Below are 131703 nucleotides of genomic sequence, written 5' to 3'. Positions count from 1 at the left end.
TGAGGCTGCTTTTCTTCAGGCTAAAGAACATGCTTAAGAGCTGGTCCCTCAGCCCATTAGCCTTGTGCTCCAGACCCTCCCCCAGCTACACTGCCCTTTCCTGGACACTCCGGCACCTGAATGTCTGCTTTGTTGTGAAACTGAACACAGGATTCAAAATGACAGAATGTGGCCCATTGAACACAAACAGCAGTTGCCTTAGGACCCTTGGATCCTATCCAGTCCTGTAGACTTGTGTGTGTCTTAACTGGTGTAGCAGGTCACTGACTATTTCCCTTTGGATTGTGGGGGCTTCATTCTGCTCCCCATCCCTGTCTTCCAGCTTGGGGGGCTGGATATCTGAAGAACAACTGGCTTTACTATTCAACACTGAGGCAAAGAGGGCATTAAGTCCCTCAGCCTTTTCCTCATCCTTTGTCACTATGTTTATCCCTGCATCTTATAAAGGGTGGTAATTCTCCTTAGCCCTCCTTTTGTTGCTGATGTATTTAGGGAAACATTTTTAATTGTCTTCTATGGCAATAGCCAGATTCAGTTCTAGCTGGGCCCTGTTGCTTCTAATTTTCTCTCTATATAACCTCAACACATCTATGTAATCCTCCTTAGTTGCCTGCCCATTCTTCCAAAGGTCACAAACTTTTTTTTTCCTGAGTTTCAGCCAAAGCTCTGATCAGCCAGACCGGTCTTCTTCCCTGCCAGCTCATCTTTCAGCATAAGGGGATGGCTTGCTACTGCAACTTTAAGATTTCCTTCTGAAAGCATGTCCAGCTTTCTTGGACTTCTTTACCCTTCAAGACTGTCTCCCAAGTGGCTCTGTTAACCAGAGATTAATGTAATTTAATTTAATCTGTTATGTAACCACACTGAAGGGGCAGGAATTTCTAGCAGCAAAGTGTTTGCCTGAGTTGGTTTGCCTTTTATCATTCTTGTTTCTGAAAGTGGTACCATAAAATGATCATTACTTCAAGTGCTAGATTTAAGCAGGTTTTGAAATTTGGTGGGTTTTTGACTTATGCAAGGATCTTTAGTTCATCCTGTTAGCCTTGGAAGCCAGCAGTTTTCTTGCAAACTAGTGCTATTTGTCTAAAGGGGCTGTTCTGCTGGCTGTCAGTGTGGGCATTGGCTCTGGGATTCTTTTTGTTCCATGCCATTACTTCTGCACATCAAAATCTCTATAGTTTGGAAGATTTATAGCAGGTACATTTCTGGAAGAAAAGTAAGGTGCATAGCAAAAGGACAACAGAGCAACCAAACTAGTGAAAAAAGAATGTGAACAAAACCCTTTTCTAGACAGGGAATGGGAAATGCAGCCTATTTCCAGTTTGGTCACTTTTCTGTATTGGGAGTTCATTCCCATGAGTTCATCTCTGCAGTCTGTGAAAGACAAAAAGAAACTGCACCAACCAGCATGGATTCATTCTCCCTTCTGGTGCTGGCAGTTTTTCACTCAGTGGAAATGGAAGCAGTTTTGCTGAAGCAGAGTCTTTTTCCTGTAATGGAAACGTCTCAGTGCTCTCCTGATGGCAGCTATAGTCACTCCTTGGGGAGAAAAGGCACAAATACTTGGACTGTGCCTTTCAAATTACAACCATACAGATTCTTGATTGTGCTGATGGCACATCTTCCTTTTAAAGTAGTTTAAATGGGTCAGTTAGAGATGTTAGTCCTTAATGCTTTTTATTTCTTGTTGAAAGATGTAAAACATGTTTGCTTTAGTTTTTAAAGCAATTTGAAATTGAATTTGCTGTTAAATTGAATTTGAATTTGCTCTGTCCTAGCTAGGTGTCAGAATGGCTGCATTAAACACTGTTCACCTTCCTCTTCCTTCTGGCTTCTTAGCACACTTCAGACGGTCAGATAGGAAGGTGTTATAAAGAAGTTGACACTAAATAGTGAAAAGCTGAGGTTTTTCAGAGTTCGTATTAGGCTGAAAGGAGGAGTGCTGATCAATGTGAGGTGTTCTGGCATGGCTGGAAATTCCTGCCAGGCCAGGCACTGTTGGGGATTGTCCATTAGGGGTCAGTGAAGCTCTGTCAGTGGAGGAGTCTGTTCCCTGCCCTGTGGGATGAGCAGCTCCTTCTCACCGCTTCCTCCTGAACAAACGCCTCTTCTGCCAAAACTCCTGCCTTTTCCAAAGCAGCAACATAAAGCGGTGCTTAGCACTGAAAATATAGCCAAAGAAATGCACGAGTGTGTTGTTTTGGTACAAGGAAGGAAGTACGGAAGTATTAGAAAGACACTTTATATTCTGTATGCAAAACTGTGTTTTCTTAAGTATCGTTTCTGACAGAAAAGCTATTTGTAGCTAACTTCCAGTTAGCTAACTGTATGACCATCTGTTTAGTTGTACTTGATGATCCCCTTCAGTGACTTACTCAAAAATCAGTAAGTATCCAGATAGGCCTTCTTAATTTCCTAATAAATGAATCAAATGTAAAAAAAACAGAAAACCAGAAACACCACCCTCAGTGTGATTTATTACCTTGTTTTTGCTCAGGACTCATAACAATATTTTTTATTCTTAGAATTTCTTGTGGAATCTGTTTTCTGTACTTGATTAGATGGCCTGGAGTGAAACTATTTTTCCTTCCAACTCTGGCCAAAATATAGGTAAACTGTCTCTTGTCAAGGGTGTTTTCCTTAAAAATGTAAAGGTATGCTTTTTATTTTAATGCTACGTACTATGGAGTTCTGCTTCAATTAATTGTTCCTCAAGGATGTTGTGTCACAGAGGATTACAGGGTCAATATTTTTAAAACTAAATTTTATGTCAGTCTGGCCATGTGCTAGCCCTTGCAAAAGAATCCAGCTTCCTGTACATCCTAACAAATAGTTCTGAAATATTTAGTTTTACTTTAGTTAAAAGTTTTAATTTTTATTTCCTTTATTGAATATGATGTTGGCTCTTAGAAAAGAGGAATCCTGGTTGGTATTGGCTATGATTTTAGTTGGTATTGGCTATGATTTTAGTTGTGATGAGGGAATTAAGATGCTTGTTTCCATTAAAGTTGTTACACTTTCTTCTAACCCAGAGTTCCTTATCATGTTCTCTAAAGGTGCCTTATGTTGTATTTAAGGATTATAAAATCTACCATTTGTATCTCAGTGTGTTAGTACACACAATCCCACAGACACCTTCCCTAGCTGGCATAAGAGTTTGGGTCCCTAAAAGCTGCCCAGCACTGAAGAAAAAGGTCAGTTTTTTTTTCCTCAGGGATAGTGATGCAGATTCACAGTAGCCATGTAAACACAGGCTAAATTATGGAATTGTCCAGGCTTGCCTGGAAAGAGGGAAGGCAGTAGTGGAAGGCAGTAGAGGGAAGGAAGCCAAAATGTGTTAACTGCCAAATTATAGAATTACTTTATGCTCCGGGCTTCTGACTGTAGTCCTTCTTGCAGGATACTGCAGCTGCCCCTAATGGGGTGTTAGTGGCATGTCAGGGGGGAACGACAAAATCCAAAGAGCTCCATCAACCACTGGAAGGAAGAGGAGGCCAGAACATGCATTTGCAGCCAGAGATGACCTCTGGATAAAGGCATTGCTTTTTTTTGCTCCAGTGCAGTTTTGATTTTTAAGTACAGAGAAATGGAAGGGGCTGGTCAAGCCTCATTAACTTAATCCCCTCTGTTACAGATAAACATAAAATAGGCTTTTTCCCCACTGCAATCCTAAAATAGACAAGGATTTACAGAAAATAAAGTTTTTCCCCTGCTGGGCAGGAAGTCTTGATGGTAAACTGCTGTCCCTGAGCTGATGAATCATAATAGCAAAATGGATTTTTTTTCATCAAGAATTGGTCCAATTGCTTGCATTTTTTAAGACCCGTGTGGATTATTGATAGCTTCAATTTACTGTGGTGCTAAGTGCTACATCATAAAAATAGACTATGGGAAAAAAGAGCTTTTTTAATTTTATCATCTGCTAATTTGTTTCATCCCCCAGCATTCTCTTACAGGAAGAAACAGTTGAACAATTGTTTCCTTTCTACCATTTCTGTGGTAAAATAACTTCCCATAATTTTAAGATCTTTTATTAAGTGTTTCCATCAGTCATATCCTTTGCAGTCTTGGCAAGTCCTGTTATCTTCAGTTGTTCCTGTTATTGAAGGCGTTTCATACCTTTAAACATCCTTACAGCCCTCCTCTGTACAACTTTTATCATCCCTTTTCAAGAGGGCCAGAACTGCATTCAAATATGTGGTTTCAGCATCAGTTTACACAATACCTTCTTATCATTTAATCAGCAATTTATCCAGAAGAGGACTTTTTGTTCCATGGCATCTTAGTACCTCTAGGAGCCTTCAGCAAGAGATGTGTAGAAAGTCTTGTATAAATCCAGGTAAATAAAATCAAGCTGATTTAATCAGTCTATGATGGCTGGATATAACAGATATTCTTAGATCCCCAATATTATTTTTCTACATGACTTACATTCTTTGATTATAGTATCTTAACAACTATCCCAACTCAATGTCACTCCATTGTCCCTTAGACAATTCTCCTCAGTGGAATGTGTGAGGGAGGGAAGAAAAATGGCTGGTTTTTGTACATGTATAGTCACCACTCCAAAGAAAGCACAGGCAAGTTACACTATTTCTGTCACCTTATGTGTAGACTAAAAGCAGTTCAAAAGCTTTGAAAATCTCCACATTGACATATTTGAAAGTTTAAGCTTGGTTACATTTAATGTCCACTGGTGGGTACAAATCTATATAAAAATAACTCCCTTCTGCAGGTTTTCGTGAACTCTGTGCATCCAGACAAGGATTACTTAAACTGGCAACAAAACACATCTTAATTGAAATCAGTTTGTTATCCTCAAAGTCTTGTTAAAAGCAAAAATGGGAACATGCCTTATTTGAGAAGCCAAGAATTTAATGTTCATGTAACTGAAATTTCAGTAGACTTAAATAAAATGCAATAAATGGTTACTAAGATTTTATCCAGTTAATAAATTTCACAGTCCCTATTATCCAACTAAATTAATACTTCTCACTGTATGAAAATAATAAATTTAAACTGTTGCAGAGAAATGCACACAAGCACATGCAGACACACTGAGTGGGGTGGGGTGTTTATGGATGGGTTTCCTCCTCTTCCTTGCCAAGAGGAATGTGATGTTGGCAACTTCTTCCTCACTCTGGATTCCAACTGGGGCTATTTTCATGTTTGCTGATGCTTCAATGGACCTTGCTTTTTTTCACTGGTCTGCAAGTGCATCTCATCTGCATTTACAATATACAGTGCATTTTACGTGTGTTGGATAATGCTTTCTGCTCTCTTTTGCTCCTAACACTAGTTTTGCCTGGCTCCAAGTTGTGAGTATCTTTAATTTACCACTGATGAGTATTTGCATCCTTAGTGTGATTCCAAGCCCCCTCTTATCAACCCATGCCTGTACTTGTCTAGACCACATCCAGTATTCCCACTTTGAAGGCCTTACTGTTACTCCTATATAATTGCACTGGCTGCTGTATGTGTGAGTCCAAAATGCAAATTTTTATGTAGAATAACCAGCTGCCACCGTTGTCTCTACAAACACTATTACATCATGTGATTAAAATAAGCAGATGTACATAGAATGGGAGTAGCTGTCAGATCACTAGGAAAAAAAAAAAGTTGTTACAGCTAAGCAAGCTAAACAAAGGTTGCCACTCAGGCTGAGACAAGTTCAGCCAAAGAGGGGAGCCAGAAAACTACTGTAATAGACATCAGATTAAAGAGGCATCATTTACAACAAAAAGATTAGCAAAATAACTTGCTGTTTTCTATACATAGCTGTAGATCCAAATTAAAACAGAAGAAAGTTGTGTATGCTTATGTTATGAATGCTCTGTCAATCTTAGCAAGTAATATGATCCAAAATGAGCAGTTCTGCTGAAATGAGTTGGTGCTGGACCTTGCTGGGGAAGGGATTGCTCGGGGCTTGTTGTAGTCTGGCCTTGGGCAGCAGTTGCCAACAGCAGTTGGAATTTGTTACCTGTGCTCCTGAAGAACAGCTTCTGCTTTAGACTCCTTGAGTAGATATCCTCTTTGTGCTCTCCAGCACAGTTTTGTGACATGAACCAAAGTACAGCAAGAGGGAATGGTCCTGATCTGAATGAAAATACTCATGTAGGGTATGCCTTGTATGGGTTCAGAATCATGGTGAGTCAAGCTTTTTAAGTGGCATTTTTTACTTACTGAAGCATTGCCCAACAGTGAAGGAAGAAATTAAGAAATTAGGACTGGAACCAGGAAGCTAAATAAAACATGTGAAATGTGAGAGGGATATGAAGTTTCATGATAAATGCACTCAGGCAACCAGTAAGATAATTCTGCAAAGGTCATGGCGAGATATGAAATGTAGCTGCAAGAGACCAGGACCATCTACACATAGATCAAGCTGAAAAATGGAAAAGTGCTGTGTGCAAGCCTGGATACACTCATGCTTCAGTGGGAGGAAAAAAATGGAAAGTAACAATGTTGAAAGACAAGCACACTTCAAGTTGAATCTCATTCTGTTAGGCCAGTCCTTACTTGCAATGTCTTGATCTCTTTTGTGACAGCTGGGGCAGGAGACACTAGGCTATATAAAATGCTAGCCAGCATCTTGAATTACAAAAGGCAGGGAGAAAAGATCTGATTCTGTGATGAAACGATCCACCCAGAAAATGCTTTTCAATGCAAAAGTAATAACTGGATGCTATTAGCTGTAATCGTAAACCTAAGCTAATATAATGTTGTTTTTATTCCCACTGAGTGGTTTCCTATGAGTCTGGTCTTTTGCATCTTCTTAATCCCTTCACATGCTACTTCGTGCATTTTCCTTTCTAATGCTCTGCTTTTCTACCTGCTGTCTATGTGCCTCATGCAATTTTAGTGAGCATGCTGGATTATCTATTTAGCAGTAGCTAGCACTAGCTAGCATTTGCATGCTACCTCTTTTCAACTCAATTACTGACTGTGCACAGGGCAGTAATTGCAGTTTCAGAAAGCTAAGGTTAATGAGTAAATTGAGTTTTATGTCTTCCTGAGTCATAAGATAAAAATTATGGATAAAATGTATTTGTATAGGAGAGATTTAAATAGTGGCGGTTGTGCCAAACTGTGCTGGTAGCTCATAAGGAAAAGTCTGCTGCAATAGAAAATGTCATTGATAATGAAACTCAAAGGAGGATGGAAGAGAGCTATTCTAAACAGTTCAGCTTCTCTTTTCCCCCTTAATGGACACAGCATGCCATTTGGCCAGTGATAAAAGTGAACTTTTTATGCAATAAGACCAACTTTTACTATGTACTGCACAGCTCTAAGTAGGTATCATAAGTAAATATCAGTGTTTGAGAGACAAAAACAACAAAAAAGAGGGGTTTGTCCGATGAAGGGGTCTAAATTAAAATTTGACATTTGCCTCCAGGTGCCTGCCCATCTCTGGATAGGTCAAAAAGCAGTCCCTGCAGTACCTCAGTTATCAATTTGATCAATAGGCATCAGGGTTCTTTAATTGAATCAGTCATCCTGTTCTGTTCAGTTACCATTTAGAAACTGAATTCCTATTGAATTAATATGGAGCTCTTTTGTATGTTTCAGTTTTTAAAAAAACTTTAGCAAGTCAGTGGTTTCAGAGAAAATCCAGCTTGTCTGATCTCGAGAAGAGGAAGAGGTTAGGCTGCAGTAATGGCTTTCTGAAAGCAGTGTGCCTTTTAAGGTCCACATCTCCCTCTTATAGCAAAACATAAGAGTAATTAAGATGAGTAAGAGGTAGAATGCAAATGTGGGTAGGTGTGTGGGACAGCCAAACCTCATGTCTCAAGTGCTGCACACCAGGTAGTAACTCAGCTGGGAGTCAGATCTGTCCTCCCTTGCTTGGGCCACTCAGTGCCTTATGCCTTCCTTCTTTCCTTAGATCCCCTCACTCTCCTGTGAGGAGCTTAAGCAAGGGTGTGTCCTTCCTCCTCTGGCACACTACGATAGCACATCTGGACAGCCTCATCTTTAATCTCCCTTAAGAGCTCCTCAGTAGAAAGTGTCTTAGCCATGGCTAGCACCTTGACCTCTCTCCTCAGTGAGAGAGGGACACCCATTGTGTTCCCTTCTGTCTCATTTTACCCCATACAAAGCTGTGTTAGTGAGGGCTCAGGAGCTCAGTAACCACGTAGGGCTTCAACCACTCTGTGTGCCTAGCTACTGTTACTTTAGGGAAGAGAATTGCAGGAGTGTTTTTGGAGAAAATTAAAATGGATGGGAGTATGTCACAAGTAGATGGGAGAGTGAAAGTGGAAATGGAAGAGAAAAGGAAGAAGACATGAGCCTAGTCAAGCAAATATTGATGAGGAAACTGTCCTCCTTACTGTTAAACCTGTATTGTCAGGCTGTCAGATTTAATGGGAGAAGTGCCTGCCTTGTCAGCGCTAGCTGAGCCGAGCTGAGCTCCTGGTGTGCCCAGATGAGCCATCAAAGCAGCCTCTTGCCAGCCAGAAGGGAGGTGGCTGAGCACTGTGCAAGTGGCACACCAGGACCCCTCTGGCAGCCCCAGCAAGCAGGGCTCAGACCCCTGGATCAGGATCCAACGAGCTGTCACATGAAAGTCCCATGCACACATGGACCTCCAGGACAGGACTGCCAGGAGCCTTCAGAGCACTACTGCAGTGGGAGCAGAAGAATTAGAAAGAATAGAAAGAAGGAAGGAAGAAAGAAGCAGACAGGCTGAAATGGAAGAGAGAAACTGAAACAAATATTGATAATATTAAAAGCATAATCTAAATCTTGCCAACAAAATCATCAGCTTATGAATGGAAGCAACTAGATTTCAACTAGAAATGGTCTGTATGTACTTTGTTTCTGAAATATACAAGACATCAGGCTACATTTTTGGTGGACAGAAAACTTCAGCCCTCAGCTTTTGTTGAAACTATGTCAACTACAGCAGCAAAACCTCTTTTTCTAGCATTGCAATATTTGACATGACATTCCAAGTGATGTGCAAGACAGTAGAACCAAGGGGAGATACATTAATGGAGGTAAGTATTTCCTGAATTCTCTGTCCTGGTTTCAGCTGGGACAAAGATAATTTTCTTCCTAGTAACTGGTACAGCGCTCTGTTTTGGATTTAGTATGACAGTAACATTGAAAACACACTGCTGTTTCCCATTGTTGCTGAACAATTTACAGCACTTTTAGCTTCTTGTGCCCTGACAGTGAGAAGGCTGGAGAGGCATAAGCTGGGAGGGGACAAAGCTTGGACAGCTGACCCCAATTGACCCAAGGGATATCCCGTACCATATGGCATCATGCTCTGTATATGAACTGAGTGGGGAGCTGGCTGGGGGCCACCACTCATAGAAACTGACTGGTATCAGTTGGTGGTGAGCTGTCACATTGTGCAACACTTGATTTGTATATTCAAATTATTTTATATTATGATTATTATTTTCTTCATTTTCTGTCCCATGAAACTGTCTTTATCACAACCAATGAGTCTGAGTCTTCCTACTCTCTCCCCCACCCCACTGGTAGTGGGCAGTGGCTGAGGGGCTGTGTAGTGCTTAGTTGCCAGCTGGGGGTAAACCACAACAATTGGATGAACCTACTTAATGCCCATTGCATTATGCCCTTTTCCTCCTCCCCTGTGGATACACAAGCACCTAAGCATATGTCAGGTAGTCTGGAAATGTTGCTGGCATTGAGAAGGGCAGTGTCCTTGACTTCTCACCTCTGGCAGAGCTGTAACTTGGGAATCCCTCAAATTCTGAATTGGAGTCACGAGAGCATTTTCTCCCATTTGTTTATATTTTATGGTAATACAGCATAACAAAGGTATGTAGGTACATCCTGGTAGTTCTTTGCCTCCATACCCCTTTTTTGCTAATTTCCACATAATAGTGCCTATATTCCACAGTTTTTCTGGTCAGATGAGAGTGATCTCTCATAAGGACTAGTAGTTATTTTCTAGGGATTTCCAGAAACATATTTCCTAATATTTCCATAACCAAGATGGATGTTTCTAAGGGAATAACTACATGAGTGCTCGCAGCTGTGTTCAAAACATAGTGCAGCCAAAGTCTGTTGTGAGTGCATATTACACACCCAAAATTCAGTTCCAGACAGTGTTGGGGCTGCATTTTAAGAGATCATTTTAGTTCCTAGGCCTCTTAATGCTAATAAAAATTCTTGCTGTTGCAGGATTAGTCAATGGCAAAACCCATCTGAAAGATGATTTTTTTCTCCCACTGAAACTGTGGGTGGAGGTCTGGGTCTGCATCCCTACTCTCTTAACTATTCTTTATTCCTAGCCAAAGCAGAATTGGTTGGGATTGTGATCCTGAGCCTCTTTAAATAACCATTTAATAAGTGTTCTGTTTTTCTCATTATAGGAACAAATTTCAGATCTGAGATTTGGGTGTCTCTGTAGCTCTTTCCTAGGCTCTACATTATTATATTAGCTTGTGGCTCTAGTCCTGAAAAATAATGTAATTTCATCCTCACATTTCAAAAGGTTAATCTCTCCTCATTAACAATGAGGGGTCACATCATGTGGCTGAAAAAAAATAAAAGTAACATACATCTGAATTTCCTACCCATGTGAGCAGTGGAAAAATGAACAGGAGTGGGAAGGAGTCATCACATCATATACTAACTCATCTAAATCTGGATGCTTAAATTAGGTTCCTCCACCAAGTGGAATCAGAACAAGTCATCTCTGTCACTGTTAGGAAAGCCAAGAGAGATTAGGCTCCTAATTTATTTATCAAAATATTTGATTGTACTTTATTATGTGTTAAATATCTTATAAAGGTGCTCTGATTATCTTGCCTTCTTCCCAGCCTCTCAGCCTCTTAAACTGCTGACTTACTGATCCTGCTGACCTTACAGAAATACACCAGAAGCACTTCTCCTGAGCTCTAGAGCAACAGGAAACAGCAAAGAAATTTGAAGAAAGCCAAGACAAAAAAATGTTCAGAAAAAAACTTCCAGAGATGAAGAGGAGGAGCTGCAAATGTGTGTCACAGCCACAACAATAGCTGCTTCTCTCACCCCACATGGGCTGTGAGAACTTAATGAGCAAAATTGTCTAAGCACTTAATAAATACTTGAACTGAAGGACTGAAGGTCATATTTTAAATACCTAATTGCAGACAATTGATTGTGATGGGGCTAACAAGTTTTTTCTAGGAGGCAAAAGTGTGACTCCAGCAGAGCCATAGAGGCAGGAGCTGTCATGGGAAGGGCCCCAAGCTCTTGGTCCTCACAAGTGGATGTCCAGGGGCTGTAAGGACTTCACTGCTGCAACAGCCTTCCTGCCATTGGCTTCAGCAGCCTAAATGTTGCAGGAACCTTTAATCTGAATCTAGCTAGATGAAAGCAGCTACACGTGTAACTAGCAATGCCGTAATGGCAGCTTTGATTACAGTGTAGGTATCTTCAAAAATAGATGATCTTGGGAATCAAGGTCAGGATGTGATTATGAGAATTACAAGCTTTCCTAAAAGTGCTGAAGAAAACAAAAACGCAAACTGAGAAACTTATTGATTCTTCCATTTTAACCCTGATGACCAGCTACATCAAACTGATCTGCCGGGAGCCATCACAGACAAAGCCACAATAAAAGAAACACTGCGTGGATCAGCAGCAGACATCAGAAACCTTCCCAGAGGAGAGGTAAGGAATGTAGAGCTGCCCTTGTCGCTTCTCCTTTGGTAAATGACTACTCAAAAACCCTAATTAAGTTTCCATCTTTAAAATGTGATTTCCATTTGGTCCCTGAGGTTTAAAAATAGTGAAAAGATTTCAGCAATTGATGACACTCTCAGTTGTACTAAATTAGAGTGTAGAGGAATTAGGAGTTGCTACTGGTGTCACATAGTAATGGTATCTCCTTTTCTTCTTGCCCTTGCATCAGGTTGCTGTTCCCCACCACCACGCTCCCAGGCAGCAGCCACATACCAGAGAGGCAAATCACACAATGGTGCTTGGTGGTCAGAGTAAGTTTTTTATCCCTTTTGACTTCATCTAGCCCTTGAATCCCTTCATTCAGCCTTGCCCACAGGCATGCTCCTCCAATCTTTTCTCACATACTCAGGCTTGGGAAAAGAGGTAACAATTTTTCCTTTATGGGTGTTTTTGACAGCAGCTTAACTTTACTGACCACTATGGAAATGATCTAGATTTGCACTGCTATGAACTAAACTGGGCTCAGGGGATCCATGTGTGTGGGTTATAGACTCCTTAATTGCATGTGGGCAGCATTGTCCTCTGACTCAGAAATATCTCTGCCTTGGGAAAAAATAATATACTCCCAAAAAATTATTGTTGTTCTCCATTCACAGGCTTGATGTCTTTAACATTGCCCTGCATTTGTCTTCACAAAACTTATTGGATAAATGGCAAAAAAGGCTATTAGTTGTTTCCACTGAAATATGTGAGTGATAAACACATCTGTTATCTGAACAGATATGGGAATTCTTTACAGATATGAGAATTCTTTACAAATCCATTTCTCACACTGTTATATTCCTGTACAGTAACTGGGTATGTTTTTGATTGAACAGTCCCTGATTCAGAAGTATGTCACCCGCTCTTAATATGAAGGCAATAAAAACGTAGCTATGTGCTCTGTTTCTGGCACAGCTTCAGCTCTTCCATATTACTTAAATCGTGACCATATATTCCAGTTAGCTTAGGCTTCAGGCTTTAAAAGCTCAATGTGAGTAATGAAGGGAAAGCAATCTGATTAGCTGGTGGAGCTGACTAAAAGGCACCTTCATTACAAAGGAGCTTAAAAGAGGAGTAAAACTACATGAAATGGATTGAAGGTATAATAATAATGATAGTATCAAACAGCATAACAAAGAAAAATATCTGCATTCAACTAATATTAATATTTAATAGATGGCACAGGCATGTCCATGGCTTTATATTCTTCTGTTTTAATGATCTCTACCACAGCTTGAGGTCCTTTGTCTTGTCCCCTTCTACTGACATCAGATGGAGGAGACAAAGATTAAAACAAGGGTAATTCCCCCATGGTCGTTGCTTGGCACTATTTCTGCTTTGCTCAGCCATGAACTGAAGTTTAAAGGATGAAGTACTGTCACTCATGCTGATTCTCCCCTCCACCCCATCTTACCAGGGTTAACCACTCAGCCAGTCACCACGGAAACACGTGGCTCCTTTGCCACCCCACAGCCTCATATTGGGAATGGCACCATAATCTCATTAGGAGGTTGAATTTGCCATTGAAGCTTGAATTCCCATAACAGGAGGGGAGTGGACTAATGCAATTAAGCAAATTAGCGTTTTGAGCCACTGCATGATATGTGTCCAATACCATGAGCAAAGACTAGGTAGTTTTCTTCCACTCCTAAAAAAAAAAAAAATCAACAAAACCAATACTCCAACCCTCTCCCCACACATTATTCAGGAAAATACTGTAGTCTCCTCTCAGCTGTAAAGGTCTTTACAAATGGGAAGAAAATTTTTCACTTGACCTAAAACCAGAATTGTTTGCCTTTCTTTTTCCCAGTGCTTGGATCCCAGTGGTTCTGATTATTTTTATCAGTGTTTATGCTTCTAAAGGTAAAGTAAGTAAAACCAGAACATTTTGTTTTGCTCTTTTCTTATGGTATGTGACAGCGGTTACCAGATCAGAACAAAACTCCCGTTGATTTCTAATCTATTTTGATGTGAAGTGTTTCTTAAGTGCTATGAATAATTCTTTTAAAATACACTAGATTTTCAAGAGATAATTCCGGCATATTCAGTAATTCTCTAGAAACGCAGATTATTAAATGCCTAAAGCAGCGCTTTTCTGCCTTTTGTTGTGGGGTTTTGAGGCTAATCCAGTTCCCTCCTCCCTCCCTCACCCTGCCAAGTAAACAAAGCCGCAAAAGCGGACTGTAGCAAGAATCAGGAACCATAAATCTTTGAATAATATCCTGGCACACGAGTTTCAAAAGCAACATATTTCTCTGGGAGCCCAGGGGAGAGTGTGAGGGAGACAGGGAAGGAAGGGAGCAGTGGTACCCTCCTGAGGACAATTCTGCCGTTTCCATCACAACATTTCTTCCTGGGGAGGAAGAAGTTGGAATGGCCTGGGTAGGATCTAGGAGCCTCTTACGCATATCAATTACCAAGGAGGTTATGCCACTGGCTGCTCGCTGTCTTCATCTTTGAATGAGAAAGGCAGGAATAACAAGTGCATTTTAGTAGATGTTATTGTGCTACCACTCATCTCCTCACAAACAAATCCCAGTCTGCCACCAGGCACTGCAGTCAGAAGGAGTGCAAGCATGGGTTATTACTAAATAAGGGCATTGGCTATACACACAACTTTATATAATACATGGTTTCTACCCTAAGCTGCTTAAAAAATAGTTGTATATTATGTAGGCAGTATACATAGTCCCAAAGGATAGTGTAATCTTAGCATTTTTTCATGAAAATGCGAGGGACTTCAAGACTGAGTCAGTGCTGAGAATATCTGTCACAAGCTTGAAAATAGAACATAGTGTAGATAATGCTGCAGTTATTTGAAAAGCGTCACGAAGCTGAGTATTTCAGTGGCCACAAACTCCCAAAATGTCAGAGCTGAGCTGGTACTGAAGAGAGACACTGATATGTGCTAAAACAGCAAATACAGGACTGAGTTTCACAAACAAAATGAGCTCTGCACTGTGATGGCAATAGCCATACAGTTTGGATTAAAGTATTTTGATATTTTTGGCATCAGATCAGATAAGGACAAATTAAAAAAAAATTCATGTTTTTAAATATTGTTTTTCCTCCTTGTACCATTACAAAACAGAATCAGGGGTTGAATTACTTTCCTATGTGAGTTCTTATGTAACACTGTAAAGTAGTCCTGTTTTGCCTATTTGGTTTTTCCCTTTTATCATGTTTGGATTTAAATGTAGCCCTAATCCTGCATATCCTGCTTTAAAAAGCTTAGATCTGTAATGTATTGTATGGTATTCTTTAAAAGGCTTCGCTCTTTACTGTGTGGTAGCCCTGAGTTAACAATATAGATTTAAATTCTTAACCTTATATTTGATTGTTTTGCTTGGGTTGTATTCTTCATTTAATACAACGTAAAATTTCAAATATGCATATTAATTGGTACATACTCTTGAGAGTTCTTCAGGGATAAATACCATAAATGTGTCATTTTGGGGAGGCAAAAAAAAAAGATAAATTGAAGTCATATTTTGCATCCATCATGAAAGGCTGTGAATGCTGTTCCTGCAGTGGATGGGTGTTACTTGCTCTTGAGGGGGTGAGGCAGGAAAGCACTGCCAAATACCCAAGACTAGGTTTTCCTGATCACCTTTCATCCCATAGTGAGGTAATGAGTTCACTGAGCAGCTGTTATCCTTTCCCCTCTCCTTCCCTGTTCTCTTTTTGATGGTGTATTTACTGTGATTTTCCATCACACAAAGGTTTCAACAGGTAGTTTACACAGCTCACCTCTACTACAGATGAGACATAAAAAAAACACACCAAAATGCAGCTCTGCAGCTATATCTCTGCATTGACCTACTGCCAGACTTAAACATAATGGTTTCAAACTCTGCAAGCCTCTGCAAGCCTGATTATATTTTATGCTTGGAAAAAAGCATGAAGCATGGGTAGCCTCATGAAGATGGGAGGATAAGACCTTAAAAATTATGCTGCAGGCAACAAGTATTTGACGAGAGGAGTAATGTGGCCCAAAGGAAAAAGGGGATTTTAATACTCTGAATGGGCAGGAGTTAAAAGAGAAGAGAAAGCAGGAGATGGAGATAAACAAAGGCAGGGACATGCTTCAGGGAAAGTGTAGTAAAGGAAGAGAATCTAAATGCCAAAAGTGAACCTCCCTTTTATCCTCTTTTTGTGTTTCATACAGTCACATCAGCACAATAGGTATTCATCTAGACCACAGGATCCATTCATAACTTTTTCATCTCTTCAGGAGTGCATGGCTTTGTCTCCTGAGATATTGAACTCTTGTCTTGAATGAAAAAAGGATGGTGTACTGACCCCAAAATTAAAGCAACTAAAGGGAGCTTTAAAGTTACAAAATGTGATAAACTTAAAAATAATCAGCAACAATTGCCAATTTAATAGGTATTACAAATCCTTCTTGGCCTTCAGTGAAGAACCGGGGTTTTATAAAAACAGATAAACATCTCTGGAATGTGGAGAAAACAGATTTTTAGTACAAAAGTCCAAAAGAAATGAGAAAGCAACCTGTTGTGAGGCACTGCCACATCCAAATGAATTGCTGTTGATAGACAGCAAAAAGGATGAGTCAGATGTGTATTCTTCATTCAGGTGATGGCTGTCATACCATAATGTCTTACATTATTGTTCACTGTTTATTGCTAAAGGGAATTGTCCCAGTTTTAATATCAGCACTTTGCCCACATGCTTGTTTTTTGGGAAAAGTAATATTGATTCATGTAGGGCAGGTGACTAAGAGCAAAGCAAAATATCAGGGAAAAAATGTAAAAATAATGAATCCTTAGTGTTCCTTTGCAGGAAAGGCTCTAGTTATGATGCAAATGATACAAAATTAATGTATTCATGAATTAAAAATGAGAGGTGGCACAAACATAAACTCATTGTTGTTGAAATGGAATTGCACTGCCGTGATCCTCATGAATTGCCACGTTATGCTGAGACTCCTCAGGGCAAAGCTGATCCCCCTCGGAGGGGTGAAAGGCTTCTGCACGACTGAACACAGAAAACAGAGGGACATCCTCGTGCAAGAAAGGTCTGTGGTGTGTGGGGTGGATCTGTTAGAGGGAGGCACAGCCAGCAGGTGTTGTGCACAACCACAGTGTCTCATGGAGCCTCCACCAGTCCCTTCCTCCTCCCTACCCTCCATATTCTTTATCCACCTGGAAAGGGTGTGCGGCAAGTGGAAGAGAGGGAGATAGAAGTCATTGTCAGACTGCACTGGGATAGTTTTCCAAATATACTGTAACAGGAAGTCCTAGACCTATGACCTAGACCTATGGGTATTTGATTAATTATTGGAAGGTGATTTTATCTGTAACCTTACTTTTCTTTTTCTCCTCATCCATATTTTGTCTCCTTCTGCCCCAGATTTTCCACTTTGCTGTGTGATGATGATAAATTTGCAGAATTCTGGGTGTGCAATGTAACTTAAAATCTGATGCTAGTTATACGTAATGTGTGCCAAAACAGGCTCAGCACAGATCTTGATAAAATGATGAAAGGTTAATCCAGTTCTCATCTCTGAGTTGTTCTCAGCGCACACAGCTACAGTGCCTGCTGGCTGGGGCTTCAGATAATGCTGACCAACACATTTCTTACTTTTAACCCACAGAGTAAATCCTTTTCAAAGGAGACTAAAGTTATGTTTTTAACTACTGAAATATTTCATGACTGTCCTAATAAACAGAAAACATTAAAGATGCTCCTGTGATAACCAGCTGATCATTTTGGGTCTACAAACTCTCTGGGCTTCTCTACTGACCTTCTATCATTTTCCTTCAAAATAGGATTTTTCTCCCCCATTCCGTATTTACTCCTATTGTTATCCTAAACTTCATTTTATATTTGTTAGCTTAGTTTTTCTTATTGTTGATAAGCTATGATGCAGAGTATGTGTTTTTGCTTGTATTTTAAAAATCCTGTAGAGTTCCCTCTCGTAGAAAACTGGTGAAGAAAAGCTCATCCCTGTTCTGTGTTCTACTGCCACATTTTCCACTCTAATGTACATTTCTTTTTCACGTCACTCAATTCAGTGAATTCTAAACCTTTGGAAACCTCTCTTTATCATATTCACATAAATGTCTTCAGCATTTCTCAAACACATACAAAAGCTATATATGCTGAATGCATTTTAGAAAGAATTATTTGCTTGTCTCTAGTTCCCAGTCCTGCATAAGTCTAAATTTAGTTGGCCATAAAATTTTCTGTTATGTAATTTCATTAAGGTTTTCCTAGAGTCTGTCACAGTCTTGACCCACCAGAATAGTATTTTGCTATGAGCAAATCTAATGAATTAAGATCTTTCCTTTTTTTTCTACACTGCCAATACACAGGTTGAAGATGCCAATTGTATTGTGATATTCCTTGACAAGTTCAATGATTAACAGTTTTCCATTTCTTCCGGTTACTCTTACATACTTTCCACATTGCATAAAATTGTTAGCTTGTTACAAGATGAACCATCAAGAGCATCCAAAGTCAGATTTTATCAAAACTCTTCAGAAAAATTTTACCTAAATGGTTTATTGTGCACTTCATAAACTCTTAGTGCTTAGAAGACTCTTAGATTTACTGAGGAATGGCTTCATTTTATTATTTTTAATTAATGTCTATGTTGCATCCAGTGCTGAATCATCTTCCGCACTCACACTGAGCAGCAGCTGGCTTGTGATTTCACTTCTGTGCTGACATCCCCTTTTGGAAGGCATATCTTCCTACTCTTTTTTTTCCTCTGGGCTTAATCTAGTCTTACCCAAGCAGTCACAAGCTGTGCCACCATAGTCAGTGGAATTAGCTTTCTCCAGGGAAACAAGCAGCAGAGGCAGCATGTGCAGGGCTCCAGCCCACATTCCAAACCACGCAGCTCCCAGCTCCTCCCTGGGGATGGAGAACCTGAGTCCTTGGGACAGGGAGCCAAGCCCACAGCAGCACAGATGGGAGAAAGGGTGGAAAACGAAATCTGGGTCCTGTCTCGTCTCAGCACAGGGCTGAAGGGCTGGGGTCAGATGTGAGCAGCACTTCTGGGACACCCACTGCTGTGGCATCCCTCCAATGTGCTTGTTCTGAATAAGGGTCAGGATAAAATTAATTTAGGATGTTGCAGCATCAGTGTAAGGACAGCAGTATGAACTTGTAATCACTCCCAGACCAAGACACATATCCAATATGCTGAGGTTGTGGGTTATCTTTTCTTTAATGTAAAAAGATCTTCATATGACTATTGGACAAATTATTTCACAGGTGAGGCATTTAAATACATTTAACATCACAAGGCTGGTCAGTGTTAGCACCATGCTGTCACCTCACAATTTCAAATAAAGATTAGCAGAGCTGTAATTCCATCACCAGGTAAGAAGCTGACAAAGAGATATTTCTTCCCTCAGAAACTGGAGTACAGACTCTAAGCTTTTTTACAAGATAAGATAACTAGAAAGCTTTTCTTCTTCCTTGTTTTTCCTGCCCTGTCAAGAAACTTCAGCTCTATTCAGGGCTCGACTCTGCAACCTGAATTGCAGTATACCAATTAGTTATCAGATTGTATCTTATTCTTTATAAAACACTATAATTTCTAATACTAAATTATATAAAGAACTGCCTTCATCTAGCCTCAAAAAAGAAAACCCCTAAAGTGTTTTAAAGATACATGTCAAAGTTTTTAGCCTCTTTTGAAATTCTGATAATTCAGTGCTAAGGACACCTCTTTGATGTGCTATAAGTGTCTGCTGATCTAAAAATATTTTTCTGTGGATATTAACTCCCTGATTTAGTGAACATCTTCATTGTTGAACCTTCTGTTAGAGGTGAAGGGAAACACCATTCTCCATTCTGCTACTGATAAGAAACAAGCTGTAATACCCTACAAGACAAGAAAGTAAGCAAAGCTGCTTCTTTGACTTCTGAATAGGGGGTGCTAGCATATTTATTTAAGTTCAAAAATTATAGTCAATTATTTATATACTAAAAGAACATAGAACCCCGACCATAGCCCTAATACCATTCTTGGTGAGTTATATTGTGCTGAGATTGTAGGTATTGTGTTCTTCCATGTTTCCCACAATAGATGGTCCATCTTCCAAACATTCCTCCAGTGAATGGAAATCAGTCTTACTTGTTAATACTTCTCTCTATGTCAGAATAATGTGTTCCTGCTCATTGGCTCTGCTTCTTCTGAGCCTTTAATTTTGGTCCTTAAACACTGTTTGCATGTTCCTTAAAAATCCCTGATTCCTCAACTCATTGTAGAGCCTTCTCAGCTGAGTCTAAACTGCAGGAGCTAACTGTGTGCTTGCCTCAAAGGTGCTGCATAACTGAGAGCTTGCCTGTGTGTCACATGGGGAAGCAGTGACATGCCCCAAATTTGAATGGGAGCATTGGAGAGGAAATTCCATGTGGAAACACGGGAATTGTGAAGCAGACTTTAGCAATCAGCTTTTCTGAACCCTAACAGAATAGCAGATGCACTGAGGACAAAGAATTCCTAAACCATCACAGGCAAAGTATTTGTAAGAAGCAATTGTTTGGCATTTTCAGAGGCAGGAAAAAAACTAAGGAGCAACTGTCTCAAAAAACAGTCTTAAATCAAAATGGCTATAGCTTTGAAGGGAACTGGCACTAAAGCCAGAGGTCCTAAATGTTTGGGATGAAATGGAGGTAGATTTATAGAAATTACTGAAAAGGGGTAAACCAAAAAATACCATATGTCTGCCCATGCATCTTAAGAGGAATTTAAGTGTGAATGAATGAAAATTTGGGGGTATTTTCTTCTGGGAACAGCCTCCTTAGTTATGGTCAGAAAAAAACTGTTGAAGAGGTGCTATGGGTAGGAAATAATACAGTGGGAATGAAGCACTGTGGAAAAATACTGACTCTAATTGCTAAATTTGGCACAGATATATCTAGGAAGTTGATCCTACTGAATGTTTGCTATATTGGGGTATTGGTTACTTATCAGAGGTATGTGTGTGTGCAGAATTAGATTTTCTGTAGCTTTCTTCAGCCAACTGTACCATTAGAAATGGATAATTTGTAATATTCTAAGACTGATGTTTTGCTCAGTGTAAGGTAACACTTTCCTTGCAGGATATACAAACTAATCATACTACCAACCAACAGGCATCTTATTAGTCTGGTTCCTCAGCTTTTAAAATGTCTCATAATTCTGTGAAATATTTCTGGTGTTGAGATTATATTAAACTGGATCTTACAAACGGTGTATCCACTAATGCATATCAATTTCAATAACCAGAAACTGTGAAAAGCATCCATCTTCAGTAAGTAACAAGTATATGACCCATCTTTCTTTTTCCTCATTGAATACCTGATAAATTAATGCTACCTTTTTGTCCCAAGTGCACTCTGTCTATGGAGAAAGACCCAAAATGAGCTGTTCCTCTTCTGGTGCCTGTGATTAGACACAACTTTTGATTCTCAATGGTTCTTGACTTATTTGGTCTCTCCTTGTTGCATCTCATCAGACATAAGTGATCCTTTGGAAGTTAGGGAGCTGGAAAATGAGTGGCACACGGCGGTGTGCTGCAGACAATAGTAGATCCCAAGTACTTGTGCCCACAATGGGAAGCAGATGATAAATTTTTAAGCATGCGTGTGGATGTTTATTGACATCACAGGTGGTTTGTAAGAAGAAAAAGTACAAATTTATTAATACTGGAAACAACACTTCCTTTGTTTAGTTCTAAAAGAGGCAATAATTCTAAAAGCAGGGTATATACTCCTTGCTACAATAGCATGATATATAATTTTGGAGGTTATTTTCCCACTAGAAATGACAGTTGGCTGTACTCTGTGGAGTTACCATGGGTAACAGACCAAGTCAGTCCTCAGCATGAACTTTTGTGACTCTCAAGCAGGCCAGACTGGAAAAACTCTGCCTTTGTGGTGCTGAACATAAAGGACTTTACATTCTGGCTCTTTGACATTTCCTTGGATATTGAAAGAGGAACAGTGCACACTTGGGAACACCCACCTGTAACAGAGTTGTAGATTTCAGCCTGGGTAGCAGTGACTAACCCAAAGGTGGAGGAACTGGGAGAGGAGGTAGCTCCATGTTTGGGAAGAGTAAGGATGGCTTCACTGATGGGAACCACCTGCTGCTTGCAGAGGGAGGCACAAGCTCCTCCCCAGCAAGGGTGCAAGAGCCATATTTGTTTCCCAACCTTATCCTGATCCCAGGAGGTTTCTCACATGCACACACAAAGGCTCAGCACCAGCAGGAATTACTGATAGCAGCCAGTAAGCCCCATCAGCCCCTTGGTGTTTAAGGGTTTGGTCTTTAATCCCTGCAGTCTGAGGAAGCTTCAAAGTCAGACTTCTCACTTGCTGCCCTGACACATGGCCACCTCTGCAAGAGGTGAGGTGCTGCTGTTCTCTCATCCAAGCTGATTGCCTCTGTGTTTTGTGTGAACCCCAAAAATCCCTTTAGAAAGCATTGGTGGTAACTGCACAATGCCCAGGTGCTCCATTGCCAGCTCTGAATGAGCAGGCATGGACAAGGAAAAAGCTCTGGTCATCCATGGAGTTTTATGGCCAAAATGAAGTTTACCAATGGAGTTAGGAGACTGTGAGGTTGGCTGAATGGATTTTGGTGGATCACAGTTTTGGATGAATGTGCCTAACATCTCCTCATGCTCTTCTTCTACAGCTAAAGTCCCTTACAGGAGGTAGTCATGCAATTATTTCCATTCCCTGCCTAAGTTATGGCAATTAGTAATATCATTACTGTAGGACAGAAGCTCCATGAAGAACTGTGACCTCTAATAACCAGGTTTTGTACAAATACAGAGCAAGAAGTGACAATCTAGATTTAACTCCTGGGACCAGGAATAAAGCTTTAAAAAAAGGTCTTTGGGGCTTTGAATCAACCCCTCAGGGAGAGAGAGCAGTTGAGGGAGAGCTTGCAAAAAAAAAAAAAAAAAAAAAAAGTATTTGTGAATTTGTGAACTTGAAAATGTCATGCATTTTTCTGTTGAAGCTATGCCTCATTGCTGTTGTTAACGTGTCACTGTAACACCTGCTGGCCCTGATTAGGATTCCTCTGGGATGGTATAATCACAGAGCACAATGTGGCCACAAAGAAATTACAGCTCATGATCTGCAACATATAAAGGGGGAATAATAATAGACTCAACCAGATTTATGCTGGGTTATCCATACATATGGCCTGTATGGATGCATTTGTGTCTTCATTTACTATTTTGATTTAGCTCTGTAAACATCGGTGCTCCCTCATAACTCTGAGTCTGACCATTAGAAGTTGGCTGGTCTTGTGGTGTCATTGAAGATCTCAAATAGGGAATTGAAATGGGAGAAAATAACAGCTTAGACTTAGGCTACAGTAAGCTGGGCTGGCTAAGGGGCAAATTTACATTTAGATTGAGCCTCTTCATATCTTCGCTAAGTAATTATAAACTCTCTCGTGCCTCAGCCCAAGAAAAGAATTTAAGCAGTCCTGCACTGCCAAAAACTGTCTTATGCTTTGTAAGATGTGTGATAGCTAATCTAAGTAGCCAGGCTTAGCATCTACTTTTCATAATTATTTGTGCAAATACAGCTCAGTTATCAAATGTCAGCATTAATCAGACAAAGGATATCAGCATTTCCAAAATAAACATGTTGTAAAAATGTTGTGTCTGATTATTTGTATTATTCAACCAACACCCAGATGTCCTATTATGTTAAGAGCTACACAAGCCTATAAGAAACCTTTCCACCAGGAGGGAGTGCATGACTAATTTACGATAAGAGAAAACAATTGGACATTACAAGCAAATAAAAAAAAGAGAGAGGAGAATTAGTGGCTCATGGTAGCCTGTGACTGTGTTTTCCTATAAGACCCAATAATGAGTTTTATGTAAAGGAAAAAAAGTGTTTTGATATAAATAAATAAGTAATATGATACCAGTAATTTTTACCAGGCATTTGCCTAGCCCAGTGGAGATTTCTGTGGTATGTACTTAGCTTTCATATTAGGGTCTTATCCTCATTCACGCCATGCCTGTTTACACCATTCTCATAGGGGTCTCCAGTAGGCATTGCACGACAGCAGAGGACAGAGGAACACAGCCAAAATCCTACAGCTGGCCTCATACCACACAAATCTGCCATCTGCACCCAGCCAGGCACATGCCCAGGGAGGGCTACAGGGGCTGCATTTCTTTGTTATTAAATGCCTTATGCTGCCAGCACAGCATAAAGGGATCTTGATGTGACTGATCATTCATCTCCCTCTAATGTGTTCTGCTTGCAGCACATTTTCAGTGCCACAGCCCGACTTTGTTTGAGCATTAATGCAAATAAATCACTTTATTAAGGCGCCTGGTTGAATTGTTGCTGTCTGGGACAGCGAACATTACTGTATGTTTCAATGAGAAGAAGGTGCACACAACACAAAGATACACAGAGTTTACAGAGGTATCAACTCTCCAGTCTCCTTTCCGATCTGAGGTCACCCTGCCTTGTCATGGGCTTTTCATTATTCTCAGTCTCTATTTGTCAAGGGCACCTCCTCAGAAGTCAGGATGAGTTTTAGTCCTCTTTGCCTGCAGGAGCTTGTGGTCAGTGATGCACAGCGATACAAAGGACAATTTTAAACGTAAAACATTTATCAGTTGAAACAAAGTATTTAGTGGGCTAGAAAAAGATAAGATAGAAAAAAAATATATATATTCGTGTTTTTGCAATGTAAAATTTACAAGGTAACCACAGGAAACTGGGCTCTGTCAGGCACTTAAGTGTCTCAGATTAATTCTACCAGACAATTCCCAGCCTTTTGTGAATGTACTCCTTTTTTCACATCCCTAATTCTTTTCCCCTCCAGTGCAAAGAAGCCTGGCAGTGTCCCTCAGCTATTGTTTGTAGAAAAGTGGCTTATCTTGAGCCATACTTTTCCTTTCATTTTCCTTTTGAATTGAACCATTCTGTTCAGGGGGCAAAGTCAAAACAGGCTACTCATAAATTATCACAGAGCAGTTCCTCTTTCATCACAGGCATAAACACTTTGCAAATCTAGTAGGTGAAGCTGGAATTCCCATCTATTCTTGGAATTTATAGCCAAAACCAAGTGAGAGTGGTGACACAGTACAGAAAAACAACCTTTCTGATATCTCCCGTGTAGAGCAACATCTCTAATATTTAGTGTTTCCATAATAATTACTATTTCTCATTATGAAATACAGCATTTGCCATCTCTTTCACTCTGTTTCACATTCCCATAAAGGAAAATTCCTTGAACTGCTCAGCAGTGTACTGACAAAAAAAAAAAAATCATAATTTAAAAAAAAATCCAAAACCATAACTAGGAGCACAACAGCTCCGTAGGGAACACTGATAATATGTAGTGGCCTGATAGAAATGCTATGCCATTAAAATGTAACAGTAGTTTGTATTTTATAAGCCATTTTTCTAGATCAACTGAGCCACTTCATATTGCTTCTATAGAAGCGATAGACAGTGATTGTCTCACCCAAACAAGTAAATTACTGATGTTTTACATGGAGGGAGAATAAGGGGACTTATACCTGCGAGCGGGTTTGTTGTGTTTGACTCTCCTCAAAGTGTTTTCTATATTTTTTAAAGGACTTGGCCCCACGAAGTCCTGCCGGTAGCTGTAGTAGATGTACATACGGGCAGCAGCCAGTGCCATCTTTGCCACAATAGGTACTTTGCCGTGTGACCTGGAAGGCACATTTGGATGCGGAAACATAGCCGTGTGGCAGCGAGGCCAACGGGTGGAAAATAAAGAGCACTAACAGAAGTGGAATTTTCAAGAGATTAAAAAAAACACCCAACACAGCATGGCATCACCGCTGGTTGCCCCGGAGCAGAGCTTTCATCGTCTGCCCACTCGCGGAAGGACCACACCGCCCTGTCGAGGAGATCCGTCCTCCGGGGACGGGGAGGGACCTGACCTCCTCCTCCCCCTCCGCTGCCGCTCCAAGCCCCGGCTTTCTCCCGGGGCTGGAGCCGCCCTCGCCCCCTGCCCCGCCGGCATCCCGCCCATCACCGCTCTCCCGGCTGGCGCTGCCCACACCGGCTGCCCGGGGCTCTGTCGTGGAGCTGCTCCCAAGTTCTGGAGACCTGTAAATACATCTCTGATTTGGATGATATTTTTTTCACCTTCGCAGCCTTTACAAAGTAAGGACTACCTGTTGCATACTCATGCGGCAGCGCTATTCCGCAGGATAAATCGGTGTTCCCCTCGTTTACCGGCAGAAAGGAGCCGGGGATGCCCGAGCGGTCCTGTCTCTTCCCTGGGCAACGCGACCTTACCCCAGCACCGGCCCGGCACTGCCAGAAACAGCAGCCCGCCTTGGCCCGCTGCCCCCCGGCTCCAGTAGACTTTGGGGATTTTGCCTCTAGGGGTAATGCCTTGAGCCCAGATGAGCAGAGCGGGGGACCTGGAGCGCCGCAGGGTGCTGCCCACCCTCCCATCCGCCCCAAAACGTCCGGGACTGTCCTCCCCCGAGTGCGCTGCAGTCCCTGACATCCAGAGGTGGATGATCCGCGCCTCCCAAGGACTTCAGAAGCTAAGCACGCATTTACTTTCGTCTGACAAGATAAGGCAGCCACCGCGGCTACTCCAAGGTCCGCTGTGTCCCAGCGGAAGAATCGGAAACATCCCGGCTGGTGCTGCTCTGCCCTCTCCATTAAGGCTCTTTCCCACGCCCTAGTCTCTCCTCCCTTTCATTTACTCTCTGGGTGCTTTGCAAATGTAAGGGCTGCAATTTCATATCCTCGTGCTCCAAAAAGACGTGTCCGTGCCTTTTGTAGTTCAGCCAGAGCCAGGAACTTGCTGATATCCTCGGATACTCAGCTCTGCCTCTAGGTGAACCTGTATCTGCCTTGAGCAGGGAGATAATGCGGTGGCTGTTGTTTTGTTGCTGCCAGTCCCTGGAGAGAGCGTTTCCATGAAGTCTTAGCTCGGGGAAAAAAAAAAAAAAAACAAAACAACCAAAACGGGCAACACTATATAGCTCATGACTGGGAAATCAAAATTTCTCCCTAAATGAGGCTTTCTGATAGGAAGAGGCTGGCAGAGGCGTCCCTATAATAAAGCGTGCGAGGAAAGTAGTTTGCCGGGCGGGAGGAGAGCTGCCTGGCTGGTTGACAGAGGGGGCGGATCCTGCGCACGGGCGGGCAGCGCCGAGTCGGAGCGGCCCCGGCAGCCGCGGGGCTATTTCAGGAGCCGGGCGGAGGCGGCGGCTGGAGCCGGGGCAGTGATGGGGTTAGCGGCGCCGGTGGGCTGAGCGGGGGGCTTGCAAGCGGGGGCGAAGGCAGCCGGGAAAACACGCCTTTGCCTCGGACTGGGGGGGAGAAGGATCGGGTTTTTGGGCTGCATCACAACTTGAGCAGCATCAAGCTGAGCCAGGCGTAGAGGGGAGCGAGCGGGAGGGGAATAAGAAGGAGGAGAAGAAGGAGGAGGAGGAGAAGGAGGAGGAGGAGACGGCTGCCACCGGGGGATTTGGGCTCGATTTATTGAAACAAATCAGTGCTCGGGAGAGAGCGGCGAGGAGGAGGAGAAGGTGGGGGTGGGGGGGCAGGAAGAGGGGGATCGAGAAAGAAAAGTGTGAGGGCTGTGGCTGGGAGAAGCAGAAGTGATGAGAGAGCGAGCAGGGAGGCTGGAGGAGGCTGCCTGTCCTGTCGCCGCGCCCCGCGGGGACCGCCGCTCCTGCCGCCGCCGGGCGCCCCCGCGGCCGCCGCTGCCGCCCCGCCGCCCCCGGCCCGCACCATGGAGGCGCTGAACGGCCCCGGCCCGGGGCCCGGCGACGCGCTGCGGCCGCCGCCGCCTTCGCCCGGCCACCATCACCCGCACGCCGAGAAGAAGCGGCTGCACCGCGCCCCGTCGCCCGCCAGACCCTTCCTCAAGGACCTGCACGCCCGCGCCGCCGCCAAGCCTCCGCCCGCGCCCCCCAAGTCCCCCGGCCTCCCCGCCCGGGCGCCCTCGTCGCCGCACCCGGGCGTCCACCAGCCCTCCGCGGGGCTCCTGGCGGCGCCGGGCCGCCTCTCCCGCCGCCCCGCCGCCCCGGGGGGCAAGGCGGCCGCCGCCACCGTCACCGCCGTCGGCAGGGCGGGCGCCAAGGCCGCCCCCTGCGCCAAGCGGGCAGCCCGTGGTCCGGAGCCGGGGCCCGGCGGCCGGGGCGCGGGGCGGCAGCCCGGCGGGGAGGCGGCCCCGCCGCCCGGCAAGGGCAGGAAGGCGAAGCGGGGAGCGGCGGCGGGCAGCGGCCATGCGGCGGCGGCGCTGGTCCGCGTCGGCCACACGGACAGCAGCTCCGACCTCTCCGACTGCCCCTCCGAGCCGCTCTCCGACGAGCAGCGCTTGGCCCCGGCCGCCAGCAGCGACGCCGAGTCCGGCACCGGCTCCAGCGACCGCGAGCGGGAGCCGCCCGCCGCTCATCCCGCCGCTCATCCCGCCGCCGAGCAGCCCCGCGCCGGCCACGGCCCCGGCCCCGGGCGCGGAGCTCCGCCGGCCCTCGGCTCCCGCGGGGATGTGCTACCTGCGGCCACGGGCGGGGGGCGAGCCCCGAGCCGCGGGGAGCCGCCGCCGGCGGCCCCAGAGGAGCTGCAGCGGGAGGTGGAGGAGCTGCGCTCGGAGAACGAGTACCTCAAGGTGAGCATCGCCCGCGGGGCTCGGCCTCGGCGGGGAAGGGAAGAGCGGGAGGCGGCAGCGGTAGAAACGCGGCCCCCTCCTGCTCGGGAATGCGGGGACCGCGCTTGGAAGGGGGGAAGAATATTCGCGCTGCCTGGAGTCACCTCCCATGGGACCCCCGCCCCGCTGGACCAAATGCCAAATTTTACCCGCAGGAGAGAAATAAAGGCAGGGAGAACAAGCCGGGTGCCTCGGCCCCCTCTTCCCCCGCCCCCACGAAGCGGGACCGCGGCACGGCTTAAGGACAGTTAAGGGACTTAAGCGTATGAACGGGGCTCCTGCAAAGCCCGATTTGTGGGCGCTGGATGAACGTCAGTCCGATGCAACATGTACCGTGGCAATGTTGCGTTTGGTTGACGTGGTGGTAGCTCAGCAAACTCCGACTCTTTCTAAAGCACTGCAAACATTCTACTGGTTAGTAGAACTTTGCTTTCCAGGAACTGATTTCCTCAGTATCACCCTTTAGGAAAAGCCAAAGGAACAGGTTCCCTCATTTGATGTGGAAAGGATGACAGCATTATGTGCTCTGCTTATGGCTTATTGCATTACTTTATCTCTGGAAAGTGAAGCCACTCGCTGTGAAGTACTAAGGGAACAACAAGAGCAGCAAGAAAAAAAAAAAGTGTCATTGCACCCTCGTTCAGGTAGAAAAATATGATTCAATATGAATCCATCCTCGGAGAAACAGGAAAGCTAAATTCAGGCGAGGTCTGAGCTGGGTTGACCTGTGGGAACCTTTAGTTGGACTTGGACTTACAATCTGATCTTTTGGCAGAGGAAAGAAGCTACATCCATAAAGATCTATAAATAAGATAAACTGAGATAATCCTGTAACCACAGCCACTGTTTGACTCTGCCTCTGGTGAAAACAAGCTTTGTTCCCTGATATTGGGAACACCCTGTTGTCAAGCAAAATAACCACGGAAATCCATGTAGATCTAGCATTCTTACTCGAATAAGAGCTGGAGTTTTGTGTATAACCTTGGGAAATAAGAGTGATAAAGATACAGGCTAGGCTCGTTAAGGGGTTTTGGCTAAGGTACACGAAATATTCAGCATAGCAAAAGGGTAACAGCAGGGGTGCTACAAGGTTCTTTGCCAGGTCTGGTGCTGCTTAGTGAACTGGAAAAAGGAACAAGCAATGATACAGCAAAATTTTCAGATGACATTAAATGTTTCTAGCTTAAGTAAAGTCTAGCAAAGATCAGACAGAACTTAATCATGAAGTTAACCCCTGAAGAACATGTGAAAAAATGAAGGCAGAGGATGGTAAATAAATCTTAATATTCAAAATCTTAAGTACTTGGAGGGAATAAGTATGCACTTTTCTGTTCGAATGTGTTGTGTTAACTCAGGAGCATCATGAGAAAAGGAGAAAGGAAAATCTGGAAAAATTGTTAGATTACAGTGGGAACTGAACAGAGAATAATTAAAAAAATCTGGCAATATTTTATAGAACTGTAGCTGTTACACAGGTCAGTGAGTGTACCTGAAATACTGTGGGCACTGCTGGTCATCTAGAAAAGGATAATACAAAACCAGACCAATAAAAATTATTGGCTCATAGCAAAGCTTTTATAGCGCTCATTGGATAGGAAACTCGAGTGTAGTAGGGAAATGTAATAGTCTATAAAAAGATGAGCAGCACAGAGAACCTTTATCACAAGCTTCTCTTTTATTTGATAGCCTAGAAGCAAGAGGAGATGTAATGAAATAAGAATTGATAATGGGAATCACTTAAGGAGTAGCTAACTGGCATTGCCATTAGAAATCATGAAGTCCAAGAGCATCTCTTTGCATTACAGGATTTGAACAAGTATATGAGTATTATATACTTAAACCTATTACAAAGTGTGTGTCAAGCTCTCTTTCTTTATACTGAAAATGATTTTTAACTATGGGAAAATGGAAAAAAAAAAAAAAAAAAAAAAAAAAAGAGTGTGTCTGAATTGTCTAGGACAGACCCTTGTTAGTGTGTCCCACCTGAGGAACCTGTGATCATGGGACCTGGTTGGCAATGGCAAGTTTTAGGTGAAGAACTTTATTCTGCTTCATTCCAAATTTTTCAACCTGTGCAACAATGCCTTCAGATCTTTCACCTTGATGTCTTCATCATCTACAGCAATTGTTTACTCAAACTTTTTTTTATTCAGATTGTGACTTTATCATGTTAAAAGTATTTCTGAGTCTGGTAGGATGATACAGACTGGTTTCTTTGGTGGGCGTGTCCTGGTGCCTGGAAAGCCATGAACTAACACCATTGCCTCTTCTGAGGGAAATGAGTACATTTTCTGCTTTGCTTGGCCACCTTGTTGTGTGAGGTCTTAGTTCTGCTCCTCTCAAAATGGTTGGAAACAGCCCAGTGGTGCAAAAATTATCAGGAGAATTCCCAAATCTCATTTGACTTTCCTAGGAAAAACTATAAAAAAGTCTGCAAATTAAAACCACATCACTGTCTGAGTTGTTTACTTGTGGGTTTGTTCCATGTGTTTTTTACAATGCAGTCCTCTTTGTTGGCATTGGAGTGAGCTGTGTTTCTCCAGAGGGGGCTAAGGGATAACAGGGATGCTGTCAACTGTAAATAGACAAATGATTAGATAAATCCCAGAAGAAACTCTTAATTTCCTGAGCATGGCCACAAGCCAAATTTTGTGGTTTTCACTCCTTATCCCTCCCTGCAGTTGGAGTGCAGCCCTAAGTGCACTTAATAAAGTCTTTTTCAGGGAATTTTATCTTTCAGGTAGGAAGGTCTTTCATGTATCTTTCATGTGTCTGTAACAGGTTATAGAAGATACACACACACACAGAGACTTAGTGCTAAAGATTGCTAGAGATTAAAGTGTTATCAGAAAGAAAAAACCAAAACAAACACAGTCATTTGTTTTTGTTTCTACATACTGAGTACTAGAAAGTCTCCCAGAACACAGAGCAAGCTGCTGCTCTGCAAACATCTCAGACTTCGTATACCATGAGCCAGATTTTAACTTGGTATCAAGTTTCCACCTTATGTATTTCCCGGACTTTACTCTAGATAAGAATTTGGCTCTAGCCATAGCTAACTAGCTGCAAAGCTAAGCCTGTAGGTGAAGTGCATGAGAATATGTGTTTACATTGAGAAGCCTCTTTTCTACAATTTCTGTGAAGTTTCATGCTTGATTTCAGTTTCATGTATTCCTTGCATGACCTTATTTCAGCTATCTGTGGGGGAAGACAGTAATACTACAGCAGCATTTAAAAATATATCACTTAGTTGTTGATGTCTAAAAAGAGAAATTTTGTCATGGTGCCTGACTCTGCAGGACCAGGAGACCCTTGGTAGTAGACAAAGTTTTAGTTATTGCTAGTCAGTCCTGTTAGTAGTAGCAAAACACTGCCCACACAAAGTGGTTGATTTTCAAGTTTGCTTTAAAGTGTCCAGCACATGGAGAAGTGTCATTCACTATGCAAGTCCTTGGGAAACTTGGAAAGAAGCCCTTTGTGGTGTATAGCCCTCTGAAGGGAGAGGAATCTTAAGGAAGAGGGTCCAAATTTTTGCAATTAGACATGTTTTTTCTTTGTCTCAGCCCAACTTTAATTTAGACTGTGTTAATTAAATAAATGTGCTAGCAGAAACAGCAGCGGTGTTTTAGTCACAACACGCCCCTTTTCTCTTTGCACCCTTCATGGCCGTAATGCGAAAAGCAGCCTCCTACATGAGGCACGACACTTCCTACAGCCCTTAAAATAAAACTGGTGCTTGCTGTGCTTTTCTTTACCTGCCCTTCTCTTTGTGCCTGTGTTGGTACAAGTTCAATATGCTGGAAATGCTGCTGCAGTGTGGATTAGCACAGAAAATATACTATCTTGGATTTATTAGACAACTGTCTTTTTTGTCTTGCTTTGTCTTTTTTTCTTTCTGTATTCATTTCTAACTGTGACATATTCTGGACATAAATTGACTAAGGGACCACTCCAGGCCCTGTATTCCACTCTGATGCATCTAAAGTATGTTCATTTTTGTTTGAAATCACAATGTGTGTCATATGAAGTTACATTGTATTTCTTTACTCACTTGAAACTGTAGCTCTTTGAGTTGCAGCCTTGTGCTGAACTCAGGGGGAGTAATTCCACCACTTTTTTATTAACCTGCCGGGATTTGTGGATGTCAAATGGTTTTGCAGAGCAAAAATAATGCACAGTGATGGCACCAGTTTTTTTCCATTTAGTGAGGGTTACCAGGGTTAGCAAAATAAAGCTCATCGCACATCTCTGCTTGACATGCTGCTTTTCCCACCTGGAGAGTGGCGGCCCCGGAGAGAATGGGAGATGCTAACTCTGCCCGGGGCACAAACCCCACGTGGCTGGGCTCAGCCGGAGGGACGGTCAGCTGCCGAGGAGGATGTCACTTTGGGGGAAGAATAGCGAGGCCATGTGCCTTGCTAGCTCCAGCTGAGTCCCTGGCAGCCCCCTCCCTGCCTGCAGGGGATGAGCTGTGTGATTCACCGGGCAATAGTTTGCCTCGGTGGCCATCGAGAAATTCTATCGACGTTGCCATTGATGAGTGCTCCAACAGCTTCATCAGCCAAGGATGTGTATAGAAACAATACGTGGCTAATGCTTGAATGAAGCAGAAAAGCTGCCAGATGCTGCTCTCAGATCCTGCAAAGTTAAACCAGCCCTGAAGTCAACAGGTGTTCACGGTCCTATGACTTCTCAGTTCACATCTTGGTTTGTGCACAAGCTTCAGACCAGGTTGGATTAGTGCATGACTTGTAAAGTAGTCTGATTTGAGAGCTAAATAATAACATCAGGGGCCCAGGGACTTTGGGTTCATTAACATATTTTGCAAGAGGCAAAAATAATGGTTGTTGCTTTCTTCCCAATCAAAGCCTTTCAGAACATATTTATCCCTGCTGCAGTTCTGCTGTGAAGTGCTATGGGGGATGTGTATATTCCTTGGCAGCAGCAGCAGCATCTCCTACATATAGACGGTTTGAGATATTTAAAACATGAAAACAGAGATTATGTAAAATCACAGTTCGTGAATCTTAGATTTATAAATGATTTTCTAGAAGCTCTGGATTTGCCAGTGCAATAGCAGCTACCCACTGTAATTTCCACTCTTCCTCCCTTCCCCACTCTCCCCTCATTTGGTTAAATGTATATTAAATAACATTCCATTTAGAGAACAGTACTGACAAAATCTATAAATATGACTTTTGGGTAAATTAATAAACATATTTTTTACATAGACAGTTGAATTTCCTCATTCATTTGCATTTTCTTAAATACTGTACAATTTATTGATTTTGTGTGGTTTTGTATTCCTAGTTTGCAGGTATTTTCAATTTAATATATCACTTCTGGATACTGATGTGTTTTAACTCAGTGAAGCCTAAAGACTTTGCCAGTGTGTGTAACTGTATTCACAGAGTAATGAATTCAGTATTTATGTGTCTTTTATGCTGTTTTTTTGCATGTAATTTCTCCCTAATAATAATTTCCAAGTTTTCTTTGACTCATGGTTGCGTTCCACTATTTAGTGGCGCAGGCTCTGAGATAAGAGCTTTTTTATTTTAGGCAGTAATTTATCTCAGTGAAGGTAGATCAGTAGGCTGATCTAAATGCAAGTGGTGAAGATGACCCTTCCTTCATATTTGTATGCAGTTTGGTGGTCTTGCTTTGGACTGCATTTAGTCTGGCCCCTTGAATAAATATCCCCATCATGCATATGTTTTAAAGCTGTCCAGAGGACTCAAGTAATGGAGCGCATTTGAAGCATGCTTGGAGTGCATCTTGATGCACCTACAGAGTGTAGGCCTCTGTTTTATTTCAGAAGGAATCCATTTCTTGCATGCTCTGTGGACAGAATGAGTGTGCAGTTGGTGGAGATGATTGGAAAATTCATTTTAAACCTTGTTACAGATCATAACCAGACTGGCTGGGTAGACAGTGCCCATAAATTATGCAAGTTTTCCTGATCATTTCAGTGAGAATGACTCAGATGAGTATGGGTTACTCAGTGTAATAGGTGCATGGCCTGACCTTTTCTCTTTCTCTCTTTCTCTCTCTCTCTCTTTTTTTTTTTTTTTTTTTTTTTTTTTTGTAAGAATCATAAACAAGGCATATTCCTATAATTTGTTCTTAATTATACTTCATTATAATTAAATCAATAATAAACAAGCATGACATCAGTAAAGGTATTAATGAGATAATGGCTTCTCTTCTGACAGGCAAGTGTTTAATTTGCACAGTACAGACAGAAAATGACCTATCAGTATGTATTTGGGCTACACCGTGATGGAAGTTGCACACAATGCTTTCCCCTTCTCAGCCAGTTCACACTGGCTTGGCACACTGACAGGCAAACGGGGAATCCTAATTCTGTTGCTTTTGCACTGCAGTCTCGGGACTCCTGCAAATGGAGCAGCTGTTTGCGTGTGGTCCTGTGTCCATACAGCCACTCTGTGACTCTCAGATGGGTAGTTCCTATTAGACCCCAAAGAGCTGGCCTTTAGGAACTCATTTGGGCCAAGCAAAACCTTAAGTTGAAAGGCTCAGGAGCTGGTGCAACTTGGATTTCTACTGCAAATTTTGAAAGAACTGCCAGTGAGAAAACACACTTCCATTCATTTTTTTTCTGGTGACCAGAGTGACACGGGGAAAGAAAAGCAGTTTAACTTTTCCTAAACAATATTCCTTCTTGCAGGACTCTCTGCCTCGTGCTGTTTTTACTGAAAGTAATAGCATAATTACCATTAAATTAAAAGGGATCAAGAGGAGGCTTTCATCCCCTTCAGGAATGCAGAGCAAAGTGAAGCTTCTGATGCCAGCACTTAACCTCCCAATTTCAATTGCCACTTTGGAGTGTTGGAGCAGGTCCTCCCTGTTTAAGGAAGGGAGCAGCTCTCCATTTGTAGATGAACAAAGAGGGATGGCTGCTTTCTTGCCTGTTTGTTTTAATTACTTTTAAGTGCCTATTCTGATCTCTTTCTTCAGTTTTACAATATTAAAGTCTACAGTATGAAGCTCCATACCTCCTGAGAGAAAGAGCTTTAATTCTAACTCACAATAATAAGAGTAGTAAGAACAATAGATATTAATAAAGTCAAGGGTTTGGCTTATCTGGTTTTTCCATCTGCCTTGCAGCCAGAGCATCCCTTTTTTGCAAACCACCACGCTGAGAATTCTGGCGTTGCTGCATTTACCTTTGATTTCACAAATGATTGACATGTTTTCCTTCAAAGCAGTGGTTTGCCACTTTAGTAAGTAGGACCATCATAGTTTCAGTTGTAATTTCCCCTTCCATGGGTCTTTAACTTAGCTTCCTTCATTTTCTATGCATGGATCACTTTAGAAGAGGAGTTAAAGCTGTTCTAATTTTCCAGGTGCAATTGTAACAGTTCTGACTTAGGATCTGTAACCATACAGTTTCAGTGTCCACAGCAGAATCACAAGTACTTGTCAAGGAGAATAAACTGGTAAGAAATGAAAGCATCTACACCCTTGTCACTGGCCTTGTGGCCTGTATTGAAAGCAAAATTGTGTCTTTATTGTAACTAAAGTTAAACTTTTATGGTTTAGTTAAAGGTTATCCCCGTAATGATAATTGTGTGGTGACTGACGTACAAAATCTGAGCCAGATTTTCCAGAGGTGACATATTCCTCTCTATATATTTATTATATAAAAATAGGACTTCATGTTGCTATTCAAAAAGATTTAATCTGTCTGATTTAATCTGGTTCTTTTCCTCTCTGGGCTGGGCACACTGCATAGGTTCAAGCTCCAAGCACTGCAGCAATACAGCAGAATATGGGCTGATGCTGCATGCAGCCTGTACAGTGAGGTTTCTGCTCCTTATACAGTCAAAACATGTTGTGGCCTCATGTTGCCTTGTTTTAAAGCTCATCCAAAGGGTGCTGAATCTCTAAATACAAGAAGTCAGGACACAATTTGATTTTTATGTGAAAATTTTGGGAGTAGAAAAGACATTAATTGTGGAAAAGAATCTGTGTCAGTCAAAAAATATCAGAGAGGAGAACTGAGTGAGATTTTAAAGTACAGCCTCCTTCATTGTATTCTAAATTTTAATTTATCTGCAAAATTACACTAGAGAAAAACAAACTCTGTATTTGATGCAACCATAGCACAAAAAAAAAAAACCAAACAACAACAACAACAAAAAAAACTAAAACAGAAATACAACCAAACAACCAAGCAAATAAAATAAAACCCCACAACACTGATTTGCAAAGTCATAGTTGTTCTGATAAGAGAGATTGAGAAAACTTTGGTTTACCAGGAGGTTAAAGACTGTTCTATCTCCTGAAACATAGCTCATGCCAATGCTTGCAACTCTTTGGGGAGCTTCTTTGGTGTGAGGAAAGACATTGGATTGAAGTCTCCAACAGAGACAGTGACTTCTACAGCTGGGAGAACTCCCATGCCCACAGACGGGATTTGGAAATATTCAGTTTCAATGGGCTGAGTGTTTCAGGGATTGGGTTGTTTAAAATTATGTGAGGTTCGCTTTCCAAATTTGGTTGCAATAAAGGTTTTGAAATCAAATATTGTTTATTATTTGTCTTTAGAAATCAACCAAATTTACTACCAACAAAACCTGATAAAGATAAGAAGGAAGTTTAAGAGATGAGCAATGACATTATAATTGCAGGCTACTTTATACATGAAAGCCATTGCTTAGCTCCTAAATGTAAACAGCAGATTATAAACCAGATCCCATTAATTTGTTGATGGCAGTTGTTTTTCTTTATTGTGGATTGGTGTTTCAAAATTTTAATTTACAACCAAATTACTAATCTAACATTAGCATTCTGAAGATGACATTAAAAAGTTAATTGAACTCAAATCTAGTTGAGGTAAATTCAACACCTGAGTCTGCAGACAGCCCTTAAGAAATAACTCTGGTCCTGTTCATTCCATAGGGCTGTGTTAGCTCTGCCTGGTAAAGACTCTACTTTTGGTATGAGTATCTTAGCCAAAATATCTCATTAATAATCTGATAATACACAAGTGTACTCCTTTTCTTAGGTTCAAAAGCTACTGCTATTCTCTAATCAGTTTCTAAAACCTTGACATTTTCTTCTGCATCTCTTATCTTGACTGGGTAAACTTTTACTTTACCTCTTGAAAGTGTCTATAAATGTGAAGCATAGTGATAAGTGTGTACACAGAAAAGAAAAGCCGGTCTCGTTCCCAATCCAATCAAGCATGCATTGCTATGTTTTTCTTTTTAAAATATACATCATTTCTCAAAACTTCACCAGTGCGTCAGCTGTGAACTGGCCAGAGTATTTGGCTGTGTCCTGAGGAGGAGTAGATAGAGCCTGGATCCTAAATTGTTTTGAAATAATCTTGCTGGGTTTGGTCTGCAGAGCTCATTTGCTTCGTTGAAGTCAGCTGTTTGTGCTTAATTAATGTATTTAGGACTTCTGAGGATGTTATTGCTGCAAGGGTAACCTAAATGACTGTGCTTACACTACTCCTCTTCAGGCAGTGTATGGTGTCAGCATGATCCAGCTCACTGGGGAGTAACCCTTGAGTTTGTCCATCCACACAAATACCCTGATCCTGTACCTGTCCCAGAGAGACTGTGGGACAAGATGCTCCTACAGCAGAAATCTGAATATAATGAGAATGTACAGTGACATAGTAGGCTTGTGAGAAAACTTCTCTGTCCTTTCAGAGCATCTGGGGAGAATGGTGTAGGGTCCTGAGCGGGCTCTACTGGTGGAGCAAAGCCTCACTGGTGAGCCCAGAGCTGTAATTTTGGAAATAACCAGCCTTGTGTATACCTAAAATTTATGCTGGCTCAATTAATTGAAATTAAACCATAGCTGTATAAATACTGGAGTATTTCTACACGGATGGGATTTTGGTAAGAATAACGCTGTAATTCTAACATAACTGACAAGGCTAAAGAACACATCTACCCATCTTCCTTTGGTCAGGACTGTGCTCAGGGACAAGATCTGCCCTGCATTTGTTATCAAAGCTCAAATGAAGCAAGATTAATATGTCAGTCTTGTTATGCCATGGGAAGGGGGAATGGTTGAGAGGACTGCCAGGAGAGTGTGGGCAGATGTGTTCTTGCAGGCACTGGACAGGGATGGTTCAGCCAGGGGCAGGGGGCGCTTTGTCAAGGGTACTGACGTCATAGCAGTGCCCTCTCCACCTGAGACAAGTGTGAAATATTCTCTGGCCACCCTTGGAACTTCAAGTGTGAAATAATCTCCAGCCATCCTTGGTATTTCAAGAGTGATTTACAGATCTGAAGTGGGGCCACAGTGCAGCTAGTCCCAGTACAAAATCTTATTTAAGCAATGTTTTCCACAGAAAATTTGGTCTTTATAATATCAAATGCAATTTTAAAGAAACCAATTAAAAATTAGTAGTTAATATCAAATATTCTCCTCCTGCCTATTTTTCTTGATTTTTTTCCTCTCAACTTTGTTCAGTTTGTAGAATCATATTTTTTTCTCTCATACAGAAGTTTAGTACTTTGTACCCCTCTGCCTGGAAGACCTTTATAACAGTTCTAGCTTTGGAGCTTCAGTCACGCAGGTATTAAACAAACGGCAATGATAGAGCTTGTCCTGTTCAGCCATAACTCTTTAATCTGACCTTAGAGAGCAAGTGCTACACGTGGTACAACGTGGAACTGGGACAGTTTATGATGCCCAGGAAAGAATGAGCAGGTTACACAGGTTTTGTTTTGTTCCTGTGGTACTGTTATTGAGATGTGTGTGCACACAACAAAACCCCACTTTCTCCTGCACACAATCCACATGTCATTAAGCCAGTGCACAGCGTTAGGCTCAGATGGGACAGTGTTTCCATATGGAGCATTTCAGTATTTCGAGTAAGGCACTTCTTTTTTCCTCTAAAAATTTCGTTTTTAGGAGGTGTTCATTGTTAAAAAGGCACACCACACAGAGATGTTGATGTACTTGGTTAAGTAGATCTACTGTAGTCTAAGTAAAGCAAGGAATCAGTTCAAATGGTGGTGAAGTATTGTGCAATTTTAATTTTACCAGTTTCAGGAGACATGAGCATCTGCTTTGTTTTTAATCATCAAAGCAGTTGAAAGAAATATGACAAGTATTCATTAATTTATTTCAGCATAATTACTCAATGTTGGGTTAAAACTTCTGTTCCTGTGACTTCTGGAGCTGCGTGTTGCAATCTGTATAATTTCATTAATGTGGTATCCTAGCGAGCATGTTTCCTATTTTGCTCCCATGGGTGAGATTTAGAGGTATGATGGAGCACTGTTTTGACTTCTCACAGGATGAGCTGGATGAACTTCGGGCTGAAATGGAAGAAATGCGTGACAGCTATTTAGAGGAAGATGTTTACCAGCTGCAGGAGCTCCGGCGAGAGCTGGACCGGGCAAACAAGAATTGCCGCATTCTGCAATATCGTCTCAGGAAAGCAGAACAGAAAAGCTTGAAAGTTGCACAAACAGGCCATGTGGATGGAGAGCTCATTAGGAGCCTGGAACAAGATTTAAAGGTGGGTTGAGAGATTCATATTCACAGCAAAAGAGAGCAGACTGTGATGTGGCTCTCTGCAATGGAAGTGAGGGTGACACATGAAATAAGCAGTAGTTCTCCAAACGTCACAACCAATTTCCTTCTGCTGTGGTGGAGAACAAATATTCAGCTCATCGACATAAAAAGATGTGTCAGTGAGTAAAAAAACATGTGTTCAGATTCAAAATGAAAGAAATACAGTCAAGTTACATTTCTGCATTTGAAAGATTTAAAGGGTCTTGATTTACTGAAAACCTTAGCTTTGCAATACTGTGTAAACAAAACCTGATAAGCTTTTTCCAGTTCATGCTGTTTCCTTCCTTTTCACTTCTTGCTTATGCCAAGTAACTGGAAAAAAAAATAGTCTAAGTTGCATTTCTTAGTCTAGTGAGTTACTTGTAACAGGAACGGAGTGTATAATATTTTTGCAGGGCAGATAGAGAATCGGAATGCTCTTTCCCTACAAACATAAATACCTGTAAAAATTACATTCATACTGAAGCAGTTTTTATATCTTTCAGAAATGCTTCCATCAAGACAAAGTAAAGCTTTGTGTACATATGATGTTTATCTAGCTTTACTCATCTTTCTTGATATTGCTGTCTTGTAGCTGTTTTTAAAATATCTTCTGTAGAGAGGACTGCTTGCAAAAGGAATATTGTACTTTAAATGCAAAACATAAAACCTTCTGAAACCAGAATGATTTGTTGTCAGCAGTGGAAATGAGAGTAACATATCAAGTCATCAAACCTTTTAAAATGTCAGATCTAATTTTTTCTTTTATGATGGAAACTGAATTATAACCTTATAACAGTAGCAATGATACATTACTCAGTAGAAATCTTGCACCTAGATTTCAATGAAAGAGATATTGAGTGTTTTTATTACTCACTTCTTGTAACTCCATAATTCCTTATGTTATAAGATGTATCAACTTTACAAATGTTTTTGGAGTAAATATCTATTCTTGTTAGGCTGGACTCAGAAAACCTAAGCTAGCATATATTTCTGTGCTTTCATATCACTTTTGCCTAGTTGTGATTGCTGCTAGAGCAGCAAGTTCATGTGGCTGTGACTGCTGCACACACTTTGCTTTGATCGATGGCCCATCAGCTTTACAGCACAATCCATTGTCTTTGGCTTTATCTGTGTGATGTGCTGGAACTTTAAAGGGCGGCTTTGGTGTCTGCTTGTTTCCTCCTGCTGTTCATGACATAATGTGGAGAGGGAGCTGGAGATGGGTAATCAAATACATTTTCATTCTGGATTCCTTATTAGAAATGAATATTCGTTTTGGTACTTGGAAGGCTTGGAGTGTTCAATCAACAGTGTCATAATTGAATTAAAAACCTCTTGGTTGTCTAGGGCTGTGATATGCTTCTTACTGTAGGAAACATACATAGCTGTTGCTCCTCATGGATTGATCTTCATGCATTTGTGCTCTTTTGACCAGGTAGCCAAAGATGTTTCTGTCAGACTGCACCACGAGCTGGAGAGCGTGGAGGAGAAACGAGTTAAAGCAGAAGATGAAAATGAAGTCCTTCGGCAGCAAATCATTGAGGTGGAAGTATCCAAGCAGACGCTGCAAAATGAGCTGGACAAGTTAAAAGAGGTAAGCAATTGTCGGAAAAGCCATGCAGAGCAGCATTGCTGGGTTAGAATGGAGATTTGGCACACAGGTGTCTTAGGCTAAATCTTACATTAAATGCTTGCTGATATTGCTTGTACAATTGCCCCAAAGGTCTCCTTTGTTATGTGTCCCAGATACGTCATCGGTAATTTAGAATCAATAGAGATGTAGATGAGTGATCCACATTTTGTCTGGGGCTTCTCACAGGGCTTCTGTCCCATTTTAAATTATCTCCTTAAGAACTCTCTTCCTGCTGGAGCAAAACACTTTCTGATTTGACTCCAGCTAGCTCTGGCTGTTCTTTATACAGACTGGGACTTCCACCTACTTGAAAGTCAAATGAAGTGTGCATGACTTGTCTCTGAGAGCAGGGTTCAGATAGGCAAGCCGCTGTTTTGGCTGGTACTCCTCAGTGATGGCGGTGGAGCCATCAGCATGAGCTGGGCAGCCGGAATGTGGTCTGTAAAGTATAAATAACACTGCACTTCAGGCACAGAAATGCTGTCTCTTGAGAAAAGGGATCATTTCAACTGGTGCTGACACACAGTCATACTGGGTGAAATGATGATCCTTGGAAGAAAGTGAACTGAGGAGCAGGGGACCGTAAAGGAAAGCCAAATACTAAGCACAGCTCTTTGCTGGAGCCTACATCCCAATCTGCAGTGGTATTTCTGTTCCCTTAACAGTACAGCAGATTGGCAGCTCACAGCCCCTGCTCTGTTTTAAACCAGATTGAGATAGAGCATTTAAACGTAATGAGGTAAGACATTTATCCTCTGAGCCCTGGTCAGATTTAGAGAGCTGGTGCAATTATGTGTTATTTTAATCTTTCCAACATTACTTTTGAGTCAACTGGCACAAAGCCTGGCTCAATTTTATAAGGACAACCCCTATTTAATTTCTCCGTGCGTTTGAGTTATGAGTAGTCCAGTGCAGGAGTTTTGGAGTGTTTGTACCTAACAGAACAGATCATCAGCTGGTATACATATCAGTGTTGCTTAGATTACTTGTGAACCTGGTACAAAAAATAAAGTCTTCATGATGTTTTAGCTATTCTTCTCCTTTCTCAATGTTATTTGTGAATGCTGTGCTAAGTGGATATGATACCATGTTACAGGGTTTGCAGTCTTGGCTCTGTACAAAAATGCCATCTCATCAACAGTACTTAATTTATTGCTTGTTGTTGTTTCACATGCAGCTCCACTGGGTACTGCTTGATGAGTTCAAGCAGAAACTAAATTATGGGTGAGAAGTGAGGGAAAAAAATGGTCCAGGAGAGCTGAAGCCTCAAGCTGGCTCTAACTAGGCTGAATTTACCTTGCTGCTTAGGTTGCTGCAGCCTAGCTGTACTGGGAAGTGCTGCTAAGTCAGCTGTCTCTCTGCTGGATTGCAAGATGAAGTGAATACACCCTTACTTTGTATGTATTCTTTGCCCATAAGAGGCAAAAGCTGGAGAGGAGCTAGGGAAAGGGAGAGATAACAGGTAGAATGATGGGATGTATTCATGCTGATCTGGAGATAAAGCAGGGCATAAGAGGGATCATGAGATGTAGTAGTAGTAGTAGTAGTAGAAATAGTCTGGTTTCACATGCCATGAGTTGTGGTTTCTCTGGCAGTCACAATTTCACAAGGTCACTGGAGGTGAGAAGATGAGGTTGGAGTCCTTGGCAGGTCACACAAGGACAGATGAGCCAAAAGCTGGAGAAACACAGCTACGCATGTGTCAGATAAGTGTGTTTGCAGTGTTGTTGACAGTGCTAAAAAAAAAAAAAAATTATTCTTCACTCAATACCAGAAGCGGTGCCTCCTTAGGAACATTTAATGTGTGCAAGGAATGCATTATAGATGTGCCAGTGGGAAAGCTAGTGCTTTATATATCAGGACAAAAGTGACCCCAAAGCCATGTAGCTTCTTCCCAATCCACCCTGACTCTGCATCTTGTCTATCTAAGGGCTGGCAGTTACAAGGAGCGTTTTCCTATCTGGTCCTGGAGCGTTGCCTGAGACCCAGTTAGACAGTATTCACTCTCTGATATAACTTTCTGCAACCATATGCTCGTTCTCTGTAATATCCTCGACTATTCTCTATCATTGGATCAACAGAAAGGTTTTCTCCCATCTATGTTCATATTTATCGCTTAATTCAGTGCTCACTTCTGCTTTGGTGTGCCGTACAATTCCCTCGAGTCCTGTTTCTCACTGCAGTAGATGACATATATGTTGATTATCTTTAATGTATTTTACATGCTGAAATACCTTTAGGAATTGTACATGTCTCTGAAAGCACTCTTTCTTTAAAGCAACCTTTGGTGTTTATCATAATCTTTTGAGGAATTTCTAACATTTATCATGTTTAGTGCTGTTAGATTTTTTTTTTTTTTCACCAATACCTGTTTTGATCCCCTGTGATGTTTTCAACAGGACTTCTTGGGTATATAGGCTTGTTCTATCTAAATAAAATTTTTATTTCCTTAGGAAAGGAGCCTTACAGTTTTAACTGGGAAATTTTCTTTGCCTCCTACTGACCATGTAATTTCAAGTTGTTTTATAAAGTACATATGAGAGAGACTTTCCTCTCTTTTCACTAAATATTTCTCAATGTGTCTTATTGTGAAAATAATCCTTCACAGTCCTCCCCTCCCCTCCCCTCCCCTCCCCTCCCCTCCCCTCCCCTCCCCTCCCCTCCCCTCCCCTCCCCTCCCCTCCCCTCTCCCTGTGAATTGCTGCTAATGCACTTCCTTCCCCAGTCCCAGGTGCTTCTGGATTCCCATTCCATGACACACTTTCAGAAGCTTTTGCATAATCTATCAAAACAGCATCTAGGCCCTTTTCCTGTTCTGGCCTCTGCCAAATGCTCCCCATCAACAAAATATTCTGATTTCCACTGATTGTTTCATTAAGAAGCTCTCAGATAACTGGTGAGTCACTTGCAGGTTTTTAGGATGCCACCTCCTTCTTTCCCTTTGTCTTTTTCTTTTTTTTTCATCGATGTGCTCCATCCCTCCAGCCTTTTGCTGCATTTCCTGTGTTTTGACCTAAGATATGAGTTGATAAGGATGTTTAACAAATGCTTGTGAATTTTGTCCAATTCTGATGTCTTCCAGTTAGACGTCATTCTTCTCTGAATGTCTTCATCAGTATTCTGGCATTCACTTTGCTTACTCATGCCACTGTACTTCCTTTTTTGCTTTCAGTTCTCTTAGCCAAAAGATAATATAGTTCTTTCCTGTCCCATAATACTTCCTATTTTTTTCAGATTTTACTAATTTATCACTGTTCATCATCTGCTACTCTTGCCTGAAATACTGTCACTGATTCTTTTGAAGGTATTTCTTTCACGGGCTAATAATGTTTTCTCACTGAATGTTTTTTAACTTTACTGACTGTAGCATGTTTATTTTTTTGTGTCAGTCTTCTCTATCTGCTGAAGCACTGTGGTTCATTGATTTTTTCCATTATTATGTTCACCTACTTTTTCCGTTTTCATTTTTCAAATCTCCCCTTTCTGTCTTTTTTACTGTGAATATTTCAACTGGTTTTGGGCCACCCTCTGATACCTTTTTCTGTGGCATTCTCCACCAGAGCTGCAGAGTTTTCCTACTGCTGTGAACACTTCTTTGTAGCATATGCTGGATGTTTGTGAGAACTGTCCCTTCTAGGAATTTGCTAGGATTTTCTGTGACTTAACAAAGCTGCTTCCTCCTTAGAGCTTTGGAAGCAAAGGCAGTGTGCCCTCACAGATTTGCTAAGAACACATATCCCTGCCAAGGCTTGCTTGCTTTTTCCTCATGTTGTCTGGGTTATTAACATTGCCATTTGAGTCAGCAGGCTGCCAGGAGAGAAAAAAAATGACTCCATCACTAACAAATTACCTCAGCAACATCCCTGCAGCTGTCATTTCCCCCTTCCTAATATCCTAATGCACCTCATGAGAAATATTGATGTGTATTAAGAATTTTTCTCAATCAATCAACCAGAAAGCATTCAGAACACTTTTTCCCCAAAGTTTCCTTTCTTTTGCAGCAGTGCAAAGCCCTTACCAATTCTCTTCTGAGCATCTACAAATCAGAACTTTTCTCACAGGCTTGACAATAGCAAATAGATTTTTCAACATCTCCACTCGACATCTAATTCACCCCAAACTTCATTTCCTTGGAGCCACCAGGTCATCCTTAAGGAACTTCTTCCTTATACTTTCTCAGGAAAGATCCTTCACAGAAGGATGATCTATTTTTAGTCTAAGTGTAAACAACTAGGAAATCATGCTTGGCAAGTGTTGGGTGCCTTTATGTACAGCAATAATTAATTCCCCTGCAAGCAATACCTTTCAGAGTAATCCTTTCTCTGAAAGCTCCATACCTAGGGAAGAACAAACCATTTTTGCTACTTATTGAAGAAAAGCACTGAGATAGCACAGGGCCAGCTCCTGTTCCCCCTGAGTAGAATGAGTTGGCTGCTTGTTTGCAGCTGCTAAACGTGTATTTTTCCCTTTGTCTGGGTTTGGTGTGGAGAGCCAGGGTGGAGAATGAGGCAGAGCTGTGTCAGCACTGACACTGCTAGGGATGGGCAGCCCCGTCAGACCAGACAAAGAGAGGGGAGGAATAAGGTCAGGGGCAGCAGCTGCTGAAAGATTTGATGTGAGTACTGTGAAATGGGGTAACAAGAAATGAATGAGAACTGTGTAACTGGGGAAATTTACTGATTGTGTGTTGGCCTTACTGAGCAGGTGACAGTCATTCTTATGGCCACTGAAAGCAGAAGGACCAGAGGGGGAGCAACCAGAGGTGTTGCTTTCTGTTTTGCAAGGACCTCTGCTGTAGCAGCAGCCTCCCATGTGACACTGAAGTTTTCCTGGCCAGCTCCTAAGTTCAGCTGAAATGCTTCAAGCCCTTCAGGTTATTGGGACTGTCAGAGACCCAAGTGCTGGTCCCTGGGCATCTTCACTCAGGAAACCACTTCCAGCTGATGGAGGGCTATGGCTGCAGCTCACATTCACTGGTGTTTTTACAAATAAGGGTAGAGGCAAAAAGCAAGAAATCCTGTTTCCATTCATTTCTGCTTAAGAGGAAAGAAGTATAAGTCCTCTGGCCCATAGTAATGCCTCCAACATGTCTCTTCAGGACACAGACTGAGATGAGAACCAGCACCTACTGTAAATGGGCTTTCACAGGTTATCCGTGGGCTTTTTAGGACAGTGACTTCTATAAATGCTCTTTCATCCGAGAGCTTTACTTGCTTTGGATGGTGTAATGCCCAAGTTTATTCTCTGCTCCACCCCTGCAGCACCTTATTTTTGAGGCACTGTTCAAGAACTGCTGCTTTTAACAGTCAAAGAAAATTTTCTGTTAAAATATTTGTATAACAGAGTGAAAACCTACATTCAGAAGCTTATAAAAATTATATAAATATACAAGATAAGTTGAAAAGTCTTTCAGGTATATTATTTTGAGACAAGGTTTGCTCCAAAGTGCAAGTGCAGTACTCTGTTTAACATCAATAGAGGTGGAGTGCATTTTGCTCCTAGAAGAAGTCAGGTCTATAAGCATTACATAGCAAAATGAAATCTGGAGGCTGCTGTGTGTGAAATCTGGAGCTGAGTGTGATAGTCATTTTCATTGCCATGAACCTTGTAAGTAGAGCAAAACACATGCTGCATGTGTGTAAAGTGTGATTATTCCAAGCTGAAATCACATTCCCCTCTTTTTGCTCTGATATAAATACAGATCTGGTGTGAAGTGGTACACAAGTGCTAAAGAAATTATTTTTGGTGAAAACACACTTGTTTGCATAAAACATTGCCCTATGTTTTCATTAGCTAGGAATTTATACATATTTATTAAAGTGGCACGTAATGTTTTTCAGACATTTTCGAAATGAAATTTACTCACAAAAGTAGGGATATACTGTGAAAATTGCTTGATTTCTGTTATACATTACCTTTTTTTAGCTATCAGTGAGTTTACCTGAAGGGAAATTTATGAGAAACAGGACAGGATTCAAGTAACACTAAAAGGACTATGTTGACTCAATAACCCTGTTTAGATTTTAGTGCTTCTGACAGTTTTAAGTTATGAAGTCCTATGCAATAATCATAACTAAACCCATTAATTGAATGAAAGTTTTACCACAGCACCATTCTGTCTCCAATATCTTTTTTTCACTGTGATAAATAATAAATTGGTACCTACCCACAGTGAATGATTTATACTTGTTATGGCATTTCAGGAACTGTACAGAGAGTGAAATGGTCTGCTCCTTCTTGGTAGGAGGCAATGCATGGGAATGGATCTCTCTGGACTCAAAAAAACACAGTAGTTAGGAAGCAAAATCAGTAGCATGATTTTTTTTTTTAAGTAATTATATTATACGTCTTCTAATGCACTGTCCACATTTCTTTTTAGAAATTTTAAAATATCTTTAAACCAAAGGACCCCTCCCTCAAATTTTCCAAATATTTTGTGTCGGACTCTAATGTTATAAATGCCCCTCCCTGAGCAGTATCTATATCTGAAATTAAGATTTATGATTTACCAAATAAGTTGCCACCAAGCTCTCATTAGTCTTTATTTTCTAGGTATTTGCTATTTGTCCAGACTGGCCAGCTATCATCTGACACTACTTGCAAATCCTATTATAATTTTTGATGTGAGTTTTTTTTAGGTAAAGTGACAGTGATTCTGCTGATCAGATCCAGAGATCTGTCTCTTGCAAAATCCCTGCTCTTCTCTTGCTCAGCCTGAGTTTCTCATCCCAGGCATGGGCTTCTGCTGACTCACTCCCTTCATAACTCCCCAATACGTTGAAGAACCACAACTGGCCTTTGCATATGGAGTAATTATGTTTAAGTGATGGCATTTACAGCAGGAAAAATGACCTACCATAGCTGTATGACTGTCTAGATACCAGTTAGTTACAAGGAAACCTTCTTGATATGATAAATGAAGTTTCTCTGTGCATTGATAATGAATTTTTCTTACTACATAGCAGAAGTATTTTGGTAACTTTTTCAATAGCAGAGACTGGCATGGAGAAGTTCAAACAGTGTATCAGTCTCCCCATCCTCCACCCAGTTACCAAAAATAATCCTGCTGCCTGTCACATGGGCTTCAGCAGTGACAGTGCAAACAAACTGTAATCTCTGACATTTTCACTTGAAAAATACCTTATTTTCTTTTCATTCTTTCCCTTACTATATGCTAATATAATTAAAGGTTTTCTTCAGCAAAGCCTTGCAAAATATTGGTAGCAAATCCTTCAAGTGCTGTTCTGGGGGAAAAATAAATGCATGCTCTCCATATTCTAAATCGTGTTTCAACTGGGGCATAAGTCCTAGGTGAAGACAGTACACTTTGCTTTCCTTGCCAAGGTGTGGACAAGACTTTGTTTCAGGAGAAGTAAACTGTCACAGCTTTCTGCTGTTTCTGTGAACAGAGGCTGTGATTTAAAGCTGGAATATCCACAGCTAAATGCATGCTGAAGTTGATTAGGTATATCCCTTGCCGTTCCACTCTCCCGTGAAACTAATTCAGATCAGCAACCATCTGGCAACTGTTCCTGTGGGAAGTTTCATGCAGTGTTTGGGGTGGAGGTGGATACCAAGGCATTGTAGTTTCAGAGATATCTCATGCCCTGCCCTCTCTGCTTTCCTCTCAGGGCTCAGAGGAGCCAGCACAGACCTCAAGTGAATGTAGCCTTGTGCATATCAGGGAGTTCCAGCTGAAGGAGAAGTGGTGTGCAAACCTGTAAAGAAGCTCCCTTCATTTGGTGCTCAGTGCAGAGCTGGCTTCAGTGGCCAGCTCAGTGTCACCACTCCTGGGAGGCACAGCTTCCCTGCCCTTCAGCTGGCTCCCAGTGAGCAGGCGCCAGCTGTGAGTTGTTTTCATCTCACATCACCGGTAATTTCATCCCAGCATCTGGAGCGCTGGCTAGCAGGGTGGAAAAGAGGGAGAGACAGTCTGTCAGGGTGGGAAGAGGAGCTTTGTGCAATGCATTGATTCTAAACAAATTTTCCAAATTGCCTGTGGTTTTTGTTGTGATGATGCTGCACTTAGGAATGTGTCACACCGCAGCATTGTCATCTATGGGGACGGTATTTTCCGTAAATGCTTAGCAAGGTGAAAAAAAATCAGAGCTATTGATTTTTGTCCTTCTTTGAAAGGGTTATTTGATTATTTTTCTTCTGAAATTAATTATTTAGACTTGCTTCTCTAGCTCTATTTTTAAAAGGAGAACGTAACTTATTGCACAGATAACTTATGAATTATTAACAATGCACTACTCAAGCTGTCAGAGGATGAACGAGGGGCAAAGATCTGACCATCTTGGCAAGTTTTCCATTGCCACATGCTATAGCACTGGACTTTGCTCATTCTCCATGCCTGGCACTGTGCAGGTAAGCCTGGCTCCGCTGCCCAAAGCCTTGCTAGCTGAAACGCAGCCCAGCTCGGCAGAGTGCCGCACGTTGCCTGGATCTGTCAAGAAGTTCTCCGTTCCTCTGAAAGGGAAAAATGGAGTCAGCTGGTGCAAGTAGGTCAGGAAAAGGGTTTAAGTGATAAAGAGGTGGAATGACGCAGTTGTGACTCTTCAAGCAATTTGTAATCAGCACGTTTTGCTGCTCTAGGTAAATAACCTGCTTCTTCGGGCCACAGATGAGGATATTTTCACCTGTCTTGCTCTCTTTGCAAACCCAATCCATGCTAAAGCGGTGGTGTGTGCAGCATTTCAATCTCTTTCTCATCCCCACAGGAGTGATCCCCACACCCCCATTGGTTTTGCCAGCAGTTATATCATCTGGGAGCTCGCTGCAATGTTAGGATGTTTTTTCACCCTGTTCCAACACTCAGCCTGCTGAAAAACACATGGTGAAGAGACAGTATCTGTTCTGTGGGAGGAGGCATGGCAAAGCTTTCACTTGATTTGGGTTTGGATTTGATGTGCCTTGGTGTAAGAAAGCCTGAATTTTCTTTAAGTGCCCATAATGGTGTCTCATTTGTTCTAGAAAAATGGCACAGTCTGCCCTTAATGGGTACACTACTTGTGATTTCTCTATTTCCTTTTCTCTTTACTGTATGTTTTGTCACAAGATGGAAGCTCTAGCCAAAATAAATACAAAAATTACTAGATGTTACTACCCAAATTTTAGGTCTTGCTCCATCAGTAGTAGCCACTGCTGGGGAGGGTAAGCTGTGCTGATATTTAGGGACATCAGCATAATGCCTAGGTGGGCAGAAGAAGCAGAACGATCCATCTGAGACTGACAGATGTACGTATTGGTCTATTTAAGGCCTCTTTCTCAGGGATCACTCCAAAATAGTTACAGTTCAATCTCTTCAGCATGCTTTTCCCTCAGTCAGCTGTGCCAAGAGAAAGTGGGTCTTGTGCAGAGATTGGTGAAGGCAGCTCACCTCATTGTTGCTGCATGCGGAGTTCAGGATAAATTCCCATCCCTGAGTTCAGTGGTGTTAAATAAAACAAAAGACTTTGAAGGGATGGAGGGTGGAATAAAGTTATTAAATGATATGGTAAAACAGTTCTAAGGCAGATGCAAATCTGAAAACCTTTAAATTGTTTTTCTCATTAATGTTTTTCATATATTTTTCTATAAAAAATAATTCAGGATTTGTTTTGTTCATCTCCTCTTTCAGTTTTCAAGAATCTGGTCCTTCATAGGACCAATAGGATAGAGGGATCTTTAAATGTCATCTAGTCCAACCCACCTTCAGTGAACAGGGACTTCTTCAACTAGGTCAGGTTGTTCAGAGCCCCGTCTGACCCTGTATGTTTCTAGGAATGGGGCATCTACCACCTCTCTGGGTGTCCTGGTTTAGGGCAAATTTGGGAGGAAACCTCCAAATGGGGTCCCTCTAGAAAGCAAATTCAAGCAGCCCCTCCCCCTCACCAGTTTGGGAAAGATTTCCTTGAAGAAAAGTGGAAAAAATTGTTTATTTAACAAGCAAAGTACTCACAAACCTGAAAAAAAAAGAATAATATTAAACAGTGTAACCTCTTGCTGTTCTGAAGAGATGGCAAATTCAGAAGAGTCCTTCTGTGGATCGGAGAGAGAGAGAGAGAGAGTCCTTTTCATGGCTGTGTCCTTGGCTTTCTCTCAGTCTCTCTGGGGCTTGTGTCTGGTGTCCCAGCCGCAGCTTAGGGGACCCCTGGACAATAGTCCTGGTGTTCCCAACTGAACAGTTAAAAAAAAACTTCTGGCCTCAGCTAACTAAAAAACTAACTAAAAGCAAAGGAAAGCTCTCTCCCACTGGCCATGCTGCAGACAATACAGTCCGTGAGAAGGAATGTGAGGGAGCAAGTGCAGTTTCTGCAAACAAACTCCACGCTTCTTCTCCCCCAACCTTTGCTCTTAGAACCAGTCTTAGAGGTGCAGAACTTAATATCCAGCATAAGCAGGACAGATGACTGGGGATACAAGCATCATAAAGTCACCCCAGGACACTGGGCAATCTGTTTCAGTGTTTCACCACCCTCATCACAAAAAATTGCTTCCTTATGTCCAATCTAAATCTAGATTGGTTTCTACTAGTTTAAAACCTTTACACCTTGTCCTATTGCAACAGGCCTTACTAAAAAGCCTGTCCTCATTGTTCTAATAAGACCCCTTTAATTTTAAAAGGCTGCCATAAGGTCTCTCCAGAGCCCTTCCATCTGGACATTGAGCCGTTGACCACTACCGTCTGATTGTGACCATCCAACCTATGCCTCATTCACAAAGCAGTCCACCCAACAATGTATATCTCTCCATTTTAGATAGAAGGATGTTGTGGGGGACCGTATCAAAGGCCTTACAGAAGTACAGATGACATCTGTTAGCTCTTCCCTTGCCCACTGATGGAGTCAGTAGAAGACCACCAGGTTGCTCAGGCAGGACTTGCCCTTGGTGAAGCCGTGCTGGATGTCTCAAATCACTTCCCTGTCCTCCATGCGCCTTAGCATAACTTCTGGGAGGATCTGTTCCATGGTCTTCCCAGGCACACAGGTGAGGCTGACAGGTTGGTCATTCCCAAAGTCCTCCTTTCTACAGGAATCCTTCTGCTTTTCCATTGCCATGCTCATGTGTCTTTTATGATTAATTTACTGATTTGTTGATTATTCCCAAACCAGAAGTTGTGGTGCATGCTGCTCCAGGTATCATAAACTATGGGCTATTACAGGGGAAGGTTCCCATACTACTTTGGAGAGGAACTGAAATGTAGGCCCTACATGACTTACAAGGATGTGAAAGGATGGGAATCACTTGTGGGAAGGAGCTTCCTTGACCATTGTATTAAAACCACTGATTGTTGTACCTTCGCCGTTATCTATCAAAATTGTAGAATGATTCTGTGTTCTGTGTTCTCCACTGTTGTGGTGAGCTGTCAGGGTATGTGACTACAGTTTACGGATTACCTTCACAAGAAAAAGGAAAAAGAAATTTGGGTTGGTTTCCTTAAAAAAAAAAAAATCCCTTTTCGTGTCCTCCATCTCCTCCCATGGTAAACAGATCAGCTTTCCTCTTTCCCCTTCTACAGGTTCCTCCTTGGTGGGATTGTCTCATCTTCTGTTCCTTCCTTTTCTTCTTCACCTTAGGCTTTTCCTCAGCATTTTTCAGATATGGATGCTAAATTGAACACAAAATTCTCCAGTACGTGCGAAACAGCCCTTGAGGTCAGGGGCAGCTGAGATGTGCAGGACTTCAGACACACCTTGGGACAGCAGTCTCTGGTGCTGAGGGCTGAGTTACACTACTTGGAAAGTTACTTCACAGCTGCTGCCAGAAACTGCTCCCCTAGGTCAGGACTTCAGGCAAGGAAATAAAAAATCTTTAAACAGGAAGATTTTTCTGCTATTTATGGTTCCACCTGCTCTCAATCTCCCTGAAAATACTGTGAGAACATTCCTGTGGTGGGATAATTTGTCACTTCCATTCTGGGCCTGACTGTAGTAAGTGCAAAAAACCAAACAAAATGGAAAACAATATGTCAGTGAATATTAAAGTCAGGGTGGTTTTTATCCTACAGTGTTGATTTCACTCTTGGGTAAAGTCTTGCATCTGTTCAGTTTTGTTTGGGTGAATAGTCCACCAGTTCACACAGCCATAGAGGATACTGTAATTTAAATAACACAAATTCAGAGATGTCTCTTGCTTCTCTTGGACACAACTCTTACAAAAATAACCATATGTAAGAAATTGTGAATTCTTTTGGGGGGAGAATGTAAAAAATAGAAAGAGTTCTCGTGGTTCTGCACAGGAAGATGAGCCATTGGCACTCCTGCAGCTGCCTTTCACTGAACGTGGTTTTGTGCTCTCAGGCTGTTGGAAAAAACAGAAACATTGCATGAATTGCTGTCCTTCGGAGTTGGTATGAAAAAACACTGGGGAGAACTAGAGCATTGTTGTTTCTGTGCTACAAGATGATCAGGAGAAAATTTGACAGTAATTTTCTTAGTCAAAGGGAAGGAAGAGGGAGCCTTTGGGGGTTGAGCAATCTGGATATGGACATTTGACACATGCTTTGTGTCTCCCGGGATTCTTTCCTTAAAAGTAAGGGCAAGAGGAAGGTTTTGGATACAATATACCACAGGTATCCACAATATAATGCTCCACAAGAAGTACCATGCTTCTTCAAAGAGTCTGGTATTGAAAGAAAGATCTTTGTCATGCTACTACATGATTTTTTCACTATGAATACAAACCAAGAGAGAGGGAAAAAAAGAAAGCAGCTTCAGTTTCCCCAACCAACCAGCATGTAATTCTCAGTGTATAAAGACTGACAGTGCTTTCCAGGATTCTCTAAAACCAGTTACGAATAAAGGCATTTTCACAACTAAACCTGACAATCTGTTAAATGGTTTTAAATGTGGGTGTTGATTGGATCCTGGCACCTTTACTCCAGGTCATCAGCCAACATAATTGAAGGGGACAAGAGCACTAATTAGAGTTCTTGTCATGTTATAATCTGGGCTTTAAAATATAAGCTATTTTTTCTTCCCTTTCCTGCTGCAACTGATTTGGTTTCTCACTTTCTCACTTGGACCCTCTAGCTCTTGCTCTGAGGTCCTGGAGTTGGGTTTTTCTTGGCAGCTCAGAGAGGAGAAGGGGAAGAATATGAGATTTCCTCTTGGGCATTCAGGACAGGAAATAGTTTGGATAAATCGCCCACCACCAAAGGCTCATTTTACTTCTGTTTCATATGGAGACCTGCTGGGTGAAGAGGATGTGGCAGTAACTGCTTGGAACCTTGTGATGGGAAATGAGGAATAGAAAACCTTAGGATAATGTTGATTTAGCTTTAATTTTCTATTCAGGAGTTTTTTGTGTTGCAAGAATCTACTGCTCATACCTGATTATCCATAATCAAGACATTTCAAACAAAGCCATTAACAGAAATATTTCTAGTCTACCTCTGAAATTCATAATAAAGGTTTAAAACCTTAAACCAGATTGGCAGGTTGACATTTCCAAGAATTGTTTTTACCATGTAAAACTGCTAGTATAAAAGAGACTCAGGATCATTAAGGATTTATTGCACTTCTTTTTTCTCCATTTAAGTACTGACTATTATTTTCAAATGAAAAATGTACCACAATGAAATCATTAGTGATTGTGCATTTAGGGATTTTTTTGACAGCACTCCTAACTATTATAGCCAGGTATTCAGTCTCTGCCAGTATGACATGCATGGCAGTGACAACTTGTCTTTTCCTTTGTGATAGGAGATGGAGAATTTGACCAGAAGTGAGCAGATATCAAAATGTCATAATGATCATAGCTATTTGTGGTTTTGTGGCTTTTTTTTTTGTTTGTTTGTTTTTTGGGTTTTTTGTTTTCTTTTTTTTTTTTTTTGTTTTGTTTTGGTTGTTTTTTTTTTTGTTTGTTTTTTTGGGTTGTTTTTTTTTTTTTTTACCTCATGGGGTAATAACTCTGGCTTTTTACTTTGTTTTCATTCTTTAATTAGAAGTATTTTTTTTTATCATGGCTGAGTGTGTGTTACAAACAAAAAGTAAAATATCCCATTACTGCCCAGGTAGGGAAAAATATGTCCATGTTAAGCTTTCTAGGAGTTTAGCATTCAGTTCATAGGAATTTTTAAATATGGGAGAAATTGATGACAATACTTACATATTTACAAGGGATTTGAGGTAGGGGAATTGGACCTTGAGAGGAGTCAAAGGTCTCATTTCTGTGTGCAGTTTTTAAAGAGAAGCTGGCTGTGTGGTGATGTCAAGTCAAGCCTTCACAGGTAACAGTGGCTATCTCCAGAGGCAGACTTCTAGCAAAGAGATTTTTTTCTGTCTCAAATTGTTGATTATTCTTGAAGACCTAATTAATCCTTTAGACTAGTACGTATGCATCAAAGCACCCAATATTTTGATTTATGTCCTACAGCAAACAAGTGCCTGAGGTTTAATGAAGTTTTTTGGCTGCAGCCAAATAAAATCTGAAGGCTTCAGTATCTTGCAACTGTAGATACTCTCAAAAGTTAGCTAAAAAATCATTTTATTAGAGTCTTGTGGTGGAATGCCTACTTCTGCCCATAGGGTGTGGGATCCAGCAAACATGCATCCCTTTTCCCCTTATGTAGTAGCATTTTGTCAACTCCAGACTGTCAGTTCAGCATTGTGGCAACAGGTAATGAACTAAAGTCTGCACTAGGTGAGATTGAGCAGTTAAAAGTTTAAAAGGTATTTCTGTTCTTGCAAATGGTATTTAAAGCAGCATCTGGGGCTTGCTGTTTGATCAAGAAAACCTTCAAGGTAAATCTGTTTAGTGTAACTTTTGATTGCCAGTGCTGAAATCTCAGCACGGAATGAGGTTTGTTTGCAAACAGCAGTAACAAAAAGTTTCTGCTGACAGACTGTATTCCTTGGCAGGGGTTGGCTGCTCTCTGCTATGATAAGCAGAGGTAGCCTCTTGCAACTGCACATCTGAGGGCACCGGCCAGCCCAGCTTCTGCCTTTGATAGGGGATAATTCGTTCATCTGCCAGGAGGAATGGAAAAGAACATGTCTCCTTTCCTTTCTTTGTCAAGCTACATGTACAAAAATTCCTCCTGCAGAGCAGTCACCTGATCTACTGTGCACCTGGGGCAGGTGCTTGCCTACTTACAGATACACCAGCTGCAGGTGGCTGTCTCTCTTCTGCTCTTGTTTGGAGCATTTGCTGGATGAGGGACACTGGAGCTAAAGACTCAAAGTGAAAATTCACCTGTGGCAGTGAAAGTATGTCTTAATTCTCAGAGGATTTAATAGCTATCTGAGATCATGTGCATGCTCTGTATTTTGTCTCATGATTGTCAGCAGAGTTTTCATGAAACAGAAGCAGAAGGAGAAAGGAAATTATAATGCCCAGATTTTTAGTGAGTGATGGTACAAAGGGTTGGATTGTGGAAAGAGAACAACTCTTTCAGATATAAAGCATGATAAATTGCTTCATCCTAATGATGCTCATCAGAATCAAGTGAGTAGCAGAAAAAGAATGTAATTTCAATTATGCTATAAATTCACTTTTGGCTGGCACAAACAGCTATCAGAGGGCAGACAGATAACCTAAATGAAATACAAGCACTCTGATTTTAATTTGCAATTGGGGTTTTCTCTTTGGTGCAGCAGAGGTTGGAAACACTGTCCCTCTTTTTTTATTTTGCATGAAGTCTGTTTGCTTGGAAGCATTCCTCTGTTTGTATTATTAATTCCCATGGTTTTTTACCATGTGAATTTCCTGTGATGATCTCATTATGTTTACAGCATTTCTTGCAGTGTTGTAAACAGTGACTGATGCCTTATTTTCATATTTGGGTGTGGCAGGGAGTAGGCGCATGCAAACTGCTGGTGAGCCACATCCAGGGAGCCCTGTCAAATGTCAGCCTGAGATCCGTTTCAGGCAAGGCAGATTCACTGCTAATGCCATCGAGCCTGGGGACAGTGTCCACTGAGTTCCAGGGGGATTTAAACAGTAGTGAGAAAAGATAAATAAAGAAAAGACTATGCTAAAAATTAATTTAAAGTATCACTGGTTACTATTACAGATACAAGAAAGAAAACAGTCCTTGAGAAAAAATTCATGAATGTGCAGTGCTGTTGTATATGTAAGGATTTTGAGTAATCTTAAACAAATTTTTAGCCAGTATAACTGCTTCAAGTACTAGTAGCTCTTTCATAATCACAAAAAATGAAAAGAAGGTGTTTCAGTGTTTACTGACATTTAGTAATGTGTTTGGGGCTATCTAAATGTTTTTAGTCAGAGCCCCTCACTGTAATTTCAGGAAATTACATCATGGAGTTATTTTATCTGTGTGATTTACTCCAGGTCTACTGATGGGAGAAAGCGAGGCACAGGATTGTTTAAAACATATACTACTTTTTGTCTGTTTATTCCTGATCTCTTGAGTAGGAATGGCCATTGGGCTTCAAGGCCTAACTACTATGTAATGAATTCTTATTCTGTAACTGCTACTACAGTAGTGTCTTCAGAAATATGTTTGAAAGCAGCTTTGTATTTTATTTGGTTTTCCTGATTAGAATTGTAATATATGTGTGTGCCTAAAGAGTTACTGTCTGTGCTGGGTATCCTTTCACTGGCTGCCCTCCAAATCACAGCTCTTAACAGCAATCTTTAAACCCCCATCATTTCTTCTTGGTGTTTACTGTAGGAAAAGTGCTTTGGCTGCTGACTTTGCTTCCCCAGTCTAAGACAAAGTGACTTTTATACTGGCACAGAGAGTTGCCAGAGGCAGAAGCTATTACAGAATAACTTGTTGGGTAGACAGCATAAACAAGTCACCAGTCTGTGAATCTCACTGCTACATGATTATCACTGAAGGGCAAGGATTTAGGAAGACTCAAAGGAGATTAGGCATGCATCTGTATAAAGTGAGCAACCAGACCTGACATACAAGTGCAAATATTACCACCAGTTTTAGGAATGAAGGCAACACTTGATTTAGAATTTAAGTATCCATTGAATTTGAGATTTACCTTGGGTCCCATTAGCTTGAAGAGATTTCCTGCAGAACCTTCTTCTTTCAGGCACTGTCAGTGATCATCCCCAGCTTGCTTCCCAAAGGGAACATGCAGGTGTCTCTCAGTCTGACATGTATAACCTTGCTAAAAGCATACTCCTTGAAGTTGAGAAGCTTCACAGCTCCAAATCCCTAACAGAAGGGATTATATCTGAATTGGCCCTAAATTGAAACTCCAGTTTCATATTCTTCCTTCCTCTGAGCTATTAGAAATCCTCATTCAAATGTCAAATGTCCATTTCTCTATGTGTTTTGGCTTTCCATTTTTTTATTCTCAATATAGCTTCCAGACATGGGTGGCTTTTCTTAGCTGTTGTCTATCTTCTCCTCAGGAGCTTTAATTAAAAATAGTCCATCCTAATAATGCATTTGCTTGTGCAATTTTTCTCTGACAAAATAAATTACAGCAGGCTATATCATCTTGCTGCTTACTTATGGACTTTTTTTAATGGAAATTGCCAGATCAGCATCTACTCAGTAATTCAACTGGAAGGCCTTTGCTTGTAATATTTTCTCCCAAAGGCAAGTGAAGAAAAGAAAATATTACAGATTTTCTAAGAAATCTGAGAGTCCAGTTTTTAGATGGTGTATGGCTTTAAGAAGTCTTTTTAGCAAGTTTTACACTGCCATCATGGATGTGTAAGCATAATCCTGACTGTAATAAAATAGGATTTAGTGGTGCTCTGTGCCTTCCCAGCAAAGTTGGAGCACCAGGATTTGTGGGGGTAGGTATGTGAGAGGAACAGCTGCATAACAGATCTGTAGTCACTTGTGGGCTGCAGCATTATTGGGGGATTTGGGCTCTGGGTTTTTGCAGGGGAAGAGCTGCCACTCCATGCCAGCCTCCTTCTCCAGGGCATGAAGGGAGGGACATGGTGGGGCAGAGCTCAGCACAGCCCGTTGGGCATCGCTTTTTGTGCTAGGATTGGAGAAGGTGAATCTAGCTAGGGGTCAGGCTCCATGCAGGAATTTGTGTAGTCCTTTTCTTTGTTCACTGAAACATGTGAACCAAAATGTCCTCCGAGATTTCACATCCTTTGGACAGGAGTTATATAAAATCTATTGGTTCCCCTTTTACATTTATCAATACATTGCAGAAAAAACATGAGCAGTAAGTATGAGCAGGGCATAGGAGTTGTTCTCTCTCAGGTGGGAATTGGAAAGAAGGAAGGAATTCTGCAGACCAAGTGCTGAATTGGAAGGAAGGAATTTGACAGACCAGGTGCTGTGTGTGCAGGTTGGTGCCACTGCTGAGGAGCTAAGATGAGGACAAGAACTACTCCCATGCCACCTCAGCACTGCTGGGAAAGTTCAGTCCAGGAGATTTTTAAAAATTTATTTTATAGCATTCAGGAGATGCAACTGAGCTACTTTCCCACCTCTCAGTGCCTGTACACATGTTCCTGCTCCTGCTGGGAGCCAGAGTCCCTTGCCCAGCTTCACTGGGATGGTGCCTGTGTGGGACTGCACACTTGGTGGGCTGGAAACAGGGAGTCACCCTGTGGCCCAAAGCCACCCCTGAGCCCAAATTGTGTGGCACCCCTGGGAAGCAGCTATGCACCCATCCCTGCAAAGGTGGCATCCATCATGCCCTTCTTCTAATGCTGACCTTCCTGAAGGACTGCTCTGTTAGCCTAGCAGCACCACGCTTGGAGCAGCATTGCTGTTTGCACCCAAAGCAGCCCCAAGCCCAGGCAGGAGCCACTTCTCTTAGTACTAGATGGGGACTTGGGAACAATGGCAGTCTTGAAATTAGCCTTGTGGCCATCTTTGGGGGTAGGACTGATTTAGAAGCCCTCGCACAAGTCATAGCATAGGTGATGCCATGAATGATCTGGAAGGTGAAATTTACCTGAGAAGAAAGTATGTCCCTCCCATCACACAAATCCATTTGAGTCTAGTCAGACAAATGGGGTTTAATCACTGATTTGCAAAGATTCATCAGGTTAGTGGTGAGATGCAATTTTGTTGCTCCTCAGGATTTTGGTATGCTTTGTGTGTGTACTTCTGACTCGCTTTCATTGTGTTCTGCGGGAATTGAACTGGTAGATGCAAAAGGTGATAGGGGAGTTCTTTACCAAAATGTTGAGAAAGACAGAAAAATTGAAGGTTTGAACTTCCTTAGAGGCTTTTTCTTTGAGCCAATATTCAAGGATATGGAATAGCAGGAAATTACTGACACCAACTGCAAGGCTCTTTTGATCCACTGCACAGATTCTGCCTGTGTGCAGAGAAATTACATGTGGTCTTCTCTGGGTGATTACTGAGGTGTGTGTTAGAGGCACACAGGAACACCAGGGAGAGCTGTCTGGAGCTGCTAACAAGCTTGGCTTTCTGGCAGGCCCATCTCATAGACCTTTGCAAACACACAGAGCATTCATCTGAGGATGCAGAGATGCGTATTCCAGCAAATCTGTTATAGTCTGCTGTGGATATTAAACAAGAAATTCTTGAACAACTGGAGGTGGGAGGTCTTCAACATTTTCCATTGTAAATGTTAATGTATGTAGCAGACAGAAGGAGTATTATATAAAAACTGAAGACTTTCACATTTTTCTGGTTCTGACCTATGGCAAGGAGGCTGACATTTGCATTATGTCCATGGTATTTTTGTCATAAGGGAGAGTTGAAAGTAAAGACTTAGAAGATTTAAACTTGAAGCCTTTTTTTTCCTCTTAAAGTCTGATTTAAAGTGAAAACCTGTTTAAAAGTAGAAAGGGGTGAAATCAAGAAGTGTCAAACTAGAAACATTTTTTGATTATAATTAAAAATTCTAGTTAGAAGCAGGCATGTTGAAACTTTTCTGAAACATTTTTTTCTATAAGAGACACCATTATAAAATGCCAAGTTTCATTACCTTGATTGTGAGGGTGTTATTGTAATTTTATGAGGCCCAAAAATATCCCAAATACTTCACAGAAAAGGCAGAAGACAAGTTATCTGTCATAAAGAATGTACAGTTTAAAAGTGAGGCTTACATTAACTGTTTTAAAAGATAATGAGTAATTTTCTGAATCATTGGCTGTAGTATATCTGAAATTTTAGCACTGATAAACCCTCTAGTGTTTTCCTGAGACATGCAGTGGAGCATAAATATAATATAGAAGACATGCCAGGAAGACAAACTTGTTTATGGGCATGCACTGGAAGAAATTGTAATAAGGTCTTACTGAAAAGCTCCTGCATAGACTTAGACTGTGGGCAGGTCTCCTACATATGCATGAGTCAGGAGAAGATATTCCTACCTGTGAAAAGACAAGCAATGTTTGCAGTCTCTTCACTTCCAGTTTTTTCCTGTAACATGGCTGCAGCATTGTTCTCCTTAAGACTCTCTTAATTTAGTGATGATGATGTACCTCTGCAAACCAAGAAGTTTCATGCTGGCCTCCTGCACAGTGGTAATGAGATCTAAAAAGAAAAAAAAAAACCTGTTTTTTGTCTTCTGTTCAGTTGCTTTTTACATTCTGGCAGAGGTTGTTCCAGACAATTTCCATTTGCACCTGGTGCTCTGCACTGAAAGTGTAATTTCAAGCCAGAATGGGTTAAGTTCCTGTGATTCTTCAAGTTCTGACTATACCGGTGAATTATATGAAGAGGGATTCAATTAGTCGTTTGAAGCTGTGTATTTTCTTAACCATTGGAACAATTCTTGATTCTCAGTCCCTCTGTAAGCTGACATTCATGGCTTGAAGTAATCTTAGGTTTTGTTGGGTTCCTGTCCAGAACGTCAGAAGCTTCAGAATGGGATTTCCAGTTTTGGAAACAGGCATGCAATTCCCATTCATCCTTTATCTCTGAACGAATTCTTATTCCTGGAAACTTACATGGTGAGGTCTTTTGCTCAGTGTGAGCATGGAATAGGTGAGCCTGACTACAGCCCATTAATGTCAAAAAGAGATGTTGAAGTGAAATTGAACACAGCTAGTAAAGACTATAATCAATAAGTAAAAGCATCTGTGCTGTTTTATTCAGCCTTATAAATGAAATATGCAGATGTATGGTATATAGGACATACAGCTGTTATGTACTTTATGACTTTGTGGGGACATGCATGGAGATATATAAGCAATGCCAACTAGAAAAAGAAAATAAGTATAAGGACTGTCCAGTTGCACCATCTCTCTCCCTAATTTTATTTCTCTGCCCACTTTACCCGGATCTGCAAAACACAGCATTTCCTAGAGTGACAAACTGCCAACTGGATAAATTTTACACAATTCCCAAATTTGCTTCCTCCTACATTCCATAGTTAGCCCTATGTCCCTTTAGGCAGTAATCCTTGTATTTTGCATGGAAGTCCAAGAAGAAAGTTTCTTCCCCTCAGCTCTTCATGGGTTCCATTCTAGGGAGAACAGTATAATGATATCCTTTGTCATGCTCTGATTTCACTGATTTGGTCACTTGGGTTCCTCCACCCCTTGTCATTCCTCTGATCCTCTTCAGGTCTCTATGCTTCTTGTGATAAAGCCTTCAGTCAAACAACCTGGTACCTTTATTTTTTGTTCTTTAGGTTTTTTTTCATTTTTTGAGGTGTAGTTTTTTTATTACAATAGCATTTATATTCCCAGGTCAGTCACTCCCAGACCAAATAAAATGAGCAATCTGGCAGTGGATGCCAGTAGGCTTTCTTAAGTTTTCCTCCCCGTGTCACAATGCCATCAATTATACTTGGGTTCATCACGGAATGCAAATAAAAATAAATGAAATTATCATGTTTTTAATGTTCCTAGAAGGAAAAACGCAGAATAGAGGCATTGAGACATACTCTGAGTTATTGTGGAGGTTTTAGGCCTTCAGCATCTTCTACTAGATTGTAAAACCAGAAATATGTGTCTTGTTGTTTGATGACCGCATGGCCCTGGAGCAGCCACTTTTCTTAGAAGAGTAGGAAAATCTGCTTTACCAGTTCACTCTTGAAATTCTTCCTCTTGAAAAAAGTGTAGCACCATGCTCTGGTTATTCCACCATCGCTACTGTATAAGCAGCTCATTTGTAGCTTCCAGTCTTGCAGCTGTTCACGCCTTCAGCTGCATTTTTAGGACTTGGAAAGACAATAAGGAGGAAAAAATGTCTGTGTAGGAGGTACAATTTTCCAGATCTGTTCAGATTTAATATTGTGTTGGAGTAATGAGGAACAGATGAATGCTAACAACATGATTTTTGAAGTCCCCTTTTAGTGAAGCAGCTTTGCTTGGAGCTGTTTGTCCACAGCGCCTTTAGAGACCACTGGATATACTCAAGGTGATTTAGATAAACTACCAGATAAGCAGGAATCACTCAATCTTTACCATCAGAAGAGAAGTTTGTTCCAGCTTGATTGCCCTTAAGAGTTCCATTTTTGTATGTCTTCTGTTGATTGATTTAAGAAAGATTTTGCTTACTGCTACCTTTATGCAGTGCTTTAGCACATTGTGCAAGCCAGACATGACCAGCTTCTTCTTAGGATGGCACTCATTAAAGAAAAATCATTAAAAGAGATATAGCTCTTGTACCACCTTGATTTGTACATTCTGCTGTTATTTAGTTATTCTGTTATTCTGCTGCTGATCTCTGGCAGCTGGTGTGCACCCCAAAGTTGTTGGGTTAGTACTAGCTCAGGGCTCATTATCCCTCTTTTTGTTGTATATCAGAGGCATCTCAAAGGCTGATGGGAATGACATCAGACTGAAGAAAGAGGGGTCACATGTAATTATGAGTTGTGTGTTCTTGCAAGACCTTCATGGCAGCAGGATGTATCAGTCCTTTCTCAATAAATCTCTCCTTTCACTCCCTAAATCTGGCAAACTTCAGTTTAAATATCAGAAAATGCTGCTGCTGACAAAGCTCTTTAGCAAAGTGTTAATTTGGGGTAAATGCTTGCCTCACCAAAAGCAAAAATCTGAGTCCAAATGCAGTGTTCTTCACCTGGCATAAAACCATGCACAAAGAAGTACAGGGTAAGATGAGATTAAAATGAGTATCAAAAAGTGGTTGGAGAGATACTATCAAATTCTACCTATCCATCCAAAGAAACTGCCTTCCCTGTGACTTCATTTTTGAGGTCTCAATTGGCCCATACTTGCTGATTTGAAACAAGGGATAAAAGGGAGAATAACCACTGACATGTGCTCAGATGTCATTTTAAAATTTGGTATACTCTGGATGTTTTATATTTTGGAATACTCTTGTTTGCTACAAGTGCCTAGACAATGCCTAGCTGCTCAGATTTAGGATGGTAATGGCACTGCTTGAAAACAGGCCAGGAGGCCCCACAAAACAACTGTGAAGGAAAGTCCTGAAAGGGCCACAAAATTTCATAAATGAGGTCTGAAACAAAAATCTACAGCTGGTAAGAATAAGGAGGAGACTTCCTTGCTCGGAAGAATATCCCTATTAACTTACCATCAGGCTTTTTGCCTATTTCTGTGAAACAGCTGGAGATGTCTGCAGCAGAGATGTGATACTGGAAGATGGATGGACAACTTGATTAGTCTCTGTATCCTCTTCTTACATTTCTGCTAAAAGGGTGTTCACATTTAGAGGCATTCAAGGACAATCTGCAGTCCTGAAATGGACACGTTCCTTTGAGAGACATAAATTGGGTAAGGCAGATCAGGGAGAGTCCATCTTAGTTTATGTATTTATGTTAAGCTCTTGCCAACAGTGAGGTTTTCTTTGTTTGATTAGTTGTTTTTTTGGGTTGTTTGTTTGTTTGTTTGTTGTTTTTTGTATTCAGCATATTTTTTCATTTGTGATGGAAGAATTATCCCATAAGAAAAATTCAGTGGTGGTCATTCATTTCACAGCTGGCCATGGTTTTCTTTCTGAATAATGAGTATAATTATCACCAGTGAGGCTTGTTTGTGGTGAGACTTGCACCTTTTCTCTCAGAGGCATCATACATTTTTATTTTTCTGTTCGCTAAGATAGCTACAGTTATCATTATTGCTTTTTAAAATAATTCTGACAAGTACTAGCATTAAAATGAGATTACATTACTTTAAAATAATAAGGTCATCAGCAGAAAAACTGTTTGGGGAAAAGAAAATGTCAGAATAAATAGCCAATTTTCACAAAGAAGGCAGACAGATGGTTCACTCGTTAGCAATAGGTTCCTAAAATGCCCTCTCCTGCTTCTCCTTTATTCTGTAGCTGAACACCCTACTGTTTTGTAGATCAGTGTCTGAGGAGCCAATTGCTTGTCCTTAGAAACTTTAAATTGAATCCTGTGATTGCACAGTATTCAGGAGAGCATGGAGTGAGCTGGTGACCTTCTGTTAGATGGATGGGGATTAATCAATCATCTCTCAGGCAGAAAACCCCTGGAAATCCAGCGGGAGCTTCGAGGGCCCAGGCCAGCATGGGAATAATGTCAGACTTTGGTCTGCAGATAAGATTAGAGAGTGTTTTGCTGCTCTTGTGATGTGGAGATTACACACAGACAGGACTGTACATTTCCCTACCAAATGATGTGATTGACTAACACACTCTCTCGTTTTTCCAGAAGTGGCTTGGAAGAACTGGTAGGACATGGAAGAGTGAATTTAGTTACTCACTAGATCAACAACAGCCAGTTAGCCTCATTAATTGTTAGAATCATGGAATATCTTGAGTTGTCAGCGATCCATAAGGATCACCAGGTCCTACTCCCAGTTCCTCACAGGACCACCTAAATCTAAATGTAATTACTAAAAGTATCATCCAGATGCTCCTTGATCTCTGACAGGCTTGGTGCTGTGATCACTTCCCTGGGGAGTTTTTTCTGGGGGTCAACCGCTATCTCTGTGTAGAACCTTTTCCTAATGTCCAATCTGAACTACTCCTGATGTTACTTCCAAGTATAAATGTGGTTTAAGTGCTTATTTTCTCTTAGTGCCAAGTAGTCCTCACTGCTGTCATGCCATTCTTTCCACTTCCACAAATCTCTGGTTATTCCTGTTTTTGTCACTAGGTTTGCCTTACAACTGATGTCTTCTTGGAGTTTTCCCTAATGGGTTTTTCCAGACTGCAGACCTTTTATTTCCCGGGCTACACCTTTGCCATGCATGAAGAGCTGGGTTTTTTTTGCGGGTGTCCAATCATTTGCAGCCCATCCAACCCTGGGAGTTGGACCCTACAAGCTGTTGGGAAGCCACTGGTAATAAGTAAAAGAAGTTACTTGAAAAAAAAATCCTCCACCCAAAGCAGCCTTTACGGTCTCACATTGAAAAGTGGAGGTCACCAAGGATGCACAGAGTTCCCAGTGAGAACATGCTCCTTTTCCACTGTGGCATGCCTGTTTTTCTGCTTGTGTCTTCATACCAATGCCTGTCTCTTTTAATGGCCTCAACATAAGGACCTTTTGAAGGTCCTTGTCTTTCTCAGAGCTTAAAACAGGGAGAGCTGAGCAGTTCTGACCTCAGAGCCACAGCTGAAAAGTAGCCCCTCAGAGCTATTAAAAAGTTGTGTTTTGTGGCAACTTCTTGTCTATACTGTCACTTTTTTACTTTCCTCTTTAATTCAATGGTTCACATCCAAGAAGAGAGCAGTAATGAATTACGTAGAGGAGCAGAACTGCACACACTGACCAGAACAGTGTAAACCTGGCACATTCCCAGTTTAACACAATGAACTCCATCCCTGTGGCAGCAGCTGTACATATCATGCCTGGCTTGTGCCAGGTTGCACCTTAACATCAATGCTGAATTTGGCTCATTTCCAGGATACCTATCACACTGCCACAACATGAAATGACATACATGTTTGCAGTGTGGTGGAACATCAAATGGAATCAAAGAATAAGTTGTGACTGTTGTTTGTGTAACTGCGGAACTGTCTAAAATATATTTATTTTCAATACTTGCGTGTTTTTCAATTCATGACAAATTATACGCATGTTTTATCCCAGGATAATAAGAGAGAATTTTTCTAAATGCAGCATAAGATAATTACACAACAGTTTATCTTTTAATTCTTATTGCTTGGCAAGTTATCAAGTGACCTTAACTCTAGCTGTTATTCTACATATGATATGCAGATCTTTTCAAAACACAGATTTAAAGATTAATCCTTGCAAAGATTTAATCCTTGCAAAAAATTCTGTGAGGTACATACATGAGCAAACTCCACTCTAGAAGTTAGGCTGTACAGAAATTTGTGTTAAATAAACAAAAGCTCAGCATTCTTGTTTACCACATCCATGTTTGCATCTGCTGCTTTGGGCCGCTGCAAAGAAATCAAAATTGTGACCTCTCTTGCAGAATAAACCGCTTGTTCTTCTCCAAAGTGGTTGTACTCTCAGGATATATTTCTGCCTTTTTCTATGTGTCTTCCTGACCTTTGTAGCTGAACTTTGTGATTCTGCTGACTGTGCAGCCTCTTCAAGGCTCTTCAAGAAAGTCTATGTATTTTAGGGGTTGTTTGCATCATAAATATCCGATTGTGGGAAAAGAGAGAAAAATCAATGTCACGTTTCTTCATTTAGCAGCTTTTTACAACTGTGCACAAAGAGCTGGGCACATTTGCACAAACATCCAAGCATAATGAGGTTTAAAGCTCATTATTTGAAGAAATTTGCATCAGCAGTGTGGGCTCTAGGGCCACTTTGTTGCTAGTTACCCTTTTTTGTTTGTCAATATTCAGCTAATGTGTCATGTGGAAGAGGACAAAGAGGCTTCAATGGAGTCTAAAATTTCAGTTAATCTCTCTGAAATGAAACACTGACAGATAGGAAATAACAGAAAGAGCATAAGGCAATAAAACAATAAAAAATTGCCAGAAAAGCTGAAAATACCACCCTGTCTCTAATGTGGGAGTAGCCATCTGACTGTACACTACCAAGCCAGTATCCTAAGAAACACCTCAAAACTGCATTTTTTGGGGTTTTTTGTTTTGTTTTTGTTTTTGTTTTTGTTTTTTTGTTTGTTTGGTTTTTGGTTTTTGGTTTTTGTTTTTTTTTTTTTTCATTTTAAAAAGACTGGAATAACCAAGTAGGAATGTAAGGGCTAGAGATGCTCTTAAAAACTGTAACCCCTTAGGTGACATTATTGCACTGTTGTACCCAGAATATTGATTCAGAAAAGGACTGGTTGGGTTTTAGGTTCTGCTTTCGTGACCAGTGTTTGAGAAAAAAAGGCTTTTGGATCAAAAGATTTGAACAGACACATCAGACTATAAAAGCCTATATGCATTTGCATTCTTTGTTAAAATCCAGCCAAAAGGAAAATACTGCTTTTGGAGATTATTCCCACATTAGGCCCCATGTAGTTTCTTGTTGTGAAGTATATCCAGAAGTGCTGTTCTGTGCTGGGAATGTGTTAATGCAACAGCAGCGTTGGGGACACGCAGCGTTGTCCCTGCATGCAGCATGCAGGGACGCCTGGCATTGCTTCTAATCTCCAATCTTCTGGTATTAAAGCCTTGTTATTCTTAAGGAAATCAGAGCCCTCTGGCATCAATGGAGAATACTGTTTCCAGAAAAAAAAAAAAGTAGGAAGAAGAGCAATTGGTTCAGAGAAAATCTTGTCAAAGCTGCTTTTAAAAATATTTAGTGCAACTACAATCAGTTGGTGGCCCGGAGTATTTTCTGCAGACTATTTGAAGACAGTAATTGCGAAGTTTTAAAAGTCTTCCACTCCCTCAGCTCTTACTCTTGGCTCAGCTCCTTAGCATTGACTGGCCTCATGGGTTTATTGAATATTTCAGCCTGGGGTCATAATGAATATGTCCAGAGTTGCTTGTGAGAACTTAACAGTCCTACGTGTGAGCTTGTGGGGAGGCTCGCTGGTTATTTCACACAATATGAAAAGCCACACAGAAGTTAGAGGGCAGAGGAAAGAAAGAAGTGCTTAAAGAGAAGAAAGGCAGGACCAGAGGAGAGCATGTCATTCAGAGGAGCTGTGTGAAATCCAACAAATGCGCAGAAATATTGGGCCTGCCAATAATAGGGCTGTGATTCTGCAGTTCCTACAGAAGTGAGGTCAGTGGGATGCCTTGTATGACGAATAATGAACCGCTCACATCAATAAGTGCAGCACAACTTTGGAGCATGAATAGCTGTAGTGAATGCTATAGATTCACTTTGCTCTGCAGAAATTGAAGTGGGTATTGAATTTCGGTTGTGGGTGGATCAAGTTTTTTAGTTTTATTTTGGTATTATTTTTCTCTCATTTGTGGCTAGAACACTTTTTATGTCTCAGTGTTGCTGAATGGTGTTCAAGAAGTTTCATTTTTAAGGAGAATCCCTGGTAAACCATTTGGAAGGAATGTAGAGACTACTTTTTTCATCTTGCAGTGTCTGCAGGGCACTGCTGCAATCATAGCAACAAGTGATAGAGTGTACACTGGGCTGTAGAGAGCTCTGTGGCAGAAAGTGAGGTTAAAAACCTGAAGTATTTTCTTTAAGCACCAGTCAGAATCAATCATTTGCTATTTCTAAAGTGTAAGTAGTTTTATTATTATCTGAAAAGTGGGGAGGAGATTTCAGATAAGCATATGCCTTCTACTAAAAGTGATAATTTGTTCCTCTTAGAATTTAAGGCTGCAACAAACCTTCATTCTGTTTCTTTCATTTCTATTCTATTTTCTTATAAGTCTAGACTATTTGGCTAAAACCTGCCATTTTTATGTTGACAGGGAAATTGATAGGCAAAATCTGAAGAGGATTCATCCAATCGAGTTTCAGTTCCAAGTCATTAACAACAATTATGTCAATTAGAGTTTTATTTTGCATAATTCTAGATCTACATTGACTTCAAGTTTCTTTGTCTCCTTCTGGGGCACAAACTGCTTTCTCCAGTTTTCCTATGTAAATGAAAACATGTTATAAATTCATCCTCTAGTTATATGCAAAATAAGGAGAAAATAACAAAGCCAGATTAGGAAATTGGGTGTCATTCAGGGCATTTGGCGTGGCCAGGTGGCCAGGAAGAGCTTTTCCTGCATTGACAGGTGAGCCAAGTAGCATGGGGACATATTTGTGTATGGGGGAGGGAAAGTGCTGTGTGCTTGTCTGAGATCTGTTTGGTTTTATTATTTAACTTCGCGTCCCTTTGCTGAATTTGAAGACGCACAAGTGTTGAACAGTCAGTATTTTTTCATGGTATTTTTGTGTATGCTACAAACTTTTCCCTCATTTATTTCCTACCTTCTTCTCTTTTTTTTCTTTTCTTTTATTTTTTTTTATTTTTTCTTTTTTTTTTTTTTTTTTCTCTTTTTCCTGTTTTTGGGCTCTTTTTTGAAGAGCTGCTGTGGATCTCTGAGGGTTTTCATTCCTCACTTGCTGATCCCAATAAGCAGAGTCCAATGTCCCCCTCAGGACAAGAGTACTCTACTCCCTGCTTTGCATTTAGAGGCAAAACAATGCCAAAGATAGGGGAGAATCAGTGTCTGGAAAGAGACGCCTGGGCTTTGCCACACTTTAGAGATTTACAGGGAGAAAAAGTGGGTGCTTCTCCTTTTCTGTATATCTCAGAGCTCCCTTCAGGAACCAAGCCAGGGAAGGAAAAGTAAGAGGTGGAAGTGATGCCTTGGTTGAGATCAGCTGCTTATTGCCTGTAGTTTTATTTTGTCTGTCCCTCCCAATATTTTAGGTGTCAAGACTAGCAGGATCTTAGAAAAGAGCTTACAAAAGGATCCAGGGACTTCAGGTTTCTCAAACAAGCAAAAAATCACCACACTGAGACTTCTAAGAACAGACTAGAAATGAACATTTTATCAAGATCCTTCATAAAACCTATAATCATGTAAAAGTTGCCCTGTTAATGAGCAGGCACATGGGAAGATCAGTCCCACAAGCAGTTTTATTCCCCTTACTTCTTGGTCAGTAAGCAGAGCATGTACCCACGTAGCGACCTTAACATGCCTGTTTTAGAACCACCAAGAATTCAAATTATGCAGTTGTTTTGCTGTGGAAATCCTTAACATAGCTGGTTTTACCCTCAGTTTAAGCACTGACACTGGCAGAACCCTTTGAGGTTGGGTCCTCAGCTAAAAAACAGCTTACCTGTGAGGAGATGCTTTTTCCAGGTAGCCAAAGAAGCAGAAAGACAGAGCCAGCAATGAATTAAGTGATAGAGAGAAACAGTTTTCATGTTTTAATTAGAAAAATGAAAAGTGCAATAATTTCCTCATGGTAATAGTTTCTGTCATCTGAGAAATAATGATCTAAAAAAAATTGTTGGTCTCTGCCAGTCCTTCTTCAGGGCTGTCATTATTCACTCTAATGCATACATATTATTCATAGTCATTATTCTCCTGCAGCCAGGCTGGTATAAAGCCTATTCTGCTATTAGCCGCTGAGTTACAGTTCAAAAGCTCTTCCACTGATCTAGCCCAGGCATTTCCATTTTGTTATTCCTGGGAGAGTAAAAGCTTTTTGTGAATTCTTGCATTGACCAGTGGGAGAGAAAGAATATTTAGCTCATGGTTTGAAGTTTTCCTTTTTATTTTCCCTTTTTGCTTTGCTTTGCTAGTCAGAGAAAACAGGTGAAGATTTATCAAGTCCCTTACCAAATCTGCACATGCTTTTTCTTCAAGCTTTGTAGAATAATCCTAGATTTGTATCCTCTCCTGTCAGACCTTGGTAGGGCTTCAGGATGTGGCCTGATCGCCTCCTTTCATCAGGCATCCCTGCTGCCTTACTTTTAATCACTGCAGAACAACAGTAATTGTGGATTAGTTCTTCCTAATTAGATACCTCTCTGCAGCAACCAGCAACCCCTGAATGATGCCTGGTCTCCTACAAACTCCTGTTTCAGTGGAGACAATGAGAGCCTTATGCTGCCTGAGGCCTTAGTCCAAGCCTTACTGAAGTTAATGAAAATGTGAGACTTTTTTTTTTTTTTTTTCAGGCATTAAAGAAATGGGTATGGGTATGATTTTGGCACAGAATTAAATTCCACTCTGGTATCTGATATTTAGCAATTTGTATATAGTAAAATCCCTGTACTTAATATGCTGATTTATAGTAAGAAAATCAAAGTGCTATTTTACGTTTTGGTTAAGTATAATAAAAGGGTATTTCCCCTGATTATCTTCCCAGCCTGCAGTCCCCAGCAGGAGCTGCTTTGCTCTACTTGATTGCTTTGCAAATCTTTCCAAATATGAAGCGGTTCTTAGGAGTAGGCAAATCAAATACAAAGCACATCAGGATGCTCCTGCTCTGATGTGCTTCAGCATGAGAAGTGCACAGAGATTAGAAGGTCTTTGGAGTTACAGTCTAAAAATGACTTTTTAGAAGCTGATTTGTGAATCATCTTCAGAAACTTCCTTTACTAGGCAGCAACAACAGCAAGCTCTGCAAAGGGATCCATAAGATCTTCCCATGTTTTGGTGTGTGGTTACAACCAAGGACACACTGACTGGCATCATTTTGCAGGGACTGGTGAAGTCAACAGTGCTGCTCACATTTTTCATATTTTATTCTATATTTGGGGTTGGACCCATTAGCTGTCAGTCTTCATTTGTTATCATAATAATTTCATAATAACAGTACCATATGCAGTGTGACTAGAGTTACTGATTCATTCCCTCAGAAGAAGAGGAATGGTACAAGCTGCCTAATAGTGCAGACATGGCTCACTGCCTTGTCTTGGGACTGGTCATGGCTGTGGTGACCTTGCACTGCTCTGGTGGATCCTACAGTTTCTGGAGGGTAGAAGGCTTCTTATCCAGAAGCAGCTTCTGAAACCAGCCCTGGCTGTGTGACAGCAGCTCACCCCACACAAGAGCATCCCAGTGTGGTATGATTAATGTTTTGTTTGGTTGTTTGGGGTTTTTCTTTAAGTGCATCCATGTTATTATTTCAGGCTTCTTGTGCTTGTTTTGATATTAGTAAGAAAGGCAGAGGGGAAAACAATGGGATAAATTCTCAGATAAGTCTGGAAACTAATTATTTTCCTGATTTAAGAGAATATAAATGGGTCATCCTCTTTTTCCTTCTATTCCGCGCTGAAAACAAAACAGATAAAACATTGTCATTTGTAACAAATCTGTGTCAAAACAGAGTACAGGACTTAGGCTCCAGATAAGATGCATTTAGGGAGGGATGAATACAACAAAGTTGAAGCTGTGAATTTCTCCTTTGGGCAGCACCATTGCCTCCTCAGAAACCAGCTCTTTGAAGCACTGAGGCAATGCAATGAGGAGGCTTGGGGCAGTCAGCTCCCCTGTCAAGACATGGAAAAGCTGTCTGTCCTCCCCAGGAGCTACAGAGCAAACCAAGAAGCATTATCCCAACCCCTGCTTTCACCCATCTCTTAGAGGTCCGAGACCTTTGAGACCCTCTTCTGGGTCTCGCTTCCCCACATAACACCCAGTAATGCACAATTTGTCTTTAATTTTTGCTTTTGTCCACAGAGTCAGAGTGCTCTTCTGTATCCAGAGGCAGAGACCCTGAATCCCAGCAAGGAGCTTGAGGCAGTTCATTTTAGGCTTCAACGCAGCAGTAGCATGAGAGAGTGCAGCCCCTGCACACTTCCAGAGCCACCCCAGCTTCCCATAGGCAATCAGAAGAGATTCCCTGGCAATCACAATCCAGCCCCAGGGGCAGGCAAAATAGTTAAGGGTAACCCAAATACCTGCACAAGCTGAGGTCTCCTCAGAATCGTGCTTCACAGCAGATTATTTTGCTGTTAGCATTAGTGGAATATTTATAGTTTTTCTGTGCATTTTTAATTTTGATGTTTGAAGCACTGTGTTCCCACTTGGGCTTGTCATACTCCTTTCTAAGCGCATTTTTGTGAAGCTATATCAATCATGTAGAATTTTTCATTTAATATTTACAGGGTTGCTGCTGACACATCTTTGTAGACTGGTTTCACTAAGGAAATGTGGATTTTGCAATTATATGCTCTCCTAACAATAACATTTTCTTTCCCTCCTGTCCATTTCCAGCTGCAGTTTGGCACATAGGTAGCCTAGCACTTTTCTCCCACAAGGGCAACTCTTCTTTCACAGAATGTGCTGGCAGAGTGGGGGGACATTGCACTGTCATGCTTGGAGGAGCTCTGTCCCCTTCCTGTAGCTTGTGCCTGCCCTGGTTTCACTGTTTATTATGAGTGCTACACTCTGGCTTGAATTTCATTCCTGTAATTGATGGCCTTGTTCATTGTAGCAGAACTATCTTTATTTGGGATTGAACTGTGACTCCTATGGCTTGCTGAATACGAATGTCTTGGGGGTGACCCATTACTTGGCAGTAAATTGTTGTATGTGTTGAATGATATATAGGAAAGTGCACCACAGGTAGCAGCTATCCAAATGTGAATTTGCTGTCTTTTTGCTCTATTTTTATAACCCCCCTTTTCAGAGTGCAATGTCCTTAAAATTATGAAATAATAGATGGGCAATGGAGGATTACAAAGACTGTCTGGTATATGTTTGCTGGGGATCATTGAAGTTGGCCTTTAACCTCTCTGCTGCTTTTGAATTTCATTTAATACTTAATAGAAACAGCAATTTGCTCTAATCCAGGGGAGATTGAAGATGCTTGTACTCAAAGTTGTCTGCTCAAGGAAAATTTTCCTTTCCACCTCCAATGTAAAGAACAATCCTGTGGCTGTTGATCTATTAGCATGGACAGCACACATGTTGTGCAGGTGTGAATATCTTTCTTTGCAAAAAGACTTCCAAAAATCTTCTTTATTCCAGATTCTGTGAAATTTGCTCTTTAGGCCCATACCTTGAACACTATAGAGATTGCAGAGCTGTGTGTTTTCTCCCTCTCCCAGTTTTGTAAATAGTTGCAGTAACCTCCTGACCTAGTATGGGCTTGCAGCTTTGCTCAGCTCCTCTCCTCTCCTTTATCAGCACTGTCCAAATCATATCTAACTCTGCTTTGTCCCATCACTTTCAAACTCTCCAGTTTGTTCTTCCCATCCTCAGGAAGTCTGTCCTGATAATGGGACTGCCAGCTACATAGTATTACTTTCTAAAAGGTCTTGGTGCAGAGAATTAGCAGACTCTACCTCTGCAACTGGACAGCAGGTGTCTATTCCCTAGTCTATTCCCTAGGCATATACTGCTTTCTTACCCTTCTTCTGAAAAAAAAAAAAACAAAAAAGCAAACAAAACCAAACAACATTAATGCTTGTAATAGGTTGGCTGTGCTACAGGGTATGCAGTGACCAGCAATAAATGCCCTCATACTGTCTTCCTTTGGGAATGTAAACTCCCAGTCCCATCTCTGTGCACTACCTGGCCTGCAGTCCCATTCAGTAAAACATTCTGGGGAAGCATTTTTTCATGGAGAACAGGAGGCAAGGACAGTCAACCTCTGTTTTCAGGCAGTTTACATTTAGCACTGGGTGAGGCAGGTGATGCCAAGCAGTGCAAGGTGGATGGTGGATGGCAGGGCAGGTTGGGCAGGGGTGGCTTTTTCTAGCAGTTGTCTATTTTGGTCAGGCCACTGCAGTAAGAGTCATCACAATAGAGAAGAAGGTTTTTAAATGGTTGTACAAGTTGTTTCATCTTCTCAGCAAGTTTTACAATGCCTGTTTGGTCCAGAGAGGTGGAGAAGGGAGCCCAAACTGCCACTGCTGGCCCAGGGGCTGGCTGGGTGCCTGCCCTCGTGGTGAGAGACACTGTTTCCCTCTGGGCATGCTGAAGTGTTGCCTAGGCTGTGAGCACCAGCTGTGTGTCTTTCCTGGGGTATCGTATCTGACGACGAGCACCATTCCTGTTGCCAAGTTGTTTCAGGACAGGTCTGTTTCTGTGTGTACATAGTGCCCAGCACATTTTTCACGGGCTGTCTGCTAGGGGATTACACTAACGAGGTAATTGGAGGGCTCAGGCAGCGTCAGCGCAGCACATACCGCCCAGATTAAGCCTGACTCTTCCACAAGTTCTTTCCCAAAGGGGTGCAGGTTGACATGGCTCCCTTTTGCAGGCTGGTGATCAGTCACTGCAGCTCAGCTGATGCAGAGGAATTTGGGGTGCTGCTTCTGCCTCCTGTGCAGTGGGGAGGAGGGGGTGGGTGGTCCTAGTGATAGTTACCATGGGTATTACAGGCATGATGTGGTGGGAGATGGAGCAGCAGAGGCCTGGCAGCAGCCCACTGCTGCAGTTGGCATGGATGCTGCTCCTGCCTGGCAGGATTGTGAGGGATGTGGTGGCAGTGGTTTCCTCCTCAGGCTCAGGTGGTGCCCACGCAGAGGGTTAGCACACGTGCCTGTGATGCGGGGTGAAGGAACGGGCACAGTGTGCAGAGCTCACATTTAGCAGCTGCGCAAGCAGAAGGGTGATGAGGTTCAGAGGGATGTGTTTGCTCCTGGCACATCAGTGTCACTCTACTAATGTAGCAGGAGGGGAAAAAGCAGCACTGTCTGCAATCATCTGCCTGGCTTCTTTCTGGTTTCCTTCACCTGAAATAGGACCCCTCCTAAGAAAGAAAAGTCTAATCCCAGTGTGTTATAATTTTCTTTATGTATTGTGACAAATGTAATAAAATGTACAAAAAATTATATCTTAACAAAATGAGACAGTCAGGGACTTCTAAAATATATTTTAATGAATTTAACAAGTTACTAAGAAATGTTTGGGCAGAAGAACTGTGTAAGACAGAGATACACGTTACTGGTTCAGATCTCAGCTCTCTGTTACAGGATTTATTTTGTTATATTGATAACAATTATTGTATCACTGGGCTATATCTTTTACCAATTATTTAGTAATTATTTTATTAATAAGAATGGTTATATTGATTTCTGGTCCCCATATCAGACTCCACTGACCAAATATTGAGTGAAATGCTGTATTGTGAGCTGAACACAGGACCAGCCCAGCTGTCTCCCATCCTCCCAAGAGCTGCTGCCTAACCTTCCAGGGCTTCAGACAGCAGGTGCAACCCTGCTGCTTCCCTCCCCAGCATGCTCCCAGACCTGTCACACCACATTATTGGTAAGCACCAAGGCAGTAATATCACAGCCTGCATGTGAAGGGCACCAGGAAGCCACATGAGACAGACAGTGCGGTGTGTTCATAGTGAGAGGCAAAAGAAAGAGGCTCCTATTCATAAGCTTAGCACAATAGAGTAATGCAGCGTTAGGGAAATTTAAGCTGGTGCTGAAAGCTGGTGTGCTTTGCTGCTCTTTTACTCAAGGGATGCCTTTTATCCTGAACTGTAATGCTTATGATATTTCAGACATAGTTTGCTTTGCTAGGTCATGTGAATGATGAATATCACAGTATTTAGAGGTTTCTAGTAAATGAAACGTACTTGGGAATGAATGGAGATACAGATCACTTGCGTCAAGCCCAGCTTTATCAGGGGTTGGTGAGATATCTTTTTCAAGGGCCTACAGCAATTGAAAAGCAATTAGAATTTCATTGTGCTTTCCAGTTCCATTAACCATCCTGTAGATATGTACAAGAGTTCACAATGAAAAAGCTATACTTTCACTGTGCAGCTGTTGAAATACAGAAGAATGGGATGGCAGCAAAACAAAACTTCAGTTGAATACTTGGGACTTAGAGACACTTCAGGCCTAAAGAAAGACTAGAAAGCCACCCTGTCCGACCTTAAATAAGGGATATTGCTACAGAAATGGGAAATGCTTCATTTTCCCAAGTGGGCAGGTAACAGTAAAGGACAGTGCAGTGTGATAGCTGAAATCAGCCCCTTCTAAAGAAACAGATCCTGGTCATTGTCCAGGTCGTGTTTTTTTCTTCTTAGAAGAGTTTATTCTTCACTGATTTAAGAGTAGCAGACCTCTGCACAAAGGGTTTTTTCCTTTATCTGCAAGACTGGACAAATGGGGAAAGCTCTAAAACAGTGAGATGAAGGAGAATCATGCATGTCCTCCGTGTCAGGGTCTGGCAAGTCCAAAGCTGCAAAAAGTTAAGAGGGAAACAGCCTGCAGTGGCCAGCAGAGCTTCATTTGTGTGGATGGGGTTTCCTGGAGAAGGAGCATGGAGATCCCCATCCTTTTTCCTTTCCTGACAGAATCTTCTTATGCAGTCCTGCACAGTGCCTGGAAAACACTTGCAGTGAAGCATTCCTGATTAGTGGTGCAGTTAATGAACACTGGTTTACGTCTCTTGGGGATAAATCCACCCTCTGACCATCTGTTAACAAGAGGATCTGGTTTTCTTCTGATTCACATAGATGCCAAGCAGAATTACCTTCATTTAAACCACTGGCGTTTCTTGGAGAGTAAGTGCTATGAAAAAGTTGGTCCATTGGCAAGATGTCTTGATGAGTCACATTCTGTGGGGCAGAGATTATGTCTCTCTGGATGATTTGTTCATTCATGAACATGAAAGGCCCCAACAGCTGGCAAGAATTTAGCTCTTGTTATGAAATGCCAATGTACAGCTCTGAAGCTGTTAGCCTTGCAGTTACCAGTAATCTGCAAGTGGTCTGCTTCACCTGCTGCTGCATTTGGAGCAAGTGGATTCGGTCACTTGTGCACAATTTTTTAGAATACTGTCAGGTCTCTCGCAGGCAGTATCTTCTAATGAATGCAAATGAAAGTTATAATGATCCATTTCAAAGCAATTGGTAGCAAGCCATCATTGGCACAGAACATTATTTGTACAGCTCATAAGTGCTGGTGTATAATTCCTCACACATCACAGTAATAGAAACTGCCTTCAGGGCTGGACTTTCCAATCCAGCCTCTCTGTTTTTGAGTTGCAGACATTGTCACTTCAGTGACTGACTACTGGATTTTGCAGGTTCAGTTTGATGCACATACGATAGCAAGCCCACACTTGCCTGCAGATGCCAGACTGCCACCCAAATTACTTGCTCCTCTTAGCAGCAGTGAATAAAGTGACAGGATGGCAGCTCTTAGGGACTCTTGGTTCTCTCATTTTCCAAATCCTTCTCTACCAATGCCTGTTTGCAGCTGTATTCTCATCCTACTCGGTGCTTGCTTCAGTATGAAAACTTGGAGTCTATCATGTGCTTACATGTACAATTGCTCTTAACTCAAATTTTATTTCCATATTTTGCTCAACTTCCAGTTCCAGTGCATTGATGCCTGCTTGCTGTCCCCCAGGTGGGGAGCCTCCCACTGTTTACTTTCACTGCTCAGTTTGCAGGACTCTTCTTTGACCTGTTAAAAATGGAATTCATCAGAAAATGCAAATTACCTCTTCCCATCCCTGCTAGGCTCCTAGGGAAAGTAAAAAAGCATTTGTCTCTTCCCACTGTTAATACTGTAATCCCTACACTCAATAATCTTTTGGGAAGTTTAATTTTTAAAACACTGGGCCTCCATACGTTAGCTCTCCTTGGTAGCCAAGAGGTCCATCAACAAATTGCAGTGAAACTGTAGAGGTAGGGAATGTCTGCACAAGTAACCACTTTCTTAAGAGACTCTGTTAACCAAAGGACTAATAAAATCTTGTTTAGCCATCATTGAAAGACTTTTTGGTAGACAGCCAACCCTGGCTGGTCTCTTGAGTATAGAAAGTAGTATAGAAATGTTCCTTCTAACATTAATTCATATCAGCTTCTGATGCCAATCTCCTGTACATCAAAGAGAAATGCTCATTTATTCGTCCAATTTGCATTTTAAATAATTTAAGCTTGTAGCACATTCCCCTACTTTTAGCAGCAGCAGCCTCTGCCCTTAGTCCAGCTAAAACAGCAGCTGTATTGGTTGCTGTTTCGTACACATCTGCAGCCTGGTTCCATAGTGCTGGAATGGAGATGCTGCCTTGTTTTCATATAGGGCTTAGAGGGTTATGGCCAGGCAGTCCTTTGTTGCCATGCTTGTGTTCAAGTCCTCCACTGATACATGTGAGGGAAGTTTCTCCCTGTAATCCACTGGCAATCCCCAAAGGTAAATGTTCCCGTGTTTTTCTTACACTGAGGACAGACTCAGCCTTAGGTTGAGTCTCTGCCTTATGGAAATACCAAGCTCCCACCTGAGCACTGATTACAAAGCTGTTCTTATGCAAATCCAAACAGCACAGTGTGAAAATGCTTAAAATGAGGCCTATCTAGGGCAATATGTTACAAACCTGTTAGTCTGGATCTGTGAAATTCATTGTTTCAGTGAGGAGTGGAGCTTACAGTTTCCAAAGCCAGATTGCTGCCTACCTGTTTCTCATCCTGTGATCCATGTCATCTACCTTAATTTTAATTCTCTTCCCCTTGTTTTCCAAGTATTATCCCATACTACACAGCAAAGTCTTTATTACTTTATCTTGCACACCATAGTATTTATATCCCTTAGCATCTCAAGCTGGATGTGCCTAAGTGTAACCTTTTGCCTACAGGTATGAGCAAGAGGTTCTTAGCATTTGGCACAAGACTTTTCATTTCTAGCATGATAAGTAGCTATTTGCTACAACTGGGCATTGAGGCCTCGACAGAAATTGATAGCCTCATCCCTGACTGTAAGGGCTTACAAATTAAATGCAGTATCTGGACAACCTCCTTTCACTCAAGTTGTACTTGCTTGAAGTCACATGGAAAAGAAGTCACATGTGAGGACCAGGGCTATGCCCCATCTCTCTTCAACCAGAATGACCCCTCTTGCATGCCAGGGAGTGATTCTGCTGACTGGTGATTGCTTTCAGCTACATATCTGCTTCCAGAATAACACCACGTTAGGAAAAAAAAAAAAAAAAAAAAAAAAAGAGAGCGAAAACAGTAACTGTTTATCCTGCCTAAGCTTGTGTAACAGGTTTTCATGTGATGATTTTAGTGTTTAAAGTCTTTTTTTTATTGAACTGTTTCAGTACCCAGAAAAAGACATTTCTGTTTCTCAGCTTCATTAGTTATAGGAAATCACTGGATTAACATAGAGAGCAGATTAGCAAAAATAAACTGTAGTATCTCTTGGGCGTATGGTGCTGTGTATGAATGGGTTTTAACTACTTATCTGTGTATAACAAAGAGTAGAAGGAGAGATTTGTCTTAATGTGCAATAATTATAATGTGCAGTAGCTGCACAGCTGAACAGGCAGAAACCACAAAGCCAGGAAAAGCTTTTGGTTCAGATTTGTGTGTGGTGTGTGTGCTGGTCCCCAAGCTCACATCGTGTTTTCTGCCAGCGCATGGCTGGGCACGAGACTGGACTTAGCAAATTAACAGGATGCCTCTCCCTCCTGTCCCTTCCTCTTTGCTCCTGGTTTGCAGTGCTGGGTTAGTGTGGCTTACAGAGACTGGGATTTAGCCCACCTGACATGGGAGCAGGCACTGGTTCTGCGACACTGCTCCATCACATGGACCAGAGGAGGAGGGCAACCCATGTTGCCAACTGTGGGCAACCCACGTCAGCCCAGGCTTAACCTCAGCTGGAAATTATATATAAACAGAAGTAATAAATAAATAAAGTAATAAATAAATATCAGGGTGATCTGGGGAGTATTGGCCATCGGGCTCTGGGCACAGACAGAGCAACATGGCCTGCTTTGAATTCAAATTCTGCAGTTCCCAGCTTTCTGCTTTTTTTTCCTCTGATACTTTTTGATCCCCTCTGATGCCTCAACCTGAAAAGTGTCAAATTTATGCCTTTTCTAAATAGGCCCAGCTCACACTGGTTTGGAAACCAGTCTTGACACACAAATAAACATTGGTAACATCCTGATGGTGCTCTACCTCTCACTTCTCAGGAAAATGGTGGTTTTCCACTTGGGAAATGAGAGGTTTCTAAGTGAAGCAGTGATGATCTCATCATTTCCATGTCTTAAAAATATTTGCTTATAAAGGGATATAAAGATTTGCAAAACCAATAAAATCTGGTTTATGAAGTAAATTCAAAAATACCTGAAGAATTATCTGGTCTTTATCTGGGCTCCTCAGTATGTTTGCTAGCACAGATTAACAAATAATCTTATGCCACATAGCTTAAACATGTATGTCCTTGCCTATTTTTTGGGGGGTTGCTTTCCTCTGAGGTTTCCACCATGTGTTTCACATCGACTGTGAGTAAAATTCTTGGACTTCTGCCCTGGATTAATCAAACATGAATCATTGTCCCATGCAAAAAGAAAGTTTAGCCAAAAATTGTGGTGGTCCATATAGGAAAAGAGGGGGGGGGAAATGTTCCTCCCTCTGTGAAGTTTTTAACTAATTTTATTCCTTGTTTTGGTGGCAAATTTTGGGCATTAAAAGGTTCACTGACAAGGACCTGATCATCTTGTTCTTCTAAGGATTATTATGAAAAATTAAATCCCCAGCTGTTCAGGAGAATATTCTTGCTTTTTTTCTCTCTCCTAAATTAATTGTATAGTGGTGAAACCTGCTAAACTTGTAAGCTTTGTATTTAACTTATCAATAACACAGTGTTGCTTCTGTTGCAGAGTTCCCTGAAGAGGAGAGGCAGCAGAGAAATCCACAAAGAAAAAAAGACATTTACCCAGGTATGGTTTCCATGAACATGCAACTTTGAGCAAAATCACATGATACAGCTCAAAATTTATTTTTATGGGTTTTGACAGGGCCATCAGGTGTATTAACTTGAGTGCAATTAGGCCTTAATCTACTGAGACCTCCCAGAGATAATGTAGAAGCAATTTAAGACAAAAGTGCAGTCTCTAAACTGTGCAGCTTCTCAGGCTCATTGTGCTTCTATCCATTGATTCAGGCTGCAGGTTTGCTACAAGAAGAGCAAATCACCTTGCTTCACAAAATAATTGGATCACAGCTTAGGGACTAACTAAATTTATACATTGTGCCAAAGGTTTTGTGCTAATGAGTGTTTTGGCAAGAATGCAGTTCACACACTGCAATGACACCTCGCAAGCTGGTGTGTCCTTTGATCTCCCTGATGTTGCAGGAACTTGTGCTCCCCAAAGCTGAGGTACCTCAGAGAGTCTAAGCTGCCCACTCAGTCTGTCTTTGGACATGGGTTTTATTGGAATCTGGTTGGTCAGTCCTTCTCAGGAAAGCAGTCTGCCTGGTTTCCTCTGCTTTTTGTGCTGACTGTAGGAGTTAAAGCTTTTCCCAGCACCCGCACAGTTACTGTTTATAGCCAGGGAGATGGGGATAGTATTTCACCTCACCGGGAAAGGAGCCAGGAGAGACATTGTGCCTTCATTAGAGAAGGGATGCACTTCCCCTGCTGCCCCCTTGGCAGGCTCAGTGTACACAGCTGAGACCTATGGGTTGTCTAGTCTTAAAATCCATTGATTTGTAATAGAAACCATAATAAATCACTACAATATGTTGAACTTGAGGGGGTAGGGCAGGCAGCTGAGTGGGCATACTAGGGGACTGGCCAGTGGCCAGGGCACTTCAGCCTGCTTTCCCAGGACACAGCAGAATGAGCGTCCTCGCCAAGATGACATAAGCATGGCTTAATCATACCTTTAAATGGGGCACTTGCTATGGAGAATTATTTAAGTCGTCAGTCAGGTCAGAGTTTGTTTTTCTGCAAGTACGTAAAATATATGGATGAAATATATACACATGCCCACACACATGTAAATTACAAGTGAAGCTACATGAAGGCACAGTTGTGTCCTTGGGGGTTTGTGGGCGGCACTGTCTTTCCTTTCCTCTTTCCTGGAAATACAGAGCTGTGCAAAGAGAATGGATTCTCATGCTTGCTTCCTCCGCCCAAATCCGGGCATTAAGAGCAGCTACAGTTTGCTTTGGAAAGCCTTAAAAAGGACTTCACAAAATGAACTGAGTAACCAAGTGTGAGCTCAGCACCACTCACAACAAAGAGAAGTGATCCCAGAAACCACACGGGGGCAAAAACTTTTTGCCCTCCACACACATATCATAACTCTTGCAACCAAAGGACTTGGGGTTGGAAATGAAAACCATTGCATCAGCACTCTGCAAAGTGGCCCTTCAGTTTTCTTCACCAATTCTTTAGGGTTAAAAAGATCAAGAAATAACCTTAAATACTAACATAGCCCAGCCTATATGTATGTGTCCTGGCTTTCTCTCAACTCTAGGATATTACCCATAGCTGTCTCCAAGCCCAGGCATCCATTCAGAAGTATTTGCTGGTTAATATAGGGCACATCACAACAAATGCCTGACCTGGTCAAACAGCTGCCAGGTCCTGGGCATGGCCCAAAAGGGTTGGTACAGACAAAGCCCAGGAGGTTCAAAATGCTGCTCTTTGGGGATGCACACCCTAAGTACCTAGAATGAACACCCATTATTTTGTGACTGAGAAGGCCTCAAACTTAGATTCTGTGCATCCACATACATACAGATATGTATAGCATGTGGCAAGACTGGTGGTTTTACTCACTGAGAGCTTGTCATGAAAATTAGCTGGAACTTCACACCCACCACAGGGCACACCGAGTAAATAATGCCCATGAAGTTTATTGTCTTGAAGTTGTGTAAAAGCAGAATTTGTAGTAGCACTCTCCCACCTCTAGCAGTATTGAAGAAAAAAAGTTTTTATTCAGCAGAATTGCAAAACGGAGCTTCTTGGAAAATACCAGGCACCAGGCAAAACACAAAGAAAAGTGGTTCTCCAGCGCAAGGTAGGAGTGCTGGCACTCAGCCAGATGCTTGGGTGCTGGTTGTACTGCCTTGTCGTCAGACTTGCAACCCCAAATTGCTTACCAGTCTTCTGCCTGGCAGTTCCCTTGAGCTGGTGGTGGTTGTAGAGGAGATGGTGTTGGCCTCTATCTAGCTTTGTGTCTTCTTGCCAGAAAAGAAATATTGTATTGGGGAATTTTTGATCAGCTCTTCATTCTCATCACATCTCTCACACATTATGCATTTACATTGCATAATTAAGTTAATTTATTTCCTATACATTTCATTTCTTTATCTCCACATTCTACATTTGTCTAAATTAGACAGCAGACTCTGTAGGGAAGGATCTGGGTTTTTTCCTTCTGCTTTTTTTACCCATTAACATCCTTCTGAAGTGCCATGCAGAGCCGCAGTGCAATTGCATGCAAATTATCACCATCGGTAATCATTAACTCCCATTTATCCTTAATGATCTCTCAAAGTCCATGACCGAGCACCGTGACTGTCACATCTTTGCACTGCTGTTCCTTCTTTTCTTTCTATATGATTTGCCCTCTGTACACATTTTAGGACAGCATCCACATACTGGCTGTTTAATACAGTCAGGAGGCTATTGCCCATATTCAGCCCCTGGGATTTGAGTCCCTTGTTCCTCCAAAACCATGGAAAGGCTATTCTCTCTTTTTTTTTTTCCCTCTCCTGTTTTTTCATTCACAATTTAACTAATAATGAGCTATTCTTAGTTTCAGTGATTTGGCCTCTCTTTAGTTTGCCTAATATGTCAAAATTCTGCTTGCTTGTGTGGGTGTCTCACCCTCTCACTGTTTCTACTTGGTTTCAACTGATCAAGAAATCAGTGATATTTCTGTACACAAAGTTTCAGAGGGACAGATGCATGAAGGTTGGAGTCCTACCCTACTGGCATGCTTAGATCTGGCTGATAAATCTCTCCTGACCATTCTTTTCCTTTGGAAAAAAAGCTGTCAGGGGAATGGGATCTTCCCTGGCAGGCAAGTGAGGAAGATCTAGAGCTTTCTCACCTTTCCAGATGGGATCCATATTTAGTAGGCAATATTAACATCCACCAGCTCTGTTGTTTTGTATGAGGCTTGTGTTTGTTTAATGAAAAAAATCTTGCTTGTTTCAGCTCTTGCAAAAAAACCAACACTTGAAAATTTGATCCTTTAAAAAAAAATAGCTAAGACAAAACCTGTCAATAAAGTAACACCATTAAAGGAGTTAAAAGTGGTTTTGTCCTGCAAAAATAGCACACTAACTCCACAGATGCACTGAGTCGTGCAGTGATGCTGAGCAGAAACATTGGGGCCCTGACCCTAAACCCATCGAAGCCTTTCCCTTTTCTTCAAAAGCTCCAAAGCTCTGAGTGTGTTGTTCCAAGTGCTGTTATTTGTACTGTCTGAAGGGCAGTGGGTGTCTGGCTGGAGGTCCCTCTGACCCCAGGGTGGCAGCGGGCCCCTGGTGCTCCTAGGCAGAGCAGAGGAATGGGGCAGGCTGCCCCTTCCCTCGGGCATCACTCCAGCTGCCTGCAGCAGGGGAGGTGCAAGGAACAAGCTACTGCCACAGACAGCTGGGCTTTTGAAGCCAAAGGCAGACAAGAAGTTGGGTAAAGAATGCAGGATTACAAAGGCAGAATAAAGAAAATGTCAGACCAGCTACTAACAGATAAATAAATAAATAAATAAGTAAATAACCAGGAGTAATCATCCCGCCTGTGGGTTCTGATGTGCAGCACTGGTCTGGCTGTAACTTTCCTTGTGATCTTTGTATTTCCCTAAAAGCAAAACCTAGAACTCTGGAGATAAACTGATTCACCATGATAGGAAAAATAGAGGTAATGTGTTGCACAGCCCTGGACAAAGGTGATGCTTTAATCATACAGCCTTATCCAGCCAGAGCAACCAAAATGCAGAGTGACTGCAGAGGCTGCATAGGATTTTGCCAGGTTTTAATTCGATTCTTAATTTGCACTTCTGAGTTATAAAGAGAAAAGCGATTTATAAATATATGTATGAAAAAGAGAAATGTGTATACAAGGAGACAATAGAGAGGATAGAAAGTCCATCTTCTAGAGGCTCTGCTTCTAATCAATCATAAGTACTTTGCTTGAATTAATTTAAAACTTATATTTCTGATGCCAGAAACATGATGACCAAAATTTTAGTTAACCCATGAGATGATTGCAGTTGTGTTTGGCTCTTGGTTGTCAATTAAAACTGCATATTAACAGAAAGTTTGACTAATTTTTACTTCTATCATGTTTTTAACATGTAAGTTAACTTTTTTTCTATTTAACATTTTAAAGTCACAACCTGCAGGAGGAAGTATCAATCAGAAAGCTAACTGGGTTAAGAAGTATACAACAAATCACTTTTGTGTCTGTTCAGTTATTAACAGCTGAAATTAAGTAATAATTAATATTTATGTAAATAGAATATGGCAAAATTAATCTAGGTAACATAGAAGACCAGTGTGCTAGGATCTATGCTATAGAAATTAAATAATTTCCTCAGATTGCTGAGTCATAATTAGTTTTGTAATTTTTTTTTTTCATAGCCTGATCTGCGTGCAATTAAAGTCAGTCATGTTTTCCTCTGAATTTGGTTTCCATTATTAGGAATTAAAACAAAATGGTGCTTGTGAAAGTTAACAGTGCTCCAGAGACCGAAATGAAGTTTCCATATATAATTGCACATATGTCCACATGGCCTACCAACAACGATAAAATCTGCTGTCTCAGGAGATCATCTTTCAAAGCTTGCCTTCCATTATACTGCTAATGCTGATAAATGTGTCTCTTTTGAGGCCAAGTGCCTGTATCTCCATGACAATTCATGAAAGTGATTCATGCAAAGAAATTGTTCATTGGCTTAGAATTTACTTAACCTTGTCTCTTATTTCAGCACAATACACACTGGAGTTTTCATTTGAGATGAGATGCAGTACTTTTTATAGCCCAATACACACCAAAAATCCCAAACAGTCATTCAATACCCTGGTACTTCCTGAAAAATGCAGGTTTTCACATGGGATGGATTTGGATGTAAACACGGTTTAATGAATTTTTCTTCCCTTTTTCACATGTTTTCACCAATCTCCCTTGTGAACAGTTGTTCATCGCAGAAACAGAGACCACAATCTGCTCTGTCCTAATAATAACAGCAGTAGAGACAACAGTGTGTTTCATATTTGGAAAGCAAGTTAGGAACTTCATCTATTTCACAGCATTTTGAGATCACAGTAATTAAAGTCTTCACTTTTCAAGGTAACCATGCAGTTTAGTGCACCTTTGTTGTGCTTTCTAGCTGAAGGAGCCCAAATTTTGAGATTATGATGAGCAAATTCATCTGAGTAGTCTTTGTTTCATGGTACTTAAGAGGAACAAGCGTGTCATTAAAGGTAAATGGAACAAAAAGTAAATGGAACAAAAAGTGCCACCAAATCATGGAACCTTTTCATTTGAGTCATTATTTTCCACAAGGTTTGCTCAGCATTTGAGAAAAAACATTGTGTTGGCACTCTTGCATCACTGAACACTTGCACAGGCACACTTTTTTTTTCTCCCTCTTTAGCTCTGGTCAAGCTGCTTTGCCAATTTAACTAAGACCAAACCGTGAAATGTGTCAGCTGTGTGGTTTGTGCAGCTCTGTCTGTGAATTGTTTGCATACTTAACAGATGCGGCTCAGAGGATGGGGAGGTGGAGATTTTGAGAAATAAGATGCTGGTTGTGCTTCTATTGTAATATAATCTTGGGTTGGGGGGTTGATTATTCTTGGCAGGAGGACAGTGCTGATTTGAAGTGCCAGCTCCAGTTTGCCAAAGAAGAGGCAGCGCTGATGCGTAAGAAGATGGCCAAACTGGGGAGGGAGAAGGACGAACTGGAGCAGGAGCTCCAGAAGTACAAGTCCATCTATGGAGATGTGGACAGTCCCCTGCCTACTGGGGAAGCAGGGGGCCCACCCAGCACCAGGGAGGCTGAGCTGAAGCTTCGTTTGAAGCTGGTGGAGGAGGAAGCCAACATACTGGGCAGAAAAATAGTGGAACTGGAGGTGGAGAACAGGGGGATTAAAGCTGAGATGGAAGATATGAGGTGCCAGTATGAAAAAGAGTGTCTCAGCAGGGACCACATTTCAAGCATTCCTACCTCACCCTACGGAGACTCTGTGGAGTCAGCCACAGAGCTACGCAGGCACCTGCAGTTTGTGGAAGAGGAAGCAGAGCTGCTGAGGAGGTCAATCTCTGAAATTGAGGATCACAACAAGCAGCTAACAAACGAGCTGAACAAATTCAAGTTCGAGCCAGGACAGGAGCCAGGCTGGCTGGATGACGCAGCATCCAAAGGTGGTGGGACCTTGCAAGAGGAGCTGAAGTCGGCCAGGTCACAAATCAATGAGCTGAGTGGGAAAGTGATGAAGCTCCAGTACGAGAACAGGGTCCTTATGTCCAACGTCCAGCGTTACGATCTTGCCTCTCACCTGGGCCTGCGCACTTCCAGCCCCAGGGACAGCGATGCCGACAGTGATGCTGGGAAAAAAGAGAGTGATAGCGAAGATGGTCGTCCACCACAACCAAAGAGAGAGGGGCCTGTTGGGGGCGAGAGTGACTCCGAAGAAGTATACGAGAAGACGTCAGGTTTTGGGAGTGGGAAGCCATCAGAAGTCAGCGACCTGTGCTCCACCGAGCTCATGAGAGTGAAAGAGGACACCGAGTCATTAATTAACATCAAACGTGAGGCTGAGCGACTTGAAAGGACTGTGGAGCGCCTTATTACCGATACGGACAGCTTGATTTATGATGCGAAGGTGCACGTAACCAGCAGCCCATCCACCGAGCAGGATTTCAGAAGTGGTGAGGAAAGGGGAGACGATAAGCATGAACCAGAGCTTCTGGACACTGTCAACTCCAGGATGAAAGCTTTCCGGAAGGAGCTTCAGACCTTCCTGGAAAAGGTTGATCACATTGGAGAGGGCCTTAAGGAGCAGATGGAGGACCTCTCCCCTCTTCCCCATCTCACAGAGTCTTCCAGTTTCCTATCCACAATGACCTCCATGTCCCGAGACTCTCCCATTGGTAACCTGGGGAAGGAATTAATCACTGACTTCCAGGTAGGTCAGCCTCTTATTTGCCTTCTTTCTCTTTATCGTTTCTCTTTCTTTCTGGCAACTGCTACCCAAGAGCTAATTTTCCTCACAGCTGCTTTGTTATGATTTCAGACCCGCAGTGTATTAAGTGTGTAATGTTAAACAAACACTTTATAGTTTTTTTCTTTTATTTATTTGCACTCCTTTGATTCAGAGGCGGTTCCTCGTGGCAAAAAGGCTAATCCATTGGTGTTAAAGAGATCTGTCTTGTTTTTGTCTGTAACAGCAGTGTTTCCCCATGAAAAAAGGAGATTAATTTAAAAAAAAAACCACAAAACTGGTGAATGTAAATTAGAAGCCTTGCTAAGAAATGTGAGGAGGTCTTTATTATGCTCTCTTGTAAAAGAGTCAGGCATGTTCTCAAAAGCCTTGCCAAAAGAACCCAACCAAATGCAGTTTTCTAAGTGATGTGTTTTGAAAAGCCTGCTTACAGCTCACTCCCCTAACCGAGCAGCGAGTGAGAAGCTCTGTAGCCAGCGAAGGACTGCCTTGCCTAAAGCGTTGCCCATGGGCGCATGTCTAAACTGCCACAACTGCCACACTGGATATGGCTTTTCTGCACCGCACAAGTAAGGAAGGAAGAGCCTTGTGTCCCATATCCTTCATGACTTGTATGCTTGCTGTTGGTTTGACTCATGCATCCTCATTGCATGCGCCTCATAACCAGTGTTTGCATTCTTTTTTCCTCTCTTTCTCTTTTTTGCTTTTCAGATGTTTCAGCCCATCATTTTGCTCATCCTCATTTTGGTTTTGTTCTCTTCACTTTCTTATGCCACTGTATTTAAGTTGTTTTTTCTGTTCACGCTTTTCTTTGTCTTGTAGTTTTTCAGTCGTCTACCTTACCCATTTTTGTTTTCTTTATTCCCTCCTGTCCTTTTGTTTTTTTGTTATAAACCGCCCATGCATCTAACAGTCCAAACTGAGGGATCAGATGGAGTGGCAGCTCAAACAAGATCGTGGAGAGGAGCAAGACATTCGCCACCAGCGAGCCACCACCGACCCACACCGCAGAGCTGATGGAGACATTAAACTCTACAGGCCAGGAGACAAGGGCTGTTTCAGTCTAGAGGTCAGCAAAGCAGCCCACCTTACTCACTGCCTCCTGCTGCCTTAGCCAGGAGATGAGTAACAGAAGCCAGGGGTTGGGGGAGTAGATTAGACTAAACACGGCACCCCTGCTTTGAAATTTGTGGTTGATCTCATTTGCCCTGCGCAGTTTCAGAGAAGCAACTCTGTCCTAACTTGCAAGACATCACCCTGTTCCAAGTAGCTTTGCCAAGGGGGAAAGTACAGCTCAGGGACCCTTTACAACTGAGTAGAGAAATGAAAGATCTCCAGAAGAGGTTGTAATCCCTGATATATGATCATGCTTCCAGGTTTTACTTTGTTGGATGTTTTAAATCTGGAGAGTTTACAGATAGAGAATGATTTGCATTTTGCCTGTCAATAGATGCTGGCGTGCATGGTGATTCTCAACACCATGCAGGAATGCAGCACCCTGCAGCTTCCAAAAAAAGCTTATTTAAAGCATAGTTCTCCATTGCTTGGGTTGTTGAGTACTTTTCCATTTGTCAAAAGCATCAATCAGTTTTTATTTGAATCTTCATTCATGCAGAGATCATATCTGCCTCAGTAAACATCTCCTTAGCTGCTTTCTCATGAACATAGATTGTCCAGACAATGCAACTGGTCATGAAGAAAACAACTTCGAATCTGTCTCCATAAAGGTGGGCTTGGAGTAGTGAGAAACTTTTCTGCTGGCCGCTGGGAAGCCAATTCTTGAAACTGTGATGGTTAGAGTAGCTTCTAGTGAGGGATGAGTTTTAGCATGCTTTTAATTCTACAGACACATGAAGAAGACTTAATAGATCTGAAACCCTAACTCAGCCTGGAGAAATGGGACTGCTGGCTAGGACAGCTGGGTTAGCAAGTGAGCAATTGCAAGACCTAGAAAGCAGGGGTAGGAAGATAAAAACTTCAGGGCAGCTGGTAGCCAAACATCATGATGATGTGAATATGAAAGGGAAAGTGGCCCTTCCTTTTAACACAGGTAATTCTTTGCTGGTTTTGCTTGGTTTGATTTAAAATATCCTGACAGCACAGATCTTTGGTAGGATTAGAACAATAAATTTGTTCAGCAGCGTCTCTTCCAACTTTTCACTTCTAACAGTGATAACAGACCTCAGGAAGGATATGTGATAAATCCAGGGCACCATAAGCCTCTCACTGAAGGGTAAAGTAATTCTTCCTCAGCTGTGAGAAGGGCCAATGAGGTAGAGAAGTCTTGTTGTTCAGCATGGATCCCTTTGGAAACAGAAATTGATATTGCTCAACAGTTATGGTAGATTGGGTCAGAAAATTACTCCAGCAATATTTCAATATTACAATATTTCTGTTCAAATTCTGTCATATTTATTGGTTCCCCCTTATCTTAGATCAGTGTTGTTATAATATTAAGGCCCATACATATATGTATGCCCTCTGTTAGGATTAGGGATTTGGCTAATTTCAGGACAATACATTTTTTTTTTTTCCTCTGCCAGGATGGGATGAGGTATAAAATATGTACAGTAAACTGTACTTGAACAGAGAAGAGAAAGTTTTCACACCTTTCACGCCTGGCAAGGAACAAACCAGTAATTATAATCAAAGGTAGAGAATAACCAGTTTAGGACCAGATGTGCTCAAAATATGGCCAAGGTTGGGGCTCAAACAGTCTAACTTGAGAAAATGTGGAAGACTAAGGTGTTTTTACAGTCACAATCACTTAAGCAAAAAAGAATATTACAGTGCTTTTATCTAAAACTTTTCAGTGGATAGGAGGCCTGTGGAAATCTTGAAATCTTAAGTAGTCAAACCCAAGTGAAGGAGAAGCTTTCTCATGATAATTTTGAAAGGTATCATTTTTAATTTCATTATTCAGTTTGATTTTATTATTCAAGTATTTTAATTTATTTTAATTTTTTAAAATTTCATGTACTGCACTAGCAAAAACTGCTATTTTTTTTCCCAGATGAATGAGTGGGAAAGAATACTATTCAAATACCAAAGGTATCTTCTTATTACCACAGAAATTTCAAATGTAGATTCAAACCTTTTAATGCCCACAGTGGGTATGGCTACACATGACTATCTATTTTGACTTAGGAAGTGAAAATATATGCACTGGCCATTCATTTCACTAAGGAAAAGTTGTTGTTTTTTTTTTATTCAAACGAGCTCATTTATCTAATTTTTTTTTTTCCAAGCCGAATTTTAAATTAAAATTTTCACAAGCAATGCTGAAGAGCTTCCATTTAGCGATTCCTTCTATTTTTAAAAATGAGCACCATGGGAGCTTAATTCTTTTATTAAATACAATAAATGCAGACAGACATGTGCTTGAAACTACCCTGTGGCCTAACTGTAAACACATGCTGTTTTTTGGGCTTTGCACTTTAGTGGTTAGTGCAGGATTATTAGAATGTATTTGCGTGTTAAAGAGGTGGGTTAGAGTCCCAGTCCAAAGGAAATTATATCTTGAAATTGCCTTAAGAGCAGGGCTTTGTTTTCTTGCTGAAACAAGCCTTTCAGCTGCTGTTGTGGGAGGCTGGAGCCCATTGGGGTGGATGTTCGATCCATTATTCATGATTTTAGCAGAGCTCTGTTGTGGTGGGACGGGGAAATCATTCTTTACTATCCAAGGAAAAAGCAGGTGAACTAGTAAGAATTGCCTTGATTAAAACAAACAGGAGAGCTAAATAAAGATAACAGAGCAAATATCTTATGGCAACAAAATGGAAACCAATGGGAAAAACAGTAAATTTTTCACCTGCTGATTTCCGCCAATGGAATATCCATAAACGAAAGGCAGTTTCCTCAAGCAACCTCCTCCTGTTTATTCAGAAGCAAGAAGACATTTGGAAGAAGGAAGATTTCGCTCTTTCAAATGACCAGCTATGGCTTGGTACATTTGATACTGGATGCTCTAAATTGGAGCTGTATCTCCTAGTTCTATTCCTTCAGAGAATCTCAGTCCTGCCTTTTCCTGAACGAGTGTATATCAAAGGCAAAAGCACTTTGCATTTCAGATTTTGATTATTTTCATACATGGCTTTTAAAGACTTACACATTTAGTTCTGTGTAGAAAAATACCATAAAATCTCTGACACTCATAGGTTATGGAAAAAGAACCACAGAAGGGAATTCATGTAAGAGGAGTGAATTGTTACCAGAGATTTAAAATAAAAGCAGATAGGCTGGAAAAGGTGAGAGCATGTCTTAAACAACAACATTTCCACAAGGTCTACTAATAAAATAGGAATAGCGTATAATAATTTCTTCTAAGCCACTTTTAATATGTTTATCCACTTTCCTTACTTATCATGCCAATAGGGAATGTATAACTAAGTTAGTTATTGGGTTAAGTTTGGACCAACCAGATACAGTGATGTGCAAATTAGGTAAGTCAATTTACCACCTGCTTTGAATCAAAACTTCGGTATGGATCCATTTTGGAGGAGATAGATGAGGAGAATTTTGATCTATATTTTGACAGTTCTATTTTTTAACTGGTGCTGTTTCTGTGCAATTTTCATAACTGCAAGTGAGTGTTTTTCAGCTGGATGGTTTTTGCAGCAGTTCCCAGCCATGTGCTGAACATTTGCACATGCATTTCTCTGGTCAAAGGTTTTGTTTTTCCAGAAAGGCAACTGTGAACGGCTTGCACATTGTGACTTTTTTTCTTCTGGTAAAAAAAGAAAAAAAAAACCAACAACAACAACCAAGGACCACATAGAAAGTTGTATGTCTTATGTCCACTATTCCTCCAGTGCAAAGCTGTGGGAAGAAGAAAGAGAAACTGATGCTGTGATTATTCCTTCCCACCAAGATTAGGGGATGCAAGAATAATTTACTTTGATGTATTGTGTTCTTTCTTGCTATGTAAGATTCTGTAGAGGTTGACAGTGTAATGGCTTAAAAGACCCTTTATTATGTAAATCTGGATATTTGAGTCCTAACTGCACTTGGTGAGACTTTGTGTACTATCCATACAATGAGATGGATTTTTAAAGACTTGGAATGAAGTGTTCTGTGTTTTCCCAAACTCAGAGACTTTTCATATAAGCACAGACAAATAACCACACAGCTGCCTATTCTACACTAGTAAATGAAATATATGTCATCTATTTTTAAGGGGTGAGAAGAAGAGTACATCCTCAGAAGCAGCCTCTGTGAATTCAGTTAGATGTGAATTGCATGCAAAAAGTATAACAAAAGTACTGGAACTTTCTTTCTGACCAGCTGTTAATCTGTGAAAAAGTAGCAATTTTTAAACTATGTGTTCAAATGTAAGGTCCAAATATCAAAACATTATAATGTAGCTTTAGAGGAGCAGCATAAAACATTTATCTTTTGACTTGCTTCGAATTGCACACTAATGCTGGAAAACATCATTCTACCCTGCCTCCTCAGGCCTTATTTTGTTTGATCATTTTTGGGGGAAAAAAAAAAAAGCTTAAGAGAAAGATTCCATGAAATTTCATGTTCACGGTTGTTGCATACAAATTGATTAAGTTTGCAGGCAAATTGAGGTTGCAATTAGCTAGGGTAAAATGGAGAAAGCAGACAAATAAAACCCAGCCATACCTTGTCTTGGATGGCAATCTTGTAAAAACAAGTCATGGCAGATATGTGGGATTGTGTGAGTTGCAAAGTAACCTAAAAAGCTGTCAACACTCTGAGACGGGGGGAAAGGGGTCAGTACTGTGAGGGAGCAGTGGTGAAGTCCCCAGGATGAGTTTTCTCTGTGCATCTTCTTGAGGTAAAGACATCAGCATGGATTAGCTTGTTCTGGAGTGATAACAGGTGAGATAAAAGGTCTGAGCAGATTTGGCAGTGCCTGTCTGAGGGGACAGGAGTGGAAGTGTGTCTGGTAATGGGATAACTGGGATACATGGGAAACTATTGGTCGGTGTTGAGCTGTGGATGAAGTGCAGCTGTTTCTGTGGTGCTGTGGTAGAGTAGCACTAGCTCGTAGTTCCCTTGGTATTGTGTTTGTACGTCTTGTAGAGAGTGTGTGTCTGTTCTGTGATGTCAGCACATTGTGCAGTGGCCGTCGTGTTCGGGATGTCTTCTGTTCCTCGTGTAGCACACTCCTTAATGAGAACAAAGGAAGGAAAGAATGGAATATAACAGGTTGTCAACTGTTGTGTCCATTTTGTAGTAATGTTCCTTTTCAAAACAAAACAAAACCACAGTTGTGCCACAGACTGCAGCCTGCTGGTTTTATGATAGGGTACTGATTTACACATATAAGCCAGACGTCCATCAGTGCAGTATCAGGTACCTGAACTGCATACACAAATATTTTCATGATTTATAAGTTTGATTTATTCACTATAAATTTATAATATTGTTTATTCACAATCCTAATAGATTGTTTAGCAGCAATCTATTAGGCACGTAAGCAGCCTTACCTCCCGTGATTTGAGCAGTGGAGATATCCCAACATTTCTGGTAGAAATGACATTATATATTATTATAGCCTATGAAGAGTTCTCAGGTTGCATTGGAAGGGAAAAGGTGTGCAGCTCTGCATTCATGCACTGGCTGCTTTTCAACTTAAATTTACTTTAGGACTTACAAAAAAGTATTGTCCTTAAAGAGGCAAAGCAGTTGTGATGTGATTTTGACTTAGAGTGCACATAATACTGCATCTGCCTTTATGATATATTTAATTTCTTTTCAGTAATTCCAACAGTTCCCACATAATCCTAGCAGTGAAATTTCCTGAAATTTGGCTTTGCATGAGCTACATATTTATAAAAAAAAATTGGATGGGTTAATAATTTTGAATCCATAAAGGGAGGAACAGATTTTTTTTAAAATTATACATTAATGAACAGATACATTGGTTTTTGTTTGCCATATTCCTAAAGAAGCTTGATCAGAATAAAATAATGCAGAAATTCCTGATGAAAGTATTTTTTCATTTATTGCATGAGAGAATTAAATTAAGAATTTACAAACGATTGTGCAAAACTGACAAATCCCATCACAAGCAATTCTTTTCAAATCCAAATTTTGACCTTATGCACTACAAAATGTCTGCAGACACATTACAGATGTGACACACAGACAGATGAAATTGATAAGGCAGGTAATGTTCTCTTAGTCACTTTATGTGTGTCTTTCAGAGGGATGGAACTGTCTTTTCCTGAGGTACAAAACAGACATGCACAAGTCAATAAATTACTCAAGTAAAGAAGGCACTGATAGGGCCCAGAAAGTCTATGTAGGTCCACTTTTGATTTTCAGCAGAGTGTGGTCCTGCAGGTAGTTTTTGGGATATTTCCATTTGCCTTATCTCATTTTTCCCTAGAGGAGGGGTGAGGAGTGTCTGTTCCAGGGAGAACTACGTTTTGAATAACCAAAATGTTCCAACATGGGCTGTGTGGCCTGAACAGCAGCAGCTGCTGGCTTTGCTCTGGAAAGTGGGAGGAGTGGCGAGGAGGTGGATGCTGGGGCTGATGCCGGCAGGGAAATGGCAACACAGCCCAAGAGAACAGTCCCACGACCTTTGTTATGTCCTTGCAGCTGCTGAGGTTGGAGCACGCAGGACGTGGGCCAGCTGAGAATTTGGGATTACACTTTGAAGCCTGAAGCAATCCTGTCTTTAAGTACATTTTTGCTCTGGGAAGTAAGAGTGTGGTGCTGTAGTGCTTTCTGTGGTACACACGTGAAAAGAATGGCATCCAGCTGAGCATCACTTTTGTACAGATAAACCAGTTTTGGCACCAATGTGAGAGACACAAAGTGAAGGGCACCAAAAGTTCTGATCAGAAATATAATATAAGTGCCACAAGATTAATTACTGTAATATAAATAATGAGATCTGACTCTGCCTTCTTGGGTCTTTATTTTTGAGTTAAATAACTTTCAGGAATAAAGTTGACGGGATGCCAAATTTAATGAGAACATAAAATTGAAGGTATTAAGATTAAAACAGTATTGGAACTGAAAGGGGGGATAGTTAATTATTTTGGTCAGATCTCAGGCTCACACAGCTTATCACTGTGATATTTTTGTTGTAATTATTTTGAGTAGAAATCACAGAATGAAGTTGACTTGTGCAAAGAACTGTCTTGTATCTGAAGAAAGGGATCTTAGGTATACTTGGTTTAATAAATGCTATCCCATTAACTGCCCTATCAAAACTGTTGCAAATGAATAATTAGGTTCAATATGCATGCATTAGATTCATCTTGTACAGAGGTGTTAAAATTTTACAGCTTTGATTATGATGAAAAAATGCACCACCGAATATGTAATCCTGCAAACAGGAGTCTCAGCTATTCAAGTCCAAGCCCAGAGCAGAGGCCTGAAGAGAATATCCAATATGTAACATCAGCATTCCAGCTTTAATTTCCAGAAGAAGTCACACAGGAAATTCCCACACAGATTTAGGACTTTGTTATTTATTTGCACACTGTGCTTTGGTTTTAACTATTGATAATCTTGAGTTGTGCAGATGTCTGTCCTGCGGCTCTTTTCTTTTTCATTTTTTTTACACCTCTGAGACACATTTTCTGCTAAACCTTTCCCTTTGTCCTGCTGATCAGCTCAGGGATTCCCATGTTTTACCTGTACAGAATGTATCGATACAGGAGCTTCAGGCTCAGCTTGAGCAGGAGACAAGACTTCACCGAGAGGAGCAAGAAAAGTTTACAGAAAGGATCATCCAGGTAAATACAAAACCCACCTGGGAGAGACGCATGACCATGATGTGTGACGTGAGCCTTGTTTGTCACGACTGTGGGAACTTGTGTCCTTATGGCTGTGCCTGTGTGACCTCATCTGAGTAAATGAAGAATCTGGAATCTGGGGAAATCTAAACTCAAGCTCATTTTGCCACTGCGAATCTGGCTTCTCTGCTTGGTGGAGAGAAATTTTGTCCTTCCCTCTGCAGGGGAAATCGTGGTAGAGTCATGAAATACTGTGTGGAGAATCCTGTCACCCTTCAGCTCTCCATGAGCTGGGGAAATGTATTTGATCCCAGGGAGCTCAGTTCAGCTCCATACCTTATTCTGACTCCTCCTAGCCAAAAGAAAATCCAGCACCTCTCTGAAGTCAGAGGAGTTGCTATGCGCACACAGCTGAGAAATAAATCAGGACATTCATTCTTGTATTTCTCAGTAGTCAGTGCTTCCAATCTTCTTATTAATAGCTGGTGAATAAATAATTTTTTTTTTACATGAGCTCCCCCTGCTCTTTTGAAGGCTGGAACAGATTAGTCAATCGTTTTGTGATCTCTAGCTCTTAGAGCGAAAAAATCTGTTACTAATTTCTGCAGGCTGTTTGGCTCTTAACTAAAGTTTTCTTTTTAAATTTATTTCATGGACTAAATTCTGCATAATTGTTGCATACTGTAAAGAATTTTTTCTTGTGCCAACTAATCTCTTTATGCCCAAGTGGTATCTCTCATAACTAGCTTTAATTTCCAGTTGATCTCCACAGGAGCTTTCCACTGGAGCTTTTGAAGGCAACCAGTCAATTGATTTTCTTCCTAGTTGCCTCAGCTGTGAAAGCTTTTTGGAAGCTATGCCAGTCTCTTAAAGTTCTTTTCTTTTGCAATTGCTATCCACTGAAAAAGCATAACACTCTATGAATCTACCTCCACTAGGGTCTTCTGCAAGAATTCATGACCACAGGGATTTGAAATATAACAGCTTGTCAAAATGATGAAAAATACACCAAAATCAAAGCTAGCTGTTCATGTTGATAGCCAGCAGAAATAGAAGACTAAAAACATCTTCTGGATTCTTCATTTTTTTCCAGATTATGCCAGTTTTGTTGACAATGTTCCTTTTTTATCATCTTCCAGGATTTCTGGTGGAAATTACTCAGATTTTTGCTGTATTTAACCATAACTTTATTTGATGGAAGAATGGTCATCAACATCAAATGTACTTAGTTCTTCAAGCAAAAACTAAATTTAAAATCAGCCCTTCTTTTACTTTTTCATTTTTAGGAATGTTTAATGACATCAAATTGATGTGTGCTAACAGAGTACAAGCTCCATGAGTGTTGTTAGGATTTGTGTGTATGTTTTTTTGGGGCCATTATGGCAAATTTTGTTCCAGACTACTTTTAAGCTTCATTTTAAACACATTTAAGCTAGCCATTACTGTAAATAATTTCAATTTAATCGGGAACTTTTTAAGGAATAGTAGCATAGATGCTAAAAATTTGCATTATGCTGGAGCACATCATTTACATGGCAGGCAAGTCCTTAGGAAACTATCTCATATGGACTGGTAGCCTATTTCAGAAGCATGTGAATGTTGTCATGAAAATCAAACATATATTCCTTAGCAGTATTTATTGCTAGGGAGTCCAAATCCCTGAAACATTCTTTATTCTTATGTGAGCATTGTTTGTTGCAGGGCGTGTTCCGATGCTTTGGATTGTTGTGATCATAAGTGTACTGTGGCTTTCATAGATTTTATCTGTGGAGCTGGTCAGGAAAAGGAGAGGCTGTTGTTCTGCAGAATGGAAAATAGAAACTGGCACCTGTAAACAGTGACTCTGTACTCATTTTCCATCTGCATTTTCTTCATCTATGAAGAAGCCACAGCTTGGTTGAAGTGGAAACACTTTCTCATCTATGCACAATATGAGATATTGTACAACTAACTTGTACAAGTTCTGTTGGGTGCAGGTCATGCCATGGTTTGATTTTTATATATTGAGGGAGAGGTCATGTTTAAAGAGTGATATTTCAAGTGGCCTTGCATTGAAACAGGTGTAGTTGTACATGTCCTCTAAAGAATCAGCTTTTCTTGGTGATTTTAGTACTAAGGCTGAGACATGTCGAATGCTGAGTTGCAATCTGTTCCTGTCTCTTAAGTTCCTGCTTGTGTCCCAGATAAAGTCATGCCAGAATGAGACTGTTTACTGTGGTATGATTCAGATGCCTCCAAGTATGAACTGCAAGGAGTGAGGGATAAGTAGTGGTGTCTGAGGTACTGGAGGTGTTTTCTTCAGAAATGTTGCCCTTCCAGAGGCATAGGGAGATATAGCAACTGTGGACAGATTGAACGTGTGCCTGTGGGAGGAAGTTGTAAGGCAACATTCCAGGTCGTCTGAAGGGCAGCTGTGGTCCCACCTTGTACAAATGGCTGCAAATGCATTTAATAGGTGTGATATGTGCAGCAGGGTGGGCTGGTGGCTCTGCTGGGAACCTGCTGCAGAGATACAATCAAGAGAGGGAGCAAAATATGAGTGGTGTAAAATGTTTAACCAGCTTCAGAGGTCTTGTGCATCTTTGAAGTAAATATCCACTTCCACAGCAGGTTACTTTCATATGGTTATCTAAGGAAAGCTTATCCTCTAATTTCCTCAGCAGTCATAACTGCTGAAGAACTTACTGAGCCAAACTCAATAGATGCTCACTACTGATGAAAATTAGAGATTTCAGTTTGTCTCACCCAATGAAGTACAAGTCCTGGAGACTGCCCCAGGACAACCCCCTGTTGACATGTTGCCTGTGATTCCATTAAAGCTGGAGGAGGAGCATATGCAGACCCTGCGGAGAAAAGACTTGGAAGTGCAGAGCTTGACTTTGCAGAACAAACTGGAGGAGAAGACCTGGAGTCAGGAGAAAAATCTGCTGCAGCAGGAACTCAGGCATTTCAAGCAGGACACCTTTCTCCTGTATGTCAAACTGAAGTGGCTACTGAAACACTGGCGGCAAGGCAAGCGAATGGAGGAGGAAGGGGAAGACACATTAGAGGTAACTGTCCTACCTTAAAAACCCAGATGAGTACTGGGATATCCCTTCTTTAAGTGTAGACTTGAAATGTGATGTGGCACCAGCAGCTTTCAAATTGCACATATATTGAAAGGGGATTCAAATTAAACATGAAAGTTGGTGTTGGCTTGTGCTGAAGTAGATTCTGCATGATGTGTTACAGATCATCCATCTTTAAAGTGAAAACCTTAACTAGTACAAACAGCTGGTCCTGAAATACTCTCACACAGTAAATGAAAAATTAATTAGGTCTCAAAGATATGACTCCTGAGTAATTTTTGAAAAAAAAAAGCACATTAGCAAGGTGAGGGAGTCAAATCTGTTTAGATGGATTGAGTGCTGTTGTTTTTCTCATCCTGTGCACAGTGTGTCCCTTACAAAGCCTTCAGCAATACAGATGGAGGGAAGCTCTGTTTCTGTGTTGGCAGGAGAATTATACAGCTTCATGTGGGAACTTACGGTGAATCATCCTCATTTGTTCCCCTTCTCCATACACACGTCTGTTGCCGTCAGCAGCAATACGCCAGTCGTCATCATGGTGCTTTTCTAAGTAGAGGCTAAATCAAGATCAGGAATTTCAGAAGTACATAACAACGTGGAATCCCCAAGCTGACACATCTTAGCAGGGGTGTGGTTACCAGCCAACATGCATTGTGAAGGAAGTGTTGAGTTGCACACCTAGAATTACCATTTGCTTCTTAGCTAAAGAAAAAAAAAACTAAAATGTTTTCCCGTTCTGATATTTTATACTAAATTCTTGAGAACAATAGATTTGTTTTACAGGTTCATACAATTCTGAAGCCATTTGGTAAGCAGCAAAGTAATTTTTCTCAGTATTTCTGGTCCTTTTATACCTAGTGTTTTTCAAGGTTTGCTGCATTTGGCAGTACAAGTAACCTTTCAGGTCTGATCACAGTGTGCTTAAGCTGAATACTCCAATGTTTTGTATTCTTAGATAAAGGATGGATGAACATCTTTGATTCATCTGTGGTGGTAATATGAGTCAGAAACAAGAGATGAGTAGCTATTTAGAAATAATTTGCTTCTACTTTACTTCAGCTGTGTTAATTTGCTTCTGTGTAAATTAGCTCATCTTCTAATACTAAAAAGCTTTCATTTCTTGACTGTTTGGATTTTTGACTGGTTAATTTATTACCAGCCCAGCTTTATTGGAGACATGTTTTGCTCATGCTTTGTAGAAAATAAAATTATAGATTTGGATACTTCCTAATCTCCATTACTTTATCACACAATACACCAGTGTCTTGTACAGTTCTTGATTCATGTGTGATAGATTATATCCACCATGTGACATTAGACCCATCTCAGTTGCATAAATCCCCTGTTACAGGCCTGCATAGTGGTATGTTCATATATGCAGTAGGTGATGTATCACCCAAAGATCAGTTCTGTGGCCTGAGTTGAAATCAATATATGCCACCACAGAGATGCAGTCCCTTCCCTTAGTCCTTCAGTAGATTTCAGGCCCCAGAGGTAAATGGCAAAAGCATCTTCCTGTGTTCCCTATTTCATCCTAGATCGAGCACCCTGAGGCCCTCCCAGACTTTGGCATTCAGTCTGAGCAGAAGGCAAATGATGCAGAGCGAGAGGAGGAGGAAGAGGACGTTGTGTTTGCACTGACAGATTTCTCCCAGCATCCCACCACAGAGAGCACTGATCATGGACCACAGCTGCAGACTGCAGAATTACTGCAGCAGCAGAAGCAGGTACGACACCATTTATGTATCTTGCCCTGGGAATGGAAACTCTGAATTTTCCGAGAGAGTTCTGTGCTCCTGTGTTAAATCACCTAGAATCATACTTGTGTAAATGCTTCTAGCTACACAGTAATTACAGTGGATTTCATCCATTATATTTATATTTAAATTTAATCATGAGCCACGTGATTACTGTTCTTCTGTTGACAGATGCTATCAGTGAAAAATCCTATTTCCTCTTGTGGCTGTTTGCCCAGAAACATCTATCAGTATGTAATGGTTTGCAGAATTTACAGGCTCCTCTTGTCTGAGCACATCTATTGTACTCTACTGTCAAGCTTTTAGCAAGAACATGTGATTTTGTTTCCTTGAAATAATTTAAGAAACTAGCACATGTATTTAATGTTTCCCTTAGAGATGATGGGAAAACAATGTAAAAATTCCTTCCTGTCACTGTGCTTGTTTTTAAAAGCCTGAAATCAAATCATACTAACTTTTCTCTGGCATCTCCTGTACCCTGACTGTGTGTCAGAGCACTGCCATATATCCTAGTTTTTTTCTTTGTACATTTACTATACTAACCATCCTAACAATACAAATTAAAAAAAAAAAAAAAAGACAGATTTCTTATATTTTTTTAAATGAAAACCATTCATATTACACCAGCCTGTTACATGCATTTATTTGCAATCATAAATAGAATGGAGCAAGAATTCTATGTGAAAATCAAATTCAGGGGGAAAAAAAGTCTTCAGTCTTTATGCCTGATGTCCCTTCTCTATCCAAGCCTTTGACATGGGAGCCTGCTCCACAGGGACAGCTCTCAGGTAAATATGTACTCCCTATGATCATAATAGTTAGCTGGAGTCACTGCAGGCCTGGGGATTGTGTCTCTTTGTATCTGAGCTCTTCATCTTGAATTCCCCAGACTCTCATGATTATGGACAACATGTTTACTAACTGCCTATGTGTTGCAGCAGACAACAGGCAGTCTCTATCCTATGAAAAAGATATTCTCTAACTATTCTTTTCTGTGAAGTGTGCTACCAAGTTACTATTCATTTGATTAGTTTGGCATTTGGAAAGGTTCTGACTTGCTGGTCATCCAGACCCATCACTGTCTTCCTCTTAGCAAGCTCTTCGCTGGTAAAAGGCTGTAGAAGGCCATGCAAGAGATGCTCTTGTACACATCATCTGACTGCATTCCATCTGTAGACTGATTTATTCTGGAATTAGTAAAATAAATATATACCAAAATGCTGTTTCTTTACAAACTCTGTCATATGCTAACTTTCCATATAGAGCTCTTAAAATAACCAAGAACATTCAAATGAATTATGTACTCTTTGAAATAATCATTGCTTAGACATTAATCTCAGTTAAGGTGCCAGAAATGGGCAGTACATTGATTATAATTCATTTTTATATACATCACAGCAGTTCCAGCTAATCTTGCTTGAAGAATTGATCCGTAGGAACTGACCACATTTCGGTACTCCCCATGATGATAAATATTGCATGATATCCAAATAAACTTGTCATGATAAAGCAGATTCCTTGCTCCCCAACCAGAAAAAATTGTTATTTTGACACTGAAAGAATGAATAAGTTTGCTAAATATTTCTCATTTTAAGCACTATTATTTTTTCTGCTTGCACATGCTAGGACATCTTCCCACAAGCACTGCTGTGCTGAAAAACACACAGAGTTTTGAGGGGTTTTCTGCAGGTTCCTTAAACCCACAACTAGAAAAAACACTGTTTATACAGGGAATTTGGAATGATTGGTGCAGCTGGAAGTCTCCAAGGTTTGCACCTGCCCAGAAGAGCCCAAAGTTGCTGGATCTGCCTGACAAGTTCCAATATGAAATGCATCAACACATACTTCGCATTAGGAATGAAACTTTTAGTTAGTCTAGGAGTGGCTGAGATAACTAGGTCAGAAAAAAGAAAGGCCTTATGGTAACCTGAAGTTACCCATATTTATTTTTAACATTTAATGTTAATATTTAATGGCTAGTGTTTTCAGACTGCAGTCCTGCTGCTGACTTTCTTACCCTGCCTGGAAAGTGGAATTGTTTTAAGAAAAATTATAAACCCAAGGGCCATAATTTCAACATGCAACTTTTAATTTTATATTGCTATGATTTGAGATACTCAGCTGGCTGAAAAATACACCAGTCTGCCTTGTCTGGGATTTTTATTTGGACACTGTGTGGAGGGATATAGGCAAGGCAGAGCAGAAAGGGGAGGACAAAGGTAAGCTGATAAGAGGCAGAGTAGATCAGGAGTCTGAGAGGGGTCAGTTCATCTTTCTCTGCATGACATTGTCCCTTGGCTGGTAGCTGGAGGACACAGCAGAAAGTGTCAGGCAAGGTTAAGAGCCAGGCTGGAAGTTTGTATTTAGGAGATAATCAAGCAAGTTGGACTGGTGGCACAGCAGAGGAGAACAGCCTGTGGATAAAGGAAGAACTTTGTTTCAGTTTAGTATAAAGGGTGGGATGCCTGTTAGATGATGTAAGATAAGGGAATAAGGAGTAGAGAGTTTATCTGTGGTCCAGTGGAAAAAGCATTAAAAAGCAATACAGTAGTGTTGTTGCTGGGAGGCGTGTCAAGAATTAGATCTCTTTTTGCTCATATAATGTTTGTTTCCAAAGCTTAGCTAAGAGAAAAGCCCAAAGGAATAGTCATTATGCCCTGAATATACTGAAATAGGTTGCACCAAGATCCAGCTTATCTTTTGCCTAGATCTGCGATTAGACAGAAAAAATACATGGTTCTGGTTTGCTATTTAGGCTCCTGACCTTGTGCTTTTAATTTACTGCTCTACTAAGCTGCTTGTAATACCAGCCTGTGGCTAAAGTCTTCAGTGAAATTCTCAAGGGAAATTCTCAGAGAAAAGTGAATTGTGATTGAAAGAAGAACCAAACTGCAAACTGCTCTTGTCCAAAACTTTTCTAGACCAGATGCTCCTGTTTCTGTGGTTGACTCAGCTTAGTAAATGCTCCATTGTCCTACATTGGAGGCTACATAAAGGTTTTGTTTGTTGTCAACTGTTTTTTCTATAAATCTAGAGCTGTGGATACAAGTCTTTAAATTTTTATAAAGCCTTTGTAACCATCTTGTCTTAATCAGTGAGATTCCTCTAAGCTTTAAGTTTTAGAAACAGCTAAGGTGTTAAAGAGCCATCTCCTTGCATGGAAGACTGTCCAGAGAATCACAGCCATGCCAAATTTCTGCTGTGCAACATGCCTGAAAGGAAGGGGAAGACTATAACAGTACTTGTTGTATATTTACAGGACTTAGTCTTCTGGATAAGCTGTTTTGCAAACAAAATCTAAAGCATGGCTAGATGTAAATGTATTTCAGAGCACATTCTCTCAAAAATACTTTCTTTGTTCTCCAAAGTCACTCCAGTTTGGCAAAACAGAAAAAAATAATTTCAGACTTCTCCAGCTTCAGACTATAAATACAGAGTCATGCAGAAGAGACTTCTCTGCAGGAGTACAAAGTATGTAACCAAAATTGGATTTATATTGGCAAGGTAATTATAATCCCAGCAAGCCAGGGGGCACCTGGGATACTTGTCTCATAACAGTGACATTGATGTAATGCTTCTAGAAATAAGAAATGCCCTCAACACTGTGGGCTACAAACCTGCAGTGAGGCTCTTTTGTTTCCTTTATGTACTAGTCCATATCTTCTTTCTTTGCAAACCAAATTTTATAGGACTCTAAAATTATCAAATATATGCACGGGAATGAGAGATGTAACTTGCTTTGGTGTCATTTGGTTTTATTTTTCTTCTGTCTCATTTCTCTTGTGGAGCCTTTTGACTGCTTTGCCAGAGAAAGGTTTGTACAGCACACCAGAAAACACAGAATGTGGTTCTTGAATGGAAGCACTTCACAGACATTTGGAGTCGGGGTTTTCAAGGAGGATGAGACCAGATTTTGATGTGTTCAATACCCAGCAGCTCCTGTTGTGACATTAAGGGCAAAAACTTCAAAGGAGCTCTTATTCTGATTATTACACAAGGGGCTTGAAATGTTTGGAGAATTTAGCCTTAATTAGGTAGTAGAATGAAAATGCATAGTGGAAACATAAAATCTCATTGCATATTGAATAGTAGGTGATCTTATATGCATGATGGAGAGTGCTGCTGGATAGCAGGAAACTGCTAATTGGCATTAAATGTTAATGGAATTAATTCTGCTTCTGTGGGTGCGCTTCTTGCAAAACCCCATCTTGTACACCATCACTTTTCATTAACCCAGCCAGATAGGTGAGTCAGTGAGCACCTGCAGTCATTTCCCTACATCTAGCATATTTTTGCTGATGCATCAAATGGCTTGGAAAAAGTAGACCACGTTTGTTTGTTTTTTAAAGAAAAAAGGCATCTTGGCATGTATGACTGGCAATTACAAAATAAGTGAGGTGGGTTCAGTGATGCCAAAAATTTGATGAGCATATGAAGTCAGCTTAGTTGTCTCATAAAATTTAATAAGTATTGCCATTGAAAAAAGAACATGACAATTATTTAGATTTTTGTGTACTTCTGTTTACTTGACTGTCTTCAAAGAAGCCTCCATGTAGTTACTTCATGAAAAACCAGATAAGAGGGAATGCAGGAAGCCTTCACTTGGGAAAAAAACATAAAAATAATTCAATTAGACTACCATGCAAGGATGGAGACAACTAATTTGAGTTAGGCCTTCCAAATGGAGTTAACACATTCATGAGAACCAGGTAATTAAATACTGAATTTTTTGAGTAAGCTTTCCCATTTTTCTGCCCCTTGCTGTGTCTGCCAGTCAAGTATAATTTTCATAAAAGTATTTCTAGTGAGGATAACTCATCAGATACAATCTCTGGTTTGTCCCTGGTGTTTGAGAGGCTCATTAGGAATATTTGATTTAAATTTTGGACAAAAATAATAATATATTTCTGTTTTCTGATTCAATGACTGCAAACAAAAAATTGTGGGAAACCTTTTCTTTTACTAATCCAGAATGAATATTTAGAAAATGTTTTTTGATATTTAACATTAAAATGGCAGGTTTTGCAAGTGCCCAGGGAATGTGCAGAAGGTAAATGCCAAAACTAAGGAAAAAAAATAGATTTGAGTAAGAATACGTGATGTCAGCTCTGGGCTAGACTTTTAACTTAGCTCCACTCTTGGCTTCTGGCTACCACAAGAGCTCCGACAACATTTTCAGTATGGCCAGGACACTCTCAACAAGACATGAATGGGGTTTGCTCTTTGATCCCCTCTGCAAGAGGGAAAGTGGCCCCTCTCTGGCCCTCAAGCCTTTGGTACCAAGAAGGGTGCTGCTGCAAAGCTAACCTGGTGCAACTGCCTGGCGTGGAGCAGGAATATGAAGTACAGACTACTGAAACACCTTAGCAGAGATACTCAGCTCAAAGCCTCACTGCATTTTCCAAAACAATTTTATCTGAGAATACAAAAAGCATTGAAAAGTTATCCCCTTTCTTTCTATGTAGTTTACAAATATTTGGCATTTGATACGGAGCAATGACTGTATGTGTGAGACAGACATGTAACTACCCAACAAACTTCAGGAATGAGACTCTAGCTTTGGTTTACAGTATTAAAAAAAAAAGTTATTAATTATGTCCTCAGTCCAGAAAGATGCTCAGTGCCTTTTTCAGAGTAACTTAAGTATCTTTGGCTTTCAGGAAGCATCAGCACTAGGGCTAACGAGAAGCAGAATCATAGAATCTTTTAGGTTGGAAAAGACCTTTGAGATCATTGAGTCCAACCATAACACTGCCAATTCCACCACCAAACCACATCCCAAAGTGTCACATCCACACATCTTTTAAATACCTCCAGGGATGGTGACTCAACCACTTCCTGAGCAGCCTGTAGACAGAGAAGATATTGCTATTCTTAGTTTTCTTGTGCAAAAGTTAGCCTAGGCACTTTCTCTTCCATGCAGTGGACACACAGTCATTTTTCATCCTAAAAACTGAAACTGGGGATTAAAGCCAGCATCCGATGACAGCATTTTGTCTGCTTTGTTGTGTCAGGCAAGTGAAAACCGGAAGCTCCTGAACGCTCTGAAGGGTTTGCTGGATGACTTCCGCTCGGAGCTGCGGGACGAGGAGCGGGAGCGCCAGGGGCTGCAGCAGCAGTATGCCCTGCACAAGGCAGCCTGGGAGGTGGAAATCACTGAACTCAAGTGTCGCCTCCAACAGGTAACGTGCCCTAAGTCCTGTAAAGAACAGCTGAGGTGCTTAATGAAACAGGACATTTATGACAAACTGAAAAGGGACTTTATTCATGCATTTTATCCTGGTGTCTAAAAGCCCTCACCTGAAGCCTGATCAAAGCTTTGCTGCTTGAGTTGCCTCTTGGATTTCCAGTTGTCCTAGCACAAGGACCCATGCAGTGGGCACTGCATGACGTAGGTGAGAACAAAGGAACTGAACCTCTTGCTGTATTTTCTCAGCAGAGTTGGGTGGTGATGTATCAGCTGTGGTAATGAGACATGTGGGTGTCTGTATTTATTGGAGAGAAAAATGTCTTGTGGTTGGCATGCTCACAATTAGTTCATCACTGTGCCTTGGTATGTAACAACTGCAGTATTTGATTTATAGCAGAAAAAAGAGTGATTCAACAACACTGAAGTGGCAGATCAATATACTGATATTAAACCAGCTATTCAAAGCCACTGGTTAGTGATGGATGGCATCCCCATGAAGAGAGAGTTCTTGCTACCTGCCATGGGATACTGTTAGAAGTATTTGTGTAAAACCTGGTGCCAGGTGTTCCAGTGTCATGTATGGCAGTTCACAGGAGATGTACTGTTTCTGAAGCAGCATGAAAACAAATCAGCAAAAAACCCACAAGAATTTATTTCCAAAGCTGATGGCATAAAAGCTTTTATTTTACACATTGAAGAAGGAAGGGGTGGGAGAATTAGTACATTCTGATCTTGAGAAAAATCATCGAGCTCCTCTTCAGAAGGAAAATATAATAAAAATATTCACTGTTGGAAGGGTGGTACATTTAGAAGGATTTACTAAATTTTAGAGGTTCACTGTGACACATAGAGCTGAGATGTGAGCACTGCTTTTCCTGTCCAGGTACTGCAGGCTGCTTTCCCAGAATGAAGGAGGCAGCTTTCATTTTTAGCAGAGTCTTCTCCCAGAAGATTCAAATTCTTAGTTCCGCTGCTTCTCAGTGCGCCAGCATTTCTGAACAATGAAAAAACTTGAAAAAGAAAACAAAATCAGTTCCTGTTTTGGCTCCTTCTAAAATATCTTGGTGACAGATTTACCTTGAGATGGCAACAAAGAAAACTTAGGGAAAGTCTGACCACAGAACTGCCAAGCTTTCCTACTTTGCTTTTGCATGGGCAATAAACATCCAGGCTGACACTTTGGCTGGTGTTTGGCACCAGGATGGTGCTGCCACTCCTGCTCAGGGGTTTCCACCCTTCCTTCTGGGGCTTTTACCAGGCTCTTTGTTACCTCCACTGCTCTGCTGGAAATAATATATAACATTTGGTAATTAATGGGCAATGGGTGTTACTTGTTAGGGAGTTAGTGTTAGGGACCAAACCCTGAGTATGCTTTGAGCATTTGCATTGAGGACATGAGACCCATTAAGGATATGGGAGTCCCTCTCTAGGACTCTGACCAATGGTCCAGCTTCAGGATGCCTAGGGGGAATATAATATATCATATCATATATCATATCATGTGGTACACAGGTGTGAGAAAGATGATGTCAAGAGAGGATGCTGCTCTTTCAATTTTTTTTTTTTTTTGCTTGGTTGTTTGATCATTTGAAAGAAAACAACTGGACTCTGAAAATTAGCAGTAGAAGATGCCGGTGTTTTTAAGATTTCCCTGTTACTGCAAGTGGGTGTAACAGGATGTTCTCTGCAGCTCAGTACAATTTAAGTAACTCAGGCAATAATCTCTCAGTCAATTGTTTGGGGAGGCTATTCCAGAGACTAGTAAGCATCACTCCTGAATCCAGTCTGAAATTTCTTTGCTCAGAAAGTTTGGGCTTATTTTCCACATAGGGCAAGGTGAAGATGTTGTCTTTCTCTCTTGCTAGAGGAATATGTTTCCCAGCAGACCTGCTGCCTCTCATTTTTGAGGACAACATTAACTCCAGAGGTGGAAATGAGTTTTTGCTGCCTTTCACTTCATTTCACCTGCAGAGCTAAGGGACGGAGATATATCCCATTCTGAGTCACACACACATCTACTGAGCTGTCAACAGAAAGTCAGATTCCAAGGAAAAATTCTTCACTCACTTGAACTTCCACAAAACAGCTGAGCACTTTTTCCCTCTGACAACAGTCCAGCACTGGCCCAGCTTGATTAGAGAGGTTGTACAATCTCTGCCTTTGGAGATTTTTCAGGATCCGTCTGAACAAAGTCCTGTACAACCCATTCTGACCTCAGAGTCCATGCTGGAAGCAGAAGGTTGAACTAGAGACTTCCTGACACACCATGAAGCTTATGTTTTCCTATGAATTTATTGCCTTGGGCCAGCTCTTCTGAGCTGTTTAAGCTGACCCCTGATCATGAAATTGAAGAAGGGAGGGAAGGTGGCATCAGATAACTGCCCTTGAAATCAGTTCAGAGTCCAGAACCTCAGAGATGGGGGGATGATCTCAGTGCACCTACTGCTGCTGCTGCTAACACCTTCTCTTGTTGGAAGGCAGGAGAGTCATACAATAACACCACTGCTGAGGGTTGTTGTGGATAAGCCTCCTCAGAAGATGAATTCACTCTCCTTAGGTTTCAGGTGCACTGAGCAAGAGCACAAAATCAGAGCAGTAGCTGAGGACATTGTTCTGAAAATTGTCTCAGAGATAATGATAAGGTTAGAGTTTATCTCCATGTTTCCTTCATTACTGGTACCTGTATTCCCATCAGAAAATCATAACTGGTGCCTTAAGAGCACGAACTGGTAGAGCTTGAGAAGCTATTCCCTGTAGTTTTCACTGTCTTGATTTTAAAACTTTTTCCACTCTGAACATATTTGATCATTTATTGAGATCCTAAGATGTAGTAATTGCTATTATTATGCCATCATCTTTGTAAAGTTAGGTCTTTAACTCTAATCCATTGTCAGGCACAGGTTTTTATTGCAGAAAGTTTAACATTCTAGTAACATTTGACTTTATTGCCAGCTGGAAGGGAAGAGTGAGAATACCTCCGCAGAAACAGGTCTCGGTCTGGATGCAAAGGGAGCTTTTAAAAGGGAAAGAGAGGAGCACAAGAAGCTTCTGGCTGACAGTCACAGTGTGGTGATGGACCTCCGCTGGCAAATCCAGCACAGTGAGAAGAACTGGAACCGGGAAAAGGTGGAGCTCTTGGACAGGCTTGATAGAGACCGGCGAGAATGGGACCGTCAAAAGAAGGAGCTGCTCAGGCGGATAGAGCAGGTAAGGAGCAGTCAGGTAAGGAGTCACCTTGGGTGAGCAGTGCCTGTCTGAAAGAATGAGGCCATTGTACCATTACTACACTCAGGCCAAGCTCAAGGGACAGCATTAAGAAGCAGCACAGGAATGATTTTGCTTCCTTGGCTACATCAATGTTTCTCATGTTACGGAACAATTTATATACACAAGGGAGTAAAAGGAAAATGCTCATAATTCCTATAAAAGGCCACTTTTGAGAAATCAGCTCTAGGTTAGAGATCATTTCCTCATTTCAATTACCCTGGACAAGCATGGTCACATTCTGTTTGAAAGCTTTAGTGCATCTCTGTGCTAAAACACTCAACCCACAGAGTTACTCAGGGTTTGGTACACAACTTCTTGCTGAAAGACTCTGCTCATCCATGAATTTGCCACCAAAGATGCAGCTGCTGCAACTATTCAGTCTCAACTGAATTCTCTTTCTCTGGCAAAGGAGCAAAGGAGTTAACATGAAGAGCCCTGACTGATAACAACCAGTACTAAATTTATCAGTACTAAAAATTCAGAAGAATATTGGTCACATGAATTTTGTGCAAACCTCTGTTATCACTTGCAAATCTGGGAAATGCATACCTACCCCCTTGTTTTCATGCCTATCTGTATTTTCATCTGCTTAGTATTAGAGACAAATAATACCTAATGAATTTATTATCATCCTGGAAGCCACACAAAAAAATGAAATTTTATGAGGGGAAGTTAAAACACCATTTTTGACTGACCATTGTTCAGCTCTGAGTCATGCATTCCAGGAAAAGCAAGAGAAACAACTGAAATTGTCGGTCCTCAACTAACTGAATGCTTTCTGTCCTTAGGACATCAGAAATGGATGACTTGTGCATGCTCTTTAGAGAGCATTATACTTGAGGAAAGCACAGAGTGGCGTCACAAGTTTAAATCAATGAAAGCCCAGTGTATCTTCATGATCAATTTTTGAAAAGGATTCATTGTCTGTGTCTCATGTTCCCACATCAGGGCTGCAACAAGAAGTTAAAGAAAAGACACCAGGATGGAAATATTATGAGTACAAGACTAAACCTTGGTTTGAGCTGTGGCTATTAAACTCACAGAGAAGCACTTAGGAAAATCCCATGCTCATGTGGGTATTTCTAAAATCAATGTTAAAAGTATAGGTCTGAGTGCAGGACAGTGCCAAACACGAAGGTTTTATAGACGAAGAAAGGTGATTTTTGAGCTTCTAAATTTCAAAATATCAACAAACCATATTCTGAATTTTTTAATCTCCTATATATCTGAGGGGTTTTGTGTGTACTTCATGCAGCTTTTTGAGCTAGCCCTTATAATGCAACACAGTAGTGCATCTCCTAAGATAAAACCATCAGAGCCCGTGAGCCTTATTGCAAAACTCATCATGCAAAGTTCCTGGCTTGCAGAGTTCAGTGGCAGAAGGTGCTTACTTATTTCTCCACGGCTTGACTGGGCTGGTTTCTAACTGTTGGGCTGTAGTGGCCGAACTACCTCCTATGGATTCTTCATGCACAATGGCAATTAAATAACCCTCAGAAAATTTTCCAATATACTAAGGACATAGACAGAAACTGGTACCTCTTTGGGTGTTTATTTTATTTTTGATGTTTTTATAAATTGTGGGGTTTTAGGTATATCCTCAATAGCTTGAGGGACTTAACCCGGTTAAAGACTGCTTTTTCCATTCCCTGGGAATGGGGCACATTGAAGGAAGCCACAGAGAAATCCCTGTTAATGTTACCTAGCTTTTAATTCTCTTAAAACCTGACATAACCAGTGTCATCAGTGCTCTCAGTGTCATCCTGGGAGAGCCTACAAAATAGCTCTTAGCTAGTGCTGGAACTGATTTCTTTTGTTATGTTTCTGAAACCTCTGGGCTTTAACTATGTATTTACTGTGCCAACAGAGTTGTACACAGAATTGGCAATGAATAGGGGAAATAAAAAATATTATATCAAGCTAACTTCAGAGGACTATATGACCAGAAATAGCATTTGAAGTCTTGGCTACCTGCCTACAAAACTTCATAACTCCATCTTTGCTTATAATCAAACATTTCCCTGTGTGACAGGAAGCTTCCAAATATTTGCAAGCTTTTAGTTGAATATCGTCTCAGATTGCAGTCATGCCCTGCTTTATATGGAAACAATTAGTATATCTCTGAAGTCCTACTCCCCAGGGTTTTGGTGTGTGTATTCCATGTATGGCAATACACAGAGGATGAGGGGACTACACCACTGTGTTTGTTTGAAACAAAGTCCAAGAGAGAGCAGAAGCATGTGTGCCACATTTCATTCTAATGCTTTATGCCAGTCTGCTTTCACACAGCTCCTGAATAATACATGTATGATAAGAGGGAAGTCACACCAATGTATAAAATATATAAAGTACTTTGCTCTGGATGGTGATGGGAATACTGCTGGCATAGAAAAAAAACACGATGACCTACTTTCTTCAGAGCTCACAGTTGTTGTTTTTTCTTTTTAAGTACTCTGTCACTTCGTTTTCCCATAGAAAATCTCTCTCCCCTGTGCTCCTAAAGCTAATTGTGCACAGAACACACTGACAAATATTTAAACTCACAAGATCACCTGTATGAAAAGTTGTGTATTTAAAGGTATAAACACAAGGGGACTCAAAATTATTACCCATTATTAAAAAGTTAGGACAATATTTGTCACTTTAATTCTCCTGTCAGCTCTCTGAGGTTCAGGGAGTAAGGAAGTATTGGTACTGTTTTCTCATAAAGATTTCTAGAACATAGTCCTTATAAGATCCCTAAAAGTCTGAAGGGCTTGCAATTGGAGCTATCTATAAAGAAAGCATGTAATTACCATTTCTCCTTCCTTTGAATCTTGCCCATATGCTCAGGAATGGCCTCCAGGATCTCTTGATATATACCTTCCAGCCCCTTCCTTTACAGGACACCTCTTTTTAATGAAACTGTTTCAGATTTTGTACATCATGAACAAAACACTGAAGATGCATTTCCCTTTTTGTAGACCTGAATCAAGAAAAAAATCTCACTGTTTTCAGCTCAAGTGTACATTTATATTCATTTGGGACCTAAAATGGTTTGGTCTAAATTAGGCACTACAATGTCTGCTTATTTTTCCAAACACAATCAGCAAGAAAAATATCTTTTGTAGGTTCTCAGTTTCCAGGGCCCTAGTGAATGACTTGCATTTTCAGTTTATTGTCATTAATCTTAACATGCTGCTCTAGCAAAACATCAGAGTTCTTATCAGATTCCTGCAGTCATTTATCATGTTTGAAATTATCACTTACTTCATCCATCCTGTTGCATTTACAATTAAAAGAGAAATTGATCACATAATCTAATTTTAATATTGGTAATTTCACTGATGGTTTGCCCTCTATTCACCAGCTTTTGAAAAGCATAGAGCTAATGGCTTTGATGCCCCTTCTGTAAATACACATTTTCTTTGAACATGTTTTGCATGCCTAATTCATCCCTTTGACAATGCTGTTCTGTACAAATACTCAATTTTCCAGACATGCATTCAGGCTAGGCCATTTATAAAACAAAGCTTTTGGGTTTTTTTAAGCATAATTTTCCACCTCTGGAAACAAGTGATATACATAAAAGCACAGCCTTTGTGTTGCTGACCAGAAGAAAAATGTCTTTGTTTTGATGAGAAGGCAATTCGCTCGGCCTTCCATCAGCTTCTACTTGTACTGCTATCAAGATTGCTTTTAAATAACAGTCTATGTTGATTGGTTTCTTTAAAAACCAGATTAAAGACAGATGCATTATTTTGTATACACATATATACTCAGTGTGTATATATGTATACATCTAGATGTAAATAAGCAAAACTGTGCATATACACATTTAGTCACTCAAAATCCCATGAGTAATAGCATCAAAGTTCTAGAGAAGTCTTTCTTTGTGGAACGACCAGTAGAGCAAGGCCAGTGTCCCTTGGAGGTGCACCCCTGGGGCAGGGCTGTAATCCCCAGGGCATGGGTGCCTTGCTCCTGGAGAAGGACGAGTTCTGCCAAATGCCATACACTGCAGAAGTAATTGCTGTTCCTTTTAATCTGCCTTGTCTCCAGCTCCAGAAAGAAGCGAGCCCACGGAGAGGAGGTGGTTTGATGTGTGACCAGAACGAGAGCAGCCGGCGGCCGTTTACGCCGCAGGGGAACCTCCGCGTGCCCCGTTCCATGGGGCCCAGGTCCTACTCTGATTCTGACACCATTCAGTTTGACGAGCGGTCGCTGTCCAAGCTGAAGGAGAGCGACCGGTGCAGTGCCACGGAAAACCTCTTCCTGGAATCACTGTCCCTCGACTCCCCCGACGAGCCTGATGAGCATCGCTCTCGGCACCTGGAGCGGGAGAAATTCTTGACTGGACTAACAGAAGTATGAGCTCTTCTACATTTTATCATGCTGTCATGTTATCTCTTCTGTCAGAATCAATACAGCTTCCCTGCTGAAGGAAATGAGATATTGTGTCACAGGCACTGCTTACAGTTACCCAGTAGTAAATTAAAAATGATGACAAGTTTTTATTCCTTCTTATAAGCTGATTAGACCAGTGTCAGTCACCTGAGAAACTGGGAGCCAACCTGAAGGTCCCAAAGATTGCTTCATCTTGTGGCCACTCATGTTATGTATGAGAACTATATTTGACACCACATATTGGCTTAGAAGGTCTTAAATCTTTTCCAATTGTAAGTAGATACATATTTATGAAGAAACATGGGCTTTACTTTGTTAGTAAAGCAGCAAGTGCTGTAGAGAGGCACTTCTGATTGTTCTGCTGTGGTTGCTTTCTAAACAGATCAGCATGAGTAAGTGAGATGTTAAAAAAAATAAAGTTATTTATCAGCAAAGTACCTACCCTGAAGTCACACCATAAAGCTATAAAGATATAAAACACAGTGCTAAAAGATGACAGCAGGAAATGGTGAATGAAGTCTGTGTCCTCCACCGTGGCAGACTTATTTTCATCAGTTCCAGATCTTCACAGATTGTGTACATTGTTTCTGAGTGAAACCAAGCGTCCCCATCCCCAAATGCTGATACAAAACTAAAGGATTGAGAAATCAAATTCTTCGAGAGGAAGAAGAGAAAAAAAAATTAACAGAGACAAGAAATGTGACTGCCCTTTTTACATAGCTGTAGTAGCTATGTGTTCCAGTTAGATTTTCTTCCCTCAGTGCCATAAGTGTATTGCTGGCAGTGTGGGACCCCATATTTATTATTTCTTAGCCTTTTTTTCATACATGTCCAAGTGCTCAGCGAAGAATGTTGGTAACACTATCAGGGAACTAAGTTTTGTGCTTAATTTTGATTGCTGTTCCCATTCCTTCAAATTCAGTCTGATTTTCAGAGAAAATCTCTTCCCTTTTCTGTTTTTCAGATATTACCATCATTAACAAAAGGGTGGGCAGCAAAATTTGTCCTTGGTGATATTTGCATAGCTTCTTTCCTTCAAAGCATATTTTAGGGAAACCTGGGCAAAGTCATTTTCCCTCAGAGGGTTTGTTGAAGCAAGACTGATTGGAGTTTAATGAGTAGCTTAACTGAGGATGCACAGAGGCAACTGCAGCTTGCTGACTCTACCTTTCACTTATTTTCTTTCTGGTACTAACTGCAGTAGAAGTCAATCCAGCCTTCACCCTGATTATGCATTCAGTTAGGTCAGATTTACTGACCTGCAGTAACTCCACTGAAGCCACCGACGTTATTCCAGAATTATACCACAGTGAATGCAAGGAGGATCAGTTTCCTACTATTTTTTTCCCTGACCCGGGATAAATACCAGAAAGGTATTTGCTGAGTTAAGCAGTGCTGTTTTTAAACAGTCACAGTTTGAAATGGACTTTTGGTGATGTTCTTGATTTCACAAGGTCAAATAAAATATGTACACTACCAATGCTCTTTTTTTTCCCCCCGATCCTATTTTCATTCCCTGAAGTTTACTTAGAAATATAAGTAAACAGTTAGAATAACTGTAGAGCAAATGCTTCAGAAGTAGCTATTTAAAACCCCAACTCATTAGGGGAATTGTCACAGGGAAATAACTGGGAAATAAAAACATCTTAATGCTGTTAGCAAGCTGTAGGTATTCCATCTACGAAACAAGCAAGTCTTCCCACACATTTAATATATCAAGCTTAAGGAATTTTAACTGGTGCCACTTGTTGGTTCCTAGAAAATGTATAATGAAATATTATGTCAAAAGAACTCAATTTATCTTTTATTTCAGCACAGCTAGGCTTCTAGCACAAAGTAGGTTGCCTCCACAGAAAAAAGTCACTCAAAAATACATAGTCTGAAACAATATATTGTAGGAAAAAAAGCCTTTTTTGTCCTACATCTATTTGTGATTGCATGGGAATATAAAAGTTCAAAGCTGTTGTAGATGTGGCATACAGGCTTTACCTGTGCAGTGTGTTATCCTGATGGGATTGCCCACTCTCCTGCCTAGGTACAAAGTGAAGAATATTCCCACTGGCACTTTAAGAATCTATATCAGAGAGAAAATCAGAGACTTTTTAGAGACAAACATACCTGGTGCAACTAATAGGAAGTGAATGACAAAATACCCATAAGCTAATGCTACCAACACCTTTAGAAATAACTTATCCTGCTTGTTTCTGTTTTCATTCAGGAGGAAGAAACACACAAAGGAAATCTTCAAAGGTGAGTAAAACTTGCAGTGGAAAGCCCAGCAAATACTCAACTGCTGGAGGTATAACTCTCTGCACCCAAGCTACAGGCCCAGGACACAGCCATGCCACCTCGTAAACAGCCTGCAAGCCAGATTAATGGGTTCACCCAGGGATTAATTTGTCTCAATATGCTTCAGTTCTACTCTGATTAACTTGTGCCACATTTAGCTGTCACGCACAAACTCTGTGAAAGTGCATGAAGCTGCAGCTTACCGTGAAATCTACTCCTGCCTTAGCAAACACTGCAGTATGCACTGCAGACATCCATATGTAAAGGAAAACACTTGGTGCTGAGGACATGATGTGCTGCTGCATGTCAGGGATATTTTGCTTTGGACTGGTTCTGGTCTTATCCCATGGGTTGAATCCCCACCAAACCCTAGAATGCATTAGTTGTGCTTCTGGAGAACATCTTCCAGTTCATTTTCATCCCAATGGAGTGAAACCTGTGTTCTCTGAGATTGCTCTCCTGATGCAAACCAGCACATTTTACTAGGAGAACCATTTAGAAACCATACTCACCTGAATCCCTAACAAAGACACACCGAAACTGCAGCAGGAGCTCTTGATTAAAAACTCACAATGTGACTTGGTTGTATCCTTTGAATCACTGATCCATGAAAACCACTGCTTGCTGACTTCTCAATGAGTTACCTCATTGAACCAACTCTGATAACTACACTCATTTACATTTTTATTTAGTCCCATTCAATTTTTTTTTCTTAATGCCTGTGAATTGTAAAAATGTGTAAAAAGCAGGAGAGCAAAGGACTCAGTATTATCACTTAGAGAGGTTCCCTTGGTTAAATTCCAGCATGAGCTCAACTCACAAAGTCAGTTCAATGTAGCAGTATTTCTGCTGGATGTCCCACATCACTGCACACGAGCTGTACAGTCTGGGCAGTCGCAAGGAGTGAGGATGGACTTGATGATTTGCCAGCAGGTCAGAAATACTCTACACTTGCTTTAAAAAGTATTGTCACAAACACTCATTTCCTGTGAACGGTATAATTCTGAGATGCATCCTACTGCTCCACATTACAGATATTTGCCTAGCAGTTATCCATGAGAAAGCAGTAAATCAAGAACCTCTAATAAACCATTTGGTACTTTTAATGGCACATCACAGATGTTTGTGTTCACAGCTCTATCAAAGATAATAAAAGGGGACTTAAATGAAAGAAAGGGCTAAAGGAAGGAAAAGTAGGAAAAAGTTTTTCACACAGAGGGTACTTGAGCACTGGAACAGGCTCCCCAGGGAAGTGGTCATGGTATCAAGCCTGCCAGAGTTCAGGGAGTGTTTGGACAATTCTCTCAGGCAAATGGTGTCATTTTTGGGGTATCCTGTGCAGGGCCAAAAGTTAGACTTGGATGATCCTTGTGGGTCCCTTCCAACTCAGGACAGTCTATGATTCAATGATTGAAGTGGTTTTATATGTAAGGAGATGGTGAAAGTTGGGTTTCCAGAGTTTGCTGGTGAAAATAAGTTACTCTGCAACAATTTCCAGGCACATGAGTGACTCTCTTGTGTTCCTCTCTCCAGGGCAATGTCCGTTTCTTCCATGTCCGAATTTCAGCGCTTGATGGATATTTCTCCATTTCTACCAGAAAAAAATTTACCTTCATCTGGCAGCAAAGATGATATAACACCTCCCTTGTCTCCTGATGATCTGAAATACATTGAGGAGTTCAACAAAAACTGGGATTACAGTAATACCAGGAACCATGGTGGGGCAGCTGAGAAGCCTGCAGAGGGCTGGGCAGAAAGGACAGAAACTGGAAAAGCCGGGAATGATCCTGCTTCAGATCCATTTCAGGCATCCTCATGGTACCTCACCACCAGTGTCACTATGACCACCAACACCATGACCAGCCCAGAGCACTGCCAGAAGCAGCCAACGAGGAGTCACAGTGTAAATGACAAAATGGGAGTGCGGGTATTTCACAGCCCACCGGTTGTCCGTAGGTTCGATAACTCAGTGATAGCTGGCAGTGAAGGGAAAAACCAGGCTGAGCCAGACTTCCTGTTTTCTGTGACCAAAGCTATGGGGAATGTCACTGAGACAAAAGGTGCTTCCTCGGATATGTTTGGAAGGTGGTCTTGTGACCTGGCCAAACACCATAAAGATTTTCTGGAGAACGGTCTTCATCCCATTGAGCGTCCTATTTGCACTACTGTGGGCTTTGCCTCACCCTTGCACAGCTTGGAGATGTCCAAAAACATGAGTGATGACATGAAGGAGGTCGCTTTCTCTGTCCGGAACGCAATACGCTCCAACTCCACAGAGCCTCAGTTTAAGGACACGGCGTGCCAAACCAACGGCATGAGAACGACGGGGACGCAGACCACCCAGACCATCAGCGTCGGCTTGCAGACAGAAACCCTACGCAGTATCACCAGCAGTCCACACAAGTGTCTGACACCAAAGGGGGGGTCCACGCCTGTCTCTTCACCATCCAGAAGCCTAAGAAGCAGGCAGGTGACCCCCGTCATTGAAAAGGTCCAGGCTAAGTTTGAACGTACATGCTGCTCCCCCAAATACGGCTCTCCAAAGCTGCAAAGAAAAGTCCTTCCCAAATCAGACCAGCCAAATAACCGGACTTTGCCTGGCACACCTCAGAAAGGATTCAGTGAGTCTGCTTGGGCTCGATCAACTACCACACGGGAGAGTCCTGTCCACACCACTATCAACGATGGCCTGTCCAGTTTGTTCAACATCATTGACCATAGCCCCATCTTTCATGAGACCTTCCAAAAATGCCCCAGATCTGGCAGCCGGTCCAGGTCAGCAGAACCCAGACCAGAACTGGGCACATTGCAGGAGCCATGTACAAATGCCCGTGGCAGATCACCCAGTCCTCTCCGTCTGGGGACAGAGACACAAAAGGAAGAAGGATCTGAGGTGACAAGTATTAGGCAGGACTTATCTGCTCCTCCAGGGTACACACTTGCAGAAAATGCTGCCAGGATCTTGAATAAGAAACTTTTGGAGCATGCCTTAAAGGAAGAGAGAAGGCTACCTTCACACAGCCCACCAAATCTTAGCAATGACAACAGCACAGGAGAAATTGTCAAAGTAGATCCAGGGTCCATAGAGGTAATGAATTTGCTTGTTTTTCCTCCTATAGCTAAGTGCACTCTTCTTTGAGCAAATGTGTTATGAGATCTCTTGCAGTCCTACTGAATATTTACAGTGAATATCCTAATCCTGTCCTGGTACCACCAGCAATTTCCAGTCATGAAACTTTGGATTAGTCACTGAAGAATGCATGAAAGAATTGAATTTCTATCCTGGCAGCTTATTTGGCTTGAAAGCATCAGAACAGTTTTATCCTTTATGGGATAAAAAATGCTTTTTCCCTGAACAGCTGGGATAAGGTTTTCTGTCACAAAACACACCACATGCTACAGATGCTCTGGGGACACTAGGTTTGAACAAATTTTTATGCTGGATGGAAAGGTAGATTCTTTCTCCTACACAAGAATGGGTCTTAACAAGTTTGTGTGAAAAATAGTCTCTACAGAACCCTGGAGCAAAACTTCAGGGCCTTCAGCATATCTTTCCTGAATGTATCTGATTAAGTTTGGTTCAGGGCTGTGAATGTGATTGAATGGCATGATGTTTGGTACTGGCTGCTGCTGCCTCACAAAAATAACAAAAATCAAAAAATACACACGTAATCAACTAATCTAGACGCATACCTATTTAGTGTTTAAGAACTCCTTGCTGGTATTTTGTCAAGTCATCATCTGTCTCAGCAAGTGTGCCCAGATGTTGAGGGTCAGTCTCAGGTGCAACAGCAATCAACAAAAATAGAAGGTGTAATGATGGATGAAAGCTTTCAGTTACCGGTATTTAAACCTCCTGTTTCTGGTGAACCTTTAGGAGCACTTGAGAGTCTTACTCTTAAGAAGCCCAGAAAAGCTGAATTATGCCCAGCTCTTACAAGCATATGTTGCCTTTCTGGTACAGCCATGAAAAGGGGTGTGTACTGCTGGTTGGTGACAGTCCCCAGGGCAGAGGCAAGCGCTCCTCATCCTCTCTGCCCTGTGCTGCCCCTTCAGCATCCTAGTCTTGTGGTGAGCCCTGGCTCCAGGGAAGCAGCTCCTTGACTTCTGCACACCCCATGCACCCCTGCACACCCCATACATCCACCTTGCCTTTGCTGGGCAGACTCCTACTACCCCTGCCTCAGATACCTCAAAAGGGAAGATTCAAACACCTCTTTCTAAGTCAACATTTGGCATGAAGGATTTCTGGGGACCTGAGTGCCAAAACCTTTGTTCTGCAGTTCGCCTTGCCCTAGTGGGTGGTTCTCAGTTCCTTTTTTGTAGGTATTGCTCAGAGGATGTGATCTTTTTTTCCTAACAGACAATCCAAACCTAAGGATTTATTCATATGTGCAGTTTAAACAGATATAAGCAGGGAAGTTTTTTCAATTAAAAAAGGAAAAGAAAAGAAACCACATGCAATTATAAATACTAGTGCGTGAAAGTGGTCTTCATGCACAAACCTCAGAGTTAATAAAGGTGGGAAGCAGCCTCATTTATTTGACATTTTCCAGCCATCTCTGTATTTTGTCCTTAGTTTGAAATACTGGGAATACACTACTTGTCTGTATTAGGAAGTCTGTTGTACTCTAAAAAGTTCAGTTCAGCTTTGCCTTCAAGGTAGCTCTGGAAACTCTCAATTTCCTCCTGTATCTTTTAACTGCCTCAGTAGATTTCAAATATAAATAGATGGATGTCATCCCACATCATCACAACTTCCTGTTGGCAAAACGCAAACTAGCAACAGTACCTGAGTTTGATGCACAGAGACATTTGGGTCAATGCTATTTAGCAAAAACTCATTGACCATCAAACTGGCAGAAAATTGCTCCTTTTTGTGAATTCTCAGTATCTTTTGCCTATTTTTTTTGAGTTATGAGCCCTAGAGCTAAGACTTGTTTCTCCTTGTAACTCCTACATGGCTGTTATGACTGTAGTCTAGATGCACAGGTTTTGTTCTTTGGCTGCTCCTAACATTTCTAAGGAATGTGGATTGAAAAGGAAACTGGTGGGCATTCACGCAATGAGCGTAGCTTTTCCTGAGATGGTGGTCTGGAAAATGTACTCAAGGGAAGCATGGGTTTGCTGCTGAAAAAAATCCACCCACAAATAAGTTTAGACTCTGCAGGTGCCTTGAGTTATTTGTGGATTACCCTGACCCCACAAATTACACTTTGTACAAAGTCTCTTAGCACATTTTGTACAAAGCCAGACACAGCTGTGCAGGGAATTATGATCTTGAAGGAGGCAGGTTTGTGCTTGGGGCAGCACTGACACAATGCTTCCACCCTCCTGTAGATTCCTGCTCTGCTTCCCTCTGACCTGTTGGTTTCTGGCCAAGTCAAGTGCCCTTCTTACCACCAAACGCCTTCTGGGTTCTGCAGCCATAGCATATTAATGACTTTTAAACTTGCATGCAGCACCTGTTGGTGACTTTTCCTCAATTTGAGCTTCTGACTTGTTTAGTTACATAATTTCCTTCTTTATTCCTGCTGCAAATATGAAATCTAGTTCATATATTTATCTATTTATGTACATGTGCATGTGCATGTGAGTGCATATGCATATAGAGCAGCAATAACTTTGTGTTTTCTGACTTTCCCAGAGCTGCTTACAGGCAAATTCATATCCACATAGTGTGGCCTACTAGTGTCATATCCTGCTAATTCACAAAACCCCTATCTTAGGTGCATATTGTAGGATTTATACATTTTATTATTAAAAATGCAGATTAGCATTACCTAACTAACAATGTAAGAGCTTTAGAAACATTTTTGCTTTTATGACTAGCAAGGGTGTAGATCATGGAGGTTACACAAGAGTCCTGGACTGGGAGTCAGACTCATTTCTGGAGACAACACTGTGAAAGGACCATCCACACAGACCCACAGATGAGAGAGCAGGTGCTGCATCCTCTGCTCGCCAAGGCAAAGCAATTTCCACAGGCTTGTCACTGAACCATTCAGCATGGGATAGGGAATGTTGAAAATCTGGGAAGGTGTTGACAGAATTAAAGGGCTTTTGGTTAAGCTTGAGTTTCCCATCCAGCATCACTGCTGAAGAGAAACAACAGAGAAAGGTGAGGCAAAGAGTTGTCATGAAACCTGAGCAATAGAAGTGTATGCAACAAACAATAACAACCATTTTCTTGCTTGTTAAAGATTTCCTAAGCAGAAACTCTCTCTTGAAATCAAATGAAGGGGAAAAAAATACAGCTTTATTCCTCTCATAGTAATGTGGTTTTTCCCTAGCCCCAATCAAGGTTGGCAAAGAAAAACAGATATCTTTCTCTGCTGAGTAGAAATGTTTGGTTTGTTTATTGCTATGTCCACTTTTGAAACTGTGCTAGGATTGTAAAAGGTTGGTTTGTTTGCTTCCTTTCTTTCTAAGTCTTTTTCTTCCAGTGGCTTGGCTTTTAATTTTGATTATTAGTTTCCCTGTGATAACACTGGTAACATGATCTGAATGAGTAGTAACATCGGGAGACTTCTTCCTTGCAGACATGAAATCTTCACTTTAAAAAAATAATCAATTAAAACAGTTCTTTCCAACCTACTTGCTTTCTTTTTCTTTTCTGTCTGTTCTGTCCAGAACCAAACTGTCTTATTAACTACCCCCTGGGGACTCTAACCCTGCCTGCCTCACTGCTGTAAGTCCTTTCTACCTTGTTTCCAGAGCTTTACGAAGGCGGTCATTCTTGAACATGTGGGTTAACAGAGGGAAATAAATGACCACAACTCCAGAGGTATCGGCACGCACCTGACATCCCTGTGGGATTCTTTGTATGTGGCAATCAGGAAGAGCTCAGGATGGGAGCTCATCTGCTGTGTCCTGCAGCAGCACAGGCTGGGAAGAGGTCACATTAAGTCAAAATTTGTGCTGTTGGGGTTTTTTGCTAAGCTTTTTAAAAGTGGCAAAATTTAAGACCGACACAAAGGTGTGCAAAAATGCTGGGGAGGGATTCAGATTTGTGACAAACTTTTTTTCTTTTTTTTTTTCTGACAAATGCACAGCACTCCACAGGGCTTCTGACTGCCCCAGAATGCCTTCCCTCTAGTTCTGGCTACAGCAGCAGGTGGAGAGGGCTGAGAAGGGGCTTCAGCACCAGCCTGGGGCTAAAGGTTAAAGTCACCTTTGCTCATTAAGCAGTTCTGGGCCCAGTTCTGTCCAGTGGCTGCGGCTGCCACAGTAGAGGGAAGACACTGTGCAGACATAAGTTGTGACCATCCATTCTGCCTCAGAGAGAAGAGAAAACTGTTTTCTTTATTTATTAATATAGACATAGCCATGGTGGCTGACAGCCTGTTTTAGGAAATAGCTAGAAACTGAAGCTGAATTAATCTTTCCCATTTTCTGTGTTCAGGCTAAGAAATGCTGCCTATCCACCTACACCTCTGAGCAACTACCAAACTAAACTACCCACAGGTTATCTATTTTTTAAAAAAACATTTCTAGCTATGACAGCTACATGTAGTAAGCTCTCCATTCTGCAGAGTTTCTTGGATTTCCACGCTGCAGCAGAGGGGTGACTGACTCAGCAGCCAGCACTTTATAAGATTTTGCTGCCAGTCACTTTTGGCCCTGGGGCAACATGCATCACCAGCACAGCCTTGTGTGTTGCTGGGCATGTGTACATCACAGATAAGATGCGCTTAACCTTGCTGTTTGGTAAAAGCTGACCAACATCTGCAGGCGTGCTGGAGAGAGGCTTTTGAACGGGGAGGCAGCAGTGGAAATAAATTTTGTTATCTCTGTGCTAACTCTGATTTACTGCTCTGAAACTAGGATAAAGCATCCAGGAGCAAGCAGCACTATAAAGATATCATTTTAAGCCTCCTTTTTGAAAGAGGCTAAGACAAAACCCGCAAATCTCATAGCCTCAATTCACTGTGTTGTGCTGCCCATGACTGTTGCTGCACAGATGGATTTCTCTTAACAAATCTGAGTCTAGTGGCAGCTTTCACAGACCATATGCTGCCCCAGGCACAATGGGATAAGGTGAAGTAAGGACACACACTCAATCTTTTTGTTAGCACCAATTTCTATTTCAGCCTTACTGCTGTTTTAGCAAGGGTTGTGAGGTTTATGGCACAGAGATGGGGTGGGGGGTGAGGATGCAGAGAGGAGGGGGTGCAGGCTGAGGTGCTCTGCAAGTGCTGAGGGCAGCTGGCCATAGCTCTTTCTCAAGCACTGGTGTGCAGCTGTAGGTCACCCCATTGGCTGCATGCTGCCCAAAACACCGGAACTGACCTTTCACTGAGGCTTCCCTGAGTCCAACAATGCACTCTCTCCAAAACAGGTGTCAGCAGCTCCGTTTCTCATACCTCAGCTCTATGTCTTCAAAATTGGTCTTTCTGTCCTATGACATTCTTGTTTGGTCTTCCACTGCAATTGAGAAGTTCAATGTCGTATCACCTTGTTTGTTCACTGTCAATCACATCATGTTACCTGTTCCAATGTTCTCCACCCTTAGTCACTATTCTCCTTCTCCATGGGAAACAGTGTGCTGAATCCTGGCCTCCCTGCTGCCTTGGTATCCCTGTGTTTTACTGTGCCACAGCTTTTCCTTTGCATTGTATCACTTCTGGTCTCTCTCTTCATTTATTACCGGTTTGCATTCTGACTTTGGTTTTTATTGAACTCCCCTGTACATTCCAGTGACTGCTGCTTGGTGTACACATTGCTAGATGCTGGGAAACTGCTCTGACTGGCTTTTATAAATTTCCAAGTATGCAGTGAAATTCAGAAGTTTGGCTTTGGCCCTATGAGACAGACTTGCTTCCACAGTCCCTTATCTTGATGTAGGGAGCATTCAGAGTAAGGCAGAAAGTGCAACTGTACTTTGAGCAAAGTCTGTGAATATTAAAGGCATTACCAACTTAGTGCCAGGGTGAAAAATCACAACTGCATACTGTTTCTAATTGCAAAGGCAAGCTAACCAAGCCAGAACAGTGGAAACTTGGTGAAGGAATAAAATTTCCAATTTCTTCCATTTCTGTGAATGTTGCCTTTAACGTAGACTACCTCTGAATCCTGTAATTCAGGCTTCAGCAGCTGGCAATTAGAAGTAGTGTTCCAGAAAATGAAGTCTGTAGGTAAGCCTCATCTTTAACACAGCTGGAGATCATAACTATCCCTGTAGTCATTATTCTGTGCTAAGAAGTCTCCTGCATGTCAAGTCTGAATTCTGAAGGAGAAAAAAAGGAGATATAGGTTGATTTTTTTCACCTGTCTTGCAAATGCCAAACCTAGTCTTTTTATGCCAGGTCAGAGCAAAGAGTTAAAGTGTTGAATAGTGGATTTTCCTGAATTATTATGCAAATGTACTTTTCAGATCTTCTCTTTCTAGCACAAGGAGAAATAGCAATTGAAAGTGTGTCAGCTACTCCAACTCACCCTCTTTCTTTCATTGTCTGCTTACCTGTCCCATAAATCATGGACTCACATGCAGATACCTGGAGCCCTCACGCAGCCAGGTGTTCGCTGCTTGCTTTTGTCCCGCGCCGTGACACACGCTCAGCTTTAGTTTGGCCGTTTTGTTTCTTAATTCTTCGCGCATCCCGACGGTCTCTAATGCAAGTCACTAACCGCTGTTTTGCTCTCTTGGCTGCCAAGGAACTGCCTTGTTCTGCACTAGCCCCGTCCCTCCAACCCTGCTTCTCCCGGCCAGAGAGACCAGCGAACCGGCGCCCACCGTCACGATGGGCCTCACATTCCCCTACTGCCTCACAGTCGCAGTCCACCGGAGACCTGACTTCCTCAGAGGAGTGTGGAAGCAAGGAGCTGCTGGCAGAGAGCCCCAGTCAGGGAGGCGAGCCGGCCTGACTCCGCACGGGAACAGGGCGGGCCACCACTCGCCTCCGCCAGGTCGCCCGCCAGCCGTCTCTGCCATGAAGGAGGGAGGTCCGCTTGGAGAGGTCAAAGAATGTTCTCAGACACAGCTGCTGAATGTGCAACCTGGGAAACAGAGGTGTTTCTAGAATGAAACAGTTAATGTGCCTGTAATAACTTAATTTTTTTCATAGCTGAGAGAACTATTTTTGTCTCCATCTTTTCTACATACAGAATATTAACAAAAACAACAAAAAAAAAAGGGTTAAAATGATATAAAAGTAAGATTTAAAATAAAATGTAAATTAAGTTTTAAGGGAATTTGAATACGTGCTCGCGCTCTCTCCAAATACTGACTGCCTTTTGGTTATATTTGCACTGTTACATTTTCAGTTTTAGTTTTGGGTATTTTGGGTTGGTTTTTTTTTTTAATTTCATGTAAAACTAGAGTCTTAAGTTAATTTTATTCTATTTTAATGTCAGTGTTATCGGTTTTTAAAGGTAAGGTTCTTAAAGATGCTTCAAATCTCTGAAGCGATACCTTTTAAGTAGTGAAGAAAGCCATTAAGCTCGTTCACTAGACTTGTAATTAATTGAGATGGAGGGGAATACAGGTAAACACAAGTAAATGTGTAAAAAAAAAAAAAAGAAAAGAATGCCTCAGAAAGTCTTACAGAGTTAGCTGTAAAATACACCTACAATACTTGACTTGCATGCCTCTGGGTCCTCGCACTTTAGTGCATGTACATACTGCTACTGTACCATCACATAAATGTGAGTCAATCTGTTTCACTGTAATATTGTTGTGAATTTACCTGTACTGTACTTTTATTGTTGGTATTCTTGCATTGACTATACAAAAAAGAGTTTTTAAATTATTGTTAGCAGTTCAACTGGCTATGTACAGCGTTTACTGAGAACTTCCTTTGTTTTGGAAAAACCATGGAAATCTCTGGGCATACTAAATTGTAACTGGTCTTGTTTAAGAGTCTGTTTGAGACCATGTGAAGTGGAAATAAAACCCTCAGTATTTACAAGCTACTCGAGTGCTTCATAATGTTTTTTTTTTATGATAGTACTTCCCAGATTCATTTAACTGGGGGACATAAAAGCCCCTGAATTCCTCCTTTATTCATAAGGGAAGAAAAAAGCTTCCTTATATTAAATAAATCACAGCAAAACCAAATATTATGCTGTGCTTCACGGACTCCTGTGAACACTGGATCAGACCGTGGGAAGCTTTCTAAATTCCCTCCCTGAACTCCACAAAACATCTACTCACACAGGTTGTAGGACCCATCTTCTCAGTTTCTCTGAGGCCCTATGGTTTGTTGTTTTCTCACTCATGGCAGTGAAAACCAGCCAGCTAAATGGAACACCAGAAATATGACATGTCCAGTATTAATCTAAGCTTACTTACCATCTGCATTACACACAGAGACCAATAAACAGGGCTTTTGTAAAACTGAAGTAAATGCAGCAAAGAATTCACACTCCTGAGAGGTGGAAACCTCTCAAGCTACTTTGCCTAGGACCATCTGTTTGGCCACATGCTTTCTCTGGAGCCCCAGAACTGCTCTGACTAGTTATCCCATTGCTGAACTAGCTCATTCCCATTCTGTTTCCTTAGCTGAGGTTTTCTGAGGCTCATTTGTTGAAGAGCACCATCTGGGCTCCCTAGAAGCCTTCCTGGTTAGCTCTGTCAAGAAATAAGCCCTTCACATCCTGTCCTGCTGTGTCACAGCAGGCTTTCTAGGAAGTTTAATTCAGCAGTTGGATAAGAACAAACTCCCTATCTCCCAAATCGCAGCCAATTTAGGTCTAATTTCTCCCGTATCAGGTAGGGCTGTGGCTATTGACCTGAGGTCAAAATGTCCACCTGTGGGTCATCGTTACAAAAATGGCCACTTACCAAATGGGCAGTGACTGGACAGTGCTGTTCTCTGATGGCTCTCTGGTGCCACAGTCAGAGCAAGGGGTGTCCAGTGCCAGTGTGGAGCAGCAATAGTCATGTTAGTGATAGCTGCCTTCCCAGCTGTGTCAAAGCCTCGCTCTAGCCTTTTTCATTAGTTAAGTATAATCC

At 41.4% G+C, this 131703-nt stretch overlaps 1 protein-coding gene across 3 annotated transcripts; it reads left to right on the top strand.

Moving 5' to 3' along the window:
• Window positions 1-28215: 28215 nt before the first annotated feature.
• MTCL1 (microtubule crosslinking factor 1) lies at window positions 28216-130661 on the top strand. Of its 3 annotated transcripts, XM_053988051.1 has the most exons (16): window positions 28216-28318; window positions 39648-39872; window positions 41346-41504; window positions 82756-82815; window positions 88703-90028; window positions 90978-91133; window positions 98698-98790; window positions 101610-101840; window positions 103397-103585; window positions 109630-109797; window positions 112758-113012; window positions 117114-117419; window positions 119677-119708; window positions 121281-122835; window positions 126381-126438; window positions 129405-129494. In XM_053988051.1, exons 2-15 carry the CDS (start codon window positions 39675-39677, stop codon window positions 126417-126419), a joined length of 4767 nt encoding a protein of 1588 aa, XP_053844026.1. In that variant the 5' UTR covers window positions 28216-28318; window positions 39648-39674; the 3' UTR covers window positions 126420-126438; window positions 129405-129494. The 3 variants fall into 3 exon arrangements, with proteins under 3 accessions (XP_053844026.1, XP_053844014.1, XP_053844022.1); XM_053988039.1 differs by lacking the exon at window positions 126381-126438 and having other exon boundaries at window positions 28217-28318; window positions 129405-130661; XM_053988047.1 differs by lacking the exons at window positions 90978-91133; window positions 126381-126438 and having other exon boundaries at window positions 28218-28318; window positions 129405-130661.
• Window positions 130662-131703: the final 1042 nt, after the last annotated feature.

This window comes from Vidua macroura, chromosome 1 (genome assembly GCF_024509145.1).
Source record: "Vidua macroura isolate BioBank_ID:100142 chromosome 1, ASM2450914v1, whole genome shotgun sequence".
Classification (NCBI taxonomy): domain Eukaryota; kingdom Metazoa; phylum Chordata; class Aves; order Passeriformes; family Viduidae; genus Vidua; species Vidua macroura.
This window is presented reverse-complemented; position numbering and strand designations above follow the sequence as displayed.

Coding starts and splice junctions, on each gene's coding strand:
- MTCL1 (XM_053988039.1), top strand. CDS start 39,675: ATGGAAGAAATGCGTGACAGCTATTTAGAGGAAGATGTTTACCAGCTG. Junction 113,013..117,113: donor TGCTCAGGCGGATAGAGCAG/GTAAGGAGCAGT, acceptor CCTTGTCTCCAG/CTCCAGAAAGAAGCGAGCCC. Junction 117,420..119,676: donor TCTTGACTGGACTAACAGAA/GTATGAGCTCTT, acceptor GTTTTCATTCAG/GAGGAAGAAACACACAAAGG.